General features: G+C 44.4%; 2 protein-coding genes across 5 annotated transcripts in view; both read right to left on the bottom strand.

Annotated features, from left to right (window-relative positions):
* The window catches only part of Kif26b (kinesin family member 26B), a 403,463-nt gene extending 398,113 nt beyond the window's left edge, over positions 1-5,350 (bottom strand). Inside the window, exons 1-2 of the mRNA XM_032915772.1 lie at positions 4,694-5,350; positions 3,494-3,895 (exon numbers count right to left, since the gene is read on the bottom strand). Of these exons, the coding sequence (XP_032771663.1) occupies positions 3,494-3,895; positions 4,694-4,756 (465 nt within the window). The 5' untranslated portion in view covers positions 4,757-5,350. The remainder of the gene's footprint in view (positions 1-3,493; positions 3,896-4,693) is intronic.
* Positions 5,351-50,906: 45,556 nt separating this feature from the next.
* Efcab2 (EF-hand calcium binding domain 2) lies at positions 50,907-134,171 on the bottom strand. Of its 4 annotated transcripts, none has more exons than XM_032914840.1 (7): positions 133,809-134,171; positions 102,963-103,047; positions 81,544-81,616; positions 57,638-57,717; positions 56,858-56,900; positions 56,677-56,763; positions 50,907-51,281 (listed from the first exon to the last, which is right to left on the bottom strand). In XM_032914840.1, the coding sequence occupies exons 1-7, from the start codon at positions 133,837-133,839 to the stop codon at positions 51,192-51,194; spliced, it is 489 nt and encodes a 162-aa protein (XP_032770731.1). In that variant the 5' UTR covers positions 133,840-134,171; the 3' UTR covers positions 50,907-51,191. The 4 variants fall into 4 exon arrangements, with proteins under 4 accessions (XP_032770731.1, XP_032770729.1, XP_032770733.1 ...); XM_032914838.1 differs by having other exon boundaries at positions 56,697-56,763; XM_032914842.1 differs by lacking the exon at positions 81,544-81,616 and having other exon boundaries at positions 56,697-56,763; positions 102,968-103,047.
* Between the last annotated feature and the right edge of the window lie 10,008 nt (positions 134,172-144,179).

Genomic DNA, 144,179 nt, shown 5'->3' with positions numbered 1-144,179 from the left:
AACTGGAAAGGCGTCACCACAAGGCAGGAAATGTTTTATATTTACAGAGTGAAACATGACAGTGGGGAAAAGGACAATCTTCACTGAAAGTCCCAACACTGTCCCGCTACCCCACTCCTCTGTTTTATCCGTGCACTCCCACTTAACCAAAGCTAAAAAAAGAAAGAACATCAACTGGCCAGCACTTTCTTACTGAGGCAGTAAAAGTCAGTCAGAAGGGTTTACGGCCTGACAACACGATGGCGCATCTCCTTGCCCGGGTAAGTTGCTCCTAAGAGGATGAATTCAGAGCAGAGTTTTCACTCTCGGGGTTTTGAGATAACCTGTAACTGTGTGATTTATGGCTAAATCTGCCTCGCCTCCTGATCTCCTCTCTAGAAAACTCAAGTTATTACCATCACCATCTTTCTCTCTACACTTCTTGTTCTGTCAACAATATCATCATTAACTGGGTTACTCAGCTACATCCAAGTCTCGCGATGGTCTAACATGAAGCCCTATCCCCCAGGGGTCATACAACTGGTCTACCCTAAAGCCCAAGAGCCCAGTCTTCCAGACGGCATGCACTGTCAAGGACGCTCAGACTCAGGTGGTGACTCTTGGGGCATCAGAGGCAGTCTTTAGTTTGAGGAGACAACCAAATGCCCCTTCATCACCTCACCTCACCCAGCTGTCCCCAAAATAAGAGGGGGGAGTCTATAGAACTTGTTACCAGCAATGAACACATTGAGGGAAATCATCTGACATCACAGGGATGAAGACGTGAACTCATCAGATTAGAATGTGGTTGTGGGCAGTACCTTTCAACAACACCCTGATTCTGTAAACTATAAACTTCCAGGATATTGTCTGCAAGATAAATGTCAATTTCATCTCTCTCGCTCTCTGAGGAATAGAAGCACTTTTTGAACCTTGCCTTGTAACAGACACTCCAATCATCTAACCACTGGGTTTTTTGTTTGTTTCTTTGTTTTTGGTTTTTTTTTTTTTTGTAGCTGTGTTGATGAGAAAGTTAAAAGTAAGACAAAATTCTAAAGAGTTTAAAAATTTATTGTATTAAAATGTGAAACTGACTCTCAAAGATTGCAAAGTAAACCGGTGCTGCGCTCTGAAGTAAGGGATTTCAGGACATGCTCTCCTGCCTCTGACTTCTGAATGACGCTGCAGAAGGCTTTTCATACTACCTAATACGACTTAATACCCTATTTGTGAAAATATTCCCCAAATATGGTTAAGCATCTTAAGTGAATTATGAAAATGGTTTTTGCTAATTACCCCTCAAAACCATGTCTTTATCTTCCCAGACTCTTGTTCTCCGGGGGCGAATTACATGTTGGGGTCACAATGACATCCCTTGTTCTACTGAAGTTTAACTCTTTCAGGGCCTGCAGGCTACAGAGGTTCTGCTCATAAATCAGCACTTACATGGCTTGCTCGTAAAGCTGAGAATGCTTTGTCTCAAATGGACAGGGCCCACCATGCAGAGGGCACCAGAGAACATGGCATTTGTTTGATTAAAATGATACAAACATTAAAGATGTTGTAGAAATTGTATCCAATTAGAAGGTGACAATCTTAACATTTACACAATCCCTAAAGTTATCATTCCCAAAGACAACTTTAAATTAAGGCTCTATAACTCACTATCAGAGAGCCACAGAAAGCATCCTCATTCCTAGCTGATCCCGGCAAGCTCCCTTGTACCTAATGCTAATGTCTTGACGTAACTCTGGAAGCCGTGTGTGACGTTCTAATGTGCACTCAGTCAGTGGCCAACCCCATGACTCACAGCTCTCCTCTTGATGCCCCTGGATCCTAGAGCAACTGAGACTTGGCACATCCGAGACTTGGCTACATCTGGAGTCACAGCTCCCTCTACAATACGATCAGTTTCACATCACTTTTATTTCAGCCAATAAATAAAATCCGAACACATAGTGCACTGCCTTCTAAGCAGTGTGAAATGAATTTTCCAGGTGGTTTCAACAAAAACAAAGGCCCCCGTCTCCCGCACGACCCCATAAATCACCAAGCGTGCAGTCAAACTTCAACCTTTGTTTCTTCCTGTCCGTGTTCCTTCACCCCTTCCCTTTTTAGGAGAGGAGTTGGTGCTCCTTCACTCTTGCACAAGAGGAGCGTTCAAACAAGAGCAGGAAGAACCCCTATGAGCATGTGACCTCAATGTGCTGAGATAATTTTGGTGGCCTGTGACTTATTAGGATCACAAATATCAGCCACTGTCACATCTCAAGCATCAGGATCTCTCAAATCTGTATCCGTCAAGCCTCTCTCACACCATTCCACAGCCCCCCTTTTGTAATTCTCAACACAGATGAGAATACATGATGGACAATGGCTCAATCAGAAGACAAACTCTCGGCAGATAAGGTTAGCGTTCATCAGGACCTGCTGTCTCAGGGGCTGTGCTTTGAACTGGGTGGGAAATCAAGAAATATTAATGGGAAAAATTAAAGTAAGTCTGCGTTCCAGGAAAGGCGTTAAATCAGGTCAGTGTAGCACGCAAGGCTGGGAAAGGCTCCTCGCCCCGAGATTTACTCTTGGGGTATCCTGGAAGATTAATGAAGGGACGACAAAAATGCCAAATGGACAATAACCCAAGTTAATTATTCTCGAGATAAGTTCTAGATTTATAAAACCAATTCTCCCGGTGGTGATTTTTCACGTTTTAAATTTTACAGCAGACTGAGGCTGTCTGTGTAATTGAACCCTGTTATATATAACATCCGTGTGTGTGTGTGTGTGTGTGTGTGTGTGTGTGTGTGTGTGTGTGTGTGTGTGTAAGCAGAAGACGCAGGCAGATGTGGTGACTTCTATGCTCCGCTATTCGAAATCACAACATTTCATTCCAAAAGTCATAAAAATAAACCAGAAAGATGCCATCGAGCAGTGTCGGCAATCCCGACAGCAATGTGGTCTTCTTGATGTTTCTCTCGAACCACTGATAAAAACTCTTTGAAGCGGAAGAGTAAATATTATCGTGTGGTAGTTCTTGGACCCAACTGTGCAAATACAACTGCATTGTGTTCCGCTCTAGGGGCTCCTGGCTGGTCAAACCACGCAGACCGGGTTGCTATGGAGGAACCAATGTGCTTACTAAAGAAACCCAGGAGCAGGCCAGGATACGGCTCAGCTCATACAGCGAGCCACCTCTTAATCTTCCTCAGATAGACACATGGAGTGTTAAGAGAAAGGCTGGCTTTGGGAAATGTGTTTCTGTGATGCAGGGAAGGTAGAGCCACAAATGAGCCATTGGAACTGCAAGTCCCAGCAGCTGGCTGTTACTGCCCCCTTTGGCAAGCTGCTGCTGCTGAATCGCAGACAGGGTAAGGAGAACTGTAGGGCTTACCCACTGGGGGCATCCCCCTGCGCCACGAGGCCCGGTGCTCAGCTAGGTGCCTTACACCCGGGCGGCCCGAGGCAGCATCCTAAGGTGGGGCGCAGCTTCCCACAGAGCACCCCCACAGTAGCTCACCTTGCCCGGGAGGGGTCCCGGCAGCAGCAGCTTGAGAGCCTGCCTCTTCAGCTCCACCAAGCGGGCGTTACAGTTCTCGCACCAGACGCCCCGGTCGGAGCCGGGGGAGGAGCCGCCGCCGCTGCCGGAGCCAGGGGAGCCGGTGCCGAAGCCCGGCGAGCCGCCCAGGGAGCCCGGCGAGCTGGTACCGATGCCCGGAGACGCCGGTCCTGGAGAGCCGGTGAAGGAGCTCGGGGACGAAGTGCCCGAACCCGGGGACGGAGTACCGGAAGAGCCCAGCGCAGAACCTGCTCCCTCCGGGGTGGGCCGGCTCCCGGCGCGCGACTCCTCGTAAGCCTTGCGGTACCAGCTCTCAGGAGAGAAGGGCGCAGAGGGCTTGGTGGGCGAACACATTTCATTCACCTGCGGAAGAGACACGCGGCGTCAGGCCCTGCAGGGCCACCGGTCCCCCGCGCTGAGGCGGGGAGGGGGATGGCCGCCGTCCTGCTCGCACTGATGCGAACCTGCCCTCCATCTATGTCCATCCTTCAAGTGACCAATCCTTAAGGGAGTCCTGTCCCATCCACCCTCGCCAGAGTGACCGCGCGTAGGTCCCCCACCATTCCTCCTGGGGTCAGCAGAAGAGCTTGTGGGGTGTGGATATCCTGCAGCTTCTGCGAGAACACCCAGAAAATCAGCGCCCCACTCTTTCAAACCCGGTACCTACCCCAGCAAGGGTCTAGGTACACAGTACTAGAACACCCTATCCCAGGTGTGGGTGACTGTGACTTCTGGGTGTTTATTCATTGAGGGCACACACACACACACACACACACACACACACACACACACACACACACACACACACACCGGTGCCGCAGGTAATCAAAGGGGCTCCCCGCTCCGGGGCAGCGATCCGAGGGAACCGCAGAGGAATTCCTGGGAAACACTCCCCCTCGGCTTAACTCTGCCTGCAAGTCCCGAAATACTGCAAAAGTTAAGGGTGTGAGGAAAGGGAGGAACCGAGGGCCGAAGACATTCCGGTAGCCAGGCGAGCTGCAGACCCGCCTCCACGCACGCACGGCCCCGCCGGCCGTGGAGACGCCGGTGCACCCGAGAGCTGGGGACCCTGCATCCGCCGCTGGCTCCCGGGAAGCAGAGGACACCCGCCCAGATGAGTCCCTGGGAACCTATCTCCGCGTGGACGCGGCCACAACTTACCCCGTATTTCTTGCCCCTGGTGGAGACCGCGAGCCTCTCTTTATTTCCAGCTACTGAATTCATGGTGGCTCTTCCAGAGGAAAGGGTCTAAATGCTCCCACAAGGCTACATCCAAAAGGTCTGCCAACCCAGAAGGCGTCCCCCCTCGTGGTAGGGGTTGGTCGTCAAGTCAAGGTTTCTTAATGGGGGCTTGGGAAGAATAAAAGCAAATGGACCCCAGAAGTGATAGCACCAATTTGCAGGAAGGGTTGGAGCGGCTGGTGGTTCTCAAATAATGGGTCTTCTCATCCCTCTGCCTCCTCCAGCCACGCGTCCTCTCTTCGCGGTCACATCCAGATCGCTAGCATTTTCCTCCGCCCGGCCGGCGCGTTCTCCTTTAGCGGGGCCGACAGGAGGAGGATGAGAAGGCGGCGAGGACGCAGGGCGGCTGCAGGGAAGGTGGGCGAGCCCTCTCCGAGCCGAGCCGGCGGTGGGAACTTGCCTCCTTCCCCGAGCTCGCTAACTGAGTTCAAAGAAATTCTCCCAAAATATAAGGATCCAGACTCGGGGAGGAGCCTCGGCGTGTCGCCGAGCCAATATGCGCCGTCCCGTTTTCTCTTGACAGTTGCGCGCAGGGCAGGGAGAGGGCGGCTGTGCGCGGCCGGAGAGCAGCCCGCGGTCAGGACGCCTGTGTGCGTCCGGGCGCAGCGCGGAGCCTAGGGAACCTCGGTCCCGCCGCCTCGGAGCCCGCCCGGCCGCCGCCGCCGCCGCCGCCGCCTCGCCCGCCGCGATCCATTTACAGCGCGGCGCTCGGGCCTGGCATCGCCAGGCGCAGCCGGGGCGGGGGTGGGGTCGTAAATCTGACTCCAGGCGGGGAAGTTGCTGGCGAGGGGCCCGCGGCCGGGGGCTCCGGTGCTACCCACCACCGGAGCCTGTAGCTCGGAGCCGGCCGAGCTGCGCCGAGACGCAGCGCCCGGGCCTTCCCGCCCCCCTCCCCGGGAGCTGGTCTCTTCCTGGCAAGGCTTGCAGGTCTGCCTTTGAAAAGCCGTGCAAACGGATTGAGTCACAAACAAGTCCGCAAACAGGCCGGGGCCAACCCCCCGCCCTTTGTTCTCCCAGACCTGCCTGGTAAACCTTGCCTTGATTCGCCCTCCTAGCCCCAGCGGGCCAGGGGACCCTCCTCCCCTGGACCCCGATTTGAGCACCCGGAGCCTAGAGCCCCCCGCCCGCCCACTGGCCCAAGGCCCTGTTAATGATGGGGAAACCTCCCGAGACCCACGCAGGTGAGCCAGGGACCCAGCCTGCAGCTACCAGACTGGGGAAACTGAGGGATCGGCCGCGCCACGCGCGCGCGGGAGGACTGCGCGGGCCTGGAGAGGGGGTGTGGCGCGAGCTGCTCGGCCTCGGAGGCGGGGATCCGTCCTCTCGTCCCCTTGCACGATTGCCTGGCAGCACCCGGACCTGTGGGATCTCCAGAGCACCCAGCTGTCGCCCGCTGTCTGATTCCCGTCCCCCCACGCACACCCCCACCCCGCGCAGAGCCCCGGAGCGCAGGAAGCCGGCGTACGCCGGGCTCCACACGTGGCTGCTCCGGGGTGTCATTTTTCATTTCCCGGGAGGACATTTCTTCTGGTGAGCCGGCAGGTCTATTTTGTTGTGACCTTTAATTAACACCCCGCGAGACGCCTCCTGCAGGGCCAGCCGGGCGCAGAGATCACGTGTGGTGTAATGGCATCTGGGTACCCCGGAAAGACCTGGCCTGGGGCTAGGCGGGGGCAGGAGGACATTTCAGGCTTCCCTAGTCGCTGTCTTCCTTCGACATATAAACGAGGAAGGAGGGGGTAGAAGACAACAATTGGGGTGCTGGAACCCGGGGCAACGCCCCCCATCCTGTCTTCCTGTGGGAACCTTCGGCGCCTCCCGGGCACCGCCATCCCCGCCCAGCGCCCTCTGCAGCCCGTGCACCCGGGATATTTCGTAGCCTCCAAAGCGAGGCGAGAAGGTCAAAATGAAGATGTTGAGAACACTGTGGAAGTTTCCATTACGTTCCTACTTCCAATTTCAACGCGATCATATCTGCCGAAGACCTTAGGGGGACGGGTAGCCTCCAGGCAGCCCACGCCGGCTGCAGCCGCATCTGTATTCTGCCTAGGTGCCGCAGAAAATATCGTCGCCATTAGCTACGCGCGGCTTATCAGCCTCAAAGCAGCATGTGGCCAGGTGAAATGGACGAGCCCGTAAAGCCCGAAGTGGGAAAGGTGGGGTGTCGAAGGGGGAGAGCCATCGCGGAGCTGCGCGATTCGTCCTGAAGAATGATGAGCCCAGAGATCTGATGTGCATCTCAAAGTAGCTGCGTTCCCCCGCGTTTGATGGGCTCGGAGCGCCCTCTGTTGGTGAAATTTTATAGATGGCGGCTCCTCAAGAGAGTTGGTGTAAAATCTACATACAGTGAAATGCATAAAATTTAAGTGTAAAATTCCATGAGTTTCTATAAATAAATGCATATATAATCAAATATATGCGTACATAATCAAATATGTATATATGCAATCTTGCATAGTCCACTACCAAATTAAGATGTAAATTTTTCTCACTGAAAAAAGCCCCCTTTCCCAGTCAGAACCCACCCCACATTAACAATTAGCAATCACCGTTCTGACTTACATCACCATAAATCAGTTTTGACTGATCTTGATGGGGTTTTTTCGTTTGTTTGTTTGTTCGTTTTATGTCTAGAGAATCCGAACGTCTTTTGTGTTTGGCTTGACATGGCTTGGGGTTTCCTGTTACTGATTGCATGGGTCTGTTTCCTATTTTGCTGTCTTACATTCCTCCCCTCCCGCTTGCCTTTATTGTTAATTGAATAATGTCTTCATATTCTCTGGTCCTTTGACTGCGTTCCTAGCTCTAATGACTCTCATATGAATCTTTTTGACTCAGCCTGGACCCTTCAGAGGTAGCGTGGCAGACTTCACTAAAATGTACACTTTGGGCAGGCTCAAGTCCATTTTACCTCTGTCCTTTGAGCTAATGATTTAAATCTACATGTTAAAAAGCCTCAATAAATCCTCATTTAAATTATGTTTTAAGCAATCTGTCCTTCCATGGAATTATTAAAAAATATGGTTTTGTTCATATACTTATCCAGTTTTTTTTTTTAATTTTTGCACGTCTGGACTTTTTTTTTTTCTTCCTGTAGAACCAAAATTCCAACTGATTTTTTTTTCTTCCAGCCTGGAGAACTACCTTTAGCCTGCCTGCCTCCTTTCCTTCCTTCCTTCCTTCCTTCCTTCCTTCCTTCCTTCCTTCCTTCCTTCCCTCCATCCATCCATCTTTATTTCTTTCTTAAAGATTTACTTGTTTTCATTTTATGTGTATAACTGTTTTTACTAGTGTGTGCCTGTGTGTGTGTGTGTGTGTGTGTGTGTGTGTGTGTGTGTGTGTGTGTGCGTGCCTGCAGGGACCAGAAGATGGTTACCAGGTCTGGAGCTGTCATGTGGGTGCTGAGAACTGAACCCAGGTCCTTTGCCACTGCTTGTAGCCTCTGACCCATCTCTCCAGCCTCTCCTCCTGGCAACATATATTCCAGATTCTGCTTGTCTGTCTTATCTCTCTGTTCAGTGTTCAACTAACTGGAAGTAGTCTTCTCGGTGGCGACTGCTCTTAGAGTGTCCTCTCTGCCTTCCTCTTTTTGGGTACAGTGACCTATCATCATCATAGGTGTTCCTCCATCTGTCGTGTGTTCCTTTTTACCCTGGGTGCTTTGAGGATCTTCTCTTTCCACTTTCCTTTCTCAGGAGTTTGTCTGAGATGCTTCTGATGTAGATCTGTGTTCATGCTGCCCAGAGTTCGCTGAATTTCTAGAACCTGACAATTTGTATTAGTAACTTTTCTGTTGCTGTGACAAAAACCCTGACCAAAGCAACTTTAGAAAGAAGAGAGGTCATTTTGAGAGAGAGAGAGAGAGAGAGGTTTCTGAGGAACAAAGTTCATCATCATGGGGAAGGCATGAACATCTGACAGATCATGTTTCATTCACACTCAGGAAGCAGAGACAGTAGAAAGAACTGAGGTCAGCCTACAACACCCCAATCCCCCCTTTCCTCATCCCCAGTGACACCTTTCCTCAAGCAAGGCTCCACCTTCTAAAGGTTCTACAACCTTCCCCAACAGCTGCAGGAACTGGGGTCAGGTGTTTAAATACGGGGGTCTGTGGAAGGAGTTTCTCATTCAATTGACCACAAAGTTGATCTATAAAATTTTCACCAAGTTTAGGACATTTTCAGCCATTGCTTATTCAAGTCCTTTCACTACCCCATTCTGTATCTTTCTGTCCTGTGGACTCCAATAACATGCATGTTGTCATCACACTTTTGGGTCATGACACATGGGTTACTGGCTCACTTTAGGCATTTTACCTGCCCCTGTTCTACAGACCGAGAACCATTCCCAGTGACCCCTTATATGTTCACTAGCTCCTTCTTCTGCTATTTAACCACTGTAGAGAGAGTATCTTATGTCTATATGGATGTAGCGCCTGTCAATAATAAATCTGATGGCCTATGGCAGGAATAGAGGGTAGGACATCTGGGAGAAGGGATTCTGTTATAGAGCCAGGTGGGAGATTCACTCCGGAGAAGTAAGGAGACAGACATTTGGCACCTGAGCACAGGTGACCAACCACGTGGCAGAACATATGTTAAAATGAAGGGGTTCTTAAGTTATGATTCTACTCGGAGAAAAGCCTAGCTGTATGGCCAAGGTATTTGTGGATATATTTTGAGTCTGAGTCTTATTTCTGGGAACATGGGGCTGAGCGGTAGAACCAGACCTAATTTCTACCATTCGTGTGAACATTTCCTCTGTGAGTGTGTGTGTGTGTGTGTGTGTGTGTGTGTGTGTGTGTGAATGCGTGTCTCTGTGTATGTCTGTGTGTGTGTGAATGTGTCAATGTGTATGTCTGTGTGTCTCTGTGTATGTCTGTGTGTGTGTATATGTGTCAATGTGTATGTCTGTCTGTGTGTCTCTGTGTATATCTGTGTGTGTGCATATGTGTCAATGTGTATGTCTGTCTGTGTGTCTCTGTATGTCTGTGTATGTGCGTATGTGTCAATGCGTATGTCTGTCTGTGTGTCTCTGTGTATGTCTGTGTGTCTCTGTATCTCTGTGTGTCTCTGTGTATGTCTGTCTGCGTGTCTCTATGTATGTCTGTATGTGTGTGTCTCTGTGTGTGTTCATATATTCCATTTTGTTTAAATTCTTTAACATAGAATAATTTCATTTTCCCTTCCTTTGTTAGGGTTCTATTGAGTTGTTTCCCTCACAATTAATAAAATTGTCCTGATACTTGCTTTTCATACCTAAGATACGGCCCTTCTGGGGTTTCAACAGGGAGGACTCCAAGTTTTCCAAGCATGTTGAACGTGAGGCTGAGCTCAGCTTCCCTGCTGCAGGTTAAACGCTGTTCATTCTCTCACCACCCCATGTCTTCTTTCCTGCACTTCCTGGTGATCTTCTCTGTCTCAAAGTTCCAGGATGCCAATTAGAGCTCAGGAGGAAACGTACTGCAGTCTGCAAGGTAGCAGCCTCCTGTGGCTGGCTCTGCTCCAGGATTTCCCTGCTCCCTTTCCATCCACTGACTCCCCTGAACACCAGCAGGTACAATCTCAGAAGAGTGGCTTTCTCTTCAGTCAAGCCACTGGACTCGGCAGAACCTTTCTCTCGGGGACTGAGTGCCCCAGTATCTGCCTACTGCTTGCCATTCTCCTGAGCTTTGAATTGGTTTGTGGTTGGAGTTCTTGTTTATTTTTTTTATCATTTTTGTTGGAAATTTTGATTTTGTATCTAAGGTGCTTGCTCCCCAATTCTATTGTCAAGGGCTTCTTAGCCTACCTTAAGCCTCTAAACTTTTTTTTTTCCTGGTGAAACCCAAGGCCTCATCCCCACTGGTCAAGTGCTCCATCACTGAACTACAGCCCAGCTGAGGTGGTTACACAGTTTCAAGGAGAGGCTAGCTGAGACTAGCTATAGTTCATTTTCTCTTAAACCAAAGATTCCCAGTGATACAACTAAACCTTTACAAAGAGGGATAGGGCAAATTGATGGGGCGTTTCTCATCTCTTCACATTCAAGGATGTTGGCAGTATTTCTTCAAGATTTAGCTTGCATTTAGTGACCCTTATGGTAGGAATGAAAAGTAATCATATATAGGCTCGTAACAGAGCATGCCTTCTATGAACAGTAGTTCATTAAGCTGTTGGGTGAGAACAGGGTCTCTGATCCCTGCGTGATCACAAAGGAAAGAGAACAGGGTCCGTGGTCCTCCTTCCTTGTTACTTAATTATTAAAGGCGCATAAACTTCCTCAGGGATGCTCCATGGTGCATTCGCATCTCACAGCATTCAATTTAGCTTCCTCTTTGTTTATATCTCAAATGTGAATGGCTCATAAAATTTACAGCCAACATATATTATGCCATTGTGTGTCGGAAAACCTAAAAGTACAAGTCAGAAATAAAAGCCCCAAATCAGCCTGGCAATCCCTAATTGCTACGCAGAACACAGAATATAAGAGTCCACTCCTTTTTAATATCTTTCCTTTGAACTCATTTCCATATCAGTCCAGGCAGCCACATGCCAACGGAGCCAGCCGAGTGCATGTGCCAGAGGCGGCTGGGTTTCTCCTTGAAAGATAATTAAAGCAGCTTACACTGTCCATGTGGCATCTTGATGAATATGCAGACAATATTTGCATATGATCTACTGGTGTTCTGGGACCATATGATCATATGTGTGGGCTGCCAAGCTGATGATTTTAATTTGTGAGTTCGGTCACTACTGTAGTGGAAGAGAAGTGTCGTTGTCCTGTGAGCCCAAGAAGGCTTTCCACTCCTAGAATACTGTTTCAAGAGTTAATTACCTTACTCTTGGAAATTCCTCGTGTGCTAAATTCCAAACCTCTTTCCCCCAGTGCTGGGGAGAGAACATAGGTTTGTCCGAGCTAAGCAATTTTCCTTTCTGAGAGCTATGCTCCCAGCCTGATTCCCGGCCTTGATCTTAGCCTGACATTGTCAAAGACAAAGGTGAAGTGGACAAAGGCATGTGCGCGAACGCCATGTAAATACAGGAGTCCTTCTTGTTGTCAGCCGAAGAGCTGTCACTTAAAGAGTAACGGACAGTGAGGGACAGTGAGGGTCAGCCTGCCAACCTCAGGATCTGACAACTCTGGACTGGAGACATCCTCATGTAAGATGTAGGTCATCAGAGGAAGTGACATTCCCAGTGGAGAGGTGGCTCCACTGACGGGGATGGTGGCTTTGAGCTGGGGCTTGCAAACTCCAGGATTAAGAAATGCAAAGGGAAGACTTTGGACAAACCATCACCCAGAAGGAAATGAAAGGGAGACTCGGGGTTGGGGATTTAGCTCAGTGGTAGAGCGCTTGTCTAGCAAGCACAAGGCCCTGGGTTCAGTCCCAAACTTAGGGAAAAAAAAAAAAAAAAAAAGAAAAAAGAAAAAAAAAAAAAAAAAGAAAGGAGACTCAGCTGAGGCACAGGCCAATGGGAGTATACAAGCTGAGCCACGGGCCAATGGGAGTATATAAGCTGAGGCACGGGCCAATGGGAGTATATAAGCTGAGGCACGGGCCAATGGGAGTATATAAGCTGAGGCACGGGCCAATGGGAGTATATAAGCTGAGGCACGGGCCAATGGGAGTATACAAGCTGAGGCACGGGCCAATGGGAGTATACAAGCTGAGCCACGGGCCAATGGGAGTATGCAAGCTGAGCCACGGGCCAATGGGAGTATGCAAGCTGAGCCACGGGCCAATGGGAGTATACAAGCTGAGCCACGGGCCAATGGGAGTATGCAAGCTGAGCCACGGGCCAATGGGAGTATGCAAGCTGAGCCACGGGCCAATGGGAGTATGCAAGCTGAGCCACGGGCCAATGGGAGTATGCAAGCTGAGCCACGGGCCAATGGGAGTATGCAAGCTGAGCCACGGGCCAATGGGAGTATAAGGACAAGATGCACCCTGTATTTCAAATGTTAAGTTTGGAATTTTTAACTTGAGACAATGAAAAACTTTGAGGGGTTTTGAGTAAGTGAGTCTCTGCTGAGGACACATTGTCCCTTTGAGCTGGTAGTATTTTAAAAGGCAATTTGAAGTGAGAATTAGTCGGGAATGAAAAGTTGAGGGGCGAGAGGAGGTTACAATTCAATGATTAGAAACCAACCTAACCCACAGATGGACCCCTAAACGTTGTACTGACAGCATCGTTGCCACCCAGGACATGAGAAGCCAACCTCACAGTGAGATAGGCTTCACATTAGAGCAACCATAATCCAAGAGATGGTCAGCAGCATTGCGAGTGAGAATGTGGAGAGATGAGAACATTTGTACAGTTTGGTGGCGTCTTAGTTATGGTTTCTATTGGTTTGATGAAACGCCATGGGGAGGAAAGGGTTTATTCAGCTCACACTTCCACATTGCTCTTCACCCCCAAAGGAAGTCAGGACAGGAACTCACACAGGGCAGGAACCTGGAGGTCGGAGCTGATGCAGAGGCCATGGAGGGTGCTGCTTACTGGCTCGCTTCCCCTGGCTCGCTCAACCTGCTTTCTTAAGGACCACCAGCCCAGGGATGGCACCACCCACAATGGGCTGAGCCCTAACGCTTTGATCACTAAATGAGAAAATGCCTTACAGCTGGATCTCGTGGAGGCATTTCCTCAACTGAGGCTCCCTACTCTTGTGGTAACTCCAGCTTGCATCAAGTTGACACAAAACCAGCCAATACAGAAGGTAAATAGATATCACAGCCATCTTGGAAAACCGTTTGGCGGTTTGCAAGAAGTTAGATGTAAAATTACTCTATGTCCATCGGTTTCCCTGGATATCCGCTTCATCGCAGATTAAAGATGTTCTTCTCTGCGGGGATTTGACCACAAAAGTTCTAGGCAGCAGCATTCATGAGTAGCAAGAGATGGAAATAGGAGCAGCGCCCTCACCTGGTAAACACAGACAGACAGACTGTGACATAGCATATGATGGAATAGTATATGGCAGTTAAAGTGAATGAAGAATCATATATGCTACAACATTGGCGAACCATAAAAATTGTCAAGCTCAGTGAACGAAACCAGAAGGAAGATGCCACGTATTGTGTGATTCTGTTGACATGAAATGTTTCGAGAGAGCCGAGTTACGAGGGCGGAAGTCACGTAGCGGTTGCCTGGTCCTGGGACGGGAGCAGAGATTGACCGAGGAAAATGTTGCGGTGTATATATGAATGAGAGTGGATTTTACATGGACACTTAGCTGAAGAACTCGGAGGGGGTGGGGGTGGGGGTGTTGCTGCTGTTGTTGATCTTAATGAGATGGGAGAAGGAAAAGAATAAAGAATACGGGACAATTTCCGAGTCATCAGCACTTCATCGGATGAGAGAGCTGAGTGGAGGAGTCTGGAGGAGTTCAAATGATTTCCAGATTCTTACAATGAATAGGAGAGATGAAAATGGCAGCGGAGGGAGGTGTGTGTGTGCTTCATCGAGAAGAGATGATGAGCCAGTTGCTTGGTCTTCTGAGGCAACCATGTCAGAACTGAGCTGCGTGGTCGTTTCAGGAACTCCAGTGTCCAGCCCCAGTCCCATGAGTGCTGTCTTCACAGGAACCTTGGGACGCTGAACCCCGGCTCTGAGAAGGGTGTGAAGACACTGGCTGAATTCTGGTAAGAAGAGAAGAGTCCCTTTTTTAAAAGCTGAGGGTGTGTGATTAATTTAAAAGTTGTGAATCCTATAAGGAACTGCAGAGTAAGCTGTTGTGGCCAGGAGGAGGGGCAGCTGCCTCTGACTCAGCCACAGGAGTCTCAACAGCTCCGGCTGTGGAAATGAGAACCAGGAGAGACAGCCAGAGGGTGGTGGGCAGAGAGGCACATGCAAGCAGGCCGCAGACAGCTTCTAGAGCCATTCCAGAGCCGGAATCCAATGGATGGACAGGAAGGAGGAGGGGCCCACCTGCGGGCCTGCTAGGGACCTGGGGGGACTTGTAGAGAAGTGGGAGCCTGGGAATTGCTCCAAGTAGGGCTTAGGATCAAGGCCAGTGTTTGTAAAGAGGGCTGCTGATGCTCATATCCCTCACTGTGTGTTCCTTGAAGCAAGAACTGGCAGAAGCAGGACCTGTGGTAGCCACCAATACAGCAAATGTACCTATTGTCACTTCTTACTCATCTCAGGGTCACAGGCATCTGCTTTCACACCTCAATCTGCCATGACATTTCCACCACCCTGCAAGTCTTCTCTATTCAAACTGCACTAGAAAGTCAGCAGTTTCAGTCTCTCATGTGGCCCCTTCAACCTTTGAATTAAAACTGTATGTGTAGGGATGGATGGATGGATGGATGGATGGATGGATGGATGGATGGATGGATAGATGGGCAGGTGGGTGGATGGATAGATGGATGGATGGATAGATGGATGGATGGATGGATGGATGGATGGATGGATGGATAGATGGGCAGGTGGGTGGATGGATAGATGGATGGATGGATAGATGGATGGATGGATGGATGGATGGATGCAGGGATGCAGGGATGCATGGAAGGATGGGTAGATGGATGGGTGTGTGGATGGGTAGATGGGTAGGTGGGTGGGTACATGGATGGATGGGTGGGTGGGTCGGGGTGGGTGAGTGCATGGATGGATGATAGATGCATGCATGGATGAATGGATGGATGAATGGATGTGTGGATGGGTAGATGGGTGGGTGCATGGATGGATGGGTGGGTGGGTGGATAGATGGATGGATGAGTGGATGGAGGATGGGTGGATGAGTGGATGGATGGGCAGAGAGATGGGTGGAGGGATGAATGGTAGGTGGATGGATGTATGAATGGAGGGATGGAGGAAGGTATGGGTGGAGCAAGTGAGGGAAGAAGGGAACAGATGAATAGAAAAAGTCAGTGATTGCTGTACGCATACATGAATGAAAGACATCCGTCCAGTTGGGAAAGAAAAGAGACGGAATAACTTGGTGCTCCTAGGTAGGGGAACAACAGAGATTCTTACAAGTTTCTTTATTTTCACACTTATTTATGTAGACTGTGTGTGTGCACATGCATATGAGTGTGCATATGAGTGTGAATATGAGTGTATTCATGTGTGTGCAAGTGTGAGCATGTGTGCGCATGCTGGCCCATTATGCAGTTTCTTTGAGATGGGCAGTGGCGGACCGAGTTCTAATCCTCCTTATTCATTTTCCAATATTAAAAAGTTCACAGTAAGCCAGACTTACTTTAATCCTAGCACTTGGGAGGCAGAGGCAGAAGCAGAGGCATACCGATCTCTTCAAAGTCATGGCCAGCCTGGTGTACACAGCCAGCTAAAGGCCATCCAAGACCATGTAATTAGACCCTGTCTCCAGAAAAGAAAATCCACATGGTTTAAATGTAAAATTTTATTTTAAAACAATTGCACAGATAAGTGTCAAGAAATTGAGAAGTTGGCGTTTCCACAGCAACTGAACTACTGTTAAATAAATGAAATTAAGCATTTATATTACCCTTGACATTCCGCCATATGCTAAGCAATCACTTTATTGGTTTATAATTCCTGGCAGCCACCTGTGAGGGAGGAAATATTCTCATTCCCACACTGAGGATGAAGAAACTCAGTCCCAGGAGAATCATGGTCCTGCTGTGTGCTTGCCAGGCAACCAACCGAGTCTCCGGGGAACCGCAGGTCGCAGGGTGGGACGTCCTGGAATCCTGGGATCATTGCTAACTGGCCCCCAGGTCCCGATACTGAGTTCAAGAACAGACAGAGAGGGCATGGGAAGGAACCCCCATGGCCCTCGCTCAGTCCCTCAGTTGTGTTCTCCTGTGGCCACTTCCTCCACAGAAGAGCAAACACATACTGAGAAGAGAAGAGACAGGAGAAGGAAGCAGAGAGGAAGGAGAAAAAAGGGGGAAGGCGGAAAAAAGAGGGTGAGGGTGGAGGGAAGGGGGAAGAGGATGACACCCCCAGGCGTTCAGAAGCCGGAGGAGCTACAGACACCCGGGTCCTGAGGCAAAGGCTCATGCTTGCCCTCCGGGTACTTTTTGCATGATTTCACTTTCAGGCAGCTACGAGACTTCATTATAAGCCAACAAGACTTACTTTGGTAAAACTTTCCTGTAGTGAATTTTACGGGATCTCAGCTGAAATGAACACAGGTACATGGACTCAAAGCCACAGTTCTAACACAAGGCCTAGGGCAGAATGAAGCCTGTAGCCAGCATTAGCTCTGGGCTTAGCTACCTTTCCTCTCTTCTCTCTCTCCCTCCCTCTCCCCCTCTCCCTCCCCTTCCCCCTCTCCTCCACCCTTTACCCACCTTTCTTTCTCCCTCCCTCCCTCCCTCTCTCTCTTATTCTTATTCTACTTGCGGGGGTCCCCTCACTGTTGGCCCTGGAATCCCGGGCTCAAGCAATCCTCCTGCCTCAGTCTTGTAAGCAGCTGGGATCGTAACTAGCTGGCCCCAGCACCTAGTTTTAGTTGTCATCTTCTGAATGATCTTTAAGAAGAAATGAATAGCAGCACATGAGAAGCAGAGACAAGACAAGCAGGCTTTTGCCACCATCCCCTCAGTGGAATTTGAGTGTGAAAACTAAGAAGTCCAAAGGATAAGAAAGGCAAAAGCAGGAAATTGGGCTGAAGTACATGCCTAAGAGCTGGTTTTGAACTCCCTGTCTTCTAGCAGACATTTAGAAAATGGTTCTCCCTAAAGAGAAACAAGAAGTAATAGGCTTGGAGCATCAGCGTGGCTCAGTGGGTACAGGCACTTGGTTGCCAAGCCTGACCACCTCGATTTGACCCCATTGCCACAAGGTAGGAGAGAACTGACTATTACAAGGTATCCTCTGGCCTCCACACAGGTGCGGGGTCATGTGTGCCTGTGCTATCACACACACACACACACACACACACACACACACACACACACACACACACACACACACACGCTTGCATGCGCGCACACACAAATAAATTAATGAATAGTGTGGTTTTTAATTTTATTTTTATTTTTTACTTATTCACTTTACATCCCACTCACTGCCCCCCTCCCAGTCATCCCTTCCCACAATCCTTCCTCCCTCCCCTTCTCCTCTGAGCAGATGGAGGACCCTAGGTATCCCCCATCCTGGCACTTGCAGTAATTTTTGAAATTAAATGTTAGGCTCAGAACTACCATAAATTGTTGCTCCTTTAAGGCAGGCCCACTTCTTAGAAGACTCTTTCCCCAGCTCTTGTCCATTGCTTTGGGACTGTGTTCAAGGTCCCCCTAATCCCTAACACGTAGCCAGTATGGCTATCCACACATCTGTCTGATAGCCCTCTTTCCCTTCTAACTGTATTGCTTCTTTAAAAAAAAATAAGTCAACAGCCACCATACAATGCTAGGATGCAGTGATTGTGAATTAGAATACTCCAGAGTTGACGTGGCCATTTAGTGGTTACACACATCATGGGTGAGACCATGTGTTCCTTTGCCAGAGGTCACCTTAATGGCCTTCTAGGTCTGTAGCACTCGTTGCATCTCTTGTTAGGTGGACAAAGTTTCTGTATCATAATCCGGACTTTTGAAGTGGGTAGAGGTGGAAGGCAGAACCCAAAGTCTCATATGTGCTAGGTAAGAATTCTGCCACTGAGTCACTCAACCAATGACATATTTTGTTTGTATTTTTTTCTGTGAAATAGTTTAGCAGAAACTTAATCTACAATATTACATTCTGATGTGAACATTGGATACAACCCACTGGTGACTTCAGTCTGCAATCACAGGAACTTAAACACTTAAAAGAGATGACTATAGGTGACCGATTGGGGCTGGCAAAACTCATCATTTCAGTTGGTGAAGTGCTTGTCATGCAAGCATAAGGACTTTTGTTTAATCCCCAGAGCCCATATAAAATCCCAGGCCTGGTGGCATGTCCTTATAATCCCAGGGCTGTGGAGGCAGAGAAAGATGGATCTCCAGTGTGCCCCGGCGAGCTAGCCTAGTCTACTAGGCAAGCCTCGAGCTAAACAGAGACCTTGTTTCAATAAAACAAAGTGGACTGCTCCTGAGAGTGATCATCTGGTCTCCCCAGATGCATGTGTGCTCACACAAAATAAAGAATAAAGCATGTGGACTCTAGAGTCTGTAGAAAGTCTTACAACTCTGATTAAAGGGGCATCACTGGGTTCATTTCTTGAGGTGAGAGCAAAAACAGAGATGCATTTAGTGGGAGGGGTAAAATTTGGAGCAATGGATTTAATTAAAGGACATGCAGGCAAGTGTTCAAGATGGAAATAATGACTATTTATAGGACAGTGCTGGCTTGCCTTGGACTGTTAGGAAGATGATTTCAAAGTCAGCTAGCTTTGGCAATTGCTACCTAGGGGCTCTTCTAGCCCAACGTTCAACTGCCAGTGCTCACCATCAGTGTTCAGCAGATGGGTTTTCCAAGTGATGTATACTAATTGACCGTAATGTCCCCACCTCTACTCTCTCTTGGGTAAAGTTTGCATAGTTGTTTTACTTCCAGCTATGAGAGAGCCCCAAACACTTAAAGGTTAAATAATGTGCCCAACCCCATAAAGAAAGCAAAGTGTTCTAATGAATTGTCAAGTTGACAGAGATTGGAATCAACTGGGAGAAGGCTCTCTGGGGAGAGATTTCTGTGGTAGATTGTCTTAATTGCATTAGTCGAGGTAGGAAGACCTGCCCACTATGGGCGGTGACAGTCCCTAGCCAGAATCCTGGACTGTATAATGGAGAAACCCAGCTGAGCATGTTTCTTGCTCTTCTTCCTGACTGTGGCTGTACTTTGGACAGCTGCTTCAATTCCCGTTGGATTCACCGCTCTGCCTCGATGGACTGTATCTTGTACTGTGAGCTACAATAAACCCTATGAGTCAGGGTACTTTATCACAGCAACTGACTCAAATCCAGATTCATATTCTCTCTCTCTCTCTCTCTCTCTCTCTCTCTCTCTCTCTCTCTCTCTCTCTCTCTCTCTCTACACACACACACACACACACACACACACACACACACACACAAAGCCCACTTCTCTCTGCCTGCCTTTCTTTTGGACCCACAGACCCCAGGCAGACTTTGCCACTGTCGCCCCAGGGAAGTGGAATCATAAAGTATTTGTTATTCTGTGACTGTCTTATTCCACATTGCATGCTGTCTTCTGGGTTCGACCGTGTTGGCTGGTCACTTGCAGGCAGAATGTGGCAAGCCAGATGAGTGCTGAGAGCGAGAAGTAAGGAAGTGAGTATGTTTCCAGGATCCAGAGCCTGAACTGTCCTGTGGAAAGCTGAGTTACACATGGGTTCATGTGATGTCCCACTTCCAGTACGTTCCTCCATGTCCTCTGAGCCCCTGCCGATTCCCGGCTCTTAGTGGCCTTGGAGTCTGTGGCCCTCAGTGAGGCTCAGGTGTCAGTGGAAGCAGTGAAACACTGATACCTCTACTGCCCAGTGGAAAGGAGCTCTGGGTACTGGTCCTCCCTCCTTCAGAGTAAGGGAAACAGAAAACAGCCAGACAGGAAAGCTATGGGAGAAACACAAGAAGCCCAGTGCACCCTGGCACATGCCAAGGAATGCCTGGAGCCGTAGGAACCAGAAGAGGTAGGAGGGATACTCCCCTGACTCCAGAAGCATCATGGCCCTGCTGATACCCAAGGCTTGAATTTCTGGATCTAGATCGTAAGAAAGAAAGTTCATTCACTCTTAAGATATCAAGCTGACGGGCATCTCCACTGGAAGCTGTGGATGCTGGCCTGTTACACCTCCTCACAAAACAAGGCCAAACCTGGGACCTGGCCAGCTCCCCTCCCCACACCCACCCACATCTATGCGCCCTGTCCTGCTTTTTGTTTTGTTTTTTTGGCACCGAGATGCCAAATCTTTTAAATTCACACTCCATTTTAGAGGACCTGACCTAAGTTTGAACTCAGGTAAATTAACAGGCTGATACCTAGCATTAGTTTCCAAGTTACCCCCAACAAAACCAGAGCCTAGCTGCAGTCTCTAGGCTAATCCCCAACAAGACCAATGTTTGCGGGTTACACCCTCAACAAGACCAGTGTCTCTGGGAACGACCACCGATGCAGAGGGGAGCAAAAGTTAAGTTTATGACTCCCAGCACCAGCCAATGTTAAAGGCTACGTAGTTTTCCTATTAGATGCTTGCACACGTACTCCCTGCTTGCTGCTTACTATAAAGTCTTGCCCAGATAGACATATGGGGCTCCCCGCCACCACCAAAACCTCTGAGTTGCAGCAGATCGCCTCCTGTTTTGAGGGGACCACTAACATTTCCCCAGCACAACAGCACCTCGGTTGTTTACCGCTTGACTCTCCTCTCCCCCCTCTTCCATCTCTCCTGCTCTCCTACCCAGCCTCTCCTCACCACACCAGGGGATCTCTGACCCCCCCTTACCACCCCCACCCCGGGGGGCCTCCATTATGAATGCTGGTTTTAGACTTGGCCCTGCACCGTGTGACAGACAGAACTGCTCATTTGGAGTAAAAGCCAGGAAAAAACATAAGCAAACAGCTCCACATCGTGTCATTACCAAGCCGCAGACACCTTCACCCTCTCCTCCCCTACATCTTCTTTCTCACGCAGGTCATCATCTCTCCTGATACCGGGTAATTTCAGTCATTTTCTACCTGCATTTCTGCTCATCTCCCGAGGATTCTCATTTGCTAATGCAGGGAGGCCACTTGGTCTTCTCTGAGCCTGGGTGTTACAGGGGACCTTGTACTGGGAGATGATGGGGTAGCAGGGTAGGGCTCGGCAGCTCATTTGCTACCCAACTCCAGAGCAGAGAGTAAGCAGAACAGACAGCTGGGGAGAAAGAGACCTAATTACTTCCTTCCCCGAGAGGCTGGGTCATTCCTAGCCTTCTCAGGGCCGGGCTCCTGTTGCTGAGCCAGCAAAGAGCCTAGTGGGTAGGAATGAGATGCCTTAGGCTCAGGCAGGATGCATACAAGTTCAAGGACAGCCTGGAAACCCTAGCGGTACCCTGTCTCAAAATGTAAATGTTGAAAGGGAGGTGGGGGTGGGGTGGGGCGGAGGAATGCTTTCCCGACACACGTGTAAGGCCTGTGAGTCATTCCCCAGCATGACAGACAGAGGCAAGAATAAAAGACTAAGTCAACCCGCAATAAAGCAGGGGTTCTTGGACAGGAGACCAGCAGCCACGCAGGCCTCTGCAACACTGCAAACCACCCTCCCCTGTGGTGCGAGCCTTGCACAGAAGGCCTCTCCGTGTCCCTTAAGTTTTCTTCACAAAAGAACTACATACATGATAGTTCAAAACGCAAAGGCTCACTTCTGAAATTCCCCGCCCTGGCTGTGTGCCCTCTGCCCGGCCTCTCCTCCAGGCAACTGCTTGGGCCTCTTGGAGCTGCTTTCCTGAGCCGTATGTGCTTAACCAGCAGTTTCATGATTTACCGTTTGAGAATCTGCTCTTTACTCTGTGTGACGGAGCATGAAGGCTTAGCGTTTGTCACACTCCTTACTCCCTCCTCAGTGATGACATTTATAAAAATAAGAAAAGGCTCTCGCTCACTGGGCTATCATCCTTGAGGCCAGCACTGGCTGCCAGATGTTGGTTCTCTTTGACGTGGCTAGTCACCCTTCCATCCTGATGCTTGTCCGTCCCTGGACTCCTGGACTCCTCCTCTAGCTTCTCCTTCCCCCATCACCGCCTCCTTGTAACCTTTATTGCTGCCTCTTCCTGTCTGTGACAGAGAGGATGCTGCAGCTTGGTCTGCCAGCTACTTTCCCATCTCTCCCCACCTCTTAGTGGCTTTACCTATCTCATGGTTTCAAGTATCTGCTGGTGATCCCCAGGTTCCTATGCCCCATCCCGTATCCAATTTCTACTCCATATCTGTACCTAGTTGCTAAATGAGCATCTTTAATTTACCACATCATTAACTTATCACCCAGCTCCTGATGACCAACTTTGAAAGCCACCCATGCAAGCCGTTGCATCCCCTCCCATGGTGCTTCTGTCATTTCACTTAAGTTCCGGTATCAGGGGTCATCTTTGGCTCCCTTTTCTTTCCTTCACCACATGCATCCCATCAAGAAATCCCAGTGGTTCTCCTCTCAGGCTGTTCCCCATATCTGAGCATTTCCCAGTACCCAGCTACCACAGCGTCTGTAGGTGGACCGCTGGCTCCATCCGCTCTTCCGGTTCAGTCCAGGTCCCATTCAGTGGCCAACAGAAGCCTTCTGAAATGGAAGTCACATCACCCTTTCTCATCCTGTCCACTGTCCAGGTCAGTCCAACGCCTGTGCTCAATGAGCGCCCGCCACAGCCTTCGAAGCAGCGAGGACTGCAGGCGTGCTGCAGCATGCATGACCCCAGCAACTCTCTGAACGACTCCGCCTCCATCCTGAGCTGCTGCAGTAAAGTGTCACAGAAGAGGTGGCTTGTGGGACAGCTACTGACTGTCATGTTTCTGGAAGGCAGAAGAAAAAGATCATCCAAGGTCGAGATCCAGCAGGGTTGGTTCTTCTGAGGCCGGGAAGGGAGGCCCCACTTCCTGCCTCATAGACAGCTATCTTCTTTTACGTTGTCACATCATCTTCTTCCTATGCGTGTTGTGCCCGTCTCCCTTCTCACATGGACACCAGTGGTATTAGGCTGAGACAACAAGATTTGCTCCATTATCTTTATAAAGCCATAGCTTCAAGTACGTTGCTATGTTAGTTTTCCCTTGTTGTAAACAGTACCTGAGATACTCAACTTAGAAAGTAAGGTTACCTCGCTCAGTTTTAAAGGTGTCTTTAGGCCTTTCAGGCTAACGTGTGGGTGCATCATGGCGATGCCAGGGAGCATGTGATGGAGCCCTACGGTACCCTCATTATCATCCAGGAAGCCAGAGAGAGAAAATGAAAGGGGCCAGCCTCTCAAAATCCCCTCCAAGGGCACTTCTCAGAGCAACCGAACTTCTCCAAACAGGCCTCACTTAAGTCCCTTCAGCCCTATAAACCTAAGACCAAGCCTTTAACCACCTACACGACTCCTGGATACACACTGAAAGGAATCTAAGTCAGCATACCACAAAGACATGGATTATCAGGTTTTACTGATGTTCTATTGAACATCTATGTTTATTGATGATGTACTATTCACAATAGCCAAGATATGAAACCAGACTAGTGACCCAACAACAGATGAATAAAGAAAACATGATCACACACACACACACACACACACACACACACACACTGGAGTTATAGTCAGCTGCAAAGAAGAAAAATTATGTCATTGCTGGAAAATGGATAGAACAAGAGATCACTGTGTTAAGGGAAATAAACCATACTTTAAAAAAAGACAATTATCGAGTGTTTTCTTCCAGTTTCAGAATTTACATTTAAAAGCACATGAGAGTAGAGGGGGGCTATTTGAAGAGCATAAGGTACCCACAGAAGAGGGAAGAAGAGAGTTGGTCACATGGGTTGAATATGACCAACGTATATTATGTATATTGTAAATGTTATAATAAACCCATCTGGTTCTCTCTTCCAGCTTATGTGTTTGCTACCTGCAATAAACATGAACAACTTTCTGACCAAAGTCCAGCAAAACCTACGTATTTAAGATGATGCTACCACAAATAGGTGGATTTTGACTGTTCAAAACTGGAACCCTTCTGAGCATATTGCAACATGAATGAGCCTTGAAACTTCACCCTAAACCTAAGGGGCCAGACACAAAGGCCACATATTCTGTGATTTTCATTATATTGAAAATATCCAGTGCAGGCAAACCCATAGAGAGACAGCAGACATGTGGTTATCCAGGGTTGAGTACTTCGAAGCAAACTAGGTACAAAGAATGTCTTTGCTTATTTGAGTAAATGTGGAGAGAACAGTCAGACATAGCAAGGTGCAGAGAAGAATCAAGAATTAAGGAGTCCTTCAGTCACAGTGGCACAGGCCTTTAATCCCAGTACTAGGGAAACAGAGGCAGGCAGATCTCTGATCTCTGTGCGTGCATGAGCCCAGCATGATCTCCAAAGTAAGTTACAGGCCAGCCAGAGCTGTATAATGAGACCCTGTCTCAAAGGAACAAACAAAACAAAAAGGAACTAAGGAGGTGAAAATTAGATCAAGAAGGGGATGCTTCTGTGAAGCTCCTTAGAGTTGGGGGTGAGAAGGCTGGAGTGGGTTCCCTCCCCTTACATCATGGGAACTATGGAAGATCTTTGTTCGTTTCTGCCCAGCACCTGCTGAGGCATCGCCCCTGCTCTGGGGCATTCCTGTGGAAGCTCCACCCACTCTGCCTTTAGTTATGGGGTGGGGATCTGCATCAGGCCTAAGCACATTGGGGATGATCCAAGATGTACTTAGCCCTTCAAATAACAATACAGTCCAAGAACAGTGCTCCAGGACTAGAGAGGAATCGTGGTCGGTCTCTGCATGGGAGAGTTAAGGAACTGATTTCCCACATCTGAGTCTACTTAGCTTTGTTTTGTTTTGTTAATTTGGATTTCTGAGACAGGGTCTTACTAAGTACTCTAGGCTGGCTTCAGATTTAGAACAACCTCCAACCTCTGCCTCCCAAGTGCTAGGATTACAGATATGTGTCACCATGCCCAGCTAAACAATGTGTGTGTGTGGGGGAGGTGTATAAGTTTTTGTGTGTGTTTGTGTGCATGTGTGTGTGTGTGAGGGGGGTTGTGTGTGAGAGAGAGATGGGGGGGATTTTGTGTGTGTGTGAGAGAGAGAGGGGGGGGATTTTGTGTGTGTGAGAGAGAGGGGGTTGTGTGTGTGTGTGAGAGAGAGAGGGGTGTGTGTGTGTGTGTGTGTGTGTGTGTGAGACAGAGAGAGAGAGAGAAGGGTTGTGTGTGTGTATGAGTTTTTGTGTGTGTTTGTGTATGTGCTTGTATGTGTGTATGTGTGTTTTTGTGTGTGTGTGTATAAATGTGCATGCATGCCTATGTGTTTGGGTGTGTGCACAAATGTGCATTTGGATGTGTGTGTATGTCTGTGTGTGTGTGTGTGTGTGTGTGTGTGTTTGGAAGGTGGGTGATGCTAGGAATGAAGCCCAAGGCTCATGCATGCTAGGCAAGCACTCTCACTAAGCTACACCCCCAGCCATGCTGATAACATGAGGGAAGAAACTATCTAAAAATGGAGCCATCCCAAGTAACAAAAGCAAGGGCTGGCTACTGACGGCCTGTCACTCTAGATCAAACTGTCCAAAACACTGTCCCCTACTCAGCCACATGGAAACCCATGAATTCCTCCTTAGCAAGATGAGCTTCTTACTCGCAGTAACAGAGATTACAAGTGTAGCTCCTAAAGTCTAAAAGAACAAAATACCAAAGTCTAAAAGCTGTGCAAAATACAGCTGTTTCTCTATTCTATTACTTGTTTATTAGACTGTCATAAAAAGTTAAACTTCCTGAAAATATGCTAAAAATAGTTGTTCCTTAACTAATAAAACATGCAGTTTTTCAATACTAAAAAAACTGTAGGAGGCTGGAGAGATGGCTCTGTGGTTAAGAGCACTTGCTGATCTTCCAGAGGACCTGGGTTTGGTTCCTAGAATCCAGGTCTGGAGGCTCACAGCTCCATGAGATCCGGCACACTTTTCTGGCACTGAATGCAGGTGATGTATGCACAAATACTTGGGCACATAATTATATATAATAAATAAGTAAATAAATAAAATCTTTAAGAAAAATGTAATTGACAAGATTGATTCTGAATTATATCTGCTCTAAATATTTCAGAAGCAGAAGTCTATGCTTGACAAACTTATACTTGATCTGGCTTAACATCATTCCTACCAACACTTCCCGTGTGTGTGTGTGTGTGTGTGTGTGTGTGTGTGTGTGTGTGATATTTTTAAAATTATTTTTTTTATTTATATTCTAGACATTGCCCCTACTCACAAGTCTCCTTCCCACAGTTCCTCATCCCATTCCTCCTCCCCCTTGCCTCTGAGAGGGTGCTCCCCACCACCAGCACCAGGCATCCCCCTTCTCTGAAGTCTCAAGTCTCTCACTGAGGCCAGACCAAGCAGTTCTCTGCTGTATGTGTGCCAGGGGCATCAGACCAGCCCATGTGTGCCCCTGGTTGGTGGTCTCTGGAAGCTGCTAGGGGTCTGGGTTAGTTGAGACTGCTGGGGTCTGGGTTAGTTGAGACTGCTGGGGTCTGGGTTAGTTGAGACTGCTGGGGTCTGGGTTAGTTGGGACTGCTGGGGTCTGGGTTAGTTGAGACTGCTGGGGTCTGGGTTAGTTGGGACTGCTGGGGTCTGGGTTAGTTGGGACTGCTGGGGTCTGGGTTAGTTGAGACTGCTGGGGTCTGGGTTAGTTGAGACTGCTGGGGTCTGGGTTAGTTGAGACTGCTGGGGTCTGGGTTAGTTGAGACTGCTGGGGTCTGGGTTAGTTGAGACTGCTGGGGTCTGGGCTAGTTGAGACTGCTGGGGTCTGGGTTAGTTGAGACTGCTGGGGTCTGGGTTAGTTGGGACTGCTGGGGTCTGGGTTAGTTGGGACTGCTGGGGTCTGGGTTAGTTGAGTCTGCTGGGGTCTGGGTTAGTTGAGACTGCTGGGGTCTGGGTTAGTTGGGACTGCTGGGGTCTGGGTTAGTTGAGACTGCTGGGGTCTGGGTTAGTTGGGACTGCTGGGGTCTGGGTTAGTTGGGACTGCTGGGGTCTGGGTTAGTTGAGACTGCTGGGGTCTGGGTTAGTTGAGACTGCTGGGGTCTGGGTTAGTTGGGACTGCTGGGGTCTGGGTTAGTTGGGACTGCTGGGGTCTGGGTTAGTTGAGACTGCTGGGGTCTGGGTTAGTTGAGACTGCTGGGGTCTGGGTTAGTTGGGACTGCTGGGGTCTGGGTTAGTTGGGACTGCTGGGGTCTGGGTTAGTTGAGACTGCTGGGGTCTGGGTTAGTTGAGACTGCTGGGGTCTGGGTTAGTTAGTTGAGACTGCTGGGGTCTGGGTTAGTTGGGACTGCTGGGGTCTGGGTTAGTTGGGACTGCTGGGATCTGGGTTAGTTGGGACTGCTGGGGTCTGGGTTAGTTGAGACTGCTGGGGTCTGGGTTAGTTGAGACTGCTGGGGTCTGGGTTAGTTGGGACTGCTGGTCTTCCTATGGGGTCACCTTCCCCTTCAGCTTCCTCAATCCTTCCCCTAATTCAAGCATAGGAGTCGGTCCCCAACTTCAGTCCAGTGACTGGGTGTAAGCATCTGTCTGTCTCAGTCGCTGGTAGGGCTTTGCAGAGGACAGCTCTGCCAGGCTACTGTCTGTAAGCACATCATGAGCTGGGTCCCAATTAGGGCTGTCGCTGGACTGCCTTTCCTTCGGTCTCTTCTCCATGTTTGTCCCTGCAGTTCCTTTAGACAGGAACCACTCTGGGTCAGGAGTTTTAGCAGGGGTTGGTGACCGTGTCCCTCCACTGAGGCCCTGTCTCTTTGAGTTCCTCTCCCCATTGTTGGACATTTTGGCTAAGGTCACTCCCACTGAGTCCTGAGAGGCTCTCACCTCCCAGGTCTCTGGTACTTTCTGGGGTCTCCCCACTTGCCACCCCTAGGCTGCTTATTTTCATTCATTCTCCTGGCCCTCTGGGCTTCTCTCCTGACCCCCAGACCTGACCCTGCCCCCTCCCCTGCTTCTCTCCTTCCCTTCCCCTCTCCCACCTTGGTTCCTCCCTCCCTCTGTCTCCTGTGATTATTTTGGTGGGATTGAAGCACCCTCACTTGGGCCTTCCGGTCTGTGGGCTGTATCCTAGGTATTCTGTATTTCTTGGCTAATATCCACCTATCAGTGAGTGCATGCCCTTTGGGGTGTGGGTCACCTCACTCAGGCAGGATTTCCACACATATCGTGGAGATGACTGAGGTTGCTAGACATACACATTCAGTCTTGGGTACAACCAGAAACACACCCAAAACCAGACACTTCAGATACAATGAAGAAGAGGCCAAGTTCTGGTTAGATCTGGACTGAGTGCCCCGTGTAATTTAATTCACAACTTCTGAAATGTTGAAAATAACACCAGAATTCCTTTAAATGTGAATGGTAGAATACAATATGGCACAATATTATGCAAGACTGGGGTAGCTCAGTGGCTGATCACTGGTCTAGCATATAGGAAGCCCCAAATGACGACAGCATGGCAGAAACAAGCATAAACACAAGGTTGTGCAGACACTTAGACATAGATGGGTTGAACATACAGTCTGTTGACCAGACACATTGGCTGTGACAAAGGAATAAGCGCCCCAGTTTTTCATTATTACTTTCTGGAAAAGGAATCTGGGCCCAGCTAACCTTGAAGGTTGCACTCGGATTTGTGTTGGTTATCATTACTACAATCATCAGAAACGAGATCTATTTTACTGAAATATGGCTATGCCGTGGCGCAGGTTCATGCTTTTCCCTGCTTGTTAATCCTAAGTACTTATTAGAATAAATTCTAAAACTGCCCATGGGTTTTTCTCCATTCTCGATCACTCTTGCCATCTAGAATTCTCAAACTGCCAGTGATGGCCAGGGGCAGGAGCTGCTCTGCCTGCATGGCTTTTCCCCTGGGCTGTAGATGCCTGAGACATATTCCAGGGTCTCGTTGGTTGCTAAATGCTTAGAAGGTCATATCTGGGGTTCTCACTGCTCCTGAGAGGATGCCGCAGGGGTGAACTTCAAAGACCTTCAGGCATCCTCACCACCTGCTCACAGACACTTCTCGGCCTCCTCTCTCTCCTTCTACATTTACCCTTCATAAGGAGGGTGCAGCTTAGGGGTAGAGCATATGCTTCTAATGCATGCGGCTCCAGGCTCAATCCTGAATGATCTCACACCAAGCATTAGTAAGGGTCAAGTGTGCTGGTGCACGACTTCAATCCCAGCACTTGGGATGCAGAGGCAGGTGGATTTCTGAGTTCAAGGCCAGTCTGGTCTACAGAGTGAGTTCCAGGACAGCCAGAGCTACACAGAGAAAAAACAACAACAACAACAACAACAACAACAACAACAACAAACAATCAGCATTACTGCCATCTTCCTAGAAGAGGCTGCCCTGCAGTTTCAGCCTCAGCCATGGTTTCTAAGTGCTGTGGCCTTATTTCCCTTCATCTTCTCCTCTTATTGATTTATGTCTGATTGCAGGGTCTTTCTGGTGCCAGTGTAATGGTGGTGTGGAGGGGACATGGCAGACAGGGCAAGACCCTCTCACAGTTAGACTTATTTAAACGCTGGTAATTCTCTGGTATCCGGACTTCGGCTTGAGTAACTGTGCCCAGCCTGGTGACCATTATTCTCCACTTGGGGCATATTTTAAACTAAGTGAGGGTTGGGGTAGCTCAGTGGTTTGTTGCTCAGGTTGTATGCACAGGGCAGTGGGTTCCATCACCAGTGGAGAAAAACCAACCAGGTGGTTGTACTTTAATTTCTCTATCTCCAACTTACATACGCCAGACACAGTGACAGTCTGCAAAAACCGCCCAGCCCTGACTACCTTTAGGAGTGTCTCAATATCAGTGGAAAAAATAAAGAAGAGAATTTTCTTTCCAGGGCTTAAAGGCTTTTGTATTGATATTTCTGAATGTCATATAAAAATCTTTGCTGGCTTTGTAAGTATTAGCCTCAAGAAGAGAAGTAGGAGAAAAATACCCTGGCACTGCCAGTTCACCGTCAGGAGCTGCAGAGCCAGGATTTTATTACACAGCTCTTCTCAGGCATTTAGTTGACAAACATTTCTACAAGACCAGCTCTTCTGCCACTTCGACAGAATTAATCTCCATATATATAGTTCAAGACAAAGAAAGGTTTTACCCAGATACTCAAGGTGACTGAAAGCCTTAGGAAAATATAAATAAAAGTTTTTAAATTTATGGTGCAAAATGTACAGAAGAAACGCAGACACTTTCTCCTTGCCGGGGAGGATTTATGACTTTGAACTCCGTGTCTGTTTGAAGAAGCCTCAGCCAGATTCCTACAGCGCTGTCCTTCTCCCTCCCCCACACAGATGCTCTACCTGAAACAGTCCCATGCTGCTATTTAATTCAGAACTTGTGAAACCTCAGTGTTCCTTCAGAGGGACTCGGGAATAAAACATGATACAATCGTGCCATAGAATATCACGCAGGGCAGCTCTTTGGGAAAATCCCACGAGTGATCTACAGCCCAGGTCACATGCCAGCTCCCTTAGCTTATGTGCCTGTTCAGGTCTGAATGCAGCAAGCCTCCCACCCTCACCCATGCTCGTGTTTGCACACTCGGTCCCCAGCTATGGTACTGATCTAAAGGACTGTAGAACCTTTAAGTGGTGTCACTGATAAATGTAGGTCACTAGAGGGGTGTCTTGCCCCCCACTTCAAGATCTGACTGCTATCTGGGGCATTGGCATGCACTTCACCTGCACTGGCCTGCTGTGCTCTGACTTCTTACCATGATGGACCATGTGTTCTAAAACCGTGAGCCCAGATGGGTCTTCCTTGTTCCTGTCAGGTATTCTGTTCCAGCAATGAGGCTAGGACTAGCATGCTGCTCCACATCTCTGTGCCATCACTTACCCGGATGCTGGCACATTGGTATGATGCTAGCCACAGGTATAGTGCTGGCACATTGGTATGATGCTAGCCACAGGTATAGTGCTGGCACATTGGTATGATGCTAGCCACAGGTATAGCGCTGGCACATTGGTACTTCTCTCCCCCCACTAGACAACCGGCCTGGGGATAGAGGGAAGCACAGCGGGTCAGTCCCTGGTCCCACTCCACAGTTTGGTGCAACATGTTCAGGGAAGGAGCTTACCAAGGGGCAAATAAATGTACGAGATTACTGAGAGATGGGGAAGAGACATATGGATCAGTTAGCAAAGGGCTGAGGTAGAGGAAAAATGAACCCATCTGTGTAGGTTCCCAACTGCACTTCCCGGCTCATGCATACATTGTGGTATCTGAAGAACCTGCTTCCCAAATGAACAGCAGCCCTGGAAGACTGAGGAACACTTTTCCTACCCTGTTGCTTACACGAAGCATTGAAATCAATGGGTTGACAGATCACACCTCTCTTTCACCAAAAAACAGCTCTTTTCACAGGACAAGCAGACAGGATAATTCAAGCACCACCAAGCTTGACATGAATGACAGCAGCCAGAGACAACTGGTCAACCACTCATCTATAGGTAGTGATTTTTACAGGGACATCACATGGGAAAGGTACAGAAACAAACTAAGAAAATAGCTTTACTGTATCACTGTCATGCACAGGAGCATGAAGAACTTGGAAAAGAGACCAAATGGCATAGAAAAAGTGCTCTCTTTACACACTACTTACTCCCTCTTCATGGTCAGTGAAAAGTAAAATTCAACACAGCAAAACTCAACTCACTTCTGAAATGCTGGTAAAACACCCCAGATGAGATTGTGGCATACCTATGGGTGTCCTGCTAACAGTGACAATCAGGGCGAACTATCTGACTTGGAATCTGCAGTTCTTCACCTCTTAGTCCCGCGCCCTTAGTCTCGTGGTGTCAGCATTTTCAACTGTAGTCTGGGAAGCATAACGGTGACTAATTACAAGGGTTTTATGGGGATTAAATGAGATAACAGAAGAGAAAAGCCTAGTGTGCTGGTTGGCACATAATGCATGCTTGAGGACTCTTAGATATCATTCCTACCTCTGGTTCCAGTGGTAGGAAAGCTATTTTCCTATCTGAGTGCATTAATCTTTGTTTTCTGCAGACAGCTCTAAATGAAGGACTGGCGTGCTCCTCCTCCTGCTTGTTTTCCCAGGTAACAAGGATTTCTTCAATGTTCTCATTTCCCTCGGTACTTAGCACAGTCTCCTGTTTCTTTCCCATCTGGGCCAATATCTGCAGAAATATCATTAACTGTAACCTGCCTCATTTAAGAAGAGATCCTTCACTGTTTATGTGTACTGTATGGAAACAAAATCAAAATTTTATATTCATTCAACTGAATTCTAATTGTAGATATTAAAGGAGGCTTTATTCCAACTTAGGCAATGGTCCAGGCAGTGGGAGTGAGAGAAAGGGGGGACTCACAGTTTGAAGAAGTCACACAAAACAAGTGGATATGTTGCCAGGTACACTAGCTATGGAAGGCATAAGTATAAAAAGGAATGCCATCTATATAGGACAGAGGGGGATGATGCCTCCTCGATTCAGAAGCAGGGGGACAGGCTACTGCTGAGGTGGGAGAAGTATTAATTATCTGAGGCACTGAATCTTTTTTTTTTTTCTTTTTTTTTTTTTTCGGAGCTGGGGACCGAACCCAGGGCCTTGCGCTTGCTAGGCAAGTGCTCTACCACTGAGCTAAATCCCCAACCCCTTGAGGCGCTGAATCTTAGTGGGCATCATCAACCATGGAATCAGACCTGAGCATCAAGACATGGCCTTGCCACTGGCTAGCTTTGTACCCCTCTCTCACCTGACAGAGCCTCAGTGTCCTTGCTTGTATGGTAGAGATGATACTTTCAGTCAACCCATAGGCTATTATAAAGATTACATCATCCTGTAGCAAGCGTCTGACACACACAGCTAGTGTCCTCTTTAGGATGTCATTGCTGTGATGAAACACCATGACCAAAGCAACTTGGGAAAAGGGGGTTTATTTGGCTCTCACTTCCAAATCATCCCTGAAGAAAGTCAAGACAGGAACTCAGATAGGGCTGGAGGCAGAAGCTGATGTAGAGGCTATGGAGGGGTGCTGCTTGCTGGTTTGCTCCCCATGACTTGCTCAGTCTGCTACCAGGGGTAGCCTCACCCAAAATGGACTGGGCCTTCCCATATCAATCACCAATTAAGAAAATGCCCCAAAGGCTTGCCTACAGCTGGATCTTCTGGAGGAGGCTCCCTCCTCTCTGATGACCCTAGCTTTTGTCAAGTAGCCAGCAGAGCCAGTGTTATCACCTGGCCTACGTGACATCAGTGCAAGGAACACACTTGTAAAGATATGAGGGCTCATGTCTTTAGGAATACATGCTGGAAAACAAGGGAGGATAAAATGGTAAGCTGTGTGCTGAAGGAGGTCTCTGAAGTTTAACTGGTGTGAGGGTGAGGACAGTATCACCCACCATCCACATCTTCATTCCTGGGGCCTCACCTCTTGAGTTTGGCATGGCCTCCACTGCTTAAAGACGTTACAAGCATCCAATTTTGCCAGAAGGAGAATGAATCTCTGTAGAAGTAACCCCTTCCATCCCAGAGCCTGATGAGAATTAGAACAGAAATGACATCACTGCCTCACTGGTGCAAACCTGAAGCAAAGAACATCACACAGGAACTACAAGAGGTTCCCATCAAGACTGCACTCCCGGGGCTGGGGATTTAGCTCAGCGGTAGAGCGCTTACCTAGGAAGCGCCAAGGCCCTGGTTCGGTCCCCAGCTCAAAAAAAAAGAACCAAAAAAAAAAAAAAAAAAAAAAGACTGCACTCCTTCCTGGAGAGCATTCCTTCCCTCTTCCTTCCCCACTCACATATGTATTTCCTGGAATCACTCCCAAATAAATCATGTACACCAAAACCCTTATCCTAGAGTCTGTTGTAGTTTGGATCTAAACTTCCCCCAAGGGCTTATGAACAGTGATCCTCAAGGAGACACTGTGCACAGATGCAGCTTTGGGGAGCTATATCACAAGGCTCTGACTTCATGGGTTGAATTGGCCGTCAATGGGTTCATTATTGAATAGACTGCTGGCAGGTGGTAGAAAATAAGGGGTGGGGCTTCGTTGGAGGGGCAGGGTGACTGGTATGTGTCTTTGGAATACTGTGTCCCTTAGCATCTCCCTCTTGCTGTTTTCTGAACACCATAGGTGAGCAGCTTTGCTCCATGATGTGCTTACTCCCTGCCATGATATTCTGCTGCACCACATGTGGGCACAAAAGCAATGGAGCCTAATGAACAAGAACTGAACCTCAGAAACCATGGGCCCAGGTGAACCAATAAATCTTCCTTCTTCTTAAATGGGTTATTCCAGGTATTTTGTCACAATGATAAAAGGCTAATCAACATGACCTGCTTTGGAAAAAATCCATACTAAGATGCATGCCACAAACTTCTGCTAGAGGTAATTCAAAGAGCATGCAATTGGTTTGAACGTGGTAGTGCACAGAGAAAGATGGAATAGTAGTGGCAATTTTCAAGGAAGGAGATGGTGAGACCTGGAATCACTTGACTTAAGGGAATAGAGGGGAAACATGGACCCAAGAACCACTGAGGCAGCTCCTGGGTGACTGGTGCGCCTGACTGAGGTCATACAAAAACAAGCTTAGGAAGAGGACTGGATTGTCTGTGAAACAGCAGTCAGGCCTTTAGTTGCACAATGCTGGCTCCAGGGTTTTTAGATTTTTGGGTCCTTAGAGCACACACACTGATGAGTTAGTGGGATTCATGGAGCTACTGGAGTAGGAAATAGAGTTGAGGCCGGAATCCTGAGAGCAGTGCTATTGGAGGAGAGTGAGTTACAGGCAAGAGAGAGGAGAAAAAACAGAAAACAGATCTGAACCTAAAGTCAGCTTTCGGCATGGAAGGGTGCTAGGTCCTTCACTGGTGACCTTGCAGCAGTGTCAGTAGAAAAGATAGATGTTGGACTGTAGGAGGCTCTGAAGCAGAGAGGAATTCTGAGGTGCCCTCTCCCTGGAGTACAGAACATTGTTGGGAAACTCCAATAGTTGGGGAGGGAGAGAGAGTAGTAGATAAAGGGTGCAGTGAGAGTTTTGGTTTCTTTAAAAAAAAACAAACAAACAAACCAGGAATATTATGTGGATGTGTTGTGTTTTGGTTTTAATCCCAGGTGTGAAATATGGGGCTGCTTCGGGTTGTCCATTGACTATGATTTGCCTCATGCTCTAACAGGTGCACGATTTTGCCAAACACAGTTTCTGTGAGTGGATGATGCTTGGAATTCTGGGAACTCTTCAGAGGTACCCAGGAGGCAGGGTGGGTTGTCGTTTGTTGGTTGGCTGTTTGTCTCTGTTTGTTAAGTAGTTGTGTGCAAAGAAGAAACAACAAGAAGAAATTAGACATCCTGCCCCAAGGAACCCCACTAATCAGCTTTCTTTTATGAGTTGCCTTGGTCGGGGTGTTTTATCACAGCAATATAAGGTAACTAAGACAAAGACCAAGAATAAATTACCCGATTCACTCTGGTCATGCAGGAATCAAACTCGGATTTCTGTCTGGATTACAAATCTTAATTCAATGACAAGCTTTTTAGAACTTTTTAGAAGGATACAGAAATTGTAAGTTTAGAACATATAATTTGTGCAAGCAGTTGTTTTTGTTTTGTTTTTTATTTATTTATTTATTTTGGTTGGTTGTTTTTTCTAGACAGAATTTTTCTGCATAGCCCTGGCTCTCCTGATACTCATTCTATAGGCCAAACTGGCCTGAACTCAAATTCGCCTGCTTCTGTTTTATGAGTGCTGGGATTAAAGCCATGTACCATCACTCCCAGCTGAGCAATTTTATTTTTAAATATATATTTTAACATTAAAGCAAAATTTGTAAAATCAAAATACCATGTAGCATGTGTGCTACCTATAATTAAACATGTAATATCAGGATATGTAAGTATTAACTTGATTATTTAACTTGTTTAGAGAGAAATTATTCCAAATAATAAACTCTTGGTGTACTGTGTCTTGTGAGGCTATACCAAGTTCTTGTTTTCTTATATCCGCATGCGGTTTGAAACTTGTAATCAATTTTCAAGCATCTCATTGACTTGAGTGCAAACACTTGGCTTCCACACATTAAGAATACAGAGGTGCTGTGCCAGAAATAGCCATGGAACCGTTAATTCAAACACTGTGATTCACAGCACAGTGAGGTAAGAAGGCCACCAAGAGTGACTTTGGTAGCATATGACCAAGTGGGAATTTATAAGGGACATTAATGATGTCAGTGTCAAGACACAGAAACAATGTCAGCATACAACTATCAAACTAAAATGCATGCTTTTAATAAGAAATCAAGAAACATTTATTTTTTAAATTTCTGGATTAAATTGGGTATAGCAGCTCACAGGCCAGCCTGGTCTATAGAGAGAGTTCCAGGCCATCCAGAACTACACAGTGAAGCCTTGTCTCAAAAACAAACAAACAAACAAACAAACAAAAATCAAATAGTTGAGGCTTGGGAAATCATTTTTACTTAAAGAATTCCTCTGGGGGTAGGGAGATACCGGGGACCTCCACCCACTCAAAGGAGGAGGAGGGGGTGTTGGGGAAAGAATTGTGGGAGGGAGTGACTGGGAGGGGGCGGTGAATGGAATGTAAAGTGAATAAGTATAATAATAATAATAATAATAATAATAATAATAATAAACAATTATTTGAATAAAAATAAAAAAGAATTCCACACCTCTGTTGCTATCCCGACTCTATGGAACTGGACTGTTGGTGTACCCATGAGGTGTTTGCCAGTGGATCGAGTGGCCACTGCTAACGTGTGAACTGAACTGTGGATTTCCAGACAACACAGGCGGGAGTTGCTCTAAAGAACCTTTCTAAACAGGTCCACTTCCCCTGTATCCTTTCTCTTCTACTACCTCTGGTGGGTGCTGGGATACAAGGGAAGTTAAAGTGTTTAAGAATCATTATTAAAAGTAAGGTTTGAAAAAATTAAAGTTATACTAGTCTTTGATGTAGAAGAATCCTCTGCATTTTCGGTATTAAGATGCCCGGGTATTCCCCGTGTTTCTGTAGACCAACTCCTATATCTTGGGATTTGATCAACTTAAGTCCTAACTGTCACTGAAGCTCCTCATAAAATGCCCTGCGTGACCTGCGGCTCAGGAACTATGACTACAGTTGTAGATCACAGCACTATGCCTTGATGTCAAAGGTTTGGCCCCCTCTGTTATGGCAGCCTAAGGTGACAAGTTGATGGAGACACTGCTCTGGCTAGATCAAGCTGGCCACCTGGGGCTGAGTAGTGACAAAGAGATGGTCCAGACACACTGAGCCTCTTGGAGGAAAATAACTGAAACTCATCCATGAAGTTGATTTATTTTAAAAAAATGAGAACAAAAATAAAACTGACACTAAGTTGATCAAATCCCAAGATATAAAAGTTGCTGTAACACCCCACTGATACACCAGCAGTCCAGCTCGGTAGAATCAGGTTAGCAACAGCAGTCACTCGGCCTAGATCGACTCGACCCAGCAGCCTCTGCTGGAGTCAGCAGGAGGGACCGAAAGGAACACCAGGAGAAGTCCTAGTCCGTCCCTCTCTCAGGGAAGCGAAGATCAGCAAAGACTCGAGACCCACAAGCATTGTACAGCTGTACCAGCAAGCCAAGCTCTACCTCAGTCACTCCATCAAGTCCTATTAATGACCTCCAAACATCACGTCCTTCATTACATGTCCTTTCACGTGCTTGCTCTAGCAGAACATCCTCTCTCCTGTGTCTGCTTCAGTGAAACGTTCCTTCAGGAGTCTGCCATAGCCTTTCACACCTGTGTCTACTTTAATAAAATGTTCCTTCATGTGTTTGCACCAGCAACCATCCAACCGACTTTCCAAAGGACCCTTAAGCTTCCACTTCAGAGTAGGAGAGAAACAGTACAGCAAAGGCAAGGAAGTGTGCTGGAGTGAAGGCACCCAGTGCAATGGCTGGCCTTGTTTGGATCCTATTGGAATAAAGCGACAGAAAGAGCATACGTGGAAGGAAGTGGTGGGCACTGGAACAGCGTCTCTCAGGGACCACTGAAGAATTCTCCTAGGTCTGACAGCTTCTAGTCAGCTAGAGAAAAGGAAGGGGCTGGCCAAGGCATCTCTCAGACAAAAATGAAGTAATGTCTAGAATTTGTTTTCAAAATAATCTGCAATGAGAGGCTGGAGGTGAAGAGAGACTAGATCAAGGGCACTTGGCCAGAGATCGACAGGCTGATGGAGGTGTCCATGTCTTCATACTTATTCTTTTTGGATTGAAGCTTAGCAAAAAGCCTTGTTTTCATCACCTAAACTAGTGATCACTGCCCTGCAGAGGTATTTCCATAGTAACAGAAGCAAGTATGTACTCTACCCATAGGCCTTCCACCTTCAAACCCACCTTACTGTCAGGGAAGCATCCATTGTCCAGAAAAGAACTTTGAGCCAGCTGGGAACTGTCCAGTTGTGTGTTCAGTCTAGATTCTTCTGCTTCTTTTCATTCTGCTCTGAGTCCACCCTCCCTCCACAGGCCCATTCTTCTACCACCCAGGGCAAGAATTTGCCTTCTTCTACAATTATCTTGTTTTAATCTAAAGCATTAGCATCCCCTAGGAGCTGGGACAGCTCGCCTCCTAGCTCGGCACTGCTGAAGGCGACAGAGCCGTGAAGAAGCAGAAGCCCGTGTGAAGTCTTTAGGGCACTGGAGTCTTGTCTTTGAATAGGATTGTGGGACTGACCCGGCCTCTGCTTCTGCTTTCAGTCATGCTTTGCGACATGTTCCTGCTGTAACATGCTAAAGTGCCAAAGGTTGCAGAGCAATGACACCAGCCAGTCATGGTCTAGACCCTCAGGTTTGCTTGTCTTTAGGCTGATTTATCTCCAATTGTTATCACCGTGATGAAAGCTAACACTTTCTAACAAGCTTCTTAGTATCCACTCTTCACACCCCCTCATCTCCTCAAAGGGTCCCTTCTGATACCAAGCGATTCTAAGGAAGCCCCCCAGATCCAGACTCCTCACTCTACCTGCCCTCCTAACTGCAGAGCACTTACGCTCCTCTCTGTAGCACAGATGACTTGAAGTCAACAAGCCTTGCCCTCTGACTACTGGCCTACTGCTTCCTTTATGTGGAGACTAATCTGGTTGATCAGTCATGAGTCATGTAAGCTTTACCTTCCCTGCTTCCTGGTTAGCTGGAACTGCAACATTCCCTCCTGGAAGAAAAAGAGAGGCTCCTAAGACCAGGAAGTCAAAAAACCTCACAACTGGAAACAAACAAACAAACAATAACAAAAACAAACAAACAAACAAAAAAAAACCCCGAAAACTCCTAGGATCCATAAAGTTCCCTCCTCATACAAACTGTAAAAATTGCTGGGGTGGTCTCTCTCCTGCCTGCCCAGCAGAAACTGCCTGTGATTCCCGCAGGGAGCTCCAGGATGAGGCTGTCAAGAGTCCTCACCCAGACTTGCGTGGTAGGCTGTTCAGTGAAGCCACTGCCTTTGAGCAGTCCGTACTCCTCTAAGTAACCCTGATAAACTCCCCAAGTGAGATGTGGGCAGAAACAACACTTTGATCTGTCATCAGCGTCCTATCTGAATTTGCTCAGGTCTCCCCAGAAAAAGCCACACCGCCCCATTGGTTTTGTTTTTAAGACCCTATTGGGTTTACTTCCTTCATTTTGTGTTTGTGTTTTTGTTACTTGCCCAACAAACGGGGATTTAAAACAAAATTATAAACCCGCCTGCTCCTGGGGTTGAGTCATTGATGCCACTGCTTAGAACAAGATTATAAGGTAATCCTGCGCCCACAGAAAGTCAACCTCACGTTAGATCAAGCCCTTAGGCAACTGCCAACTTACTGTTAGGCAAAACAGTGGAATATAATATGTTCATCTGCATATACCATGCAGATGCTACCAGCAACAACCAGGCTGAGAACATGGACATGTCTTGGAATCTTCAAAAAACTCCAAAGGAGAAACGGGAGTTGAAAATGAGGACTATGCATTAAAGGAGGCTTTAAAAACACCAAACATTAAAGGAGGCTTAAAAAACATCAAACATAATAGTGTCTCTTTGTGTGTGTGTGTGTGTGTGTGTGTGTGTGTGTGTGTGTGTGTGTGTGTGTGTGTGTGTGCGCATGTGTGTTCTCTACGTTCATGGGGGAAATGATCACTTCAACACCAGCTGGAGAGTGAACAGAGTATTGTGGCCACCATAGCTTAACTGTGAAACGTTCTCTGTAGACTCAAATATGAGCACACTTGGTCCCTGCTGGTGAATTTGTTTGGGAGGTACCTTCAGGAAAGGTACCTTGCAGAAGGAAGTAGGTTGCTGGACACTGGGCCTTATGGGTTTGGGATCACCCCATTTCTACCTCAGTCTGTCTGCTTCCTGATGTGCTGAGATGCACACAGGCTATGTCACATTCTTGTGCCTTTGCAACCATGATGCGATGTCATCTTAAACAATGGCCACAATGAATCTTACCTCCTTCAAGTTACTTCTTATCAAGTATGTTATTAATGAGAAAAAGGAATTGAGTACAGTGGTTATTTTTAAAGATTTACTATATTTTAAATGTGCTGGGTTTTTTAATATACCTACTGAAAAATTGTGGGCAGAATCAAATAATGTCATATTTATTTTAAAATAATGAAGGGGTGACATTATTGAAATGGAGACAGGGTTGGCCTTAGGTCATTGGAAATGTGAAAATATGTGAGGGCCCACTGCACTGCATAATAAAACATTTTGTAAAATCCTACACACTTTAGCTTTAAAGGGGAGATCTTCTCTGACAGGATAATTTAGTTACTTTTAGTGTTCTGTTCTAACTTCTGCTGGGGGGAGGAGTAACTTTCCTCTCCTGTGCCTCTCCTCACTGACCATTCTTGAAGGTAAACTGTGTTTTGAATCTTAAAGAACCAAGGCATCTTGGGCAAACACAGAAGAATGAGCAGTTTTCAACAGTCTTGTTCCTCCTGACAGGAGCTGTGCGTCTGAGGAAAGCAGGTGGGTCCCAGGGCCGGAGGCAGGAAGACCTTGGAAGACCTGTGCTCTCATCTCAGAGGGACTGTCACTCTAACCCAAGGCCCGTAAGAAAGCCAGAAGCTGAGGTTGGCTGTAAGACAAGAGGTAGGGAGTGTGGGGCCTTCCTTAACGCAGATTGGCTTCCACACCTGTCTCAACCGTACCTGCAGCGCTTCCTCACCCAGGTGAGCTCACTTTGTCTGAGGACATTAGGATTGCTGAAAAGGAAGAGTGGGTGATGGAGGACTGGGTGGGCCTGGGGGTGTGGCACAGTGGGGCCTGGGGGAGTGGCACAGTGGGGCCCAGGTCAGTGTGCTCACTGTGTATCTCTTGTACTGAGCTCTCCTTCTCTGTCTCTAACCTGGAGCTGCCTCCAAGTTCTTAGACCATCCTTGCTGTAGGGTGACCCTTCACCAGCCTGTGTGATCAGTTAGCCTCTCCACATTAACTCACCCAAACCATACTCTTCATTTCCCCCAAAACCTTAGCTGCTTGCCAAATGTTGCAGTCATCCTTCATCTAGCCTTTCCCCACCAAGGTCCAAATATATCAGGAAATCCTTTTTTATTCTACCTTCCAAATGGATTCCAAATCCTACCACTTCTCCAATATCTGAGATACCATCTTGCTTGTGCTGACTCAGTACTATCCAGAGCCATCTCTTTGCATAAAGCACATACAAAGTTCTTTCCTGGCTACTTGACCCTTTTTGTACTCTGGGCTCTGCCCTCTCCATCTTAACCTCCATTTCTCTCTCTCTCTCTCTCTCTCTCTCTCTCTCTCTCTCTTCTCCTTGGGTACCACAGCCAGGGTGACCTCTGTGAGGTTCCTTCGGGCTCTTAATGTCATCTCCACAGGAAATGCTAGGATTTCTGGTCTCACTCTAACTAGAACAATACCTTTTCACTCTCTAACCACTCATCTTTTTTTTTTCCATATTGTTTGCCTCCTGTGACATATATTGATTTACATGTAATCTGACTCCTGAGCTGAATTTAAGTCCATAAGGGTAGGGACTTTGTGTACCACAACAGTTTTTTAAATAAGTATTGAATGAAGTGAGAAATGACACAAATGCCTTTTTCTTAAAGTTCAAAGTTCATGAAATTTAGGGAAACAACCTCCTTTCTAAGAAATACTATGCTGTACATGACATCATTATAATTGAAAAATAACTACCAAATATAGAAAATGTTTCCATCCCTTTGTTTAGCAGATTTGTACTGAGCAAGCTGTGATGGCTGATATCTCTGAGTCCCACATGAAGACATCTAATGCTCAGAGTGACCTTCCAAGGAAGATGTGATTCTGACACTTTGTTGCTGGGAACAGATACCAGTGCATGATGGGACTTTTACCAGGTCATATGGCCTGTATCTGGAATAGCTGGGATTCAATGGCAGATCTGTTCTCTAACCTAAGCCATACCATAAAGCTCTTTTAGCCTTAGCCTCAAGCCGTCTCATTATGGCTATTTCCTTCCCATCCGGAACTGGCAGTATTGCCAACATGAGCACAGGGAACACGTGTGGCTCACATGTCACTTCCCTCAGGAAGCCCTATGTGCCACAGGCAAAGTTGGCTGCTAGCTGCTCTAACTCCAAAGCCTTTGTTAATGTTGTTAATGTTGCTGAACAGCTAACTACTGTGTGGTGTGTGTGTCCTACTGCCTCTCCCTGAGTCTGCAGTCTCTCAAGGACAAGGCGTGTCTGTCCCTGGAGCCTAAACTAGCATCTGCCATGCTGTGGGAATTCAGTGAATGTTCCGGGAGTGAGCAAATGGGTTCTGTGAGGAAACTTTCCAACCCGTGAGCTGTTGATTGAGCAGCTGGGCAGCTGGCCCCTCGCTCTGCTCAGCCTGTCAGGACCCCTCTTGGCTTCACGTTCACATATACATTCTGCATTTCCCATTCCCTTACAGGAGTTTTTGCAACATGTCTGTGCCACGGGGGCTTCTTTGCACTAACTGCCTCCTGGTAGTAACTGTTCCAAAAGAAGATGTCTCCTGTGAATTCAGATTCTGCTGAAAACATGCCTTGTGAGATCCTGTTTCCCAGTGATCAGAGAAGTCCTTGTCTGAGGAAACAGTGTGGTTGAAGTTTGATGTGTCCTGGGGCAATCCAACTGGATGCTTTAGTCAATGCCAGGAGTCTTTAAAAGCTCCATAATGACAGAGTTCCACTTTAAAGGGGAAGGAGGCAGGTATAGGGTGCATACCTATAATCTGAGCTCTCAGAAGGCTGAGGCAGGAGAACCATGAATTCCAGGCTAGCCTGGGCTACACAGGACACTGTCTCAAAACCTTTTAGGCGAGTATACATGAACATGAAAAGACCGTTTGCATTGTATTAATCGTAATGGATTACATGATACCATTGTGGTTTGGGTCTGCAATAAACAGTTGTGTTTATTATTTCTCTGGCCACAAGGACTCTGACTTCTCACCAGAACATTTCCTCCTACAGTTGGATGTGGTTGGTGATGATATCCTCAGGTGAGGTCCACCATCTGTGACAGATGCTGAGAAGCAAGGCTGGCCTCAGCCTGCACAGGACAAGCAGCTCCACAGAGATGGTGGCTGTGACACTCTTGTTCCCTGTTGCTCTGCTCCTCACAGCCCTGTGGCTCCAGTCTGCCCCGAGCCTGCCCCACCCAGTCCACTGCATGTGCAAGCTTGAAGCTCTGTGCACAGCCCTTTCTCTGCTCCTGTGTCTTCCCTCAGGTCCATCTTGCTTTCTGCATGTCTGTCAAGAGCCCTGACAGGTCCACAATGATATTCTGAGGAAGTTATAGAGCCAACTGTTAATACTGTAGCCATCTATAGAGCATTTTAAACTTCACACTGTTTCTCCCAAAGAGCCATTCCCCAAGAGAGTCTAAAAGTGACATGTGACAACCTGTGGGGGAACTCAAGAGAGAACACCAGACTCTGTTTCCGTTTATATACTGTGTATGTCAGAATCAGGTCTCGCTGACAGTTTCTGGTCTATGTGTCAGAGATGCACATTCAAGGAAGGCAGGCAGATGTTCTATGGGAGCTCCATGGGGTCCACACCCTTGCCCATGCCTTATCTTGCTTACTGACACGTACCTACTAAATCTGTGGTGTCTCGATAAGCGGGGCATTTACAGAGCTTGTCTAGTTTTGATGAAAAGAACCTGCATAAGTTTGTAATTGGCTTAAGACTCTCACAAAGTAACCTTGAATGGAAGAAAAACTGATACTGTAAGCACAAGTAAGCTTCAAGGAAGTGGTGGGGTGTGCTGGGAGTCAGCCCAGGGATACAGGTCAAAGCTAATAAATCTACTCCTGTGAGCTCTTTGCCAGCTGTGACACAAGATTGATAATAATAGTATAATCAGATTTAATAAGCAATAAAAGAAATGTAAAAGTCTTGGATCAAGAAGACTCTCAGAAACCGATTTGCCTTCATAATCATTACCAACTTTGCTTATATGAGTGTCAGACTCTGAGTGGGCAACCAGGGCTGGAATGCAGCTAGGGCAGCTAGCAAGACATTTAAATCCTAAACATAAAAAACAAACTTTGGCATGCTTTAAAGCTACATGGTAGTGTCATGATGCTTAACCCATACTTAAATTTCACAAATAGCAATAAACTTTTTCACAATTTCTTACCGATTAGTTGAAAACCCAATAGATCTGACATTTGGACCAGACAGTCATGTATCCTGGTTTTGTGTCCTTTATTCTCTTGAGTTAGAAGGTCTCTTATATCCAAGGTGGCATAGAACCCACTACATAGCCAAAGATGTCCATAAACTTCTGATCTTCTAGCTCCCTGCAACCCCAAGCACTGGGATTGGAAGTATATTTCGCCATGCCTAGTTTACATGGGGCTAGGGATGGAATCCAGAACTTAGCATGCTAGCTAAGTAAGCCCTCCAGCAAGTGAGCTGTGCCCGTGCCCCAGCCCCAGCCCCCAGCCCCAGCCCCAGCCCCAGCCCCAGCCCCAGCCCCAGCCCCAGCCCCAGCCCTAAATGAATGTCTTTTCTCATTAGATCATGTGAATGACTCATACTGCTATAAATGTACTATGATTGATAGCAATGCAGAAATGGAGGGAAGGAGGGAGAGATTGGGGGGGTAGGCGAGCCTCCTAAACCCTCCTACTTTCAAGTCCTTAACACAAACAGAACAGCTGATCCTTCATAGTGCAATGACAGCAAACCTCTTGGTATCTCTCCATCAGCACCACCCTCATCCGACAGATGAATTTTCCTTCTGCTCCCTACTTTCCCACACTCTGGCTGTTTGTACCCAGGCAGCAGGTCTCCATCTCCACTCCACCCCCTCTCTGCCTGCCTGGCTGGTTTTCTATAAATAACTTTCCATCCATTATAGCTTTTAAAGAATTCCCGCTTTATGATATCCATCATCACACCAGCCCCACATAGTAATTCTTTCCCCTTCCCATGTGAAGATGCAGAAGTTCGGCAATGTCAGTGTCTGCCAGTTACACACTCTGTAAGGGCAAAGGCCAATTCCAAATCCCATCTGCGTGTCATACTTCCCAGGGTAGAGGTTCTTGCATTAAGTGTGCCTGAGCCTCTCTCTCGGTCGGTGTCCATTACAAATGAAGATTTGGGGGCTACACATCCAAAAATTGTTCAGAGGATCTATCTGAGCATCCTTGCCTACTTAGTTACTTTCTAACAGACACCCAACCCCCAGGAGCTTCTGAAGCAAGAGACTGACAGCAATACTTTTAGAAATACCAGAGACTACCTGAGTCTGGAATGGGTCTGAGTGTACATGACCAAGAGGCTGTTTATTTACACTGTAGCATAATGGTGATGGTCTCCAAGGAAACGTCTCTATAAAAGGTGCTTTCTTGTGTGGAGAAATTAGAAAAAGGAAGAAAAGGAGGAACATAGAAAGGAGAGAATAATCCAAACATTCTGGTCCTTACGAACAGACCTGTTCTTGACAACCAGTCACGATCCCCATTAGCCGCCATCTCAGACAGTCCTTTTGGTTCTCTCAAGCACCAGGCACATGATTATTGGTACCTGCAAAGAAGTCTCAGCCTGGGCTCTCTCATCTCTAGGGTGCCATGCAGAGCAAGTCAGGTGCCTGGTCCCAAATGAGTCACAGGCAAAGTGGGATGAGTGTGACCCCAGACACGCAGACTCTGAGTCACGCGGCTTCCCTAGCCTAGAAGTGTGAGGACATAGCCAGGCCTCCATAAGCAGACCACAGGGATAGTGTACCCTGAAGAAGCCAGAGGTCTAGGATGGCCTAGGGAAAACAAACTTTCTGCACAGAGCGCAGTGCTCTTCTCTTCAGAAAATAGCATTGTGGGTCTATTTATAGGTTGGGCAAGGGGGTAAGTTAAGAGGTAAAATGCCCATCCAAAGTATACAGGAAAGTGGTGAGTGCAGGTGTAACTCACAGGCCTATGTGACGCAGATCAGTCCCTGCATCCAACCCCTGGCACAGTGACAAGAGCACTCCCCTGGCAAGCATGGGTATTTGTCTATTCTGCCACTGAGGACTGAAGCACACTTCCTTTGGTGTCTTGTATTGCATTCTTTGGTGACCTTTAAAAAATGATGCTGAAAACAAAAATTACAGCTCCAAAAGTGGGTGCTCTGGAGACAAGGTGTAGAGTGAAACACCGATCTAAAGTCTTAAAAAGTCTAGGTGGGGTCAGGGATCCAATGTTAAGGCATCTTCTTCACTACTTTCTGCCATATGAGCCTTTCCTTGAGCAAGCAATGAGGAAACTCTTCACTACCAAGACTGTCAGAGCCATCCTGAGTGTCCAGACAAGTCCACACCTCATGCATTGGGCACTGGTGCAAGTTCTATGATTGCACGGTACATTGGCCTGCACCATGATTCACCCCTAGGGAGACTTCCACTCTGACAAGTATTTCTCATGTCTGTCATGTGTCGCCATTACAAAGCCTGACTGTGAATTACCACACCCTCCTTGAGTCCCTGGTCCTTACCTAAATGCTCAAGGCTCATTTCATCTGCAGGTGGGGACCTCAGTATCCATGGTTACATGAATGGCATGTCAATTTTCCACTTGGACTTTACCTGAAGAAGCCCTTAGGTGTTCTAGAAAAGTTTGTCTTGTGAAACTGTTGAAGGAAGGGGTACTTTCCATCACAACCACTGTTGCTTTCATAGAACTTTCCAGAACTGATTGATATGTGCTGGTGTACATGGTCACATTGTAAGGGTGTGCATTCGCATGTGTTGTCCAGAGGTCACCCTCAGGTGTTCCTCAGGAGTCACTCAGTTTTTGAGACAATGTCTCTTACTGGGACTTGGGTTCACCAATTAGGCTGGTTAGCCAGTATGTTCCAGGGGTCTTCCTATATCTGCTTCCCCAGTGATAAGATAATAAGCACCCCCGTTTTTATGTGGGTGCTGGAGACTGAACCCACACCCTCATGCTTGTTTATCAAGCACCTTTGCCCAATGAGCTATCTGCCAGTCCCCAGGAGGGATTCCATTATCGTTTTCTTCCGTTTTTGAAAGGGGTAACCACACGTGAATCATACAAATGAAGGCATTCTAAGAGTAAAACAGAAATGTCAGTGACTGTACTGTGATAGCAGGTGCAAGCTGGTCCACCCAGAGCAATAGGGACTTAGAGTCATCCTACTTACGAAAGAAGTGAAGAAAAATAAGACACACAAAGTGGAGTACCAGCTGACATGAAATATGAAAAATGGCTTTTGTTGTGGTGAAAATTCATCATCACATAACCTATAAAGGCTGATTAATGTGAGTAATGCAGACCCTTATAGTACAAAATGCCTTCGCCACTCACTTGCAAAGATGGTAACTACTCAACTGGGTCATCAAGGTTTAAACGAGTAGACTAAGTAGAACACTTAGAACAGTGACGGACACATAGTGAGAAATGTATATGTGCTGTGTACTATTACTAAGTAATAACAATACAGAGAAATACTCTGTAACAGTACAGTGAAGCCAAACTACAAGCAGAGTGCATGGTTCCCGGGAATGACAAGCCATCTCACCACACACCCCGGCTGCTTGCTCTCTGAAGTCTTACAATCCTCCATGCAAGCCTTCTCCTAGCTGAACTTCCCTCCCCGATTAGCCTACAGACCATCAAGGTCACTCGTTTCTGCTGACTCAGCAATCTTGACCTTTCTGTCCATTTTACCACCTTGACTCTCTACAACACTCTACATATTTTGCTTCTGTGTCTGGGTTACTGGACAAAATCCTCCAGAGTTCCTTGAAAATTCTTGTGTAGACTATTCCCCAACTCTCATTTCTCACAAAGCCCTTCAGATTTCTATCACCCCCTCTAGCTTTCTAACCTACTATTTTCCTTCTCATTCATAGGGACAGGACAGCTGAGTGTAGCTCAGGTCTCAAATCCTAGCCCTAGGGAGGCAGAAGCAGAGGGGTCACAAGTTGTAAGCACAATAAGACCCTATCTTAACAACAGAAGACAGTAGAGCTAGAGGCCACTAGGCAGGGACTATGCACATTAGTTCATGTCCATGACCAAGGTCAAGACCTTTGTAGCCCAGGATCTCTGCCCCTCTAAGTGTCCTCTGCAGCAGCATTCTTGCACAGTTTATGTTTTCCAAGCCCCTCCCTCTACCTTCTCTCTGCCCAGGAGCATGGCCTCCACGCTTTCTCACATCTGTTTATTCCTGAAGCCACTGACCTCTACTACCTGCCACTTCACAAACCGGCCTGAGAGGTGCTCAGTGAATGTGTTGGTGCTGAAACTGAGGGCTGTTTCTTCATCATCAGTGATGTCACAACCCCACCACTTCTGACTTGGTTCCTGCCTCCTCGAGAGGCTCTCCTGCGTGGCTTCTCTTTGGCTTTTCATCCTCCCAGCTTCTCCTCCCCATGCTCTGCCAGCTCCTCTTCTGAACTCCCAGCTCTGTCCTGGTCACCTTTTCTCTTCTTTCCAGGACACCACATGCTGACAACTTCAAAGCCCGTGTCTCTCACAGATGTCCCCTTATTTATCCCATTGATCTTTCTATCTCCCACCAGTTCTTAAGCCGGAGAGGACCACAGTCGAGCTTAGCAGCCCAAGCCTTGGGCATCTAATCCGAATGGCTGCCACCATCACTTACCAAGTGCTCCAGGCAGAAACTTAGGAGGACTTGTGCTTGACTTCCCCTAGCCCAGCTCTTACTGCCAACCAAGCCGCCTACCAGCTGGTCTCCCGCCTCTGGTCTTGACCTTCACAGGATTTCTCAGACTATTTACAACTCCAACTCTTTTCTCTGATTTTCAGAATCAAGTTCACGTTCAAACACAGAAACCTTAACCCCAATTAGCCCATTACCTCTGAGCATATGGTTGCTGTCTCCCACTCCGACCTGTCATCTCTCATCGGGTTCCAAATATCTAGAAACCATACTTTCATTTCCCAGATTCTTGTGTTTCATGACACCTCTGGGGGTTTTATCTGCTGTCCTGCTGCTGACATGCTCTGAAGTAAACCGCTCAAAGAATGACTGTCAAAACTTAAGAACTGCTAAGTTTCTAAGACATGTGTTACTACCTCTTTGAGTCTGCCCACCAGAAAGCACCCTCACCCCCATCCTCACCCCACCAGGCTGACTCTTTTGCTTCTTTTGTGTAACCTTCAGTCCCCTGAATGTGTGGTTGCTGATTGACTTGCAAGCCTCCCTCACTAAACTGTGACCTTGATTAATTAGAGGCTTATCCATCTCTCATCTCCAGCTTCCAGCACGTTATCTAATGACACTCAGCAAATACGTTATCCCTTGAGCCATCTCCCTAGCCTGAAAAGTAATTCTTATGAGAGGACCATTGTAAAAGGAGCAGGCCTGGCCCTTCCTCCAAGCCTCCCTGCTCTTGCTTGCACCACCACGTGCTTCTGTCTGTCTAGCTGCACCTTGGTGAGATGCATGCAAGGGTGGCCCTCGCTCAGCCTGCACAATGCTGCCTGGACCTTGACCATCTATAACTGGGAACTAATTGAACCGCTTTCTTTGGGAGTCAGTGCCTTTCAGATACTACATTCCGGTAACAACAGATGAATACACTCAGTACCCAGGATAATACTCCCAGGACAGATATTCTGAATAGGTGAGAATTGTAAAGAGCAAAAAAGGAGTTGCCATTCTCGGTTTCCATTCAGTCTTCCTCTCTCTGGATTCAATTACCTCACCTCCTTCAGCTATTCCATAAATGGCAACATGCTGGATGAGCAATTTTCAATTTTACCCCAAGTTATTAGACTCTCAAATGAGATTTGTAATTGGCATTCATAAGAAATCAATTATTAATAGTTATTCCGGTTGCTCTCCCTCCATATTCTGCTTGCTGAAGTGTTTACTGCTGCTCTGAAAGGAGCCATCACCACACTGCCACTCACATCTAGTCTGTGGCCATCCTGCCCTGCAAAAGCTTTCTATGGCAAATCTTGGGGGGTTGGGATCAATCTCTATTTTCTGTCTAATTAATTTCAATGTATCATTGGCCTCGTTGGGAAAAATGAGCAAGGATGCACTTAACATTAAAATACTGTATAATTCCTTTTAAATAATCAACTTGTCCGTCCATAAAGCTGGTCATCTAAAAAATTTATGTTTTAAATTGATCATCTCTAGTAAACAAAATACCTTGAAACAATTATATCATGAGACACTAAATATAGAAATTTTAAGATAAAATGTGAAAATTAGGAGAATTTTTCAAAGTATCTTTTCAATTAGAAATTGAATGTTTACAGTTGTCTTAAAAGGAGAAAAAAGAAGTCTTTCGAGCATTTAATTTTCATCTATCACCATCACTGTTATGTAGTCTCTGTAATTAATGGTGTTTGATTCGGGATCAATTGCAGCAGACAACATTTCTTCCATTTCCTCTTGGGAAAAAGGCTCGCCTGGAGAGACAAGAAGGGAGAGCATCATTTTACAGCCAGGAGGTTTTTCTCTCTCCGCTAGTCAGCCATACTGCCATGGAGTCCACAGGCCCAACTGTGTCCAGTCTTCTCTTCATTGGAGCTGCACGGCAACACTTGAGACCCAGAATTCAAAAGGCTTGCTGCCCTGCTGGGGCCTACAGACTACATCCTTGTAGTCAAAACAGCAGGACAATATAAAACACCGTGAATAAAGTTTTTTAATTCACTTAAACTAAAATGATTGCAATTGCAAAAGTATTTGCTGGAAGCTAAAGTCTTGAGTGAGCATAATTATTATCTTTATTAAAACTATAGAGAGATGATTAAAAGCTATCTATTACTGAAGAAAGAGCAGACACTTGACAGTCCAGTGGGGCTTTTCCCCACCATGGATGGAGCTCATCAAGCATTCTAGAGTCCTCCTGCTTTCAAGGCTGGGCTTGTGTTGATGAAATCAAAAGTTGGGGAGAGAATCTGGACTTTAGTTGGACTCAGGTAACATCTGAAAGACATCCTGGAAACTAGTTTCACAAGGTAGGACCCAAACTTCAGGAGAATGCTGAGAAGGCCAAGGACTGCTTACGACACAATTATGCTCAGTGTTGAGGAAACAGACAGGGTGTCCTGACAATAACCAGATTTTCGGGGGTGGGGGGAGTCTTACGCTCACTATCCACAACACCAAGGCTTGAGGGCGGTCATCTACCTCATGAGCCTAGGCTTCTTCTCACTCTCCCAGGACTTTCTATGTCAGATTCAGCTTCCAGTTACAGAACTTATGCAGACAGGACTCTGTGGGTTTTGTTTTTAAATTTATTTTGTCTTATTGTCGTGTTTTGAGACAGAGTTCTGACATGTCCAAGAGTCTAACTTCAAACTCACACTCCGCCAACCTCAGTCTTCGGAGTGCAAAGGTTCATAAATGTGCAACATGACACTTCCTAGGAGAGAGTTCCTGAAAGGCTGAGTGGCAAATTCTGGATGTTACCTGACCATCAGACACTAAATCCACTGCCAAGTGAAGCTGCATGTAAGTCTCAGAAGGATGCTGCAATGAGTGTCACTACAGTCCCAGCACCCAGGCTGAAGAAGATAGTGAGCTCAAGGTTAGACTTAGCTTTGTCTTAAACAAACAAAGATAACCATGGTCTGAGACAGATTAGTGACAGAATTGTCTACCATGTGTAAGGTCCTGAGCATTCCCAGAATGGGAGGGGGGAAGGAGGGAGGGGAAAAGAAGGAAGGGATAGGGAAAGGAACAAAAGGAGAGGGAAAGAAAGGAGAGAGAGACAGAGAATTACCCACCAGCCAAGACTGCTGTGTAAGTGTTGCACATATATTAAGTTAACCTCCCAACCACCTCACAAGAAGAACTACCATCTCCATTCATAGCACGAACCATGCAGCCTACCCTGCGAGTGAGTGGGGACTGAGTCTGAGAAGGCCAGCTTACTGGCCTTAGCTAAAGCAGTCCACAGCACTGCTTAGACTAAGCCTTGCTCACAATAGTCACTCAGCTACACTGGGCAAGGAAAGAGCTATACATACGGTGTTTGATTCGGGATAGCAGGAAAACCTGCTTAACACTGCAAAGCACAAGCTGGACAGGCAAGCCTCACTCATTCAAGTCCAGGCTCTCTTACTAGCTTAATGGTCTTGGGCAGGTTGCTTAACCTTTGTGCTGTCTACACAATACAGACAACACTCTCCACCCATGGGCTTGGTTTAAGGATTAAATGTGTTATTCAAATAGCATTTCCGCAAACATCTGAAGCATCGCACGGTGATTTGTTTTTTTAAGACTTGAGATCTTTCCTGCTACTAAATACCATCTGATGCAACGCATCCAGGACTAACACGGATCCCGTCTTGTGGGTACTTGATTCAGTATGCTTTATGGTGTTTATCTTACAATCTCCTGGGCATTTAGAAAGTACATTCTCAAACTTAAAGATGTGCTGACTGTTCTGCATATGCTATGAAAGGATTGTAGAAGTAACTTTATAGTCCCAAAGCTTGTGTATACTTAAAAACAATTTAGAATTTTGAGAAAAAAACATCACTTCTTAGCCAGGCAGGCCTAGTGGCACACACCTTTAATCCCAATACTCAGAAGACAGAGGCAAGTAGATCTCTGAGTTCAAAGCCAGCCTGGTCTACAAAGTGACTTCCAGGACAAAGAGTGATACACAGAGAAACCCTGTCTCCAAAAACAAACAAACAAAAAATCTCTTCTTAAGCAATCAACCATTTTACTGAACTAGGCAACTGCAACTGCACGTAGAGGAAGAACATGCTGTATACAGTGATGATGATACATTAAGATATCACAGTGCTGGGCTGCAGAGATGGCTCAGTGATTAAGAGCCCTGACTGCCCTTCCAGAGGTCCTGAGTTCAATTCCCAGCAACCACATGGAGGCTCACAACCATCTGTAATGGGATCTGATGCCCTCTTCTGGTGTGTCTGAAGGCAGCTACAGTGTACTCACATATATTAAATAAATAAATCTTTAACAAAAAGATATCATAGTGCATCTTATATGCGCCTATCAGATATACTGGCTAATACAACATGGAAGAAATTAAATAATGTTGAATAAATAACTGAAACCATTTATGATCGTCTCTGAGAAAAAAAAACTGATGTAGGCTCCATCTATTAGGACATACAACGATTGCCCTGGAAGCACAAGAACTCTGAATGTATGCTGTGGTAGTTTGAATGGGAATGGCCCCTATGGACTCATGTTTGAAAGTGTGGTCAGAGGGAGTGGCATTAGCAGGAGGTGTGGCCTTATTGGAGGAAGTGGGTCCCTGGGGGCTGACTCTGAGGTCTCAGATGCGCAAGTGTGGCCAGTGTCTCTCTCTCTTCCTTCTGTCTGCAGATCCAGATGCAGAGCTCTCAGCTCCCTCTCCAGCACCACGTCTACGCGCATGCTGCCATGTTTCCACCATGATGATAATGAACTAAGCCTCTGAAGTGTAGGCCAGACCCAATTAAATGTTTTCTTTTATAAGAGTTGCTGCCATCATGGTGTCTTCACAGTAGTAGAACCCCTACCAAGACATACATCTTCTGGAAATTCTCACAAAGCACCTTCCTGTAAAGCACACAGTCTTGCTTGCTGTCCCTACACAGTGCAGCCAGCGCCTGATTTCACTGTTTCAGTCAGTAGCATTACTATCATGATAACACCCACGGGCCATGGAAAATCTTGGTGTTACTGTATACTCATCCCGTGTTTTTATCCCCTGCCCTCTGTGGGTCACCATGGCCCAGGGTGCTGTAACAGAGTCCTACTGCATCGATTCCCTCTTCCCACTCAGGTCAGGCCAGGCCCATAGCAGAGAGCCTTGGGATTGCTCAAGAAGCCCCCAGCTCATCTCCCCAGCTGAACCTTTCTTGCTCAGTTATAAGCCAGCCAGCACCAGAATCACCTTCCCACAGCACTGCCACACTGGATAACTCAGCCCAGCCACTCTTCTCTACCACCCAGGGATGGCCCAAACTCAAGGGCGTCCACCTCCATTCCTTTCCTATTGCTGGCCAACAGGATCCCCAGGGCTGCCTGAGCTCACCTTCTTGCACATGCCTGGCTGCCTTCCTTCCAGATTTTGTTCCTATTGCTTTATCCATTTCCCTCAAACAGCCCCCATCTGTCATCATTCGACACCCCCTGGTCTGTCTGCAGCTCATTTGCTACGATCCATATGTTGCTACCTGTGACATGTGAGGGAACTGTAACATACAATCTTATTGTGCCTGCCCTCAATGGCTCGCCCTATCTCAAGCAAAGCACGGTGGCTCCCATCTGCAATCCCATCTGGGGGGTTGAAACAGGAGGATTGCTGTGAGTCTACTGCCAGTCTGAGATACATACTAAATGCCAGATTCACCTGAGTTATGAATGCAACCCTGTCTTAAAACTAAAACGAAAAACCAGATCTGTCTTCTCAAGGAAGCTGTTTTCTCTGCCGGCCTTGCAGGCTGAGCTTCTCAGACGAGTTTCAGCTTGCATTGATCTTCTGAGAGTTCTTTTCCTAATGTGAGATTGATCTGTTTCACGTTAGCTTTGCGTCCCTAACAGGACGGTAATATGCTCAAGAAAGGGCTCAGATTCCAGCACCGTTACTACCCACTGTGCTGTAACAACACTAAACATACAACAGGCACACAGTAGGAGGACTGAGCCTCTTTGGCTGTTTTTATTAATTTTATGTGACCCAATATAATTTAGGGCTTACTTCTGTTCATCCTTAGGATTTGGAAGTCATAACACACTCACTGAAGTTAGCTGCTTAGATGATGTTAACACCATATGCCATCCTGGATGGATGGCAGCCATGACTGTCATATTACTCCTTCTCTCCTTCCTGTAGGTGAACTGAGGCAAAATGGCCAAAGCAGGCATACATAGAGCATCAATACTGCTCCCCTGGCTCAAAATACCACCCATGTCCATGTTCTCAAGTGACATGTGACAGATTCGGCTGAGCATCTGGGAGCTGAGCAGAGGAAGCAGAACTCCTCTCTAACTGCAAGAGTGACAGGGTGCCCACAGGCAGTAATGAGTGCCCACCAAGCCACTTACAGTCAGGGGAACACTTGGATAGACTGACCTAGAGAGAGAGTTGAAAGGAAATATATAAGTATTTGGGGGAGGAGGTCCCACTATCATAAGAAAATATAGTTTTTATGTAAAATCACATCCAATTTAGGCTATATTGTTTGCAACTTTGCCACCTAAGAAAGTGGTAAAGAAATTTAAAAGAAATCGTATATACTTTAATTCAAATCTTCTATCCAAAAAGGCATAGTTTATGATTGATAGTTAATGTTCTTTAAGTGGCATATTCAGGAAATATTTTAAGTAAATAAAGTAAGCATAATTTATACAAGTAATCATTATACTTCTATTATACAAAATCAAATACCAAATCAAAATAATAGAAATAATAACTATTTAATCAAATCATTGTTTTTAAAATATCATCTCCTATAAATTTTGCATAATTGTTAAAAGTGTATAATTGGGGCTGAAGGGATGGCTCAGAAATTAAGACCATGAGTTGAGTCACCATGTAACTTCAGCTTCAGAGGGAGCCTCCATGGGAACAGCACTCCTGCACACAGACACACAAGGACGGACACACACATACATACACAGAGAGACAGAGAGAGAGACAGAGGGGGGAGGGAGGGAGGGAGGGAAGGAGAGAGAGAGTGTGTTAAAAAACAAAATAAACATTTTTAAACCCTATTTGTCTTTGTATAAATTACTTTTTTTTTTTTTTTTTTTTTCTTTTTTTCGGAGCTGGGACGAACCCAGGGCCTTCGCTAAATCCCCAGCCCCTGTATAAATTACTCTTACAAGAAATAAAGCCCTCTGACCTTCCTCAGTCATGTACTTGACCAGTTCATCCTTAGTCAGAAACCCACGTTTAGTTGGATCCAAAACCTGGGGAAAGTAGATATCATATATTGTCTTTGTTGAATAAACCTATGATGAATTAATTTATCACATACACACAAATAATGAAGAGCTCACCCACCTCGAAAGCTCGCAAAAGGACATCTTCAGCAATTGGTCTGTATCTGTGATTTTACCATAAAGTCAGTTAATGCCCGCACATTTACCTCAATCTCTATGATAAGTGACTATAAAACAAAACAAAAGGCTGCTGATATCCCAAGCTAATGGCATTTCCCTCAATGAAAGTTCTTTCTAGATATGACAATCAGCAGTACCTACCTCCCCAGGAATGTTTGGTGTTCCCTACTAGCAATTTTTCACTGATATGAAAATAAACTTGTTTAGGGCCAAAACCTCTGCACTCCATCAACTGTGGTGTGCTAATGCTATACTCATGCTAGAAAAATAACTGGTGTTAATTTTTATCTTAAAACAATAATTCACAATTAAATATAACTACAACATTGTCATTTTATGTAGCACCTTTGCCATTTAATTATGTCTTGCTTAGATCAATAAATACTAGCATGGTAGATTTTCTAAGCTTAGCCCTAAACCAGCCTGAAGTGCACTGAAAGGCTAGAGGAAGCCACCCTAGGACATATACTGGGCAAATAAAATGGGAAAATCCAAGTGCTTTTCTTTTCCTTTCTTTTGAAGCAGGGTCTTACTCTGCAGTCCAGGCTGGCTTGAAGCTATGTGACTAAGGCTATCCTCAAGTTCGTTGTCATCATCCTGCTGCATCCCCTTACATGCTAGAGTCACAGGCATGGGGCACCATGTCTGGCCAGGTCAAATATTTTGACATTAATGTAATTCTAGTCATTATCTTGCCTTAAAATTGGATTTACTTCCTTACCTTTTTTCTAGAAGTACTCTGGTCATCACTGGAATAAATTTTTCTAATCGAATGTACCCAGTGGGTTCTTCTTCCTCTACCTAAACAGTTAAAAATAAAATTTATTTTATTCATTCAACAAATATATTGAGCAACTACTTTTTTTTTCAAACACTGAGCCAAATGATGGAATGTGATGGGATGTGGACATAAACCCTGCTCAGGGAGCTTGTTTTTGCCAGGAGAGACACATATAATTCAAAACACCACACTAGCTGCTGGGAGATGGCTCTATGCTTGCCATGCAACCAGAAGCATCTGAACACAGTCCCCAGCACCCACAAAAAAGTCAAGTGTGCAACTGCACAGTGCATCGTCACTTACAGCTAACCTCTGGCGTGTGCATGCATGTTCACACACTGAGCACAATACCAAGTACCCAATCTGTTTCATAGAATAAAAGACCCTGTCTTTTTAGGATAACCTAAAACTCGCAGTGATCCTCCTGCAGCCCCACAAATGGTGGCACATCAGACATGAACCACCATCCCTGGCTTGATGTCTAATTCTAGATACGTGCAAGCATGATAAGGAAGGAAGTAGGTCTAGAGGAGCACAGAACACAGGAAAGCTCTCCAATCCGGGCATCATGGAAGTCACTGAAGACAGGGCTGTTTGATCTGGTCTTCAAGAACACGAAGAGTGGGGCTGGAGCATATATCCCAACAGGCTCAGTTCTTCAAGGTGATGCTGGAGAGAGACAAGGCCTTATCATTCACAGGATTCCCACTCCATGTTATCCCAAGAACAATATAAAATCACTGAGGGTCTCATGGGTGTGTGTTAGAAAGGTCACTGTTGTAGGTGAGGTGGCCTCTCCAGACATAGAGTGTGCAGACAGGAGTGGAAGCCATGAGGGGAGTAGATATCCAGGAGACCTTTAAGACTTGACAGGGCTGACTACAGTCACATGTTATGGATAAGGTGGTACAGAAGTCTAGGATGACCCCGAGTTCTGACTGTTTTTCTTTGAAATGAAGAATGAGATCAGATAATTGCCAGTCGTTCTTGTCGTTATGAAATACCTGAGTAATAGAACTGTGTTCTGCCAGCCCTAAAGTAAGAGAAAACTGTTCTAAAAATGGGAGCGTTTGGTACCTAACATTATAGACTGAGAAGGAAACAGGCCTTTTCACCTACAGTTCAACTATGACAGACAAACTGAACAAACGCTATTGACCTTAACTTGCATGTCAGGCAATTCATAAGGAGCTGTAAATCTTCACTCTCTTTCAAAAATCCTATTAAGAGGCTCATAGATCCCAATTCAACAGATGAGCTTTTAAGAGATTTATTGTTTCAACAAAAAATAAATCTATAAGTTGCTATTAAGTGGGATGCACTGCCATTCAAGTCACAACTCTTTTTAATGTTCATATTGAGAGTCATACCTCATGTGAGCAGAGTCTTCAGACTCCATTACCAGAGAGAATCAAACCTATCTAGAGACATCATGTCTCATAATTCCTGTACCCATCAGTATGTGAACAATTTCTTGAGAATCCTCTATGGTCTGACATGAGCAGTTTGACAATTCACATCAATGTACTTGGGCAATAGTCTGAAAACCAGCACACAGAGACTTAAAAACTAAATATCTGGCACAGGTGTGGCTCAATGGCAGAGTACTTATGGCTTCTGTGGTTTAATCCTTGGAGCAGACTTTTTAAAAATCAATCTCTTGCGTGTCCTAGAAACTTGAGAGAAGCTCTGCTCATGAAGTCTCACCAACATGCCTACGCATGACCTGCACAAGGACAATACCAACAGACATGCTAACACGCAAGAGACAAAGCTAAAGAAACCTCAACCCGAGGGAAAGCACCACAAGCACCCGACGACATTCCGCTATCCTCACAGCTCAGTGCCCTGCACAGCCACTGTCAGAGAAGCACCTTCTGGACTAGATAGGAACAAACAGAGGAACCATAACGAGACAACGTGCAGACAGTGAGAGGCCTTGGAACACAAAGTCCTCAGTGGAAAGTCTCCATCAAATCCCTCTTCAGGGCCCACGGAACCCTCCTAAAGAGGAGGCAGAAAGAGTGTAAGAGCCACACGGGATGGAAGACACCAGGGAAACAAGGCCCTCTAAACACAGCAGGACCGACGCGCATGTGAGCTCAGAGACTATGGCTGCATGCACGGGGCTGCGTGGATCGAAACCAGATGGGGTCTTGTGCTGAGAGGGGGAAGTGAACACAAGCACTCATCCCTAACCTGTACACTATCTCTAACTGATAACCACTCACAAATGGAAAATTAGTTTTGTTCAATGGAGTCTCAGTGGAGGTACAAACCACTCTTAAGGGCAGGCCCCATGCCCAGCAGTAGATCACCAACACAAAACAAACTCAATGCCATTTCTGGAGGTTCTTTTTCTTATTTTAAACCTTACAAGTCTTTTGCATATATATTATGATTTCTGATTTTTGTTTTTATTATTATTTGTAGATGCCTATTTGTTTTCTAAGGAGAGAGAGAAAGAAAGGAGTGTGGATTTAGGTAAACGAGGAGGTGGGGAGGGTCTGAGAGGAGTCAGGGAACTGAGAAATGCTGAGGATGGGAGAACCAGGCATCCCTAGGGAAGAGCATGCCAATCGGTTATCCAGTACCAAATGGCCAGTCCTGAAAACACGAATGCAAGTAACATTATATGCACTGATCAGGCCGTGTTCATGTATTTAGGAAAGCATATATGTGTAACAGCAATAAAAGACAAAGAGGTCATAAACTTAAAAGAGCAAGGGATTGGCTACATGGAATGTTCAGACTCTTCTTTCCTCTTTAGAGAGAGGAAAGAAGGGGAAATGATGTAATCATAACCTCAAACAAATAAAAAAGACGCAGTCTCATAAGACCATTCACAGAGGAGCGACTTTTTACGTTTACTTATCGTGTGTATGTGTGAGTGTGGGCATGTCTGTGCCACAGTACACGGAGGTCAGAGAACTGGCAGGAGTCAGCCCCCTCCTTCCACCATCTGGACTCCACCACGATAGAACTCGGCTCTCGAGCTTGGCAGTAGGTAGCTTCATCCCCTGAGCCATCGTCTCATTACCCCGCGGTGAAAATAGTAAAGTTAAAAGGTTGGATTTCCCTTCGTATTCCTTCAGAAATGTTCCAGAGTAGGACAGTCATCTTTCATGTCCCTTAATACGTCTATGTTTCCTAAACAGTTATAGAGCAGGCAATATCTACCTTTACAAAGTCAAATCCGTTCATCTTATGAAAGCTCTTCATCAACTACTGACTTGAGTATTCCAACGTTCAGCTTTGTAGCTCCATTCGAATTATATTAGAACTGACAAACAGCACACAATATGTGCCATGTGCTACCTCCCCAGTCCCCTCATCACTCACAAGCCCGAGGTGACCAGAACATTAGTGTCAAAAATCTACAGATGGTTTTTGACTCACGGATAACTCTGAAATTTAAAAAACAGTTTTTTAATTGTCTTATTGTTCTACTGTTGTGCAGAGAAACCATGACCATGGAAACTCTTATAAAAGAAAGCATTCGGTTGAGACTTGCTTACAGTTTCAGAGGTTAGTCCATTATCATCATGGTGGAGAGCATAGCACTATGAAGGCAAATTCTGGATCAGTAGCTGAGAGCTACGCCATGATCCAAAGACAGTGGGAAAGGGAGAGAGGGAGGGAGGGAGGGAGGGAGGGAGGGAGGGAGGGATGGAGGGAGGGAGGTCACCCTCAGAGGCATACTTCCTCCAAGACCATGCTTCCTAATCCTTCTAATTCTTTCAAACAGTTCCACTACCCAGTAATTAAGATTTCACATATATCAAACTATTGGGACCATTCTTATTCAAACCACCACATTAGTGGTGTATATTACAGACAAGCTGTAACCAATCAGAATAACAAAAAAGAGATATAAAGTTTTTCTTTACCTTTTTTTTAAGGTAGAGTCTTGCTATGTTACCTAGGTTGGCCTTAAAACTCTTAATCCTCCTGCCCCAGCATCTGTAGTGTCGAGATCAGGTTTTGTAATCAACTCTAACATAAATGTTCCTCAGTTTAACGAGAAAAGGGCTCCGAGGGCGACAATACGACAATGCTTGCTGCACAAGGCTGGTGGCCCAAGTCCAGCCCCAGGACCCAAGGAAAGGCAGAAAGACTCTACAAAGTTGTCCTCTGACCTTCACATGTCCACCATGACATGCATGTGTGTGCCCAAACACATCACACATACATGCACATGAGCACACGCACACAATTTTAAGTCCATTTTAAATGTTCTTAGTCCATTTTGAAACTGTGAAATTCTTTCCATGACCCAACACTGACCTCTAGAGGCCATATCTATATTTCTCCAAAAATACATAAGCAATGACATTTAAAACATGACATTCATGGAATGTTTAATGAGTGGCAAGCACTATTATATTATAAATGATTTTATATTCAAATAATTAGTTTTCTTTTGGGGTAGTTTTTAACAGAAAGTTGCACAGATTAAAGAAAGAATTTTCTCCTGCTCCTATTGCTTTAAATTTGTTGGGTGTTTGAGGCAAGATAGACAAATTAAAATTATAAATATTTAATGAATACTTTGATGTTATACATATAGAGTGAAAGACAAATAGATGCTTTGATATCCACATAAAGTAAAATTATTACTGCAACTCAGGAAATTTACATACCTATCACCTTGCTGATTTCCTTTTGTCAATAACAAGAACACTTAAGATTAATCTTTTTCTGTTTTCTTATTGGATATTTTTATTTACATTTCAAATGTTATTCCCTTTCCCGGCTTCCCATCCATAAGCCTCCTATCCTATCCCCATCCCCCTTCTATGAAAATGTTGCCCCTCCCCAACCACCCCCACTTCCTGCCTCCCTGCCCTGACATTCCCCTACACTGGGAGGTACGAGGGCTTCTCCTCCCACTGGTGCCCAACAAGGCCATCCTCTGCTACATATGCAGCTGGAGCCATGGGTCTATCCATGTGTACTCTTTGGGTAGTGGTTTAGTCCCTGGGAGCTCTGGTTGGTTGGCATTGTTGTTCTTATGGGGTTATAAGCCCCTTCAGCTCCTTCAATCCTCTCTAACTCCTCCAATGGGGACCCTGTTCTCACTTCAGTGGTTTGCTGCTAGCATTCATCTCTATATTTGTCATGCTCTGGCTGAGCCTCTCAGAAGATGGCTATATCAGGCTCCTGTCAGCATGCACTTCAATATTGATGGCTTCATCAATATTGTCTTGTTTTGGTGGCTGTATATATATAGGCTGGATCCCCAGGTGGGCAGGCTCTAAATGGCCATTCCTTCAGGCTCTGCTCCAAACACTGTCTCCATATCCCCTCCTATGAATATTTTTGTTCCCTCTTTTAAGAAGGACTGAAGCACCCACACTTAGGTCATCCTTCTTCTTGAGCTTCATATGGTATGTGGATTATATCTTGAGTAATCTAAGCTTTCAAGTTAATATTGACTTATCAGTGAGTGCATACCATGTATGTTTTTTTGTGATTGGGTTACCTCACTCAGGATGATATTTTCTAGTTCCATCCATTTGCCTATGAATTTCACACTAAGTCATTATCTTTGAGCACTGAGTAGTAAGTACTCCATTATGTAAATATGCCACATTTTCTGTATCCATTCCTCTGTTGAAGGGCATTTGGGTTCTTTCCAGCTTCTGGCTATTATAAATAAGACTATTATGAACATAGTGGAGCATATGTTTTTGTTGTATGTTGGAACATCATTTGGGTATAGGCCCACGAGTGGGAGGGCTGGGTCCTCAGGTAGTATAATGTCCAATTTTCTGAGGAAGCTTCCAGACATTTCCAGAATAGTTGTACCAGCTTGCAATCCCACCACCAATGGAGGAGTGTTCCTCTTTCTCCACATCCTCGTCAGATTCTGTTGTCACCAGAGGTTTTGATCTTAGCCATTCTGACTGGAGTGAGGTGGAATCTCAGTGTTGTTTTGATTTGCATTTCCCTGATGACTAAAGATGTTGAACATTGCTTTAAATGCTTCTCAGGCATTCGAGATTCCTCGGTTGAGAATTCTTTGTTTAGCTCAGTACCCCCTTTTTTTTTTTTTTTTTTTTCTTCTTTTTTTCGAGCTGGGGACCGAACCCAGGGCCTTGCGCTTCCCTAGGTGGCGCTCTCTGACTAAATCCCCAGCCCTCAGTACCCCATTTTTAATAGGGTTATTTGGCTATCTGGAGTGTAACTTGAGTTCTTTGTATATATTGGATATTAGCCATCTATCAGATGGAGGATTGGTAAAGATCTTTTCCCAATCTGTTGATTGCCATTTTGTCCTAATGACAGTGTTCTTTGCCTTACAGAAGCTTTGCAATTTTATGAAGTCCCATTTGTTGATTCTTGATCTTAGAGCATAAACCACTGGTGTTTTGTTCCCCAGTGCCCATGTGTTCGAGGCTCTTCCCCACTGTCTCTTCTATTAGTTTGAGTATATCTGGTTTTATGTGGAGGTCCTTGATCCACTTGGACTTAAGCTTTGTACAGGGCCATAAGAATGGATCAATTTGCATTCTTCTACATATTAAACTCCAGTTGGACCAGCACCATTTGTTGACAATGCTATCTTTTTTCCACTGGATGGTTTTAGCTCCTTTGTCAAAGATCAAGTGACCATTAGTGTGTGGGTTCATTTCTGGGTCTTCAATTCTATTCCACTGATCTACCTGCCTGTCTCTGTACCAGTACCTTACATATTTTATCACTATTGCTCTGTAACATAGTTTGAAGTCAGGGATGGTGATTCCCCCAGAAGTTCTTTTATTGTTAAGGATAGTTTTCACTATCCTGGGTTTTTTGTTATTCCAGATGAATTTACTGGTTGCTCTTTCTAACTCTATGAGGAATTGAGTTGGAATTTTGATAGGGATTGAATCTGTAGATTGCTTTTGGCAAACTGGCCATTTTTAATATATCAATCCTGCCAATCCATGAGCATGGGAGGTCTTTCCATCTTCTGAGATCTTCAATTTCTTTCTTCAGAAACTTGAAGTTCTTGTCATACAGATCTTTCACTTGCTTGGTTAAAGTCATGCTGAGGTATTTTATGTTTTCTGTGACTATTATGAAGGGTGTCATTTCCATAATTTCTGTTTATACTTTGAGTAGAGGAAGGCTACTGATTCGTTTGAGTTAATATTATATCCAGCCACTTTGCTCAAGTTGTCTATCAGGCTTAGGAGTTCTCTGCTGGAACTTTTGGGGTCACTTAAGTATACTATCATACATCTGCAAATAGTGATATTTTGACTTCTTCCTTTCCAATTTGTCTCCCTTTGATCTCCTTTTGTTGTCTGATTGCTATGGCTAGAACTTTGAGTACTATATTGAATAAGTAGGGAGAGAGTGGGCAGCCTTGTCTAATCCCTGATTTTAGTGGGATTGGTTCAAGTTTCTCTCCATTTAGTTTGATGTTGGCTACTGGCTTGCTGTATATTGCTTTTACTATGCTTAGGTATGGGCCTTGAATTCCTGATCTTTCCAAGACTTTTAACATGAAGGGGTGTTAAATTTTGTCAAATGCTTTCTCAGCATCTAATGAGATGATCGTGTGGTTTTTTTTCTTTGAGTTTGTTTACATAGTGGATTATGTTGATGGATTTCCATATATTGTACCATCCCTGCATTTCTGGAATGAAGCCTACTTGATCATGATGGATGATCATTTTGATGTGCTCTTGGATTCGGTTTGTGAGAATTTTATTGAGTATTTTTGCATTGATATTCATAAGGGAAATTGGTCAGAAGTTTTCTTTCTTTGTTGGGTCTTTGTGTAGTTTAGGTATAAGCGTAATTGTGGCTTTATAGAAAGAATTGGGTAGTGCTTCTGTTTCTATTTTGTGGAATAGTTTGGACAGTATTGTATTAGGTCTTCTATGATGGTCTGATAGAATTCTGCACTGAACCCATTCTGGTCCTGGGCTTTTTTGGTTGGGAGACTTTTAATAGCTGCTTCTATTTCGTTAGGAGTTATGTCTAGATGGTTTATCTGATCCTGATTTAACTTTGGTACCTGCTTATCTGTCTAGAAAATTGTCCATTTCCTCCAGATTTTCTAGTTTTGTTGAATATAGGCTTGTGTAGTAGGATCTGATGATTTTTTTAATTTCCTTGGATTCTGTTGTTATGTCTCCCTTTTTATTTCTGATTTTGTTAATTTGGATACTCTCACTGTGCCCTCTGGTTAGTCTGGTTAAGGGTTTATCTATCTCGTTGATTTTCTCAAAGAACCAGTTCCTGGTTTTGTTGATTCTTATAAAGTTCTTTTTGTTTCTACTTGTTCATTTCAGCCCTGAGTTTGATTATTTCCTGCTGTGTACTCCTCTTGGGTATATTGGCTTCTTTTTGTTCTAGAGCTTTCAGGTGTGCTGTCAAGCTGCTGATGTATGCTTTCTCCAGTTTCTTTTTGGAGGCACTCAGATCTATGAGTTTTCCACTTAGCACTGCTTTAATTGTGTCCCATAAGCTTGGGTGTATTGTGCCTTCACTTTCATTAAATTCTAAAAAGTCTTTAATTTCTTTATTTCTTCCTTGACTAAGTTATAATTGAGTAGAGCATTGTTCAACTTCCATGTGTATGTGGGCTTTCTGTTTTTTCTGTTGTTATTGAAGACCAGCCTTAGTCTGTGGTGATCTGATAAGATACATGGGATTATTTCAACCTTCTTGTATCTGTTGAGGCCTGTTTTGTGACCAATTATATGGTCAATTTTGGAGAATATCATGAGTTGCTGAGAACAAGGTATATTGTCTTATTTTAGGATGAAATGTTCTGTAAATATTTGTTAAATCCATTTGGTTCATAACTTGTTAGTTTCTCTAGGTCTCTGTTTAGTTTCTGTTTCCATGATCTGTCCATTGATGAGAGTAGGATGTTGAAATCTCCCACTATTATTGTGTGAGGTGCAATGTGTGCTTTGAGCTTTCTTTTCTTTGAGCTTTCTTTTATGAATGTAGGTGTCCTTGCATTTGGAGCATAGATATTTAGGATTGAGAGTTCATCCTGGTGGATTTTTCCTTTGATGAATATGAAGTGTCCTTCCTTATCTTTTTTGATAACTTTTGGTTGAAAGTCGATTATATTCAATATTAGAATGGCTACTCCAGCTTGTTTCTTGGGACCATTTGCTTGGAAAATTGTTTTCCAGCCTTTTACTCTGAGGTAGTGTCTGTCTTTGTCAGTGAGGTGTGTTTCCTGTATGCAGCAAATTCTGAGTCCTCTTTATGTACCCAGTCTGTTAGTCTATGGATTTTTATTGGGGAATTGAGTTCATTGATGTTAAGAGATATTAATAATTGTGATTGTTGTTTCCTGTTATTTTTGTTGTTAGTGGCGTAATCATGTTTGTGTGGCTCTCTTCTTTTGAGTTCATTGCAAGATTACTTTCTCGCTTTTTCTAGGGTGTAGTTTCCCTCCTTATGTTGGAGTTTTCCATCTATTATCCTTTGTAGGGATGGATTTGTGGAAAGATATTGTATAAATTTGGTTTTGTCATGGAATATCTTGGTTGCTCCACATATGTTAATTGAGAGTTTTATTGGATATAGTAGCCTGGGCTGGCATTTGTGTTTGTTTATGGTCTGTATGACATCTGCCCAAGATCTTCTGGCTTTCATAGTCTCTGGTGAGAAGTCTGGTGTAATTCTGATAGGTCTGCCTTTATATGTTACTTGACATTTTTCCATTACTGCTTTTAGTATTCTTTGTTTTGTGCATTTGGTGTTTTGACTATTATGTGATGGGAGGAATTTCTTTTCTGGTCCAATCTATTTGGAGTTCTGTAGGCTTCTTGTATGTTTATGGGCTTCTCTTTCTTTAGGTTAGGGAAGTTTTCTTCTATAACTTTGTTGAAGATATTTACTGGCCCTTTAAATTGGGAGTCTTTGCTCTTTTCTATACCTATTGTCCTTAGGTTTGATCTTCTCATTGTGTCCTAGATTTCCTGGATGTTTTGGGTTAGGAGCATTTTGTATTTTATATTATCTTTGACAGTTTTGTCAATGTTTTCTATGGTATCCTCTGCCCCTGAGATTCTCTCTTCTATATCTTGTATTCTGTTGGTGGTGCTTGTGTCTTCACTCCTGATCTCTTTCCTAGGTTGCCTATGTCCAGGGTTGTCTCCCTTTGTGATTTCATTATTGTTTCTATTTCCATTTTTAAATCCTGAATGATATTGTTCAATTCCTTCACCTACTTGGTTGTGTTTTCCTGTAATTCTTTAAGGGATTTTTGTGTTTCCTCTTTAAGGGCTTCTACTTCTTTACCTGTGTTGTCCTGTATTTCTTTAAGGGAATTACTTATGTCCTTTTAAAGTTCTCTATCATCATCATAAGATTTAATTTAAATCCAAATCTTGCTTTTCCAGTGTTCTTGGATATCCAGTATTTTCTTTGGTGGGAGAACTGGGCTCTGATGATGCCAAGTAGTCTTGGTTTCTGTGGCTTAGGTTCCTGTGCTTGCCTCTTGCCATCAGGCTGTTTCTGGTGTTAGCTTGTCTTGCTGTCTCTGACATGGCTTGACCCTCCTGTAGGCCTCTGGGTCAACAATCCTGTAGACATGTTTTCTTTTAGCCAGATCTGGGTACAGAGAGCTGTGGGACCGGGCAGAAACCAGAAGGGTTCTGTCCCAGACTGCTCCTGGGTTTGTGTATCCTCAGGCCTCCCAGTGGGTCGCTTGGAGCAAAAGAGTTGATCTTACATCTTCTCTCAGATGTGTTGGAGCTTCTCACAACTGGCTTTCAGCTCTGGGCGCAGGTAGAAACCGGAAGGGTCCTGCCCCTGACTGCTCCTAGGTACATGTGCCCTGAGGGCAGAGGGCACTAGACGGGTTCTCTTGAGCCAGGAATGTGAGCAGATAGTTGTCTCCTCTGAGCTCTCAAGATTGTCTGCCTTCTGAGAGTCCAGCTCTTTCCCCCACAGGATTTGGGTACCAAGAGCTGTGGGACCTGTTTGGCTTCAGGAGCAGGCAGAAACCAGAAGCACTTAAGATCTTATTTGGCTCACTGTGAGTTGTTTTTATAAGAGCAGGTGATTCCAAGATTTTGATTTCTTTCCATTTTCAGAAATACTACAAATGGGTTTTTTCTTTAAGGTATGTATTTAACTGGGGCTCACTATTATGATCTGGTAAACAAAGATAAAGAAGCCATTGTAGCCCCACAAAGAGGAAATTGCCAGGATTGGTGGTTCACATTTGCAATCCCAGCATTTGGGAGGTTGAGGTGGGTGGAATGACCTAAGTTCAAGACTAATTTGGTCTACACAGCAAGTTCCAGGCCACTCTGAATCACAGAAGTTGAAAGGGTAGGAGTGTAGGGGTGGTACTGGGAGACCTTAGGTCTTGCAGTAATTTCCAACCCCAATAAGCCCATATAAAACACACACTCCAGTTATTGTATTTATAAGTAACATGCCTAGATTGGGCAGATCTATCACTATCCTAACTTATTCCCCAGCTATGAGACTCTTTCCTACTTGTGGTTTTGTCTGCCCACATAGCTCTGCTCCATATCTGCTTCCACCTCTTTCTCCTCTGTTCTGTTCTCTCTCTCTCTCTCTCTCTCTCTCCCTCCCTCCCTCCCTCCCTCCCTCCCCCCCACTTGGAGACCTGCAGTCCCACCTTTCCCTTCCACTGCCCAGGCTCTCGCCTTTATTTAATCAGTTAGAATGGGAGAAGGTTCATAAAATCACCTGAGTATATGATCTCCTCCTCGTTGGGAGCAGCCCCTCCTGAGGAAGCAGAATTTTTACCTCAAAATACAAACAACACCAGGGCAATCCATAACATTTAGGGAGAGGCTGGGGGTAAATATCATCAGAATACATTATAAGAAAATTTTCAAGGAATTAATAAAAATACTTTTTAAAGAATGCAAAAGAAGAACAAGATCCTTCCTCCTTTCAAAAGGAGAAATTGAGGCAAAGGGGATGATGGCTCAATAGATAGAGCCCTGGTCCTGCAACCATGAGGAACTAGAACCCCCATAATAGCAGACTAGCCAACAGGCAACCTCCGGGTTCAAGTGAGAGAATGATCTTAACATGTAGGTGGAGAGTAATTAAGGAAGACACTAGTTCAGCCTTTGGCTTCCACATGCATGCACCTAAATACATATGTGTCCCTGTATATGTGAACATACAAACATACAGGGAAACAGGAAATTTGGATGCAGACACATCCATTGGTAGCATGCCACTAAACATGAGGATAGCTACTCAGATAAAAAGAAAGAGGGCGTGGAGCTCAGTGGTAAAGCATTGCCTAGTGTTCTCAAGGCCCTGGCTTCAACTCCCAGCAGGAAGGGACCAAAGGAGAAGGGAGAAAACAGAAGGCCTGAGACAGAACTCTGTTACCAGTCCTCAGAACAATTAACTGATAAAGTCTAATAGTTCAGACTCTCTAGTAGACACATGTAAGGTCTGCTCTATATATGCTAAATACCTATGGCATATTTTTATCCAAAGAGGATGAATTACTACTCAAGCAGAAATACCAATATGTACCAACTGGCAACTGGTAAAACATATTCACAATTCCGAAGAGGTATTTTACAGAGTTGATACAGAATAAACACAAGATAGGCCAGAGATAGCTCAGTGGGTAACAATGCTTGTTGCTCTTGCAGAGAACCCAGTTCTGTTCCCAGCACCCACACAGCAACCCAGCTCACAACCATTTGTAACCCCAGTTCCAGGAGAACTTAAACCCTCTTCTGACCTCTAAGGGCACTGCATGCATGTGGTGCACATACATACAGATAAAACAGATATAATTTTAAAAATTAATTTAATAAAAAATAAAACAATTTTTTAAAAAAGAAAAAACAGGACAGTTGAGATGTATTATACTTTTCAGGAAAAAGCTCAATTGTTACCAAGATAAAGTGAAATTTATTTAAGAGTTTCATATTAGGAATATCCATTTGACTTCTTCCTGTATTGGTTAGAGTCTTTTTGAAAAGCAGACACTGCCTTTTTCATTACATCATAATTGGTGGTAGAGTGCTTGTCTAGCATAGCTCTGGGTCCAATTTTTACCACCAAATAAAAATAAATAAACAATATATGTACCATGGGTCCAGCCCCTAGCACTGCAAAATAAAGCAAACCCTTCTAGGTTCTGTGTGTTCATTCTGACACAAGGAGAACAATAATGCCTACCTGATGAAGTGGTGTGACAGTTTTATGAGATAGGATACCCTGAGAGTTGATGATAATGGTAACGTTACCTAGAATGCAAGCCTTTCTACTCTTATGCTACGCAATGGCACCCTTCTTAAAGGACTCCACATAGGAACTCTAGGCATGGGTATACCTCACTTATGAACTTGCTTCTTCAGAAGTGTGGCCTTGCCTCGTCCCTGTTTGCTGTTGCTTTGTTCTGTTTTTATGATGCAAGAGTCTGGGGGATTGGACCACTCTTAAGGCCAGGCCCCATGCCCAGCAGTAGAGCACAAGCAAACTCAGTGGCATCTTTGGACATCCTTTGTCTCATAATGCTTTGTTAGGGCCTACCTTCCTTCTTTCCTTCCTTCCTTCCTTCCTTCCTTCCTTCCTTCCTTCCTTCCTCCCTTCCTCCCTTCCTTTTACATTACAAGTCTTTTATGTATATATTATGGCTTCCAATTTTGTGGTTTTGGGATTCCTCTGTGTGAAAGCATGTGTGTCTCTGCATCTATAGGTGTTTCTTGTGCTTTTTCTTTGGGTCTTTTTCTTCTGTGTGTTTATTTTATTTATTGTATAAGCCTGTCTGTTTTTTTAAGAAGAGAGAGAAAGAGTGTGAGTTTTGAATATAAAGGGAGGTTATGATCTGGGAAGAATTGGGGGATGGAAAACCATAATCAGAATGTATTTAAAATAGTACTGTGTTTGAGCTATGACCTCATTAGTTCATTAATGTTCCAGAAAATCTTACAAAATTAATAAGCAAAACAGACGTAGATAGCAACATGAAGAAACTCTGGGATAGCAACAGAAAACTCTGGGAGACAGGGAAGAAGAACATGAACCCAAGAACAAATCAAGCTCCTAGGAATACGTGACAGTGAAACAAGAAACTCAGTAAAAACATTACAAGAGTAAGCTCAAGAAGTCTACAGAGAAAAGACAGAGAAGGAACAGTCTGTAAGCACATGAATAGTTTGAGGAATTCTAAAGGAGATAATAAGAAAGTAAACAAGTACATAAAAGTCAACACCATAATTGTAAGGCCTTTTTCTGGAGCAAAGGGATGTAATTCACTGGTTTGAAGGCCACCAGGTCCTTAATAAAATGAAAGTAGATCTACATCCAAAGCATTATGAAACTTTAACCTCTAAAGACAAAGAAAAGAAAAGTAGTCCTTCAGGAGGAACTTTTAATTAAGAAGCCATATACAAAGGATGGATCCAGACTATCCCAACAGCATTGCTGTCAAATTGGCATTTGGTTGGTTGGTTGGTTGGTTGGTTGGTTGGATGATTGGTTGGTTGGTTGGTTGGTTGGTTGGTTGGTTGGGTTGGATGGATGGTTGGTTGGTTGGTTGGTTGGTTGGTTGGTTGGTTGGATGGTTGGTTGGTTGGTTGGTTGGTTGGTTGGTTGGTTGGTTGATTGGTTGGTTGGTTGGTTGGTTGGTTGGTTGGTTGCTTGGTTGGTTGGTTGGTTGCTTGGTTGCTTGGTTGGTTGCTTGGTTGGTTGGTTGGATGATTGGTTGCTTGGTTGGTTGCTTGGTTGGCTGGTTGCTTGGTTGCTTGGTTGGTTTGCAGTGCTGAGGATTAAACCTAAAGCTCCAGACGTACTATGCAGGTACTTAATTCTGGACTACATCTTAAGCCCTTCTTGGTTTCAGTTTTTATAATTTTTTAAGACCCTAAAATCACTCTGTGATTCATGCAGCCTTAAATTTGAAAATCCCTCTGCCTCGGCCTCCTCATTAACAGGGATTACAGACCTGCACCACCAAGACTAGCTCCAAACTCTTAACAAAATTCTATTCCCAGCAATAAAAATTTAAAAAAAAAGTCTCAAAAAATGTTACCCCCTTCTCAAGAAGTTATCAAAGAATGTGCCAAATATGAAAGAAAGGAAAACAATACAGAGTCTAGAAGGGGAAGAGCAGTTCCTAGAAATAAATATCCTCTTGACAACTGTATGCCACATGCAGAGGCTAAGTGCCCACACTAGAGGGTTTCACTAAGACATGGCTGCACTGAGGACCATCAATATGACAACCCCTGCCATGACACCATCATTTTATCAAAGAACAGGATTCTGGAGCAAGACTGGCCCAACTTTAACACATGCTGAGAAGCTTCTGCTCACTCTCCTGTGGTTGTCCCTGGTGATGGCACAGCCTTCACTGGATTCCTAAGTAGCCATACTTTAACCTAATCCTAAAATCTAGAACGTAAGGCCAAGTGAGCTTAGAAATAAAAACTAAGCATGGCTAACTCCTGATCATGTTGTTCTGCACATTTGACACGCAGTTCCTACCATAGCTCCTCTGGGTGACAGCAGTAGTATCATAGTTACTATCCTATTGCTGCAAGAAGACCCCTTGACCAAGTAACTTACAGAAGGAAGCATTTAATTGGAGACTTGCTTACAGTTCCATAGGGCTAGTCCATGATCACCATGGCAGGGAATACAGTGGCAGGCAGGAGGCATGGAGCTGGAGCACTAGCTAAGAGCTCACATCTGATCCCCAATTGCAAGCAGGGAGAGAAACTGGATTGAGCACAGGCTTTTGAAGCTTCAAAGCTGACTCCACACTCTGTGACAAATCTTTTCCAATAAGGACATACGTCCTAACTTTACTAAGTAGTCTGCCAACTGAGACCCAGACATTCAAATAAACGAGCCCATTGGGCCATTCTCATTCAAACCATCAGAGCTGGCTCCTGTGGAAATGTTCCTCTATTTAACCTCTGTTTCTGAAGAATACAAGCAGACAAGCTGCCCTGCATTCTGACACTTTCCCACCTCCTCTGGCCCTGACGGTCCCACTAAGTCTCTTGAATGCCTATGGCCTAGTGTTAGCTTCTTAGAGTATCACAGGACCACATGGGATATCAAAAGGGACACAAAGGACAGAGGCAGTGAGATGGACTTCTAAGTCAGGCCAGAGTGGCGATGTAGTGCTGTGGACATAGATTACTGTCTCTGGAAGTCCAGTGATAAAGTTTTTATGAGAGGTAACTGAGAACAAGCTGCAGAAGAGGATCATCCTTGCAGATACTGCGTCCTAACAAGAGGGAAGAACAGTGTCATAGCAGCAGCATTTGTAAGCTGTACTGAGCCTGCGGGACAAGGGGAAACCAGGGCTTTGTTAAGCAGTTGCTAGCTGTTAAGACCACATGGCCCCTTGGCAGCCTATAAAGCAGCACTTGTCTCTCACAGTGAGAGGCACGCTCTGTCAGACATCAATTAAACAGGAGTGGTATAATTCCATGAAAGAGGGGTAATATTTTAGTGCTGTGGGATATATAAGATTTTTGGTGCATTTTTTCTTTATTTTTTAGGACATTTTAAAAACATCAAACCATCATGATGCCTTCTCTTCACAGTCACCTTGATTGTATTGAGAATCACACTGGAAGAAAGGAGACAGCTCCGCTGTTAACAGCTCATAACCAAATATTACAAATCGTCTTGGAAATGCCCCTGTGGGCATATCTATCAGAGTGTTTCCAGACAGGGTTAATCAAAGAAAGAAGACCCGCCCTAAGGGCAGGCAGCATCACAGGGAGAAAGGGAGCTGGTTTCTAACCACAGGTGCAATGTGGCCAGCTGTCACATGTTCCTGCCACCCTCATCCCTTACCATGATGGACTTCAGCTGTGCACCAAAGCAGCCTGTCCTTCCTCAGGCTGTGCTTGTTAGGTATTTGTCACAGCAAGAAGAAAAGGTAACTTATAGACCTCCCTTAGCCCAGGCTTTAAAAACAAACAAAACAAAATACAAACAACAAAACCAGGCTGTGGAGAGGCACATGCCTTCCAGTTTTTCATCCTTGAAATAGAAGATGCAACCGTTAAAGAGGTATTTACATGCTCCAGCAAAACAGGTACTTAAGGCCAGAGTCCAGGTTGCAAAGGCCTGGCATGCTGACATGTTAGAGAAACCATACTGAGGCCCCTCTCAGGACACTGACTAGGCAAATTCTCTGGAGGCTCTAGGCTTGCATCCATCCCTTTCAACAGCAGGTGGCACTGTTGTGCTGCAGAAGACTCTCACCCTGGGCAACAGGCACCCCTCAGGAACTGCCACATCTCTCCTACAAGGTAGACTGGAAAATTGAGTTAAACCCCAGCATTACCTAGATAAGGAGGCACTGGGACTATCAGGAGAAGAAAGAAAAATACAAATCTGGGAAAACAAAATTGTCTCGGTGCATGTGTCCCTGGGCCCTCCCCTCTGGCAAGGAACCCAGGTGGGAAAGACTTGCTACCAGGGTAGCTCTTGGGGACCTGGAATAAATAACACTAACTAAACAGCACATGAAGTAGAAAGGCCCATTTTCTCCCTAGCGTGGACCGAATGGATAAGATACATTAGACATAACCTGAAAGCCCACAGAGGAGTATGTCCCTTGACGACGGTGATGGAACAGCACGCTGTCCGCTGAGGGTATCGGAGCCAGGCTGCTGAAGCAGCCTAAGCAGCACTCGGGTCCAAGACGGTCTCCTCGGCAGGGAGGTATAGCTTTAACTTTTTCAAGCACCTACTTTTAATGATAGTTCTTAGACGCTTTAACCTCCCTTGTAGCCCACCACCCACCAGAGGTGGTGGGAAAGAAAGAATACGGGAAAGTGGACCTGTTTAGAAAGGTTCTTTGGAGCAACTCCCTTCTGTGTTGTCTGGAAGTCGGCCGTTCAGCTCACAGGTCAGCAGCGGCTCGATCCACTCTCAGACAGCTCACGGACAAACCAGCAGTCCAGTGCAGTAGAGTATGGTTAGCAAACGTGAGTCAGCAGAGTGGCACTACCCAGCAGAGACAGCCAGGCCTCAGCCTTGGCACCAGTCAACAGGAGGGACCAGCAGAAATGCCAGGAGAAGTTCTTGGCTGCATCTTTCTCGAAGCTGGGAGACCCACAAGCACTGCACAGCCAGTTCTATAAGCAAGCCTAGCTCGACCTCTGTCACGAGTCCTATTTATAACCTCCAAACATCACGTGATCTTCATGAGTCTCGCCACAGCACGTGTGCCTGTCTCAGCTGACATCACTCTGCCAATCAGCCCAAGTCCCCGGAAGCAGCAAGAAGCCGCAGCAGACCACCAGAAGTGTTTGACACGTTTCTCTCTATGGAGTCCTGACAGATGGAGCTCAACTAGGCAATGTAAGGTGAACCGATACATGTGCGTCGTTATCGAAGAATCCTTTATCACATGTCCTTTCATGTGCTCACTTTAGAAGAATACCCTTTCTCCTGTGTCTGCTTCAGCTAAACGTTCCTTCACAAGTCTGCTTAGTCTTTCACCTGTGCCCACTTTAGCTAAACGCTCCTTCACATGTTTGCCCCAGCAACACACCATCCAACCAACTTTCCAAAGAACCGGTAAGTTTCCACTTCAGAAAGGTTCACTAGGTCACTGGCTACACAAACCTGGTCTGGTTAATGTCTACAGGCTGATGTGCCAGCCAGCTCTCTCTAGCCCAAGTTATGGAAACTATATGAACCTGTTCAATCACAGAAGCTTTACCTCACAGCACTGAGGTAAAAGTAAACAGAAAACTGGAGTACGATGCTATTCTTGGTTACCAACTTGACTAGACCCAGAATTAACTAAAACCCAAATGGACGGGCACATCTGTGATTAATTTGAACTGGGAAGATCCACTTTTAATCTGGATCTTTGAAATAGGAAGATAGCACTTAAATCCATATCTTTGGAGGTGGGAAGACCTACCTTTATGTGGACCACATGTTCTGCTGGGCAGCCTATATAAGGGACATGGGAAAAGGAAGCTCTCTCTTGTTCCCTGCTTGCTCTCAACCTTGTCAGCAAGCCCATTCCTTTACTGGCATTAGAGCCCACTTCTTTGGGATCCTGGCATAGACTGAAGACCAAGTGAGACATCCAGCCTGACAGACTGACACCTACTGGATTCTTGGATGTTCCATTCATAGGCAATCATTGTTGGATTAGCTAGACCACTGCCCAGCCTGTAAGCCATTCTAATAAATTCATATGATATATATATATATATAAATATAACAGAATTATTCTGTAAAAACATTGAAACTTTAATCTGGAAATTAAATTCTCTAGATTTCGTGTGCTTGAAATTTAGGGCAGATACATTTCTAACTTTCAAATTTCTCAGCTCTGCTCCCTAAAGATCAGAAATTACTCAACATCAATTCATCTATTTAATAAATACATGCATTGTTTAATATTTACATATGTGATATGTATATGTGCATATGAATATAGTATATATCATATACATGTGTATATGTGTATATAGTATAGACATGCATAAGTATACACACACACACACACACAGAGATTCTATAAGTTCCATTGCTCTACAGAACTCTGACTAATACACAAGATGCAGCTGAGCTATGTTTTTGAGGGCACAGTACATTAACAAAACAGAGGGGCCAAGAAAGGTACTGCTTTCCACCCACAACAGGCAAACATGGAGGAGAAGGTGGCTGAGGATGTCTCCCCAATAAAAACCACAGTCCTATCTTAGTTCTGAAACCTAAATCAATAATCCTATCAACATGGGCTTTTATTTTTTTTTTGAGACATCTTTTACCTTTCCTGTGTAGTTTAGATTCTCTATAATTCTATGCAAGTTAGAATTCAAAGAACACAGACCTTTAAATAGTCTCTTCCCTCCCACCTCCCACGCACTGACGATCCTAGATAGCTCTGACTTAATATCAAAGGCAGGGCTGTTGGATAACCTGTGTGCAGTAAGAGTCACACTAGCCCTTCCTTGTCACAGCTGCTGGCTTTTATAACATCCTATTCAGACAGGGATTGCATGAAGCAAGCTGCTAATCTTAGAATATTAAACAGATGAATCAATGTTGAGGAATTTTAAAACTGATCTATTTCAGGAGATTTCTGATCTTCAGGAAGCAAAGAGCTGAGAAATTTAAAAGTTAGAAATGTATCTGCCCTAAAAAATTCAAACACATTAGAACTAGAGAATTTAATTTCCAGATAAAAGTTTTCAGCGTTTTTACAGACTAATTGTGTGTATGTGTGTGTGTGTGTGTGTGTGTGTGTGTGTGTGTGTGGTGCTTTAACGATCTAGGTAGGGTTTTGCAGACTCCTAATACATACTGAAGTCACATCTCCTCACACTCAGAGACACGCCTGTCTCTGCCTCCTGAGTGCTGGGACTAAATTCCTATCTTCCTCCCAGTGTGTGTCTCTGCCTTTCCCAGCACCAGTTCCAGCTTTATGAGTAAAAGTTTTATTTATTTTTTTTTATGTGCAAATACAGTATTGCTGTCTTCAGACACACCAGAGGAGGGCATCGGATCCCATTACAGATGGTTGTGAGCCACCATGTGGTTGCTGGGAATTGAACTCAGGACCTCTGGAAGAGCAGTCAGTGCTCTTAGCCACTGAGCCATCTCTCCAGCCCCCATGAGTAAAAGTTTTAAAGCACTCATCTGGAACAAGAATTTGGGGGGAGGGGGGGAGATTAGGTGGATTGACAGGGAAAACAGGCCTTTCTCCTCATTTTTATTCAAAAGCTTTTAAAATTCTAAAGTAGAAAAACAATGTTTTTTAGAACCTAGAATTTCTTACTAGATATTTCAAAACAGTAACAAGAAACTGGCACTACTGCTACGGCTTGAGTCTGCAATCTCCCCACGGCTCATGGTTTTCACCCCTGTTACCCAACTGGTAGACTATTTGGGGAAGACCATGGAACCTTTAGAGAATGAAGCCTGGTAGGTGGTAGGGGGTGGCTCTTGAAGGTCACCACCACCCCTGCTTCCAGTTTCTCTGGTACACCATGAACTGAGAGGCTCTACCATGCTTTCTTGGCTACAGTGGACTGGAACCCTCTAAAACAGTGGTTCTCAACCTGTGGATGGCTACCCCTTTGGTAAACCTCTCACTCCAAAAACATATTTACACTATGATTCATAACAGTAGCAAAAGTACAGTTATGAAGTAGCAATGAAGATAATTTTATGGTTGGGAGTCACTAAAACATGAAGAACTGTATTAAAGGGTCAGACACAGCATTAGGGAGGGTGAGAACCACTGCTCTAAAATGATGCACCAAACAAGTCCTTGCTCCCTCAGTCTCTGCCAGGTGTTGTGGTCACAGCAACGTGAAACAACTAAGAGTTGCCAAGGTGCTGCTATCTGAGCTACAGGCCTAAGTTTAAACTAATTGACCTTTACAGTGGTTTTCCATTTAAAACTGGCTTGTGAGATATTATTTAATGTATCTTTAAGAGAAACTCTGAGGCGGGCATTACTATGGAGAGATTGATAGTCATAGAAATGAAGTGGTTTGCCCTGTTCTAGAATTAACTACTTCCCCATCACTCTGCACACTTGGAGAGTCAGAAAGGAAAAGCATTTCTAATACAGCACTCACTCAGCTCTGGCTAATGCTCAAAAAGGATCTGGCTTTGAACCGACCATGTGACTAACTTACACAGACCTTACAACGCTTCTGCAGCTCACAGAGGCTGTTGGCCTTAAACCTCTTTCAGGTCCTGGCCCCAGGTTCCACTTTGAACAATTTAAATAGAGACAGAAGAATGCAAGTCTGGCCACGTGGACAGATGGGAGATTCACACAGCAAAGGTATTCCCAGAATTCTGCCTTACTATTCCTTTCATCAGGGTCATTCTTTTCCCATAGCTGCTGCCCAGGCTCATCTTGTCCTTCTGGCAGAGCTGTGTCTTCCTGATAAGAGCACAGAGTCTGATGGCAGGGTGGTTGTGGCCCTTTGCCACTGCCCCTTAGAGCTATCCTCTTTGATAGGGGATGAGTCTACGCCAGTTCCAAGTCGGTTTCTCCTTTTGCTATAGAAATAGAGTCTAACTGAAGGCCAAGCTTGGTAAATAAACTTTGGATAAACTTTTAAAATGCAATATATATATATAGATATAGATAGATAGATAGATAGATAGATAGATATAGATATAGATAGATATATTAGATATATATATATATATATCGATTGATATATAGATAGATACATAGATATAGATAGATAGATAGATAGATAGATAGATAGATAGATAGATAGATAGATAGATAGATATGCTCTGTCTTCACACACACCAGAAGAGGGCATCAGATCCCATTATAGATGGTTGTGAGCCACCATGTGGTTGCTGGGATTTGAACTCAGGACCTCTGGAAGAGCAGAGCCATCTCTCCAGCCACTGGAGAAACTTAACATCCCTAAACTTCAATTATGCTAAAAGTTTTTCATTCCTACAATTTCAGACAAGTCTGGTGAGTATATACTTATCTTTTCCATCATACTGGGGGTTCTGCGTTATTTCCTCAGATGGTTCATGGGTAACTCCCATACAGCGTCGATTCAACACCTCACGCTTCTCTGCATCGACCTAAATCCCTACCTCCTTCCTCAACACAGCATTCAATACACAAGGACTCTACCGAGCACGAGGAGAGGGGAGACAGGACAAATTCTACTTTTTTGCCTTTCTTTCTCATGCCTTGTTAATACTCCAAACGCCTCCCACTCCCCCCAGCAAAGAAAAGCAACTCTGTTAGGTGTTTCTCCAGCTGCTGATCCAGGATGATTTTTTTCCCTGAAGGTTTCTCTTTGACTTTCACTTAATGTTCAATCAGAAATCTTTCTGAAAGCAAAATGGAGTATGAAGCTCCCTGGGTACAAACTGTTCACCCATGCTTCCCTTCTCCTAGCCTCAGCTCACACTGGAAATGATTACAAGAGTCTTTTGTTTTGGATTAAGCTCCTACACTAGGTCCCAAAGAATAGACTCAAAAGAAAAAAAAATAGAGTCACCCATAATCAAGTTAAGCACAGCCAAACAGAATTCCCCAGGAAAGCCAGTTTCAATGGGCACAACAACAAAATCCTTCTGTTTTAATCTTTTGGGGGAGGGGAGGGGAACTTGCCTGGAGAAACTTGATGTTAACTTGTCAGTGATTCTCCTATTGTTCAGCCTCTCTTCCCTGCCTTGTAAGGAAAGCGACTCCATCAATCAGATCTTTGTTCCCCTAGGGTAAGGAGGGCAGAACCTCTGTCTCCTCTGGTCAGAAATGCTTACCCATTTCAATTAATCTACAACCACAAAGAAAGCCAATCAAGATCTCTTAACTAAAATGGTTAATTTGTTGTTATTATTATGAATAATATTTTTATAATTTTAGACTGGTTAATGTTCTTATTAACCAGTTAAAATGGAAGGACTTTATTATCATATCCATTAAAACTGGCTTTCCTAGAAAATTTATGTTTGGCAATGTTTAACTTTATCATGGGTGACTCCATTTTTTTCTATTTAGGTCTATTCTTTAGTCCATTTATTATTATCATTATTATTATCATTATTTATTATTATTATTTGTTCTGAAGCTTAGTTTTATTTCCTGAAATAAGTAAGAACTATAGTCTGTCTGCACACCCTGTGAACCAACACTATTATTAAATACATCTGTTATTGGTCAGTCTTCACTGGCTTACCTTCAACCAACTTAAAAACTATTAACAGTTGCCTTCAGGACTTGATCAAAATGCTTCCAGGTCCCATTGGCTTGTTCTCAAACAGCACCCTCAGTAATTTAGGGAATTTCCAGTGTAAGGTAAGTTTCTTTCATTACCAGTTCTGAGGACAGCTGAGTGACACCTCCTCCACCGCGTACCCACCTCGGCAATGAAATCGTGCAGTTCTCCTTCAGTGGGGCTGCATCCTAACGACCTGATAATCGTCCCAATCTCTCTAGGAAAAAAGGTGAGAAATGTTTTAGAATATAGATTCTGGAGAGGCAACTGTAGTATGAATTATCAAATAATTACCTAAATTATTTCAGCTCACAGGTAACATAGCAACCACCTCACTTAAGTATTGGCTCACTAGGAAAAGAAAAGGGTACGCAAGAGCCAAGGCAGCCCAAGGATTCACAACTAGCAAATCAAGCCCTGACTGGTTCAGAATCTCAAAGCCCCAGAGAAGGAATGGGGACAAGATGAGGGGAGGAAGAAGGAATGTCTGCCACTTGAAGGCTGGTTTTAAATGCTGTTCAACTCAGATGGAGAATGTATGTTAATTATTTAGTTCGCCAATACACACCGAGCACAAGCTAACTGTAGCCTTGCACTGTGCTAGCTGGGGGCCTCAGGAGGAAGAAGAGACAGGCTGGGTTAAATTTTACTTCACTCCTGCTCATCTCAGTTGAATCCTGTCCTCTTATCTTGAAAAAGCAAATGCTTACAAAGCTATCTGTAGAAATAGTTGACTGTGTTTGCTAAAGAAGGAATGTCCCAATGGCTACCCACAACATCTGCTTCTGTAAACACACTTAAACTACAATGGAAACATCCTTTCATGGTCATAAGACCCAGAGACAACCCTCACAAGGTTCATGCAAGCAGGAAGCTCCACATTGTTGCTCAAACTATAAAACCTGTAGGAAACCATGGGATGGAACCAGACTTTGCAAAACACTAGCTTTGCTCTGCGCTCACTGCACTTGAAAATTTGGAAGCTCTGGATAGATCTACCACAGTGTTCTGTCAAGTGAAAGTGGAAACGGGGCTGGACATGAGTCTACTACTCCTTGAAGATAGGGGAAAGGTGTGTGGAAAGAATGGAGTCCCTTTTCTTCCTCTATGAAGGCAGCGATGGGAACTACTGCCTCTGCTATGGTAAGAGCCAGCTTTGTACTGGTTGAGCACTGGGCTTGTGCCTTGAGAAGCAGAAGTGTCTGGCTCTCTGAAGATGAGCGGCATGCCCTGATAAATGGCAGACGGACATATGGCCAGACAATGCAGCTCACTCAGAGTTACTCAGTGGCAATTCAATGAAGGCAATGCAGAGGTCAGCTGATAGAAGAGAGAAGGGAAAGTGAGGAAGGGACAGCAAGGTGGCATTTAAATGCCAGGATTTAGATAGTAATGAAATGAAATGAGTCTATTTCAAGAGCTCTCCATGTGTGAGGCTCTGGGTTCAAATCTGAACACCAGCAGGGATGGAAAGTCCAAGTCTGTGAGGTGGGAAGAAAGACAATCAGCAGGTACCCTGATGACTCAGAGCCTCACTTGTTTCCCACAGCCTAAAGGAAACACACGGCTGGATACATAGAGACTCAGCGATCCTCCGAGCTACTCTCATACAGCACTGGTGCCAGGAACATGGGGACACAGCAGAAGGGGCCAGGTGGGCACCACAGGGCTCCAGATGGCTGGCTTCGAGATGCCCGGGATGCTGGCCGTTGTGAGGAAATCAGGCTGCCGATGCTGCAGCCCTAGGAGCAGTGATGCTCCCAGTGATGGGAGACAAAGAGAAGAGAACACAGGATAGAAAAGGGCCAGGCCTTTGCACTGAAAGAGAAGGAGGCTTAGGAAGAAAGAAAATTGAAAGGGAAATGTAGAAAACCACCAAAAGAGATGAAAACACCAGACACACTTGCAATCCAGTACACACTGCATTTGGGAAACAGAGGCAAGAGAATCAGCAGGAGAGCAAGCCCTCTCCTACACAGCAAGTTCAAAGCCAGCCTAGACTACATGAGACCCTATCTCAAAAACGAACAGGAGACACAAAACAGAAATGTCAACAACACGGACAGAGTTCAGAAGTAATAAAAAGAAATGAGTTGGGAGTAGAAAATTAAACAAAATTATGAGATAAGAAAGCCAGAGTGGAAGGGTCTTCCAAGGAAGGGAAACAGAATATAGTGCTATAAATGGATAAAGGGGATTGCATGGGCTGGGGGAAGGGAGGACAGAGTAGAGGTGGGAATATGGGGGTGAACAACTAACATAATAAATACCCTTTGAAAAGCTATTAGAAAATATACTACTGTAGAGGCTTCCTAAAATATATATATGTATAAAAGAATTTAAATAGAGTCACTGTATCATGGGGAGACAATACCACAAGTAGATATTATGTTGCCAAATAAACTTTCAGTAGCAAGAATGGGTTCCATCTTTCTGAGTCACTAGCCAAAGGGGTCCCACAGGCTCCCCAAACCCTACAGACTATTTCCAACTTGATGGTAAAATGTTATTTCTAAAGATACCACATACTTATGTCATAGAAAATGGAGACATCTAAGTGGTACTCAACTGGAAGATTGACTCTATTGGCTACAGTTCATAGTGCTAGAAGACTCTTAGGCACAGTACCAGAAGAGAGATGTCATCCAACGCAGTCCCACCCAGTTACAAGCCCTGTGAGCTTTAGTGGTGACCTGCCTACAAGATATGCTAGCTGAGCCAACAGTGGCATGGATGTTATGGGATTCAACAGTGGCATGGATGTTATGGGAGTCAACGGTGGCATGGATGTTATGGGATTAACCCACCACTTTTTGAGGGAAGAGGAAGGTTTAAGGCCCACTCAAGTCATGGGCCCTCTGGAAAACCTACCTCTATTATTTTGCTAAATGGTGATAGGAAGAAAATTATATATTTACATATCCATATGTCTTAGGATTCTATTGCTGTGAAGAGACACCATGACCACAGCAACTTTTATAAAGGAAAACATTGAATTGAGGCTGGCTTATACTTAGAGGTTTAACTGGTTCCCACTGTGGTTCTATACCTCGATTAGCAGGCAGCAGGAAGAAAGAATGCCACTGGACCTGGCTTGGCACACACTTCCTCCAACTGGGCCACGCCTACTCTAGCAAGGTCACACCTCCCAAGAGTGCCACTCCTTATGAGTGTGTGGAATCATTTCCATGCAGACCACTATACCACACATCAGTGAACTACTGCTCACCCTCAGTAGCGTCTGGCAGTAGATGGTAATGAATGCAGAGACAGACAGACAGTAAGACACATGGTAATGAATGCAGAGACAGACAGACAATAAGACACATGGTAATAATGCAGAGACAGACAGACAGTAAGACTACATGCAGAGAGTGAGAAACTTTGGAGAAACTCGGTCTTAAATGGGATCTTTGTCTCACCCTTCTGTCAAGGCTCAGGGATCCATGCAGAAAGAAGGGTGGGGGTTAAAGAGTAACATAAGAGGTGTGGACAATGTTTTAAAAATAGCGTTTTTCAGACACATAGGAAAGATGCACATAGGAACTCACAGAAACTGACGATATTTCCAAGACTTGGACAGCTCGAACCTGACAAAAATCCCAACGCAAAGAGGGAAAGTGGGCACAAGGGGCCATTCTTAGCAAAGAAGCTATTCAGAAAGGATAGCCTCTAGGTGCGGGAAAGTCAGTTTTCTTATGGAACATACTGATAGACCCAGTAAACACCATATCAACCAGTATCGACCACACTCAGTAGTAGATGGCTAACACAAATGAGACTCTGTTTTGTGGCTTTTTTTTTTCTTTCTTAAAAGAGAGAGAGCACAAAGACAGGGGGTAGGGAGTGGAATTCCAGTGAGAATCTGAACGGAGTTGGAGAATGAGAAAAAATAATAATATAGTGTAAAGAATAAACATCAATTACTAAATAAAAGCCATATATAGAATGATATAAATATTAAAAGTTGGTTAAGCCTATTTCTAACAAGTGAGATTTTTAGGTCAAGTAAACTGACTGAAATTATTTTGGTTTTTTTCTTATATTTATTTATTGATTGATATATTAGGCAGAGGGATGGAAAGAGGGCAGGGTATAGGCTAGAAGTGCATGATGCTACTATTACATGTGGAAGTTAGAAGTCAACTATGGGAATCAGTTCTTTCTGTCCACTATGTGGGTCCTGGAGATTGAAATTAGGTAGTCAATATTGACAGCAAGTACCTTTATCCACTGAGCCATCTTACTGGCCCTGAAAATTGTTTTAAGAACCCACTTAAATCTATTGGGGGGCAGAGAATTTGAGACAGGGTCTTAGTATACAGGTCTGGCTGTTCTGGAGCTTAGTTATGTAGACCAGGCTGGCCTTGAACTCATAGAGATCTGTCTGCCTCTGCCCATCAAGTGCTAAGATTAAAGGCGAGTGCCAGGTGTAGACCTGGCTCCTTAAACCTATTTTTAATGAACTGGGCATGGTGATCCATACCTATAATTGCAGCACTCAGCAGGCTGAGATATAAAATTACTTATCTCGGGCTGGAGAGATGGTTCCGTGGTTAAGAGAACAGACTGCTCTTCCAGAGGTCCTGAGTTCAATTCCCAGCAACTACATGGTGGCTCAGAACCATCTGTAATGGGATCTGATGCCCTCTTCTGGTGTGTCTGAAGACAGCTACAGAATACTTATATAAAATAAATAAATCTTTTTTTAAAAAAAAAAAAAGATTACTACAATTCAAAGCCAACCTAGTCTACATAGCAAGCTTTGGAGTATCCAAGGCTACCTGATGAGACCTGGTATCAAAAACCAAACTAACAACAATATAAGCCTATTTTTGTGTGTGCACATATACATGGAGGCCGGAGGTCTATGCCAGATAGCTTCCCTCAGCTGCTGTCTGCCGTATGTTTTGAGACAGGGTCTCTCAGTGAACTGGAGCTCACCAGTTGACTAGCTTGACTAGCCAGTAAGCCCAGAGAGTCTCTTGCCTCTGCCTGGAATCACAACAGTCACTGCCACATCCAGCTTTCTATTTGGGTGCTAAGGATCCAAACCTAGGCCCTCATTCAGGAAAGCACTTTCCTACCCAGTCATCTCACTGGTCCAATCAAACCTTTTAATATCATTAAAACTATAAGGCACTTTCAAATTTTGTGTTTTCAAAGAGTCTTGTTATGCTATCCCTGAACTCAAAGCAATTCTCTGTGTCAGCCTCCTATGTGCTAGGATTGTAAACATGTACCACTGTGCCCATATAATATTTAAAACTTCTTACGAGAGGTATAGTAGCATATATCTGTAATCCCAACACTGGGGAGACAGGAGGACTGTCATGAGTTCAAGACCAGCCTAGTCAACACAGTGAGTTTCAGGCCAGCCAGGATTACATAGTGAGGCCCTGTCCCAAAAAATAATAAATAAACAACAAATGCTGTAGAAACAAGCACCTCTGTTTGTTTGTTTGTTTGTTTGTTTGTCTGTTTGAGGCAAGGTTTCGATGTGTAGCCCTGGCTGCCCTATAACTCATTCTGTAGACTGGGTTGACCCCAAAGTCAAACTCAAACATCTGTTTGCCTCTGCCTCCTGAGTGCTGTGATGACAGAGGTGAACCACCAAGCCTGATGTGTTTGGGTTTTTTTAAAGATTTATTTACTTCTTGTTATGCGTCTCTGGGTATGACTGTGTCATACACACGGAGGCCAGATGAGGGAATTAGATTCCCTGAGTTGGAGTTCAGGTGGTTGGTTAAATGCATGTGCTTGTCCGATAGGAGTGTGGTCCAACCTGAGTGCTGGGAACCTAACCCAGGAGCGCTCTTAACTGCTGAGTCATCGCTACAGCCTTTTAAAAAATAGGTTTAAATGATTTTTAATATCAACTAGCTTTTAACAATGGTCTCAGAACACTTTTCTAAACTGGCTTATGCACATCACTCACTGATACTGTGGCCACTGCTATTCAAACAGCTGATGCAGGAGCCTGTCCTATACAGGTTCATTTCCTCCACTGACTACAGTGGTTAGAACCAACTCACTTAGTAATCCACCATGCAAATAAGCAGAAATCAGCACAAATCTTATTTAAATTTTTTAAAATATTATTTTCTTCTCTATAAATCTCTTATGGGATTTTTAATAAACTGACAAAATGAAACAACTATTTTATATAAATGTTTTAAAATATGGAAACGTTCATGTCTTTTATTGAAGTACATAGATTCCTTATATTGATAAATACAAACAAACTCTAGAGACTTTTAAACAGGACAATTTGTTTCTGCATTTATACCATACAGAAAGCAATGTCATTTAGACAGACAGGTCATAAAGAGCAACCCCACAGAAGCATGGGATGGGTGCTTGATAGACATTCGATGGGTGTAGTATCCCACTGCCGACACAAGGTGGCACCAGTGCCATTGAGCTAGACTATGAGTCATCCATAAGGGCAGTCAAGGTCAAAAGCACCCCAGTGAAGACATGTTGAGGACATCTGATGCAATTCTAAGGGGCGAAAGGCAGCAAACCCGTTTACTCCTCCATAATAAAACTGCTGTTACACAGAGTATCAGAAAGCACAACACAATTTGGAAATTTCTAAAACAAAGCACAATTTTGGAAAATGGGTTCCATTAATTTACCATTTACTGAAGCCTGCTGTGCTGGGTGCTTAGGAAAGAGTAGAGAACAAAACAAAGACCCTGCTCTGTCTTCCCCTACGAGGGCATTTTTCCTAGATCCAAGTTATTTTGAAAATAAACAATAAAATCTAAACCAAGGGCAAATTCTCTGTTCCAAACGGGCCTCAGAGGCCTCCTGATCACAGGAGAGCCTGGAAAGAGAGGAACAAGGAGTTTCTGGCTCTCGCTTGCCGCCATGCCATTTCTTCTTAGTCTCTGCTAGAGGTCACAGCCCCAAAAGAACAACTCTGGGCTCTGTAAAACCCAGACATTACAGAGACAGACTCAGTAACTTAATGACACAGCTACTTTTGCTCAGTGCTGTGAGTGCTGTGGGGAATGAGAAGGACGAGTCCCTGCTCTCGCCTTGGAGCTTACTACCGAGAGAACAGAGCACAAACATAAATGAGCACAGGCTAATTTTAGCCAGTGATAAGCGCTATGAAGAAATCGCATCCTCGCTGCTGCTTTTGTCCCGTGTTAGTTTGCTGAAGCTACCTCGAGGTGTGGGGGTAGGGCATGGGGTGGGGGTGGGGAGGTATAAACAATGTCAGCAACTTCTTTTCTCACCGCTCTGAGGGCTGGAAATCTGGGCTGTGGTTTCACTCAAAGCCTCCTTCCTGGCTTAGCTTGCAGAGAGAGCCTTTGCTATGTCCTCATGGGGGCATCCCTCTCAACACAGACCCCTGGCATCCCTCCTGGTATAAGCCAGTGGTAAGCCACCTGCCTGGCATGCACAGGGTGAGAGAACCAGAGAGAGCAATTAGGCCTCCCTCACAACACTGGTTTTAAATCCAAACACCTCTGTAAACACCTGACCTGCAGATAAACTATATTTGAGCTAGCAGATATTAAGATTTTGAAATCCTTCGAGACAGGTACAGGCAATGGTTTGTGTCTCCACTGTTGTTATTACTGTTACTGGTGGTGGTAGTTAATATCTCAAAAGGACAGCCAGCAAAAGCAGTGATGGGCAAATGGAATTATACCAAACTGAGACTCTCCCCAGTGAAGGAGAAGATAACAGATGAAAACACAGGTATAGAGTAGGGGAAATATTTGTAAACTGTATAACTGAAAAGAGATTAATATCTAGAAAATATGATGAATTTGAACAACTAAAAAGTCTCTGGATTTAAAAAAAAGTAGCCAATGATCTGAACAGACATTTTCTAAGATGAGATTTACAGAGCCAACAAATGTATGAAAATGTGTCCAACGTCACTTCTTACAGAGACTGTAAATCCAAACCACAATGAGGTATCATCTCACCCTCAGAATGGCAATCAACAAACACTGAAAAGTACCCAGTGCTGGGAGGGTGGGAGCCTGACAGATGGGTGTACATTAGTGCGATCATACGGAGAGCACTGATCACCCCTCCAAGTCTGCTGCTATACATACACGACTCAGCCACTCTGCTCCTGCTACCCAGCTGAGGAAATAAGTAAGCGGAGACACCTGCAGAGTCCTGTTTACTCCAGCAGGACACACAGCAGCCAAGACAGGGAGTCAACTATGGTATGTCAGCAGGTGAATGGCTAAAGGACACACACACACACACACACACACACACACTACTATTTGCTGATTTTTTAAGTTGAATTTATCATTTGCAGCAGCAAAATAGATATAATTGAAGATCATTAAATAAAGCAAATCAGGCAAAGAAATACAAATACAGGAATACAAAGAAAGGAGGTGGTAGCGGGTCTGGAAATCAGACACTGGCATACAGTAAGGTAGGAAGAGGAGGTTCTGAACTTATAGCACAGAACCATGACTACAGTTTACAAGACCTTTATATGTTACATGTAAGGTCTAGAACAAAGCAATTTAAAAGACAAGATCAGTATGTAAGATGGAAATGTTAATTACCCAATTGATCAATACACATTGTGTACATGTTTACAATTATGTCATGTGTACACTATAAACATACAATTTATCAAAAAATGTAACAATTTAAAAGAAAGGGGCATTTCAGAACGTGAAATTTAGGGACAGTAATGCAGCCATAGCAATAAGAGGTTTTTCATACCCTGCTGCCACCACACTACTGACTGCCATCCTCCTGCCTGGGCCACTGCACTAGCCTGCAGGCTGATATTCTGCATCCCTTCTCAGGCACCCTTCCCTCTCTGCTTACCACAGTCACAGCAAACTTTTCTGAACTAAAACCCCTGCTCACTTAAAACCCTCCAGTGTCCACTGGCCCTGGTGACACTCGTGCACTCCTTTTCATGCCCAGAATGATCTCTGCAGGCCTAGCCACCTGCACGATGGAACTGCGCTCCAAACTGCATGCTAACTACTCTGTCTCTGCTCCCCCCAACATACAGGCCACTTCTCTCCACAGGGCCTTAGTATGTCCTTCCCACTAATTCTTCGTATAACTATTTCTAGTCTCTCCTTCTCTCCCTCCCTCCCTCCCTCCTCCCCTTCCTTCCCTCCTTTGTGTGTGAGTGTGCATGTCAATATGAGTGGTTTTGCCTCAGAGGCAGAAGAGATGGTTGTGTCCCCCTCCTCTCCAAGGTGAACACTGGGATCCTCTGTGAGAGCAGCAAATGTTCTTAACCACTGAGCCATCTCTCAGCTCCTGTAATATGTGTCGATAACAAATAAAGCTAAACTGGCTTCTGGTTCTTTTTTGAGAGTTCCCTTGGCTGTTCTAACTTATTTTTTTCATACATACAATAAAATTCACTTGTCAAGTTACAGAAAATGTTCATTTCCATTTGTGCTGAATTTATGTCAATTTAGGATAAGTTGACAACCTTTATTATTTCAAATTTTCTATCCCTCAGTTTCTTCCATTTGTTCTATTTTTTTTGTTGTTGTTGGGTTTTTTTTGTTTTTTGTTTTTTTTTTTCCGGAGCTGGGGACCGAACTCAGGGCCTTGCGCTTGCTAGGCAAGCGCTCTACCACTGAGCTAAATCCCTAACCCCCATTTGTTCTATTTTTATATCATGTGGATTTTCATATATTTCTTGATGCATTTTTTCTATAAGCTCTATATTTTATTGCTATTATAAATGGGTCTTATCCTCCATTATCTCCTCTAACTGGACACTCTTTATAGAATATACAGCTACTGGAGCTTGTGAGATGGCTCAGCAGTTAAGAGCATTGACTGTTTTTCCAGAGGACCTAGGTTCAATTCCCAGCACCCACATGGCAGCTCAAAACTGTCTGTAACTCCAGTTCCGGGGAATATCACACAGACATAACAACAATCCACAGGAAAAAAAATAAATAAATCATTTTCAGAGAGTATTTGGCTCCTGATCCCTGTATATTAATTTATTTCCATTTGTAAGGGGGGAGGTGGTGAGTGCAGGATCACCTGTGCCATAGAGAGGAGGAGAAGGTCAGAGGACAGACTCAGGAGTCTGGTATCTCTTGGCCACCCTGTGGGACCCAGGGATTTCTCTCAGGTTATCAGGGCTACACACAAGTGCCTCTCCCTGATAAACCATGTCACCAGCCTTCTGTATAAGAATCTTCCTACTTTACTAAAATTCATTTTTCTTTGCAATGGTTTTCTTATCAGTTCTCCTGAGTTTTCTAGGTTTTTTTGGTCATATATCTACAAATAGTTTTCCTTCTCCTATCTTTTCTACCTTCTGCCATTTCACGTACAGTGTTTTTGTCCTTGTTATCACTTGCCCAATCATGTTGGGCATTAATGGCAAATGTAGATGCCCTTATCTTGTTTGTAATTGTAATCAAAATGGTGCACATACCTCCTCACTAAGTAAGAACCTTAGTTTGGGAAACATTCTCTAATGACTACTTTATTGAGACTTTAAAATAATGAACATGTGCTGAATTCTGTCAAATGCCTCTTAACTTCCTACAGGGATGGGCCATGACTTTTATTCTTAGGTCACTAATCTGTGCGACATTAGTAAATGTCCAACATAATAATACTTTCACATTCCTAGGAAGACCACGGTCTGCATTACTAGATTTTGCTGCTTCTCTTTGCAGTTTTTCACAGCTATGCATAAGAAAGGTGTTTTACAGTTTTATGCATTCTTTATTAGGTTTTCTGTGTTGGAATTATATATACTTCAGAAAAATAATTCAATACTTTTTCCTTTGGTCCCATTCCTGAAAGACATTAAGTTCCACGAGGACAACATTTTAAGTTTTAAGATGCAGCCGCCTGGCCTCGTCTTTTGGCAGCAGAACCCTTTGAAAACCTGGCTACCTAAGGAAGTTCATCTAGATTCTCTATGGACAGTTTTTCTAGGATCTGTCTGGTTGGCTTTTTACTTTCATTGACTTTCTTTTCTTTTCTTTTCTTTCTTTTTTTTTTTCCAGAGCTGAGGACCAAACCCAGGGACCGCTGAGCTAAATCCCCAACCCCTCATTGACTTTCTTAAATATGTATTTTATTCTTCTATGTGTATGTATTTGTGTGAGTGGTGCCTGAGGAGGCCAGCACAGGGTGTTGGGTCCCCTGGAGCTGGAGATACAAGTGGTTGTGCACCACCAGGCAGGTACTGGGAACTGAACCTGGGTCTTCTGCGAGGACACCATAACCTCTTAACCACGGCACCACCTCTCCAGCCCTGTTCAGCTTACTTTTTAAATGTTTTTGAGATTTTAATATAATTACATTTTTCCTCCCTTGTTTCTTCACCCCTTGTTCTCTTTCAAATTCATGTCCTCTTTTTTCCTACACACACACACACACACACACACACACACACACACACACACACACACACACTCCTAATATATAAAAATACAACCTGCTCAGTCCATTTAGTTGCTGGCATGCAGGTTTTCAGGGCTGACCATTTGGTATTAAATAAGCAGTCGGTGTGCTCCTCCGTGGGGAAGACTGTTTCTCCCACTCTAGCATCCTCTCAGCTGTGGTTCTTTGCCAATGGCTGAGGTAGGTCTGTTGAGCATCATCCCTTCCATGATAGCACGTCTGTTGCTGCTGTCCTTGTTCGCGTCATGTTTAGGCAGCCATAGGTAGGAAACCATGGGTGGAGCGTCTGTGGCATTTCTAGGAGACACAGCCTCATGACAGCCTTGCTGCTCTTCCTGCTCCTCCTCCAGCGATCCTGAGCCTCGGGTGGAGCAGTTGTGTCATAAATGTCAGTTGGGACTGGGTTCCACAACTCTTCATTTTGACAAGTTTCCTATACTGGTCTCCAAACTAGGAAAGTAAAAAGTGACCATTGCTGCGAGTGGGAGGAGAGTGACACAGAACGGCTAGCAGGGTGCAGGTGCTCTGACGAGGGAAATGAGAAGTGAGAGAACTTCACTTAAGGAAGGAGGAAAAAGATCATTCAGGAGGAAAGGAAGTAAAGTAACAGTAAGGATGTCTGAAAAGTTATGAGGGATCACACTAGTATCTACCTAAAAATGCCTAAAATACATGTAAGTTGGTGTCTGAATATAAATACATAGTTTACATGAAAATTTCCCATCTGGGCTGATAATACTCCCCCCAAGAGCCATACACTACTTAACACAAACCCCCACAGCACGCATGAGGAGTCCTCCTTTGAGTTGCCCGGGTTGTCCAAAGGATCCCCACATATAGACGGTGCTAGTGCCCTTCGCTGTCTCTGCCCCCTGAGGAACTATCCAACCCCAAACCACAAGTTTATACCAATGTCTTTCCCCAATTTTATAACTTTAGGTCTCACATTTATAGCTTTAGCTCTCACATTTATAACTTTAGGTCTCACATTTATAACTTTAGGTCTTTTTTTCCTCTGAGTTAGTCTTTATGTGTGGTGTGTCGGAGGGATCCAACATCATTTGTTTAAAGTCCCGTTCAGTTACCCTTGCTCCATCTTTACTGGAGATCAAATAAAGAACGGCCTCAGTTAGTGTAGCTCTGAGGTAAATGTTGAGAACAGGAAGTGGGCATCAAATAGGTGGAGTTGTTAGCAAGTCTTTCTTTCCCTCCTCACCCCCCTTCCTTTTAGGCTGGGAATTTGGTGGGAGGCCTTGTGAATGGCGGGAACCAACCTTCTTTCCACTTCCAAGGTTGTTAGGTCACACCAAGTCCTTTGCAGATAAATACAAGCTTCAGAAACGTCTTGTCAGCTCAAGGGGAAGGTTGGTAAGGACAGGAGCTGGAGCTCAGTGGCACAGTGTTTACCCACCATTCGCAATCCTGAGTGCCCATCTATCTCTGAGGGAGTCTGAAAGTTAGAGCAGGGCTACCTGCTCAGGCATTACTCGCTAGCACAACCAGAAAGGATTAGTAAGAAACCAGAGTTCACCACAAAGTTCCAACTGCTGGTCTAGAAATGGGGTCGGAATGCCTATAGGGCTTAACTACTGAGCCAGGATTTTGGGAGGTAATAATATCACAAAGGAAGCAGGTCCCTGTCAAATCCATGGTCCTCTGTTAATGATTTCTCCCTGTATAGATTGCTGCATTTAGTGATGTTTGATCTGTCTCCCCAGGCACAACTGATTGAACCAGAGGTGGCTACTTAACCCGAGGTCACAAGTCTCTAATGGCCTTCAGGGGAGGCCTCTGAAGTCTAGCATGAGCTGTGCTCAACAAAGGCACCCTCTTCGGAATGTTAATAAGTGATCAAAGTAGTGTTTCCTTTTCTTCCCTGGAAATTTTGAGACAAGACAAGCAGAGGGCTACACCTGGGAGAGGAGTAGCAGCGAAGGCAGTAAGCAAGGTCCTGAGAGTCCCGAAGCCCCAGTGAGTGCACCAGAGAAGGGTGAAGAGGCAGGTAGCAGGGACCTGGCAGTAGCAGGGAAGAACCTGGAAGAGAGGGAGGGGAAGGAGCTGTCACCAGCGCGGTAGGTGAACAAAGCCTGTGCATTCATAGAAATGCAGAGTCCCAGAGCCTTTCAAAGGCAACAGATACCAAACTGGGGCCATGAAGCTCAAGTGCCACTGAAGTGAGTGAGTTTTCCTTTTATTTTCTTCCGTGTGTGTGTGTGTGTGTGTGTGTGTGTGTGAGAGAGAGAGAGAGAGAGAGAGAGAGAGAGAGAGAGAGAGAGGGGGGAGAGAGAGAGAGAGAGAGAGAGAGAGAGAGAGAATGTGTAAAAGAGAGACAGAGACAGAGACAGACTAACAGTGAATGCTACAGTGCGAATAGGCTATCTTGTAGGTAAAAATAATTCATAAGATAACTTGGAGAAATACAAGGAATTTTTAAAACATTGGTTTCCTTATCTTTTGTAGTAAAAATCTAAATGGCACTTTCTATATTTGAAGTAGTTCATGTACCTACAGTCTCCTAAGATCTTCTTTTCTAAACTTAGTGATGGCTTATATGACAAACATTGGAGACTCTATAATTTCTTCAATAGAAATTAATTTTTTTCTTTGTTAATTCATGTTTTTGAGACAAGGTCCTATGCAGCCAAGCTAGTCTAGAGCGTATTAGCTGAGGATGGCTTGGACTCCTGGCCCTCCAGCCTTCCTTTCCCTTCTTCCCAGTGCTAGCTATGATCACAGATGTGAGCCGCCACGTCCTACCCAAGTGAGTTGTCTTTATTTTTAGAAAGCATGCTCTTATGATCATACACCTCTAGCCTACTCCTCATCCTAAGTCCCAGTGACAAACTAAGGCACAATTCTACTCAAGTTCACTGTGGAGGACTAAAGGGAACCTCAAAGTCGGCTCGGGATACCCCAAAACCAAGTTTCCAGCATAGAAGAGACTTACTTGCCCCAGAGGGAGAGAGGCCAGGAAATAAGAGACAAAGACAGGAAATGGGGGACAAGGGAGAAGGGGAAGGAACAAGAGAGAGGAAGAAAAGGGAGAGGGGTAAGCAATAGTTGTCCAGGAGTGGAACAAGGACTGGATAGAGAGGAGACAGATATAGCCAGTGGGCAAATGGCGGTTTATAAATGCAAAAGGAGGAGTCGCCACATCAGGATGAGTTAGATTTTAACTGGACATGTCACTTAGGTGAGCAGAAGAGAGACTCCGATCGCTGGACTTCCAACTATTTGATAGCTGGGCCTTGGTGGTCAGCGTCAGAAGGAGAAAGTGACCAACAAGAGAATGGGCCTGGGTGACTAGCTTTAGGGATGTGATCTAACGGTTTTCAGCAAGGCAGAGGGAATCCAGGAGAGAAGGCAAAGCTTGCCAGAGCCAGGTCTGCCATGCTCGGGTGTCTTGTGTCCTTCAGGGACCAATGAGTTCACCAGTCTCTTACAGAGCAATGGGCAAAGGGTTACAGGCAGGAGCATGGGTGACCTTAAGGAGCGACACTGGAAGGTCTGCACCCAGCATGGATGATGACTCCCACACAGCTGTGTAGATGGGTTCCCTCCCTAATACTTCCTCACCTATATCTTTTAGCCTTTCCCAGAAACCCTAAGGGCATATGCAATTAGGGCAGAACCACACACAACTGGTTAGGAGAGGCCTCATGACCTGCTCCCTCCTTCCATGAGAGAAGATCGTACTTCTCTAAGAGCTGACATAAGATCAACTGTAATAGCAAAAGAGCAGCCAGTTTGCTACTGAGGCACAGATGCACAGAACCAGAATAGCTGGGTGTGGCTAGAAGGGAAAAGATCAGCCCTTTGCTCCCACTATGGGAGCAATGTCCTATCTTAGCCTCCAAATTCTGGAGAATCAACTGCTCTTAAAGTGGTTTAACAAAGTATGTTTAACGTGTTGCAATCTGATGCAATCTTATAACACCTATCAAAATTCACTCCTGTTTCTTACTAGACAGTAATGCTCCTGTTGTTTAAGTGTGGCAGAAATCATTATTTCAACTCAATAGATAAGGAAAATGAATCCATCAAAAAGAGTACAATTCTGAAAATCAATGACATACTGATTTCTAGCATACTTTTATTCTATTAAATTAAAAAAGAACAAATTGCAAAAAGTGAAATTTCTTGATTACAGTTCTTTTCAAATTGAATTTGTAAACTAGCCATATAGAAAAAGTACTTTCTTGACCTTTCAGCAATTCCTTAAAAAACATATATATTTCTTGTTTTTGTTATTTATTTTTAATAATTAATTCTGGTCAGGGTAACCAAAGTTATTCTAACAACTCTCCAAAATTCCTGTCTACCAAGGTCACATAATGAGACCCTGTCTCAAAATTGTTTAATTAAAAAAAATAACAATAAGGGCTGGAGAGATGGCTCAGTGGTTAAGAGCACTGACTGCTCTTCCAGAGGTCCTGAGTTCAATTCCCAGCAACCATGAGTCACATGGTGACTCACAACCATCTGTAATGGAACCCAATGCCCTCTTCTGGTGTGTCTGACGACAACTACAGTATACTCACTTATATAAAATAAATCTTAAAATAATAATAAAAGACACAGTGATATTCAAAAAAAGCTGTATACAGATGGTTTAAATAGTACCTTATTCATTTGTGTTAATAATACATACACACCATGCAACCCAGCAAACCACCAAACTGAAGGGTCAGGGAGACAGCTCAGCAGGTAAGGCTGCTCACTACCAAAGCCTGACCAATATAAGTTCAATTCTTTTTTTTTTTCTTTTTCTTTTTTCTTTTTCCCTTTTCTTTTTTTCGGAGTTGGGGACCGAACTCAGGGCCTTGTGCTTGCTAGGCAAGCGCTCTACCACTGAGCTAAATCCCCAACCCCATAAGTTCAATTCTTGCCTCCAAGAAATAAGGAGGAAGAACCACCTCTTGAAAGCTGTCCTCTGCTCCCCACATGTACATGTAGTAGTACACACAACACCTGCACCTTTACACACACACACATACACACACACACACATGCACACACACTCTCTCTAGAAGAATCAGAGACATTTGCACAGAGTTAAAGATAAAGAGACTAATGAAATATTCTCTGTACCTTTAGAATTTTCTCCATGAACATTTCATCCATTCAAATACTTAACTTTCAATCTTATTAATTTCTAAACACAGACTGAGAAGCTACATATAAATGATAATATGCTATGATCTATGTTTTATATGAAGCAAAATCAAAACACCTCTAGTTAATGATATTATAAATCTGCCCAGTAGTTTTCAAGGAACTAGAGTTCAAACCCTAATTTAAAAGTGAAAGAGAAGAAGGGGGAGGGAGGGAAGGAGGGAGGGAGAGAGAGAGAGAGAGAGAGAGAGAGAGAGAGAGAGAGAGAGAGACTGTGTGTCTGTATGTCTGTGTGTCTGTGTCTGTATATGTGCACGTGCAAGTTAAGTGACAACTTGTAGATGTTGGTTCTCTTCTATGAATCCTTGGGATCAAACTCAGGTTATCAGGTAACCACTTTGATCCATCTTACCAGCCCTAGTAATTCATTTAGAAATCTATTATATGTCAATATAAATGACAAAAAAAATAGAAAATAATGTTGCATGTCATATAGTGGGGAAACATTTGATACTGGAGACTGGAAAGATGCCTTGGTGGTTAAGAACATTGACTGCTCTTGCAGAGGACCTGGGTTCAAGCAGCCACATGGAAGGAGGAGCATGCAATGGCTTGTGACTTGCAGGGAATGGAACACCTTCTTCTGGACTCTTCAGGGACCTACACACTAAAGAAATCTTTAAAAATATAACTTAAACTATCTTTGCTTTAATAATGCAAATAGTTTTGACTTCACAATCACATGTAGGGTATGGGGGCTATATGGGGAAATCTCCAGGCCACTTGGAGAACTTCTTATACTAACAGCCCTGTAAGACGAATAAAAGGAGAGCATAAGTTCCTCACCATCATGAAGCCGGCCCTGAGGCCCAGGAAGTAAGCTTATTCCTAAGTCTGAGGAAGCAGAAGGGACCAGTTCAAAATGTTTCAGATAGTAACAAGAACCCACTGTTCGCTTAGCACTCACAGTATCAGACTTCTTTTCTATCCATTATGATAAAAATTAAAATGAAATCTATATTTCTATTAGTGCACAGCAGAGAGAAGAAGAAAGGAAAGAAGGCACCAAAACACTATCCAAGGCAGCCTAGGTCAGTCCTGAGGGGAGCAGTGCCATACTTGCCCTGTGGCAGTCAATGCCCTGGCCTCCTCTTAGAGAAAAGTTTTCTTACTGTACAGGCCCTCTTACTACCACACAAACACTTTTTTGGGGTTTGGGGAGTGGTTTTTGTGTTCTTTGTGTTTGTTTGTTTTAACCAAGTTCTTACTTTCTTGTCCAGGCTGGTCTTGAACTTGTGGTTTTCCTCCTGCCTCAGCCTCCCTAGGGCTGGGATTATGGGCATAAACCACTTCTCTACACCATTCAGTCTACTAAAATACTGCCTTCACTCCTCAACTGTTCGAAGAGTAATTACGCATTTTATAAATTGATAGCTCTTAATGAAATATTGAGCTTCAACATAATGCAATAGATCAGAAGCCAGTCAAAACTGGATCCAGACAAAAGTGAGCATGTTATACAGTAGGCCTAACAATTCGAATAGTAAATATAAACTGTTTAGTAGGTTAAAAATAAGCATCTATCTAGACTTTGCCTTTTAATAATAAGCTATAATAAATTCCAGACCAATCAACTGCATTTATAAATGGAGAGAGTTGGCCCTGCTCATCCCAGCACTCCGAGGGCCTTCCTTGAGGCTGGTGTGCAGGCAACTTGGAAAATGCTGAACAACAGAGAAAACCATCTTCCAGCTTGGCTGCTCATCATTATGCAACCCTGGGCAAAGGCTTTTTGTGTCTCTGTTCTTCCCATCCAATTCACAAAGGTCAGTTCAATGACACCAGCAGCCTGAGGACACAGCTCCATGTAACTCTGTATAAGGAGGCAGGCATGGCCACATACGCACCTGGGAGCCCAGCACTGTGAGGCTGAGTCAAGGAGACTAAGGTGAATTTGAGCCCAGCCTAAGTTACATGGTTACTTGAAGGCCAGCCTGCACTACAGAGTAAGACTGTGTCAAAATGAAAAACAGAATTAGCATAAGGAATCAAGTTTAAAAGGCTGCAGTCATCCATGTTACTATTCAAATATGCTTAGCATTAATATTTTAGTGCCAGAAACAATGCCTATTCTCTTAGTAACCATCTTTGTTTAATAAAGTAGACTACGTTATAAGATCATGCTTTTTCCCTCGGGGCCTCAGTAAAATTATTTTTTTTTAAATGGGGAAAAGTTGCAGCCCATAAACACATCTCTTCTTTCTAAATTGGCCCTCTTATCAAAAAGGTCTGGTGCATCCCTGCTGCATGGGGCGTGGGGGCTCCTTTCACTCTCACTATCAAGAAAACGGAAGGCAGGAGACCAGCCCAGGGATCGGTGGGGGGCTGGGACTGGAGAATGAGGACGAGCTTCCAATCGCAGCCAGAGACTTGGAGCTGGAAAAGCCCTGGTGTGGCACTGAGCAAAGCATAGACTTGTCACCTGTCTTCAAAACCAGAGATGCCAAACCTTCTCACACTGCTAAAAGCATCAACATGAGGTGATGGACACAAAACTCCCAGATGTCAACTCAGGACAGCTGGACTGCCAGAAAGCAAAACTTAAGCAAGTGCTTTTCTCTCTTCCCCTTTGTCTCACAAAGCTGTGGTAGGCCTGGGGTGTAACTCAGCAGGACAATCCAACCCCAGAAACCACAACCAAACAGACACATGTAAAGCTACTCCCTCCCTGACTTTTCTAACAGTACTTCTCTCCTGGCCCAGAAGAGAACCATTCAGTTTCGAGGAGAGCTCAGTGGACAAGAGCTTGTCCATCATGTATCTAGTCTGTCTAATTGTAAAGTCCTGCTGTGAGCTCCACGCTCTCACCAAACCCTGGAGCCAGCACCATGCCTGCCCACTCATTTTCCCAAAGGACACACAGATGAGGCTCAGTACTCTGTGGTGAGTCCTTCCCACAGAATGAACTGTGACAGAGCTGCTGGGAGGAACACAGTACTGCCCTGCCACCCTGTAAGTTCCCGTCACACTCCCATTGCAATGGCTGAACCTGGACTCACTCTGCCCACGATGGTTAACCTCAATTATCATCCTGATAGGATCTAGAATCAACTAAGAGACAAGGGTCTGAGCATGCTGTGGGATAAGATGAGGTCAGCCTCTGGGCACGACTGTGAAGGCTAACAGGGCAGGAAATTCTACAGGCTGGCTTCCAGGACTGACCAGAAAGTGAGCTGAGCTTCATACTTCTCTCTCTGCTTCCTGACCTTGGACATAATGTGAGCGGCTACCTCAAGCTCTTGCTGCCATGACACCCCTGCTGTCAACTCTGAAGCAAACAACCCCTCCCTTTCCTGAGCAGCTTGTGTCAGGTACTGTGTCAGCAAGACAAGTAACTAGAGCAGCCCACTACAAGCAAGGGCTAGAGGACAAATTCAACTCTACCTTCCACCTTGTCTGTCACCACACGTTTATACACAAAACTAGAGTACGAAACAAAACTTCATAATGTCCTGTATGTTAATATGAAGTCATGAACTTGCTCTCATCTCAGATCCTCAGGTATGAGAAAGTAAACGATGCCTATAGTTACAACCTTTGAGTAAGCTCTCATATTGTTCATTCAGTTTGGCTCACGTCTGAAGCTCTGGGGCCCCGCTAGGACAGGAAGTGACGGGCGGCCTGGTTTATAAACAGCTCTTTGATGTACTTTAGACTGTTCCCACTGCTCTGCTGGCCTTAGTACCAGAAGCTCTTGAGACTATGAACCCATGAAATAACCCTCACTTTACCTGGCCTGGGAGAATGGACTCCTGGCTCTCCTGTGCTGTATTCGGCACAAATCCCACAGCTTCTATTAGTCTCCTCTGTGAGTTCATCTACCTTTCCCAAACCCCAAAATACATGGCCAAGGCTGCCTTCAAATTCATACGTTTCCTGGCTCTAGCCTAAGTGCGGACCTGCAGGTGTGCACCGACACACCTGTATTCTGCCCCAGGTCGCCCACAGCACCATGTCTTTCCATTGCCCATGCTCTGTTTAGCCCATTTATGCTTACTTGAGGAGTATGTTATTTTATAAACATAACTATTCTTTGTAACATGTAGTTTGATAATACACATCTATGTACTTTGGTATTGTTACTTTGGTATTGTTTTTTAATTGTGTGTGTGTGTGTGTGTGTGTGTGCGCTATAGTATGTATAGAATCTGTGGTGTGTCTGTGTGTGTGTACAAATGCACATGCAGTCAGGGGTCAAGAGAAGACACCAGGTCTCTTCTTCTTTTTTTTTTTTTTAAGATTTATTCATTTATTATATATAGGTACACTATAGCTGTCTTCAGACACACCAGAAGAGGGTATCAGATCTCTTTACGGATGATTGTGAGCCACCATGCGGGTGCTGGGAATTGAACTCAGGACCTCTGGAAGAGCAGTCGGTGCTCTTAACTGCTGAGCCATCTCTCCAGCCCCAGGTCTCTTCTTAGGTTTCTTTATTTCCTTGATGCAGGGTTGCCTGAAGCTTGCTGTTCAGCTAGACTGGCTGACCAGGGACTCCTGGGATCTGCCTGTCTCTGTCCTCCGATGCTGGGGTCCGGGTATGTGATCATGCAGCTTTACGTCAGCAATATGGATCCAAACGAGCTCTCGGGCCTGTATGGCAAGCACTCTGACAAACTGAGCCATCACCCCAGCCCATATTTGTATATTTTAAAATGCAAATTCCATTCACTCACTAAACAGAGACTTACTGAGTACCAAACATGTGGCATCACTAAAGCTATAATGAAGTTCATCTTACTCAGTTCACAGTGTATGGGTTGGACTAGACAATGAAAATATAGTCTCTCCACTAGACTACAAAGAATAGGAAACATAATTTATCTTGAAGTGGTAGTTAGCATAAACACAGAGTATAAGAAAATAAATAAATACCACACTAAGCTTAGTATAGTGCAAAAAAAAAAAAAGGAGAGAACACCCCTTCTGTTTATGAACTGTATCACAATTTAGAACCATAACAATGAATGTTTCCAAACCTCACATCTACTGTATTATTCGATTCATGGTCAAACACTTCAAACGCCTCTTTGATCTTCTTATTAAGTTCTGCCACTATTGCCTCTGCAAAAGACAAAGAAACAAAATCACTTGAAACAAAGGAAAATCTCAGTAACCTAACTGGAAATCTGGGGGTTTCCTGGTTGTCCTCTCCAACCGTCCATCCATCTGTCCATTTTGAGGCAGGTCACACTATCTCCATATGCAGACCAAGCTGTCTTTCAAGCTCAATGCCGAGACTCTAGGCACGCGCCATCGTGCAGGGCGAAAGCGAACTGAGGAAGAACCTGAGAGAGTGGTTCTTGGTCTCCCTTATAAAGCATTTGCCATGTCAGCTCCCTGAGGAAGTGCAAAGAACAGATCTGACAGAGGCAAGTCAGGGGTGGGAAGGGCTGCGCTGGCACAGCCCAGAGCTGAGGAAGTCATGGCTCCGAACACTTTTTTCTGAGGTATAACAATAAATTTACTTCAGTTTCCATGGGGGCGGGGTGTGAGTGAAAGTGTAAGAGTCATATAAACCCCCCGGGCGTCCTTTGGGGAGCTTTAACCAAGTGTGGGTTAAATCCCACCTCTGTGGAATGGTGAGCAGGCAGCAGGTTACTGAGAACTCCCTAGGCCCCACACATTCAAGGTCATAGCTAAGAGCTAAGATAAAATTCTTGCCTCACAGCTATTTTTATTGGAAAGAGATACAAATGTCTACATATTTACCAACATATACAGTAGGTTACATGACCTTAAACACAGGGGGGAAGAGGGGAGTAAGAGATGTGAAGAGTCCCAATGAAAATGCTCACCTCAGTGACAAGGTGACAGAGACAGAGCTGGCAGACAGGAAGAGCCAATCTGTAAATATCTCCAGAAAGTTTCAGGCAGAAAGAACAGACAGCGCAGAACACAGGCTAAAGATCAGACGGTTGTGAGCTGTGGGGTGGGGTACTGAATCCTTTAAGGATTTTGAACTTTCCTCTGAATGCAGTGAAAAATGACTGGAAGGTTCCAGGCATTATGGTGACCTGCTCTTCTCTTCACCTGTCACTGTGTTGAGAAGACACTGGAAAGGGAAAGGTCACAGAGACGAGTGCAGAGGTGGCTGCAGTATCTCTTTCAATTATGGACAGTGGCTGAGCCCAGAAGGGGTACGGTGGACATAGAAAGAAATGATAGGTCTTGGTAACACTCTGACGGCAGTTTCACTAAGATGTGCTGACAGAATTGATACTAGGAGCAGGGACGGGGGAAGACTGACTTCAAAGTGTTTTGATGAGTAAACGACGGGGCAACTAGATACACAGCTCAGTGACAGAGGACAAACGGAGCCTAGGCCCCTCACAAAGGGAGCATCATCAAGTCTCAAGTGTTCACACTGACACAGCTATGTAATCAGGTCTCAGTTTGTACAGCAATGTGTACAACAGGACACCCAGAAAGGAGGAGAAGACTAAGGTATGAGCATAGTTTATCACAAATATAAAACCACCAAATATGGGATGAGACCTCATACCAGCCCCCCACCCCACCTTAGGCAGAGGCCACAGGAAGGAATAACAATTTAAAAGTCAAAAGAAAGAGTGGGAAATGTGGGCTGGAGAGATGGCTCAGCAGTTAAGAGTGCTGACTGCTCCTCCACAGTTCCTGAGTTCAATTCCCAGCAACCACATGGTGGCTCACAACCATCTGTAATGGGATCTGATGCCCTCTTCTGGTGTGTCTGAAGACAGCGACAGTTCACTCCTGTATAATGAAAGTGGGGATGTTTCTAATACTCATTCTCCTTATTCTAATGCAACCACTAATCCTGCTGACGTATTTTCCTGCAGGTTGTCTTTGTCCATGCCCTTTTGTGCATGGCGTTTCATCCTCACCATTCATTCATTGAGAAGTAGTCATTGGGTAAGTAGTGGTGTCTGTTTCCAGCTCATTCTTAGAACCAGAGACCAAAGTTCAGTGAGCAACTCGCCCAAGGTCAGAATTCATTAAGGGGCTGAGCTGGATGGAACCTAGGTCTTTCCAACTCGAATCCTGTTCCTTGTCAATCTCACTTCATCTGACTATTAGCATTCACACATAAGAACTATAACCTGTAGTTCCTTCAGTTAAATGCACTTTTCCAGATTTTAGCATAATCTTCCATCTTTAGCAGCGTACGAGGAATACAACAGAATTTATTAATATAATTAAATTTTACTATAACATGGCAATAAAAAGCTTGCTAATTTTATAAACAAAACATGAATGTTGCTTCATTATTTAAATTTACATTTCTCTGATTACTTCTGAGTCTCACTAATGCTCCCTCCATGTGTTTGTCACCTGTTTTCAGTTATTAATCATCGAGTTCTTTACTCAGTCCCTACCAGGATTTTCTATTATTGCTTATTGTTTGTGTGAGCTCCTTGGAAAGCAACCTCAGCCCCTGTCAAAAGCGCTTCGAACAACCTTCAAGGTCACTTGTTTAGTTTGGTTTTGTAAAACGGGAGCACATGCTCTTTCTGGACATCAAAACTGTCCATACCCAGAAGCAGGGCAAAGAATATGGGGGAGTTTAAATTAGCTTAAAATCACCTAAAACTCTCTACCTTCTCTACCCAGAACTAGTTACTCTTGATATTGGGCTTTAACCTTTCACTCAAAAGTAACTTGTAAGTATCCTTCCTTCTCAAAGTTATTACGGGCTGGAGAGATGGCTCAGTGGTTAAGAGCACTGATTGCTCTTCCAGAGGTCCTGAGTTCAAATCCCAGAAACAACATGGTGGCTCACAACCATCTGTAATGAATCTGATGCCCTCTTCTGGTGTGGCTGAGGACAGCTACAGTGTGTACTCAGATACATAAAATAAATAATTCTAAAAGAAAAAAGTTATTACATTATATATCTTTGTGACTGCTTGATATTCAAATAGAGATCTTTAGCAAAATTAGTTAGACCCACCCCCCCAACCCCCTAATTGTGGGTCTTAGGACTTTCATTGTTAGAATAACATCTTCAGTGAACATTCTAGTCCTGCTCACTTTGTGCATTTGTAGTCCACCTCAGTGGAATTCCATGGTGGAGGAGGCTGGGGAGGTGGATGACTTAGACTGGAAAGTGTTCACTGAAGACCTGAGTTCTATCCCCAGCACCCATATAAAAGCTCAGGCCATCACCAGTTCTGTTCTCAGGGCTGTGGAGGCAGAGAAAGGATTCTTGCTCATCAGCAGTCTAGCTGCACCAATGAGCGACAAGCTCAGAAAAAGTGGACAGCAATGGAGGAAGACGCCTGATGTTGACTCATGACCCCCCACACACTGAAAGAGAGGGGGAAGGGAGGGAGGGAGGGAGGGGGAGGAAGGGAGGGAGGGAGGGGGAGGAAGGGAGAAATTGGTGTAGTTACATAAAATATGAGAAAGGTGTTATTACTTAAACAAGCTCTCATGTGTGTCCCCGGTGACCTGAAACTGACTGGCTAGCAGAGCATGACTTTGAACTGATCCTCCTTCCACCGCCTCCTGAGTGCAGGGAGTGGATGCATGTGCCACCACTCTGCTTCTACAGTACAGGTACTGATCCAGCACTTCATGCATGCTAGGTGCGTACTCTGCCAACTAACCTCAACCCTAGCCCCAGGAAAGCTTCTGTTAGTAATGACCATGAGAAATCTGAGAGAACCCACCCTTGCCACGCTGGATGAAACTCAGGAAGCTACTGGAGAAATGGGCTGATGTTCCAGAAACCCAAAGGGCTGGCATTCATCTTAAAGAACAACCGGTTGGAACTGAGGGGCTGGTGGCTTTTGAGGTAGTAACTCATGATCACACAGAGCAGCCACTTCTGTCCCTGGGGAGCTGCAGTGCCCTCTGAGCAGCAGCCAAGCTCGCTGTGTGGCTCTGATAGCATGGACGTGTGTCCAGACTAAATCCTTATTAGTACTTTGATAGGAGGCACTGTTTTCAGACAAGTCCTCACTACACGGCACATGAGGTCTGTACTCAAACCCCACTGGCCTCAGTCTCCTGATTGCTAGGATTACAGGCTGGGGCTACCACACCACCCTTGGCGTTCTTGTGAAGTATTTAATATAAGAAAGTTCAGCTGAATGAATAAACTATTTATAATAGTAGAAAATGTTATGTTATAGTTGTCAGTTACAAATTTATAACTTTAATAATTGCTATTTTAATGTTTTCAAAAATGCCTTCCATTTTTGGGTAAAGTTTCTCATTAGTAGAATACTATCAATCGGTACAAAAAAATTTATCAAGAATTGAATCTCCAGCCAGGTATCATGGTCCACCCTTTAATCCCAGCACTTGGGGGGCAGAGGCAGACAGATCTCCACTTGAAATCAGCCTGCTCTACAAAGTGAGTTCCAGGACAGCCAAGGCTATCCCAGGAAAAATTTGAATTTCAACCATGAGTAGTGGCACACATTCCTATCCCAGCACTCAGGACATGGATGCAAGGAGAACAAGAGTTCAAGGTCCTCCTCGGCTGAACAGTGAGGGCTTATCTTTTAAAATGTAGTTAAAATTATTTTATTTTTATTAAGTGTGGGGGCATGTACACATATAGTAGAGGTGACCACAGAAGGTCTCTAATCTGGAGCTCAAGTTACAGATAGTTGTGAATGATCTAAAGTGGGTGTTGGTAATCAAAGTCAGGTCCTCTGAAAGAGCAGCAAATGCTCTTAATCACTGACCCATCTTTCTAGCCTAGAAAACAAACTTTAAAATATAAGTAAAAGGAGTTCAATATTTTAGATGTTGTAGCCAATGGGGAGGTTTTAATTCAGGCCTGTCTCAGCTACGCTGTGAAACCCTGCCTCAATTACTAAGGAGGGCTGGTAGGACAGCTCAGTGGGTGAAGGTGCTTACCAGGGAAGGCTGACAGCCTGAGTTCTGACTCCCAGAGTTTTCTTCTAGCCTCTACACATATACCATAGAGCACACCTCAATAATAGTAACAATGACAATAAAGACAGGGAGATAATAGGCTTGCCTAGCATGTGCAAAGCAATGAAAGTTTATCTCACTACTTCACAAAAGGTTATCAAGCCACTTATTAACTTCCCAAACCTCTTCTAGCTATTATTCCAGTATACTATCCAATACACTTTTCACAATTATGCTTTGAATGATAAACCATTCGTGGCCCAGAGGTCATCACCTTAAACTTTTCATTGTCCTATGGCTCAACTATCTCAGGACTCCAGACTCACCTCCTGGCTTTTTGCCTATGGTCGCCTTTCCCATGCTACTCAAATAACCATCGGCTCTATTCTGCTCCCCAGTGCTACTAGTAACCACCTACTCATAGGTCAGACATAGAGGAAAGTTGAAAGCTCAGTAGCAGCTCTGTGCCCAGCACCTGGACAGAGGACTGTTCAGACTGCATGCTTTTCTATCCTCCCTATGTGAGTGCAGGCACAATGACACTACCCCTGAATACTGTAACATGCATCTCCTAAAAATAAGGACAATCTCCTATATAATCTCAAGCTATTTTAATATCCTCAAAAATAACCAAATTCACTATAATCATCTCGTGTCTGTTCCATATTCAAATGTCTCCATCTGTCCCCAAATGTCTTTGCTACTTCCTTCAACCTAAAATTTCATAAAAGTTTGTGTTCTGTTTAATGTGTATGTATGTGTGTTGTCGAGATGTTCTATACAATAGCTTACTCAATGCTCCATGTAACCTGGACTTGCCTGATTGCTAGCTTTCCTTCCATTCCTGACCCATGCAAGTCCATCCTTTCAGGGATGCCACCCACAGTTTCTCATTGCTGTCAGATGATTCCTGATCTCTCTCTGTCTCTCTCTGTCTCTCTGTGTTTCTCTCTCTGTCTCTGTCTCTCTGTCTCTGTCTCTCTCTGTCTCTCTCTGTCTCTCTCTGTCTCTCTCTGTCTCTCTCTGTCTCTCTCTCTCTCTCTCTCTCTCTCTCTCTCTCTCTCTCTCTCTCTCTCCCTCCCTCCCTCCTCCCCCTCCCTCCCCTCCTTCCTCCCCCCCCCACCAAGTTTATCACTCCAGCTCGCTCAGGTCACAACCAGCCATGTCAGAAGTTCTATCGACAATGCTTGCTTTCCCCTTCCATCTGCACTGCCACCGTTTGGGTGTAGGCTCATCACTTCTGAATGGAGGAACGTCATTTCCTGCCTCTCCGCCTTTAGCTTCCTTTCCTATTCCATTCTGCGCCTCACTTTTTACTTTTTTGGGGGGGTGATTTTTTTCTACTTGAAAAAGTGCTTTGGGTTTTGTTTTGTTTTGTTTTGTTTTGTTTTTTCTGGTGAGGGAGCTAGAGTCTGGAGCCTTGTGCAAGCTGTGTATGCATTCTACCACAGAGCTCTAGCCCCAGCACGAGGGTGATCTTTCTAAAATGTACGTTTAATCCTACAGCCTTCTGCTTTCTAATCCTTCAACAGTCTCCTCCTCCCATCCCTTCAAGCCTCCTTAACTGGACACACAAAGGCCTTTATGAACCAGGCCTCAGTCTGTCTCAGTGTGTGTATATATATATATATATATATATATACACATACATTTCCCTTTTTAAATTTATTTTTTGAGGCAGAGTCTTTACAAAGCCCAGGCTGCTCTCAGACTCATTATGTCACTCAGGGTAGCCTCCTGTTTCAGCTTCTTATGCTGGGATTATAGGTATGTGCCACCATGCCCAAATTTCCGAATACATTGTTTTAAACTCTTACAATTCAACATGAAAATAGTCTGATCTTAAAATGGGCAATGGACTTGAATAAATATTTCTAAAAAAAATACAAATAACTACTCAGAACATGCTTAGGTGCTCTATACTGTTGGCCATTAGGAAAATGTTAATCAGAGGTATGGTGAGAGCACTTCGCACCAATTAGGATGCCATAAAAAAAATCAAGTTACTATGTTTGAGCTCTGGTCTCTAAAATTCATGTTGGAAGTTAACTGCTACTGTAACAGTGTTAAGAGTCAGGACCTTTAAGAGGTGACCAGCCATTTTGCCTGTATTCTCCAGAATGAGTCAGTGTACTAACTACAGAAACCGAGAGAATTCAGCCTCCATGCTGGCTAGTTTTGTATCAAGTTAATACAAGTTTGAGTCATATAGGGAGAGGGAACTTCAATTGGGAAAATGCCCCCATCTTGACCTGTGGGCAGTGCCACCCCTAGCTTGGTGGCTCTAGGTGCTATAAGGAAGCTAGCTGAGCAAGCCACGAGGAACATACCTTTGACTTCTCTTTACGTTCGTCCCTCCAGGTTTCTGCCTTGAGTTTCTGCCCTGATTTTCCATCATGATGGACTGTGATCAAGTCATGTGATCAAGCTGAAATAAACCTTTTCCTCCTGAGTTACTTTTGGCCATGTCTTACCACAGCAGAAACCCTAAGACATGAATTAGTCCCAGGGATGTCTCATGTGACAGGGCTGACCATGTGTTCTGGGAAGGACCACGGTAGTGTGTGGACTTTGGGCTGGAAACCCACTGAATACTCAGAACTTAGGCTGTTCTTGGGAACTTAGAAGATAATGCTGTGTACATAATAGAGGCCTGGCTTGTGAAGCTCCAGGGTGAAGTCGTGTCGTCGTCGTCGTCGTCGTCGTCGTCGTCGTCGTCGTCGTCGTCGTCGTCGTCGTCGTCGTCGTCGTCGTCGTCGTCGTCGTCGTCGTCGTCGTCGTCGTCGTCGTTGTCGTTGTTTGGAGGGAAAGGGACACACCTTTAATCCCAGCATTCAGGAGGCAGAAGCAGGCAGATCTCTGCAGTAAGCTACTTCAGGATTCAGGACAGCCAGGGCTAAGCAAAGAAACCCTGTCTCCAAAACAAACAGCGAGAAGGAGGCAGGAGAGCAGCTGAGTCTTGTCACTGTGGGAGGTGGGGGTCGGGGGATGGGGGGCATTGGTGAAGGTGCAGTCTCAATTGCAATTGAAAGATTTTTTTTCCCCACATTTTAAAAAGTCTTAATTGGGCTGGAGAGATGGCTCAGTGGTTAAGAGCACTGACTGCTCTTCCTAGAGGTCCTGAGTTCAAATCCCAGCAACCACATAGTAGCTCATAACCATCTGTAATGAATCTGATGCCCTCTTCTGGTGTATCTGAAGACAGCAACAGTGTACTTATATGTAATAAATTAATAAATCTTTTTTTAAAAAGTCTTAATTTTTAAGTATTTGAATTTTTTAAAAACGAACTTTTAAAAGTTGGACTGGTTTATATTGTTATGTTAATATCAACACGTTCTCTTAAGGACATATGGGAAGGGGAAGATTGAATAGTGGTGTATATTTATGTCAGGTTACCAAGGAGTCAATTGTGTTGGCTAGTTTTATGTCAACATAACACAAACTAGTGTCATTTGGGAAGCAGGAACTTCAAGTGAGAAAATGCCCTCCACCAGACTGACCTGTAGACAAACTTGTGGGACTTCTTCTTGATTGATGACTGAAGTGAGAGGGCCCAGCATATAGGTGGTGCTGTCCCTGGGCTGGTGGTCTTGGGTTCCATAAGAAAGCAGGGCTGAACAAGCCATTAAGAGCAAGCCAGCAAGCAGCGCCCCTCCATGGTGTCTGTGTCGGTTCCTGTTTCCAGGTTCCTGCCCTATTTGAATTCCTGTCCTAACTTCCCTCTGGGGACTGTGACTGGGATATGGAAGGTGAAGTAAACCCTTTCCTCCCCAAGCTACTTTTGATCTCGATGTTTAATCACGGCAACCGTGACCCTAACTAAGACAGCCTTCTTCCCTTAGCTTCTTCCCTTCTCTTCTTTCTCTCATCCCTTTCTTCTTCCTCTTTTTTTTTTTTTTTTTTCTTTTTTTCGGAGCTGGGGACCAAATCCAGGGCCTTGTGCTTGCTAGGCTCTACCACTGAGCTAAATCCCCAACCCCTCTTCTTCCTTTCTTGTTGTCTATCATGGACTGCAGAACAAGAAGGCTTTTGTCACATGGTCATTTGATCCTCAACTATCCAATCCTGACAGAAATAAACTCCAGTTCTTTATAAGATAGCCAGTGTTTTGTTGTAGGAGCACAGACAAATAAAATAGACTATGTGATGTAGGCAATTAAATCCTTGTGAATGCTTCTGGGAATATAAAATGGTACAGATACTATTTATAAAAACAATATGGCAACTCCTCAAAAATGTAAACATTTCGCTTCCATTGCTTAAACAATTCTGAGTCAAAATCAGGGATTAGAATTTCCAACAGTGAAAAGACAGAATCAATCCAAGTACTCAGTTGAATGTGTAAACAAAATACTTCATACAATGAAGTATTATTCAGTCTAAAAAGGGAGGAGGCTTTGAACCTTGAAGACCATTTGTTGAGGGATGGTTGTGTGCACCATGTAGTGGTGTAGAGAGATGTCGATTGCTATGCCCAGAGAGTTTGGTTACAGTCCTGATATTGGCACTGTCAACTATTTAGAGTATCAATGATGTGTAAAAGTTTCCATCACCTCTGATTGATTAATAAAGAACTAATTCAGCCTATGGCTGGACAGAAGAAGAATAGGGGGACTTCCAATCCCAGTAGTGGGGGAGGGTCACTGGCAAAAAAGAGAAGAAAAAGAGTGGAAAAGAGGAAAAGGACCAGGAGGATTTACCTTGAGTGTGCTATGAGAGAGCAGCCATGAGGACACACATGGAACAGAACAAGCCAGGGAAAGACTCAGATTCAGGTAAAGGACCACATGGCTGGGAAAATAGGCAGTGAGATGGTTACAAGAGATGAGTGTCTGTCCAGCATGGTACCTGTAGCTTGTTAATAAATGTATTAGGTCTCCTTTCATTTATTGGGAAGCTAAAGTGGACTAGAATGGGCATAGAAAAGGGGGCAAAGAAAACTTCCCCAGAATTACATTTACAACCATTACTCTCAGTGATGGTACAAGCTAAACAGGAAAGGACAATAGTACTGTAGAGACTTACGGGAGGTCTATCAAACTTCCTAGGACAGAAGACAGAGCAATGGCTGCCCAGAGCTGGAAGAGGAAGAAATGGGGATTAGGCGGGATGAGGAAGTGTACAGAATGGACAGTGGGTGAGGATGCACAGCATTCTGAATGCATTTAGTAACACCGAATTGTGTACTTAGAAATAGGTGGCTTGAAAGGGCCTAATTTAAATAAAGGTTAAAAAGAATTAACCACTGTGATTTCCTAAAGATTCTAAAACTGACAGTGATAACAGCTGTATATACTTATGAATATACAAAAAACTGAATTAAACAATTCAGGAAGTGAACTGAATGCTAAAGAGACTGCAGCTTAGTAAAACTGTTGTTTAAAAGAGAAAGAAGGATACATTGTAATTCTTTGATTCACAGAGAATACGAATATAGAGGAAAGGGTTTCTATTATTCTAATAAATAGAGCATGTTTTACACAGACAAAAATGAATAATTAAAAATAAAAATGCAAACGACTTAATGCAATTTTTCTCCTAGAAAACCCCCAGCAATAGATTTACATTTTAATTAAGGCAATCCATTTTATTGTGGCAGTATATGTACTGGCAAGCATCAAACCCATGTATCCTCACAAAAGGGATTTTCTTTGGCAATATCTTAACAGTCTAAGGGTAAATTTCCTGACATCTACTTCCCCTCCAAGTGATTCCAATATGAAAATGTTTGCTTAAAATTCTGAAATAAAGTAATGTTTGCTTTAAAATATTAGTACTAGCCCAAAGCTTCCCAACTCAAGGATAAGTCCCTTTCTCAGTGGTTATATAATGATTGATCAGATAATCTGTATGCACAACAGTAATTAATGGTAGAACTACTTTTTAAAAGCATTTGTACAGGGCCAGAGAGAGGTGCATCAGGTAAAGGGTGTCTGTGGCCAAGCGTAACCTGTTTCCAGGACTCTCATGAACCGACCAACTCCAGCAAGTTGTTCTCTAACTGCTACATGACCACTCCACAAACAAATAAACATAAAAAGGATCCTAGTCTAGATATGTTGCCATTGTTTCATACCTGTCTGTCCTGTGCTAGCAATTTCCATGAAGCTAAAAATATTAACCATGGGTAAAAATCTTCTTTAGGACAGTCTAACAAGAGGGAGATGGCTCAGTGGTTAAGGGAACATAGGTGGCTCACAACCACCTACACCTCCAGCTCCTCCGGCACCTATACACACACACCACACACACTCACACACACACACACACACACACAACCACACACACACACAACCACACACACAGCCACACACACACACACACACACACACACACACACAACACAACCACACACACACACACACACACACACACACAACCACACACACAACCACACACACAACCACACACACACACACACACATACACACACACAACCACACACACACAGTCACACACACACAGACATAAATTAATTAAACTTGGAAGTGCATGACTTCCAAGAGCATGCATGCACACAAGTATGGCATATGCTTGCAAAGACATATACACACAAATAAAAATAAATCATTTAAAAATAAGTCAAGGATTGGGGATTTGGCTCAGTGGTAGAGCGCTTGCCTAGCAAGCGCAAGGCCCTGGGTTCGGTCCCCAGCTCCAAAAAAAAACAAAAAGAAAAAAAAAATAAAAATAAGTCAAAAATAAATAATTCAAACAGCCTACGACAGGGTTCTTATCTATTCTATAATTAAGCAGTAAACTGAAAGAAGCAGGTCTTTCTTTCTAACATGGAGAGAAGCCACATACCATATGGCAGTCAAATCCCCACTGCATATGTCCAAGATCTTTAGTTTAACATACAATCATATCTACACATAACAGTGCATACATGCTCTCCCAGACAGCCTATGAAGAAAAGCTGGAGACAGAATTGCTTGGGTCCACTGTTAGAAGCTAGCCTAGGCAACATGGCAAGAGCATGTATGGGGGAAAACATAGCATGTATGATGCACTGTCAACAGTGAATGTGGTACAGGACTAACACCAAACCTTCATAAAACCAGAATCTACAGAAACTCCTCCCCACTCAATGAGGGCTAAAACAGACTTGATTTAAGCATTTTTCCTTTTCATTTTTTTCTCTTTTCTTTTTAAAATGACTTATTTTTATTTTATGTGCATTGGTGTCCTGCTTGCTTGTATGTATGTGACGGTGTCAAATCTTCTGGACTGGAGGTATAGACAATTGTGAGCTGGCGTGTGGGTGCTGGGAATTGAACCCGAGTCCTTCGGAAAGCAGCCAGTGGTCTTAACCACTAAACCAACTGTCCAGCCCTTTCTCTTTTCTTAGATGTGATCACCCTAAGTGGTCCAAGTTGGTCACAAACTCCTAGGCTCACGTGATGCTCCCATCTTATCAAGTACATGAGCATACAAGGCACATCTAGCCTAAAATGATTTAAGGAAAAAGGAAAGAAAAGGAAAAAAGAAAAGAAAGAAAAAAGAAAAATCAAAAGACGAAATGCTACAGACCAGTATTTCTTACAGAGTCCCAAAATCCTTCAAAAACACTAACGGGGGTTTGGCTCAGTGGTTAGGAACACATGTTACTTTTACTGGGGAACTAGAACTTTGGTTCCTAGAACCCCCACAGTGACTCAAAACCATCTGTAACTCCAATTCCAGGGTCTACCACCCTCTACGGACCTCTGTAAACATTAGGCACTCACATGGTATACAGTCAAACATGTTTTAATCCTAGCACTCAGGAGGCAGGGGTGGATAGCTGAGTTAGAGGCCAGCCTGGTCTACAGAGTAAGTTCTGGGACAGCCAGGATACACAGTGAGACTCTGCTGTGAAAAAAAATGTAACTATTTGGTTATGTGTGTTAGTGTTTTGTCTGCATGTATGTCTGTGTGATGGTGTCAGATCCCCTGGAACTGCAGTTACAGACAGTTGTGAGCTGCCATGTGGGTGCTGGGAAGCGAGCCTGGGTCCTCTAGAAGAGCAGCCAGTGCTCTTAACCTCTGAGCCATCTCTCCAGCCTATTAAAATTATTTTTCAAAGAAGAAAAAGAAGAGGAAGAGGAGGAGGAGGACACGGGAAAAACACATTTTAGAGTTGTATCGCAATATTCAACATCTTTTCGTGATTTAAAAAAATCTAAAAACGAAGAATTTCTTAGCATTCTTCAGCACAATAGGAGCCCTTATGAAAACCCTAGAACTGACGTCAGACTTTCTAGAGAAAGGTATTCTGCATTCCCAAGAATTAGTGTGGATAAACTATCTCTCGTGTACCAACCTGCTGTGAGTAAGAGCCTCACGTTCTCTCTAAGGATAAACTGATCCGAGCTTACAGCACTGAAGCCAAAAGGAAGAGCATTTTTACCTTTTGTTTTATTTTCTCACTGTATTGCCCAGGCTACTCACCAGCTAACTTCCAGCTCAGCATGCCCTCTTGCCTCAGCCTGAGTAGCCCAGCCTCACAGACAAATAACAGCACAGACGATACCCAGTCACTTATTACTGACATTCTGCGCTGGTCCCACCTGCTAACTTGTGCTGAGGCCGAGGCCTGGCTGTCTCTGCTAGGTCATGCTACTGCTGCTGATTCGAGTTTGCGACCTCCATTTACTGAACTGGACGGCTGGTGTATCTGTAAGTGTCTGTGAGTGGATCGAGCTGCCACTGCTAACCTGTGAACTGAATTGCCAATTTCCAGACAACACAGACAGAATTGCTCCAAAGAACTTTTCTAAACGGGTCCACTTCCCTCATATCCTTTCTTTCCCACTACCTCTGGTGGGTGGTGGGCTAGAAGGGAGCTTAAAGCGTTTAAGAACCATCATTAAAAATAGGCTTTGAAAAAATTAAAATTTGAAAAATTAAAGTTATACCCAACAACATCTTTTGGCCTCCACATGCCTATCACAGGTGTGAGCACTCTCAGACATTCATGCACATACACTACATACACTCACATACACAGATACATGCAAATAAAATTAAAGTTTTAAATATTTCTTGCTTCACATTTGTGTAAATGCAACATAATAAATTGGTACTGTCCAGCTGATGCTCTCTTTTGTAATCCCAACACTAAGGGGGCTGGAGAGAGAGAGACAGAGAGAGAGACAGAGAGAGAGACAGAGAGAGAGACAGAGAGAGAGACAGAGAGAGAGAGAGAGAGAGAGAGAGAGAGAGAGAGAGAGAGAGATTTTCCAGGCACTTTTGTTTTGTTTTGTTTTTTCTCAGACTGTCCTGGGACTCAAGAAGCAGGCTAGGCTAGCTGCCCAGTGAACCCCAGAGATCCATGTCTCTTAGCCTCCCCCACCCCATCCCCATCACTACCCAAGTGCTAAGATTATGAGCCTGGGCCAAGAAGCCTGGCTTTTTAAAACTGTGAATCCTAGGAATCACACTGTGGTCTCTTCAAGTAGCTTACTGACAGCTATCTCCCCTGCCCACGAAGTCTTATTTTAATTCATTAGTCATCAATAAACAATGCCATAATTCATAAGTTTGCTAGAAATGCCACTTTTTGCTAGAGAAAATGTTTAAACCATAACTTTAGCATATATGAGAACATAATTGGTTCATAATAGAATTATACCTATTTAATTCATGATTATACTTAATTTAATTCCAGAAACATTAAGTTAATTTAAAAAAGTTAAAACCATAGTACTTGAGTTTTCAATAAACTCTATGTAATTTTGTTGAGCTTGAAGGATGATAGTAACAATTATTTATTAATTGATTCATTTATTTATTTATCTTTAGATAAATGGCATGTTCAGCAAATGTTCTAGTAAATGTTACTTTACATAGAGTGCTCATTTCCAAAAACTAAAAGCAGAGAGAGAGAGAGAGAGAGAGAGACAGAGACAGAGAGAGAGAGAGAGAGAGAGAGAGAGAGAGAGAGAGAGAGAGAGACCATGTATGTGTGTACATAAGCACTATTGTATGATGGGCAGATGCTAATACCAGAACTCCCAGTTAACGTAACTAAGGCAGCATACAGTTCATTATTTCAGGCTGCTTTTTACTTTATACATCTTAGTACACTGTTTATGGCCAAGAGTAAATCTGTATCTACCTTGATTAAAAAAAGCTTAGTGGGTTTTTTTGTTTTTTGGGTTTTTTTTAAGATTTATTCATTTATTATATATAAGTACACTGTAGCTGTCTTCAGATACCAGAAGAGGGCATCAGATCTCTTTACAGATGATTGTGAGCCACCATGTGGTTGCTGGGAATTGAACTCAGGACCTCTGGAAGAGTAATCGGGTGCTCTTAACGGCTGAGCCATCTCTCCAGCCCGAAGCGTGGTGTTTTTAAATGTCAGCAGACAGGCCAGTTCTCAGTTCTTGCTACTCCCCATCCCCCATGCTTTCGTTGGGGTGCTTGCTATAAACTAGCTCTTATGTGAGTGTTTCAGACTGATTATCCTTTGGATTAACTTGCATGTTTTCTCTTTTCAAAATAACTCAGAATATCGTTTTAAAGGATGGGGTAGGGAGGTAGCTCAGTGGTAGAGTGCTTGTCTATAGCCGAGGTTTTGGATTTGTTCTCCAGCAGCACCAAGAAAGAAAAATTAAAGAGAGAGGAAGAAAGAATGAAGGAGCAAGAGAAGAATAAAAAGTGCAATTGTGTGGCACAGTTCAGAAAGGAACTGAGCATGAGAACAGTTTGGGGTTTGGCTCCTGACTGTCCCTGTAATGAGATTTTGCTGGAAGAGAGCATCCCAGCAATGCTCGGGCAAGCTTGGGCTTTTTAGTCAGCCACCCTACAGAGGCTGGAGTTTACCTAAGAGCAGCACAACAGCTGGAGAGTTTTTAAGTGAGTATCTGTGGATCCCATGTATGCACACTAAAGGAAAAGATTTGCTGAGGGGCCGGGAGATAGTTGATCAGCTAACACTTGCTGTTCTTCCAGAGGACCCAAGTTCAAATCCCAGCACCTACAACAACCAGAACACAACTGCTGTTGACTCCAGCTCCAAGGGATCTGACACCCTCTTCTGGTTTCCATGGACACTGCACACACACACACACAGACAGACAACACGTCTGCACTACACACACACAAACACACACACTGCACACACACACGCCACACACACACACGCCACACATGTACACACACACACCACACACACCACACACACCACACACACACACGCACACACGCACGCACGCACGCCCAATATAGACAAAATTTTCATAAAATTGTTTATTGAGCTGGGGTTCAAGAGATGGATCACTGGCTGTTCTTCCAAAGGACCCAGGTTATATTCCCACCACCATAATGGCAACTCACAACTATCTGTAACTCCACTTCCAAGAGATCCAACACCCTCACACAGACATACATGCAGGCAAAACAGCAATGCACATTTTAAAAAAGGAAATAAAAATAAAATTTAAAAGATATGTATTGAGAACATAACATCTTAAGATAACTCCTGTGCTAGGAGGTAACTGAGCTGGATGAATGCTGGAGGCAGAGAGACATGAGGACAGTGAAGAGAAGAGGTGACAAATGCATTGTCCCTGCTTTGTCCTGTGTCCCCAGGTCACAGGGGAATTGCTGTACGGATAAGGCAGCAGTGATGAAATGAAAAGTAGTATTTTTTAAGACTTACTTATTTTTAAGTACACTGCTGCTGTCTTCAGACACACCAGAAGAGGGCACCAGATCTCATTACAGATGGTTGTGAGACACCATGTGGTTGCTGGGAATTGAACTCAGGACCTCTGGAAGAGCAGTCAGGGCTCTTAACCTCTGAGCCATCTCTCCAGCAAAAAGAAGTGTTTCTTGAGCTGACTGACACTGGAATTGAATACAAGTGTTTCTCTAAAGAAATTAGCTAGAGGAAAAAAAAATAAAAACCTCACACACGTGAATGGTTATTGACAAAAGAAGAAAAAGAGGATGATTAAAGAATGTTTGAGGGCAAAAAGAAATTGGCTAACATAGTAGTTGAAGGTATACAATCCCATCCGTTCTTCTCCCTTCTTGCTTTGCTGCTAAAGAGTTATGTATGAAAGAAATACCAAAGTTAATAAAGATGGAAGAAAACAAAAGAAAAAAAAGTACAAAAGTCTTGGAATTGAAAAAAAGAGAGTTATGATGAAGCGTCCATCTGGTTATACTACTCTCCAGCCTTCAGCAACTCCCTAGTGGCTGCAGGCTAAAGATGGCGGACAGCCAAGAGAAGTTCCTGCCTAGTGCGCCTCGCCATCCCTGCTGCCATCTCTGATGACTCTTAAGGATAAGGAAACCACGGCTGGGCCAGTCCTGTGAGAAACCCGGGAACTAATTTCAGATGGCTAGCAGCTCTGCCTGGGACAGAATTCTGGTTCAGTGGGTGCGAGGGGGTGGGGAGAAGGGGGGCCAAGAATCTCTTCCTCTGGGATTCTGATGAGTAGCCACGTTTGGGAACCATTCCATAAATATACCATAGCATAAAAGAACATCAGACTGCAGCCAGAAGGATCCCACAGTAAATCAGGGCTAACACTGGCTAAGGGAACTTGAGCAGGACATTTTCCCTACGGACTGCAGAGAGTTTTGCCTTTCTCCTCCACTGGGAATCTCCTCCAAGGTCAGGGCCTCGTGTGTGTGAGGCAAATGTTCTACCTCTTCACTCACATTCTAAAATGGAAACTATTCCTTACTCCAAGAATTCTGTAGTAATTCCTCATTGTCTCCCCTGCCAGCTCCTAACACGATTAATGCAGTGTCTCCCAGCCAGCCTCCACTTGCACCACACTCTTCCTTCCTTCCCTCCTTCTCCAGGATGTGCCAATTACCTGCCCTCTAGAATTCACTAATTCAAGTGAGGACTTACTAGGTACTAAACACTAAAGATAGTAGCAAAAAAAGTACACAGACACATGTTATCATTCAAATGGAAAATCAGACACTAAACACAATACACAAAGAGCTGAATGTGATCAAATCCTTACACAGTACCCAGTTGTTTACATTTCACCTCCACTGTACACTAAGCCCTTCAGTGCCGTTAAAAGTTCATCTTTATATCTTCTGTATTCAGTAGTATCCAACATAAGAGGAAGAATTCATAAATCATCTAAAAAGAATGATTATTTAGTGAAGGTAGGTCCTAAAGAAGACAAGGTAGATGAGAGTCTAAATATGAATGGGGTCGTTAGCTCTGAACAACAGAAGGAACAGATTTCCTACCAGGATGGCTATGGGAGGGTAGGGGTGGAGGTATGGTTCTGTGCTACAGCACTGGCCTAACACATTCAAGGTTCTGGGCTCCATCCCTAGGACTGCCAAAGCAAAACTAAATAGCCTTCCTCCTTTAAGGAATGTAGGAAAAAAAGAGCAGTCATTGAAGATAGATTTAAAGGCAACAGTGGTGCTCACACAAGCCTGATGGCTATCATTTTTAAAACATAAAGCGACATCACCCAAGGAGAATTAGAAAGTTGAAGTTGGAACAGAGGCTTAAAGGTAGATATTTCTGCCATTCCTAAACCAAAAGAAGGCTAGGATGGATACCTTCCAGGTTTGTAGTCACCTCTTCCTCTTCCCCTACCCTTCCTCTCTCTCCTCTTCCTTCTCCTCCTCCTCCTTTCTTTTTCACTCTTTTTGAACATCCAGAATTTGAACAGTCCTCCTATTTAGAAGGGACTCCTTATTATATAAAACTCTGACAGAAAACAGTGTCTACTTCTCACCAGCTAAGACAAATAAGGTATATATGTCCTCTCCCAGGTCGCTGGTGACAATAGAGTAGGCATGTGACTTAAGCTGGGTGGCACAGATGTTTTTGTGCATGATTGTCTTTAAAGGGCAATTTTAAACCAGGATATAGTGATGGATGCCCTTAATCTCAGCACTTGAAGGGATTGGGGGTCCAGGGGCTGTCAAGAGGCAGGCAGATCTCTGAGTTCAAGGAAAGCTTAGTCTACACAGAGAGCTCTAGGACAGCCTGGTCCACATAAAGAGACCCTGTCTCGGGTTGAAGAGATGGCTCAGAGGTTAAGAGCACTGACTGCTCTTCCAGAGATCCTGAGTTCAATTCCCAGCAACCACATGGTGGCTCACAACCATTTGTAAAGGGGATTCGATGCCCTCTTCTGGTGTGTCTGAAGACAGCTACAATGTACTCATATACATTAAATAAATAAATCTTTAAAAAAAGAGAGAGACACTGTCTCAAAAAAATAAGAAAGAGAGAAAGAAAGAGAGAAAGAAAAAAGAAAGAGAAAGAAAGAAAGAAAGAAAGAAAGAAAGAAAGAAAGAAAGAAAGAAAGAAAGATGCTGAAAAGAAGCAGAGTGGAAGTGGAAGTCACTAGAGTGAAAGAGGAGGAAATAGGTGTCCTGGGTAAATTCCATATGGTTACTGAAATGATTACAAAAGTCACACAAAAGGATGATAGAAATTTGAGTGAACAGTAAAACTAACAAAGAAATGACAGTCTTTGGTCAACAGGAGTAAGCTAGAGAGACAGTGAAAAACACGACAGTGGAGAGTGTGACTGAGGTGGCATAGATATCAATGTTTGCTGTCATGCAATATATTTACATGGATATATTTACATATATCCACACGTATGATGTGAAAACAGAAAGAGGACTATGTGGGTAAGGGGATGGGAGCAGGGAATGGAGGGGGGAGGAATGAGCAAGACTCAATGATGTGCCTATAAAAAGGTCATAAAGAAACCCAGGATTTGTAAACTATCTGCAAATATAAAATTAGAATTTCCATGACGATGTGAAGAGCAATAACTTTTAACTGAGTTGTATTATGGTAGTTCATAAGTGTAATCCCAGAAGTGGGGAGGCAGAGGCAGGAGGATTGCAAGCTTCTCCTTAGTCTATACTACATAGCCTGGCTCAAAAACAATATTAAAAATGTTTTAATTGGAAGCAAAATGACTAACTTATGGTCTTGAATTAAGGAAGACAAAGGAGGATGAATGCCTTTCTTGAAGATCCCGACAGAGAATGCTAGCGTCCAAACACAGGAGTGAGATGGACATTTTATAAAACGGTGTTTGTAGAGAAGCTTATTTATGGTGGAAAAGTCTGAGGCCCCAAAGAGCCCATGAAAGTGCTCGGGGGAAGTCAGTAGGAGGATGAAAAAACGAAGTGACAAACGGCTGGGCTGTGCAGAGTGGAATGGAGACAATGGAGCTGACCAGAGACGAAAAAAATGGAAGCAGCTTGCTCTTCCCTTTGAATCCTAAGCTTAAAAAGTTCCCAACATTTGCCCACCTCAGTTTTATGAACTATTAACTCTTGGGTGCCTGTCCCTTCCCCCCTTTTTAATTGAGGTGATGTCTCTGTGGGTGATAATCTTTGCCATCAAACACTGGGGTGGTAAAGAATAAATAACTGGTCTCTTAAAGAGTCCAGGTCCTCACCCTTGAGAAAAGCTGTGCTTAGGAGCTGTTAAGTAACTGTGGCGAGACACCTCACACCGGACCTGACCGTGATCACTTCTGAGCTGATGCTCAAGAAGGCCATGAAACAGGTGCTGGGGCTGTTTCTAATGCAGCACTGACACTTCCTCTGGGCTCACCCAGTAGCTAACAGAATGAAAATCTGGCGTCTGTGCTTTCACCCAGTGTCTAGCTCCTTCAAAGAAAAAAAAGTCAGAAAAGGGGGAGGGGGCCTGAGGCCTCCTGCCAACAGCATGCAGTGATCTGAGTTATGTCCGCGCCAGAATCACTCAGCAAAACTATGTCCAGAAGTCGTGTGAAGAAAATGTTTGCAGATTGGAGCCTGTTGGTGTGGAGTAACCAGCTGCACATTAATAGTTAGCTAATACAAGGACTATGTCTAACTTATTTGTTTACTTCCAACATACTCGTTGCTTATAATATTTTACTAAATTTGATTAGCTGTCCTTTCTGTTACCAGTCTCATCTGGATTTTTCATGTTTTTAATTTTATAAATAGTTTGAAGTTTGAAAAATTATTTTGTTGACAGTATTAAACAATATATATTCTCACTAAAAATCTGTTGTTCTACCGTTGCTGCCAACCCCACCCTAAGAGAAATGTGGTCCGGTGAGCCTCAGGCTGAGCAGGACTGGTTTCCATCTTGTCACAGCGTGCTATCTTGTCACAGTGCGCTATTTTACTGTAAACAGCTTTTTATAAATTCGAAAGAAGAATTTTCATTTCTGAAAATTTTATCAAGCCTAAAAACAGTGCACAGTCACAGACATGTCTATAAAAAGATGTCTGTCAACTGTATTTCATACTTTAGAGGGAAGCGTGTTGCAGTTTTAGCTCACTGTCAGCTATTTCCAAGGGATTTTTTTTTTTAAGTACGGTGTAAAAACAGTCATGAAATGTTAAAGGTCTTCTACAATCTAACTGATTTCTTTAGGATTCAATCACTCCAAGAAGTCAGTTTAACCGCTGTCTTCACATCCTATAGTAGGAAATTCAGCAAAACCTTCCTTTAAAGAATAACACTAGGGGTTGGGGATTTAGCTCAGGGGTAGAGCGCTTGCCTAGCAAGAAAAAGGCCCTGGGTTCGGTCCCCAGCTCCAAAAAAAAAAAAAAAAAAAAGAATAACACTAGATGAAAATTTGAAAGGTATTGAATGTCAAGAAAAAACAGAGTTGAGCAATGGTGGCACACGTCTTTAATTCCAGCACTGAGAGGCAGAGGTAGGCGGAGCTCTGTAAATCTGAGACTGTCAGCCTGGTCTACAGAGTGAGTCCAGGACAAACAGAACTACACAGAGAAACCCTGTCTCAATAGAAAAAGGAAGAGGAGAAGAAGAAAAGGAGGAAGAAGAGGAGGAGAAAAGGAAGAAAAGAAGAGGAGGAGGAGGAGGAAGAGGAAGAAGAAGAGGAAAAGAAAGAAAGAAGAGACATAGTTCCTATGGATGTCTGTTTAATGATTAAATGCATCCAGGCATAGTGGCGCGTACCTGTAGTCCCAACACTTGGGAAGTCAAAAGTAGGAAGATGATGATTCTGAGGGCAACCCAGGCCACACAGTAAATTCCGGTCTAGCCCTAGCTGTTTAGAAAGAACTTGACCACCAAATAATGATAAAATAAATAAACAGGAAATAGTAAGATGCTGCCAAACAAGTCCTTCTACAACTAACTACATATTCACACATATATATCTGTTCACTGAAATAGGGCCTTGCCATGTAGGCCAGGCTGACCCCTCTGTGTAGTCTCTGTGTAGTCCAGGCTTGCCTTAAACTTAGGATCCTTCTGCCTCAGTTTCCCAAGTACTGGGAATACAAATTCAAACTACCATGCTTTGGGAGGCAAGCACTCTGCCACTGAGCTATTTCTCCAACACTAAATATACATTTAATCAAACAAGTCTTTTAACTGAGCCACTCTTCACCTGTAAAGTAAAACAGTTTCATAGAGCTGTTATGAAGATTAAATAAAATTAAGCCCATTAAATAATTAATATAGAATCTGGCCATAGGAAACAAGCCATTGGCGAGTGTGACTACAGTAATAATCAGAAAGACTAACACTCAAGAAACTGCTAAAAACTTCAGCTCCAAAGAGAGATGAGGGGTGGGGAAGAGGGTCAGTCATACATGAGCAACCACACTCAGCCACACTACACCATGGAACCACCATAAAACCTCTAAGGAAAGAGTTCTGCACAACTCCTGGACTGACCAAGAAGATAGTGCACCACAATTGAACAGGGACTGAAGATCCTGGGCTCAGAGCCTTAGCAGCCTTCTTTGTTTGTGTCTTCTTTAAACATAATGAGTGTTTCCATCAGCTCTGCGATTGAGTACAGCAAATCAGCAGCCTCAGAAAGGGATGGCAGGCAGGCCCAACTTGTAGCCAGGTCTCTCAAAGGGCTGGGTAGCCTCGCCTGCACCTGGCATATTTCCAAGGAAACAGTGCTGTGGGTTAGCACTTCACCAGTATAGTCTGCACAACTCCAGCACTGTCAGGACACCCACCGGTGTCCACAAGGAACTAGAGAGCTGTTTGGTATAGAAAATTCATACACTTGGCCTCAGAAGTGCTGAGGAATAGAAATATTTTAATTTTTGGCAATCAGAAAGCTAAGAAGACTAAAAGTGTGCATTTTAACAGGTTAAAGTTAAACCAGGGGAGGGGAGAATTAAGCTTAATTTCAAAGGAAGAAATTAATGGGCAAGTAGTCCTCACCAAACAGAAGTCATCACCAAAGGATACAAGAGAGTTTTAAATAAAAATGCAGCTGAGATTTCTCTGATACTGGGGTGTCTGTGTACATGTTCAAATACTTAACTAGATGTTCAAAACCCTACCCTGAAGAAATGAAGACAAGATAATAAGTCCCAAGAGAAGCATTTACCATGAGAACTGTTTAAAGTATACAAGGGAGAAGGTGAGAAATGCCCTCAAGATTAATTAACTGGAAAGTACATTATTGTCCTGCTTGACTCAAGTAATGCCAACATCTATTCCAGACACAGTGTTTAAAAACAGCCATGGAATCAATTGCCTGTGTGGAGGAGGAAGTTCCTAGTGATTCATCTTTTATGAATAACTTTATTCAAGGAGAATATATTAACAAACATCTGACCAAAAATATAAGTCAATCATCATCTCGGTTTATACACTGAGCTTTTATATGAAAGCGTATACGTTTATTGAGGGTTGGAATATAGTTCAGTGGTAGAATACAAGCCTGGCATGCTTGCTGCCCTGAGTCCAGTCTGATTTAAAAGGAAGACAGACCAGCTACAATAAACCATAACAGGTCAGTGCAACACCCAGCAAGGAGTAAGTGGTTCTGTAGACATCCGTGCAGCCTCCACCTCAGACCTGACCACAGGCTTGACTCATACTAGTGAGGTGCTAACTCACCCTAGCTCTCTTCCAAATCCCCCCCCTCCAATTCCAAGTATGTAGATGGACTAAAGTCTCTGCTAATTTCTGTTAGCACCTGTTCTTGTTTGGTTTCTGCTGCTGTGATAAAGAGCACAACCAAAGCAACTCAGAGGAAAGGGTTTATTTGGATTACATAGCAGGGGTCACAGTCCACAGAGAGGCAGGGCCCTGGGGGAGGAGCCGAATGAAGCAGACGGCCGCAGAGGCACACTGCTTACTGCTTGCTCCTCACCTGCTTCCTTAGGGCGCTCAGCACCACCTGTCCAGGAGAGCCCGCCCACAGTGAGCTGGGCCCTCCAGCATCCATCATCAAGGAAGAAAACCACAGGCCAATCTGGTGGAGACATTTTCTCAATTGAAGTTCCCTCTTCCCAAATGATGTTAGCTGTGTCAAGTTGACCTAAAAACTTGTCAGCGCGTCTTTTAAAAAGATGTTTTCTAAACGTGTATATAATAAAAAGTCCAAGGGTGAAGATAAATTCATCTATACAACATGTAGATAAATAGATTCACCAATATCGAGCCCTAGGCATGCAAAATTCATCCCATACTTTGTGCGTCTCGTCAAACACACACCTGAGTTACACTGTGTGAAATAATAAAGCGTTCTCAGAGAGAATGGGGAAGATTGAGGAGGACTGACCGACGGACACTAAGCTACCATTACACGGGTACAAACTGCTGTGCCAGCACACAGAGCACTGAGCTCAGCATCAACTCTGTATTCCAAAGAGCTGAGAGGACGGGCGTGAGGTCACAGCCACAGATGGATATAACTGACCTCTTAAGGCAGAAGCTGCACGGTCCCGCTTTAACTGCCCCAATGGCTCCCACTGATCTAAGCCGGATCTACCTCCTGTGGCCTGTTTCCAAGGAGGGCTTCCCTGACTGCTACACACCTGTCCCCCCTCTCACCATCCCCTGCCCTTCCAGCCACACGAGCCTGCTTAGCTCCTCTCATAAGCCAGTTAGTTTCCTGTCTGGCTTATGGCTTCTTTATGAGTTTTGTTTTTTGTTTTGTTTCAAATTTTTGAATTTCAGCCAACTGCTTTTCAGCAGATGGAAATGTCACATTCAAAGCTCCTGAAGTAATGAAAAATTACATCCATGTTCCTTTACTGTAGCCTTGAGGTTTTTTAATAATTTATCCTATATGTAATTAAATAGTTACATAATTCTGTAATGGTTCTCTCAACAGTAAGCAAGCTCAGAAAGGACAAGGCCAACCTCTTTTTAGACCTCACTGAGCACAGTGCTAACACAGTAAGGGCATTTATAGAGCTCCAATGACACATGAAGTTCTTGCTACATGTTCTGTGACTAAATGAAGTAGTCCTGATACACTCTCTTGACATGTGAAGAAGTTAGAATACTGGAGCTCCCAGCTCATACATATTACTGTAGAGTTCGTATTCTGAGCTATGAACAAGTATTATTTACTAAGTGCAGGATGAAGAAATCATACATGCCCAGGCTAGAAAGTTGCTTATAAGAGTAGCAAATAATTCACTCCCCATAACGAAGCACGCATGAAATGTGCTATTAACCATGTAGCCAAAAAAAAAAAAATAGAAGAAAAAAGACTGCCTAGTTTGCTTCACTAGGGAGTTCCGACTATTCTTAAACAATGCAAGTAAGAGTTTTAGGTAAATAATTCATATCCAGATGAAAACCAGTAAATTGGTTATAATTAGAGATTTTTGCAGTAATCCAATAGATGCAGAGAAGGGTGTCAAGAAACTGAGGGGCTAAGGATGTAGCTCTCTTGGTAGAGTATCTGCCTACTGTCCAGGAAGTCCTGGTTGGCTTCCCCCAGGACTACATAAACTAAAATTATGTACCATGGAATGTGCATGAAATATTGGCACTTGGGGGACAGAATCAGGATCATGAGAGCATCAAGGTCATCCTTGGCCACCCATCAAAATCAAGGCCAGCCTAGGCTATAAGACCCAGTTCAGAAGACAGGGAACAAGAGAGACAGACAGACTGACTGACCAGTGTATTCCACATCTTATGGCTTCTCATTTCTCTTCCATATAAGAAGCTGGCTCCACATAGAGGTGAGAACCATCGAGGTAGAAGGAAGCTATAAATTCCTTATGATGCAAACCCTTTCTGAACCAATCAGTGTTGACAATATAACAAAACCCAAAAGTACTACTCTAGATCAAATGAAACCAGAGAGTCAGCCATATGCAATGTGGGAATCTCAGCTAAAAGCTATCCACAGGGGTTGGGGATTCAGCTCAGTGGTAGAGCGCTTACCTAGCAAGCACAAGGCCCTGGGTTCGGTCCCCAGCTCGAAAAAAAAAAAAAAAAAAAAAAAAAAAAGCTATCCACAGAAACAGCCATCTACCGTTTGTGAGAAGACAATCCCACAAAGCTCACCTTTGCTAACTGTACCATCCCTCAGCCTTTAGCATAAAATCAACAGGGAAAAAGTACACACACAAAAATTCACTTTTAACTTCTCTATTTCCTCTATTTCAATTTGCCTTTCTCGTGTGTGTGTGTGTGTGTGTGTGTGTGTGTGTGTGTGTGTGTGTGTGTGTGTGTTATTGTATATATACAACTATGTGCACATGTAGAGACAGGAGAAGACACTAGTGTCCTCCCATATCACACCCTGTCTTAATCTTTTCAGACAGGGCAGGGTCCCTCACTGAATCTGGAACTAGGCCCAGGAATCCTCCTGTCTCTGCCCCTCTATTGTAGAGGTTTGACGCACACATGCAGCAATGTCCTTCCTGCTTTTTACATGGGCTCTCAGATGCAAACTCAGGTCTCCCTGCTTGTGCAGTAAGAACTCTTACCTACGAAGCTGGCTCTCCAACATCTTTTTTTTTTTTTCCTTTTCTTTTTTTCGGAGCTGGGATTGCATTGAATCTGTAGATTGCTTTTTGGCAAAATGGCCATTTTTTTTTTTTTTTTTTTGAAGCTGAGGACCGAACCCAGGGCCTTGCGCTTGCTAGGCAAGCGCTCTACCACTGAGCTAAATCCCCAACCCCGCTCTCCAAAATCTTAATTTAGATTTCTAAATGTTTTGGTTTCAGAGTGGTACCATACAAAGAATTTTTTAAAAACACACAAAATATATAAAAACCTCCTCTATAATTGGACTAGTCATTTTTCCAAGTAATGATATCAAAGAGTGCAAAATATCAAGTGATAATTTAGTACAAACAAAAATAAATTTGAAAGGGGATCCATCTAAATCTCTCTGATCTGCCAAAAGTTACAATTCTATACCTAAGCAGTTGGCTTCCTAACTCCAATTACAAACAGAAGAGCCTTCTAGTACTGTGCAAAATTCTCTAGGAGACATGAACATTGGGATTAAAAGCTCCAACCAATTGACAATTTCATCAACTATCCACTTAAACAAACAATGCCAACCAGAAAGGAAAAAAAAAACAGTTCAAACAAAAATGCTGAGGAATCTCCAAAGAAATGATAAAACTTCAAAAAAAAATTTCTATCACATTTTAAACACTCTTTTAGTACAAAAAAAAAAGATAAATGACTTAAAATTAACTTGGCTTTAAATTTTTTAATTCATTTGCTTTTCAGCTAATTACAGAAAAAATTAACCTAGGAAAAAGAAAATTATGCTGTTCAAACACAAAAGAAACTACACGGAGGCATAATGTCAACATAAATAACCACACAGACAATATTTTTTAAGTACATGAGAAAATCATTCTTTTTTTTTTTTTTTTGTTTTTTTTTTTTTTTTTTTTGGTTTTTTAGTTTTAGTTTTTGGTTTTTGAGACAGGGTTTCTCCTTGTTGTCCTGGCTGTCCTGGAACTAGCTTGGTAGACTAGGCTCTCCTCGAACTCAGAGATCCGCCTGCCTCTGCCTCCCAATGGCTCGGATTAAAGTCCTGTTCTCACCACCAGGCCCTAGCCCATTCTTTTTTTTTTTTTTTTTTTTTTTTCCGAGCTGGGGACCAAACCCAGGGCCTTGTGCTTGCTAGGCCAGCGCTCTACCACTGAGCTAAATCCCAACCCCGCCTCAGCCCATTCTTAATCCCCACTATCCACTGCTGGGATACCTCTGGATGTATTTCAGAGGGTTTTTTCGGGATCCTGAGGGCACCAACCTAAGCCATTTTAGTCCACTGATAGATTCAGAAATGTGAAATGAGGTCTCCTGGAGGAAGCAGGATACTGGAGGATGGGCCTTGAGATCTTATTTGGGCCCTGCCTCCCTCCTATTCCTTCTCTTGGCTTCTTGTTGTCCGTTCTTCCTCTCTTATCTCCCTTACTGATAGCACTTTTGGGGAGGACAAAGACAATGCCTTCTTCGTCTTGCCCTCGTGTGAGGGCCAGAGTTAAGCTTTAATTCCGAGTGCCCAAGGACAGATAACTACCTGGAGTGCCGAGGGCTGCTGTTCTTGTAAAATAACAAATCATTTGTTCCACTTCAACAAAGTTTGTTATCCCAACTGCACAGGACATGCTTCACCAGACCCAGCAGAAGATACAGAGGAAGTTAGTCAGGATGTATGCTTGCCCCCAATGAACCTAGGTGGAAAGTACGGAACCTGGTGGGTTGGGCCTTTGCAGGCACCTGACAGACATAATCCATCATCACCATTTCTTTGGGAATCCCATACTTGGACTGGGCCAGTGGCCATCCCTTCTGGCCAGTACTTAATAAAACTTGCCTCAAATGGACAACCATGGATTTGGCCTTTCTCCTCACAATTTTCAGGTTTAGCATTCACCAGACTACTTTCCGTGAAGCAAGCATTAAATGTATAAGAAATTTAATATATGAAGGCCAGCTCTCAACAGCCATTACTTCCACAGTTAGTTGCAGACTGAATTGTTTCTTCCCCTAAACTTACATTAAACATGAAAATATGTTTTGGAAACTAAAGAAACAGAAATTCTGTCTGTCTCAGTCTCTCTTTTAAGTTTAAAAATTGTAAAAAACCAGACTGTGCATGGTGACACACATTTTTAGCATTCACTCAGATGCAGAGTCAGGTGGATCTCCGGGAGTTCCAGACAATCAGAGCTACAAGGTGAGACCCTGTCTGCTGTCTGTCTGTCTGTCTGTCTGTCTCTGACTCTCTCTCTCTCTCTCTCTCTCTCTCTCTCTCTCTCTGTGCCTGTAATTTTAAATTGTAAAAACCTACAGTATACTCCAATGCTACCCTAAATAAGTCTAAAACAACAAAAACAAAAACAAAAGTAAATAGAGGGCTGAAGAGATGGATATTTGCTCACACTGTGAATCCCTATTGTGTTATTTACTGGAAAATCTGTCTCTAGTTGTGTGGATCAGCTTTAGCATACACCTTTATCTAAGAGCTTTCTGCTTGGATATTGTTAACAGGATTAAATAAAGTCAACCATAAGTCAAGAGGTAGAGCAAGCAACCAATTGACAGGGAGTGAACACAGGATTATTAAGAAAAAAAACAATGCCTAGGACATTGGCTGAGGAGGAAGGTAAGCTGGGTGCTTTCTCTGCTTCTCTGAGCTAGCAAGCTTTCACCACAGCATCTGGCTCCTGGGTTTTCATTGGTAAAATCAAATGATTGAGATTTTGTTTAAAAAAAAAACAAAACAAAACAAAACAAAACAAAAAACTGATGGCTCAGAGGTTAATAAGAGCACTACCTACTCTTCCAGAGGACTCTGGATCAATTCCCAGAACCCACATGGCAGTTCACAACTGTCTGCAACTCCAGTTCCAGGGGATCTGACACCCTCACACTGACACACTAAGGCAATAATGCACCAATGCACATAAAATAAATTAATTTAAAAAACTAATGATCTCCTAATGTTTTCCCCCTTTTCTTTCTTTGGGGAGGGTATATAAAAGTTTAATTAAATAAAAATACCTTTTTTTATCTAAAACATTTTTCATACAACATATTTTGATCATTTTCTTTCCCCTCCCCCAATGCCTCCCGGATACTCCCTGCCCTCTAACTTCATATTCTTTGCAAAAAACAACAAAGTAAAAGAAACCTTCCACTTCTAAAGCAGCACCACAAAACTGTTATACCTTAGTGGAGTTGAAACTCGAAACTACAATCCGACTTCTGAGATTAATTTTACCATCTATAAATCGCAGGTTTCCTGGTTATCAATAAGCAGATCTCTACCAGGGTCTCATGTTTTCCCTGCTGGTTTTCTGTATTCACCATGACGATGGACTAAACATCTCATGTAAATATTAGCTGTTAACCTAACTACTTTGTTCCAAACAGGGAAAAGGGGGGAGGGCCGATAGGGTGTGTGGTGATCAAAAACTGCAACAAAGATGGAGTGTTCCTTTCACTTTTTGCAATGTTTGCCCTTTTCTATTTTGGGGCTTGGTTGACTTATTTACTTAGCGGTGATTTTGTCAATTATCACGTAATGGCTGTTGAGTCACTAGAGGCTAACCACGGATCCGATTTTTAAGTCATTCTACTGGGTTAGCAACAACTCAAAAGGTCTTGGAGTTCAACGTGGATCATTAGTTTTTCAGGTCCCCTGAGGCCTCGCGGGTCCCCGGCAGGTCTGAGCGACCCGAGAGGTCCCGGCTGGGTTTTCTTCTGCCTTTAAAGTGATTTCGTGGGTACGTGTTTCTTAAGCACGGCTCTAGCGCGATCTAGGCAGACACTGCCCAGTCTGACCAAGAGGCCGCGCTCCGCCTGGCGGAGGAGGAGGCAAGATGGAGGCGGCCAGCGCCTGGGGCCGGGCTGGGCGGGGTTTCTGCACGGCCGCAAAGGATCCCGCCAGGTTCTAGCGCCAACTTCTGTCCTCCATGAGGCCGCCCTCCGGGTACCCACAGCCTAGACCGCGGCCGGCGCCCTCACGGGGCGTGGAGGGACCAGGGACAAGGACGCCATTATTAGCCTCCCGGGCGGGGGCCACAGCCACTACCCGCGCAGACCTCTCAAGGGGAAGGGAGGGCGAGGCGGCCGAGGGCGGAGGAGCGGGGCTGGGCCGACAGCGGGGGCGCTGGCTGGCGCCGCTCCTCAACCCACGGTCCGCCCGCCAAGGGGCTCAAGATGGAGACCTGGCGGCGCTTCTCAGGCTCCCTAGTCAGGACCCTACCTGTACTCTCCGGGTCCTTTTCCTCCGCCATCTTGGTGCGGAGCCCGTCGCCTGGGAGATCCCATCACAAACCCTGCGGGCCGCGCGAGGGGGACGAGGCGGAGGAAGCCCCTCGACGCGCGGTGGCCGTCTCCCAACCCCCCAAGAACTGAGGCCGGCGTTCTTTGGGCCTAGGGGAGTCATTTATTAATAAGGCCCCGAGCCGGCCTTGGCCTGGTTGCGACTGTCAAGGACGTAGGGTGCCTTGTTTGTTTATTTATTCACTTATTTAATTACTTATTTTATTTAGCTTCTTTTTTTTTCGCCGTGTCAGGTGCGCCTCAGAACCGGGTGCAGACCTGGCGGCCCCTGCACGTTTCCCGGTCCTTCCCCGAAAAGCCTCCGCCCACCCCTACCCCACCAGGCCTTGTGCTCTCCCGCGTCACCCTCTCCTAAGCAGAGCCAGTCTGCGACTCAGGGAACTGGAGCGAAAACGGACGTGGGCCGGGCGCTGGAGGAAGCCAAGCCTCTCCCCGGGATCGCAGGGGTGGGGGAGAGGACTTGTAGAAAAACATGTGCAAAATAGGCGCAAACACTGCGTCGCCAAGGCTGCAATTTCTAATACAAAATAGTGTTCTCATAGCAACAAATAGATTGCCGGTCCGCTCTCGGTGTCGCACGCATTGATGTGTTGATGGTACAATTTGGCATGACCTTCCAATGAGAATTCTGAGTCCTGAGAAACTTGGCTACAGCATGTTTTGTTATTTTATGGATAAGCTCAGAATACTAGGATATATTCTTTAAAAAAAAAAAAACAGTTTTAAAATACCTAACAATGTGACTCAAATGAATATCTAGCTTTAATCTTTAATGATATTTCATTGTATATGTATACTTATTTAATTTTTTTATAAAAGTAACTAAATGTTGAGACCTTTAAAATGCAAGGTAAGTATTTAATTTTTGTCTTGTTTTTTTATTAATTTCTTTATTCACTTTACATATAAAAATAATTTTTTTATTACTAGTGCTTAGTCATTGAGTTTCTATAATCTCAGAATGAGCCCTCAGAGCAGGCCAACTGTATTCTTCATTAAAACATTTTTTTCTATAGAAAATAACGGTTTGATGAGGTGTCTAACTACAAAGTTGAATAATCAGAAAATGGTGCATATTAAATACTTCCAAGATGAACTCAGATGTGCATAGTAAATTTATCACCCCAAAATATGGAGGAGTTATCAGCACCAAATTAATATTTACAGCCTGTGTTCCCCCTTTACTCTCACTGAAGAGGAAGGACTTTGCAGCAAGTGTGGGAAGAGAACTGTCCCTTCCTGATTTGCAGATGATCCTGAAGTTCGCCTGCCCCTAAAGTCTTTCTCTACCTCTTCCTCAGCGGGCCCATAGTCAGAGTTTTCAAAATGGTTTATACTGCTTTCATCGTATTTTATTTACTTGTTTCTACCACATTTCCAGCCGTAAAGTTGTGCTATACACTGGGACATTCTGACCGGAAGTGTGTGTGTGTGTGTGTGTGTGTGTGTGTGTGTGTGTGTGTGTGTGTGTGTGTGTAAGATCACACTCATAGTCAGGAGATGGAGGCAGGAGGATCAGGAGTTTAAGGTCAGGGCTGGAGAGATGGCTCAGTGGTTAAGAGCACTGACTGCTCTTCCAGAGGTCCTGAGTTCAAATCCCAGCACCCACAGGGTGGCTCACAACCATCTGTGATGGGATCTGAAGTCCTCTTCTGGTGTGTCTGAAGACAGCAGCAGTGTACTTACATACATGAAATAAATAAAGACTGAGTTCAAGGTCAGTGTGAGGATGCAGATTTTACTCAATGGTAAAAGGAACATGCTTACCATTCATAAACCCTAGGTCCAATTCCCGGCATCAGGAAAAGGAAACTAGGACAAAAAGGCTTGGACCTGAGATAGTTAAACTATTAGAATATGTTAGCTAACACTCCCCCTCCAACTTTGAAGACAAGAGAGAGAGCTTCCCCACATCCACAGTACCTAACCTCATTGGAGCATATTTTAGATACTTAATATAATTTCCAACTTGGTTAATGTAGGCTTATTTTTTTTTCAAAACCAACTTTTAATATGGATGCTTAAATGTTTTAACTTCCTTTCTAGCCCGCCACCCACCAGAGGTAGTGGAAAGAAAGGTTATTAGGATATGGGGGAAGTGGACCTGTTTAGAAATTGTTCTTTGGAATGAATCCCATCTGCGTTGTCAGGAAATCGGCAGTTCAGTTCACAGGAGTCAGCAGTGGCAGCTCAATCCACTCGAAAACACTTCACGAATACACCAGCAGTCCAGTTCAGTAGTGTCAGGATAACAAACACAATCAGCAGTGGTGGCACAGCCTAGCAGACGTAGCCAGGCCTCCTCCAAATCTGCACAAGTTAGTGGGAGTGACAGGGACTCTGGGAGAAGCTCTCTGCCATACCTCTCACAATGAAGTGAAGATCAGCGAAGATGAGACTAGTGCATTGGTTTGTACAGGAATGGTCCCCACAGACTCATATATTTGAATGCTTTGTCATTAGGGAGTGATTGCTAGATGACAGGCATTAAAGGGTGTGGTCTTGTTGAAGAAAGTGTATCACAGGGGGGAGGGGGTCTGCTTTGGGATTTCCAGTCCCCAAACTAGGCCCAGTGTCTCTTTTTTCCTGCTGCCTGACAATCCGGATGTAGAACTCTCAGCTACCTTTCCGGAACCATGTTCTGGAACCTTCAGGCAGCCATGTTTCCCACTATAAAGATAACGGACTAAGCCTCTGAAACTGTAAGCCAGCCCCAATTAACTATTTTCCTTAGAGTTACTGTAGTCATGGTGTCTCTTCACAGCAGTAAAACACTGACTACGGTGGAAACTTAATAAGTTTTAATAAGCTTGCAAAGAAATCCACTGTTTTAAGTGGATTTCATATATGAAGGAACATGGGAAGATCAAACCCCATCTCTTTCCTGAGATTCATCTTCCACTCAAAAGCGTCTGCTCCTCCGGTGTTTCAAATGCACACAAGGAATGGGCTAGCCCCACAGTGTCCATCACTGCTATGACCTGCTGCCCGTATGGTGGGCGTGTAGCCTATCTTCTTTAACACAGCTCACCATCCTTCAGCTGGCCCTTCTTGGTTCCTACTTTACCATAATCAAGCCTCACTAAGCAGATGTGACCTCCACATATTCCTGGAGCTTCAGACAAAGGACAGTGAGAAAGGGGCACCTACTACCCTGATGTAATTCCAGCTTCCTAATTGTGGGCACTAATCCCTTCCTTGGGAATTAACATCAAGAATGTTTACCCCGTCCCTATGAATAGTCAGTAGCCTGGTTCTGTGATCTTGAAAGCAAAGTCCCATCAGATGATATCAGAGAAGGCTAGGAGTATCACTCAGAAGTGATATACCCAATGTTAAACATGCCAAAATACTAGGTTTGCACCCAGAACCACATACTCAAGTCAGCACAGTAAGGATTGGATTCCTGATAGAGTGATATGTTAAAAATAGTTCTTTTCAGGCTGGCGGATGTAGCAAAGCTGGTAGATGGCCCATGTAACACGGACAAAGCTCTGAATCCCTAACATCCTATAAAGCCGGTGTGGTGGTCTATGAATACTAGAAAGGTAGAGGCAGTGGAGTGAGGAGTTCAGGGTCAGCATCCTTAAAATTCAAGGCCAGCCTGGGCTGTATGAGACCCTGTCAAGATTCCTAAGTAAATTCTGTGAAATACTTTGTATACAATGTCTTGTAATCTTTATGAGGTTGTTCACACTCCTGTTTTACAGGAGTTTTAGCCAGGCAGTGGTGGTATACACTTTTAACCCCAGCACTCGGGAGGTAGAGACAGGATCTCTTGAGTTTGAGGCCAGCCTGGTCTACAGAGAGAGTGTTGTCAGGACAGCCAGGACTACATAGAGAAATCCTATCTTGGGAGGAAAAAGATATATTTATATAAATGGTGTGCTATGGCATTGTAGATAGTTATGTGTCTGGAATGAATTACAGCTCATCTGGATTCTACTTTATGTGTGCCATTGGGAGATCCAACTTAGTAACCAGAATACTTAGAGAACATTAAAGGCAAAAATTCTCCACAGAATTAGTCACCTCTCCTTGTGGTTTTTTTCTTCTTCTTCTTTTAAAAATCTGCTTCAAAACATGGTGGAGAACATTTGGCAGAATCTCTCAGAAACACTGAAGGAAGCACACAGAGGTGTGTTCTTTGTCCTGTCTGGACAGTCAACCATTTAAACTAAAGGCCTGGTCAGACTGTGGCTCCTCTCTCCTCCCCACCTTGCTGCTGACTGAAATCGCAGGCCTCCGTCGTGAAGGAGGACTAAAAGTTATAGCCCTGGACAAGAATATTTTCAGAACCAGAAGTACCACCAGTGTTCTGAGACAGTGGACACAGAAAGCCAGGCTGTGGGCACCTTGAAAGCAAGCCTTGCAGAAACCATGGCTACATGAACAGGCACACCCCTAGCAGCTATGCCCCTAGCCTTTCTTCCCCTGTCAAGGCGCAGTTCTTTCTGTTTCTCTTTAAAACACATTGGCATAGAAAATGGCTGTTTAATTCATTGCTTATGCAGCCCTAGTCCTTAAGCAACACGTTTCAAGGATTGTCCTTTATGTGCTGAGAATGAGACTCTTTGGTCTACCAGAGCCTGCTGTTCTGCTCCCACAGCTCGAGCAGGTGAAGCCCAGAGAGATGTGGAGGAGGATGCTCCCAAGGAGTTAAACATCCATGGGATTCCGCTGCTCCTTTCCTCCCCAAAACTCAGCATGGCTTCCCACTCCCTTCATTAAAGACACCAGGGCACTATGAAACAGTGACAATGGGTCTGGCAAGATAGATCAGAAGGTAAAGGCACAAGCTCCCAAGCCTGATGACCTAAATTCGATTCCCATAACTTAGGTAGCAAAAGAAGAGAAACACCTGCTCTAAGTTGTTCTCTGACCTTCACGGGAGTGCCACGGCAAACACACCCAACAACTACACACGATCAAAAAAAAAAATACGTGAAATTATTTTAAGTAGTAACAAGTCTTGGTTGTGGCTCGGTGGCAAAGCACTTGCCTCGATGCTTTGCATTTGATTCTCAGCACAGCAATGAAGAGGAAGAAGAGGAAGATGAATAAGAAGACCTCTGGGTGTGGGGTGGCATGGGCAAGGGACAGCTGCTCCCCTTGCCTCTTGATGCATCCCCAAGATCATAAGAGTAGGAGTGCTGGCTCTGCCCCTCACAGTTGCAGCACTCAGGAGAGTGGGCCCTGGTACCGAAGGCAAGGGTGAGCAGCCCAAGGACATGAGAGGGCAGGAGGGCTGGCCCTGTCCCCTCCAGCACTGAATGAGCTCGATGGGGCAGTACTGGAGAGATGACCCTGGGGTTTCAGGTGCAGGTGAGCTGGTGGGCTGATCAATTCAGGTACCTCCTAGACCCAGATCCAGAGCTTTGTGTTGGCCACCCCAATATCTACTCCATTTATGATCTACTGGAGCCTGTGAAAAGGTTGGTCCTGCTGATCCAAAGTTGCAGGATCGCCATAACACAGGACAATAGAATGTCTGAGAGGAGTCCCGGTGAGCATCCAGTATAGATAGTGTAGCAGAATCCAGAGGCCTTTTCCAACCCAAAACCTCACTTTCAAATATGGATGCAATCTACAGCTCTCCCTTTACATATAGCTGGGCTTAATTCCTTTGGACTCTGTCCACGTGACCCTCACATGACTCCAGGCCCAGGAATCTACTCTCTGGAGCATGCATAGTGTTCTAGGAACTGGGCCAGTGTTTCACACGGACGGCCTTACCTCATCACAAGTCTATAAGACACTCCTCATATTAAGGTGGCTTCTAAGTTACAGGTGAGGAAACCAGAAGAGAGAGGACACGAAGGGGCTTCTCTAAGAAGAAAAGCATCTCTGTTTACCATTCGGCCCCTGGAGCCTTTCCTGAAATTCTGCTCAAAATCTCAAACTGGAATTCTCCCCCCACATCCCCATCCCCCATGTTTCAAGCCTAGGGACTTAGCTCATTACTCTCTCAAGGAGAAGGCATTATTCATCCCACAAGGTAAAGAGGGATGCTCTGAAGGGACTAGGATATCCCAGCCTTTCTAACCTCCACTCTCCTTCCTGCCCTTAACCACAGCCAAGTATCTGTTTGCTAACATTTGGAGGCATTGACACTGCTAGTCTATAGAAAGGAACTGGTATGATAAGACTAGCAGGCATTAAGAAAGCTCTGGAATCTTAGAAAATTTTCCCAGGCATGGCCCCTGACTCATAACGCTCTTGACTCTCTGAGATGGTAAGGTGTCCTGGGTACATTCTCATACAGCGCCTCTCCCCACTAGCTCAGGACAGTTAGGACTACTACTAATTTCTCTTCCCTAAGTTTGTGAAATAAATAATAAGAGTGCACGGGACTCTTGCAGGACAAAGGGAGAAAATTTTAGATAATGAAACATACAGGCATACACCGCACAGTGACAGAGCCCATATGTTACCGCGATCCTATGAGATTATAATGCAGTCCGTTATGGTTTGGATAGGAAGTGTCCCCCCAAAGACTTGTGCGTGAGAGATTTTGGTCACGTCAGTGAGAAGTCTGACTAACACAGAGATGAGCATTTGCTGTCGCCTCGTGATGAGTGAAGAGTAATACACCCACCATGATGATGATAACATCATAGTACTTGTGTGAATCTACATCATGCCAGCAGGGCAAAGGTATTACGAAACAATTGTGTATAGTACATAATACTTGTTTATACCTGTAGAATAGTTGCTAATATACAAATACGCAAACATCACTAGTTGGTGTATTTACTGTTATTCTACAGTGAACTCCAACTTTATAAAAAGAAGTTTACGTTTTGGATGAGGAGTGTCCTCCATTGGCCCATCGATTTGAACACTTGCTCCTCAGGTGAGGAGGTATAACCTTGAGGGAGGGAGCAGGACGGTGAGGGTAAGCTTTGGGAGGTGATAGCCTGGCTCCATTTCCTGTTATCTATACATCCTGTGTGAGGACAAACACAGGATCAGCCAGCTTCCAGTCCTCACTGCCACGTCTAGTCTTGTCATGATAAGCTCTGTCCCTCTGGAACTGTAAAGCTGCCTTTAGTTATGGTGTCGATCACAACAGAAATTTTCTCTCCTCTTCCTCCTTTGTCTTCTTCTCTCTCCACCACAGAAAGGCAATACGCCCGTGTTATAATAAGGTCTGAGTAAGGCACCCTCCACACAATGCTATGAAAGCCCAGTTGTCACACCTTTACCAGATGTCTCAATTGCACCACAATGCCATGAGGAGGGGTTGTGTCTCTCGAGTTAAGTAATGTGCCTGTTGTAATAGAGAGACGGACATATGAGTAGTGTTTTGTAGTTCTGGGGACAGATTCGAGGTCTCCCCCAACACATGCTACTTCTGAGTCCCTCACCACCGCTTCCCAAAGACAGATTTGTGTCGTTGGGCTGTTTGGACACAAGGCTTCATGCAGTCCAGACTGGCCTTCAATTTGATATACAGCTGAAATTCCTTCTGTCTCCACCTCCCAAGTACTGAGATTACAGGGTACCCTACATACACTGAACTTCAATTGATTTATGTATAATAAACCATCGAGTACTAAAAAGGGAATTTCTGCTAACATGGTGGCACTCACCTGTAGTTCCAGGTGGTGGATGAGGGGAAGGGAGGGCGTACAAAGGGAGGGAGGGTCATAAATTGTCTGTGTTTTGAGCCAGGGTCTCACTATGTACCCCAGGCTGGCCTGGAACCCAATATGTTGCCCAATCTGAGATCTGCCTGCCTCTCCCTGCAGAGTGCTGGGACTGAAAGTGCATATGGCCACCCTGGCAGGATCGTAAACTTGAGGACAGCATTGTAACTTTGAGAGCAGCCTGGATCACATACTGAGATCGTCTCACACACAACAAGGAGATCTGTTACAGTATTCTGGACTAGAGACAGCCAACTCTCACTTTCCAATTCAGACGTGAGCAGAGAAATGGCTTAGTGCCGTACTTCATCTTGGCCGTTTAAGCCCAGCCTAGGATTATGGCCACTTAGCAAATAGGAATCAGCTGAGGATAGCAACTGTGACTTAGAGGCCAAGGTCCCCGTAATTAGAAAACCTTTCCTAAATGACTTTAAATACCTATTCAGAATGAAGGACCATAAATATCTTCTTCTAAATGATTTTTTTCTTAGAAAAAGAAAAAAAGATTGTGAACTCTTTGTGTTCCTTATTTTTTAAGAAGTTTTTTTTTTTAATTTTATGCATGTGAGAGTTTTGCCTGCATGTTTGTATGTGCACCACATGTGTGCAATGCCTGCATAGGTCAGAAGGAAGCTTCGGATCTCCTTGAGTTACCGATGGTTGTGAGCTGCCCTGTGGGAGCTGGGAACCAAACCCAGGTCCTCTGCAAGAGCAACCAGTGTCCTTATGCGCTGAGCCATCCCTCCAGCCCATGTTCCTTAATTTTAAATGAAATGATCTCAAGACACTCTTAAGTCAGCTTATTTATTTATTTATTTATTTATTTATTTATTTATTTTTCTTGACACGGGAAATATTTGCCATATACCTCTAGCAAGCTTTATACTTGCTATAATAGCAGAGGGTGGCCTCAAACTTGCGAGAGTCTCCCTACCTTAGCTCCAGAAGTTTGGCACGGCACGTATACACCACCAGTTTTAATCTCATTTCTGTTGCCGCGATCAAACACCCAAGCAAAGCAACTTTAGGGAAGAAAAGGTTTGCTCTGCTTACAGTAGATGCAGTCTAACACTGAGGAGGCATCAAGGTGACAGGAACCAGAGGCAGCGAGTCGCACCCACAGTCAAGAGCGGAAAGAAGAAATGCCCACCTGCCCAGATCTTTTATGTGCTTTACACAGGGCTGTAGGTAGCTCTTTAATAAGTGTTCGTTCTTTCCCTCATAACCCAGCTAGCTCCCAAATAATAGAGACTGGACCATTAGACTTATTTAACAAGCTTTAAGGGCACAACAACTGAGCAGTATTACTCTATCTTAATCCTCTAAACTAATCTGGCTACCTCCCAGTCAAAATCCCAGTGATCCTTGCATTTTAGTACTGATCTGGCTCTCTGGGCTACAGGTGTTTTCTCAAGGTCTCTCTTGGACTCTCTCCCTATGACTAATCCCCACTTTCTCTTTCTCCTTCCCCCCTCCCCCTAGCTGGAAGTCTCTCTCCTGCCCAAGTCACTAGCTAATCAGCTTCTATTGACAAAACAGAGAATAAATGGGGAGCAAAGTTTACACAACACTGAGGCAGGAGATACTTAGAATAAGGATTGCAACCAGATATAGGGACACAGAAATCAGCATTTGGGGCTGGAGAGATAGCTCAGTGGTTAAGAGCACTGACTGCTCTTCCAGAGGTCCTGAGTTCAAATCCCAGCAACCACATGTTGGCTCGCAACCATCTGTAATGGGATCTGATGCCCTCTTCTGGTGTGTCTGAAGACAGCTACAATGTACTCATAAACATAAAATAAATAAATCTTTTTTAAAAAAAGAAAGAAAGAGAGAAATCAGTATTTGAATGGTGCAGTCCTCGATGGGGGCGGGGAGTGTCTTAGCTTAATTAAACAATCAAATAAACCCACAGGTGATTTAAACCTACTAGGTTGTGCCAAGTTGACAAAACTAACCACTATTAAGAGCACTGACTGCTCTTCCAGAGGACATGGGTTCGATCCCAGCAACCACATGGCAGCTCACAACCCTAGCTGTAACTCCAGTCCCAGGGGATCAATGCCCTCTTCTGGATTCTGCCAACACCAGACACACACACAGTACACACACATGCATAGGCAAAACACTCATACACATAAAATAACTTAAAAAAAGATACATATAGAAAACTGTAGGGGTAGTTGGCTAACTGCTCTGTGCTCCTAACAGGTCCCATGGGCACACCTGCCCAAGAGCTATCGGATTCAAAAATGAAACACACACACACACACACACACACACACACACACACACACCAGTTAAATATGCCTTGACTAGCTCAAAGGCTGGGTAGTTCTAATCCTCCCTGTGGCTACCACACTTTTTCCTTCTAGTACTCCTGGCTTAACACCCTCTAATTCTGTATTTTACCTTTGTTTCCCTGGCTCCTTCTGGGCAGCCGCCCTAGTCTTGGCCGTTCTGGGGGCCACATTGCTTCTTACCTACATTTAGGATGATTTTCCTTCTGCAGCTCTAAATCTGATCTGTCTCCCTCTGAATCACATCTATTCCCTTTCTTCCTCTCTTACAGTTCCAGGGCAAATCCCCAATTCCTGCCTCAGTCTACCTACCCAACCATTGGCCATTGGCTCTTTGTT

The sequence above is a fragment of the Rattus rattus genome, chromosome 10 (assembly GCF_011064425.1).
Source record: "Rattus rattus isolate New Zealand chromosome 10, Rrattus_CSIRO_v1, whole genome shotgun sequence".
NCBI lineage: Eukaryota > Metazoa > Chordata > Mammalia > Rodentia > Muridae > Rattus > Rattus rattus.
Note: the sequence above shows the minus strand (reverse complement) of the source record. Positions and strands in the feature narration are given on the sequence as shown.

Coding starts and splice junctions, on each gene's coding strand:
- Efcab2 (XM_032914838.1), bottom strand. CDS start 133,839: ATGGCGGAGGAAAAGGACCCGGAGAGTACAG. Junction 103,048..133,808: donor AAAGGACCCGGAGAGTACAG/GTAGGGTCCTGA, acceptor TGTCTTTTGCAG/AGGCAATAGTGGCAGAACTT. Junction 56,764..56,857: donor TCCTTTTGCGAGCTTTCGAG/GTGGGTGAGCTC, acceptor TACTTTCCCCAG/GTTTTGGATCCAACTAAACG.